Source organism: Cryptomeria japonica, chromosome 9 (genome assembly GCF_030272615.1).
Source record: "Cryptomeria japonica chromosome 9, Sugi_1.0, whole genome shotgun sequence".
Taxonomy (NCBI): Eukaryota; Viridiplantae; Streptophyta; class Pinopsida; order Cupressales; family Cupressaceae; genus Cryptomeria; species Cryptomeria japonica.
The window spans coordinates 238822186-238966364 of NC_081413.1; the positions used below are offsets into that span (position 1 = coordinate 238822186).

Sequence of the window (144179 nt, forward strand, 5' to 3'; positions counted from 1 at the left end):
GGTCATTACCTCTCCATCCCACCCTATCTCCCCTCGGTATGTTTCTCCCTCCCTTCCTCTCCACCTATCTACCTTTGCATATAGGTCTCGTTACCCACCTATCTTTATCCCCCTCTATCTATCTCACTCCTCTCTGGCCATCTAGGTCTCTCACCTATCTATATGCCCCCTCTATAGTTCTCTATGTCCCTCTCTACCTCTCTCTCCCTCCTCATTAACCCTATCCCTTTATGAACTCCCTCCTTTTCTCTTCCTCCCCTAACCTCTTTATCTCCTCCTTCCATAGGTCTCTCACTCCCTCCATGTCTACCTCTCCATCCATCCCCTCTTACTCCTCTCTTTTTTTTCTATCTCTTCTATTCTCCTTCCCTCCCTTCTCTAGGTCTCTCCCTTCATTTCTTCCCCTCTCCCTCTCTACCTTCCCATCCATACATACCCCCATATATATCTCACTCCCCCACTTTTTTATTCTCTATCTCTACATTCTAGGTCATCAACTCTCTCTCACCTCTCTAGGTTTACCACTTCCATCTTCTCCACCTATCTACCTCTGCATCATGTCTCATTACTCACCTCTCTCTCCCCCCTCTATCTATCTCATTCCTCTCTCTTGTCACCTAGGTCTCTCATCTCTCTTTCCCAATATATTTCTCTCCCTCTCTCTTCCCCTATATCTCCCTCCCCCTTTACTCCTATTTATTTTTGAACTCTCTCATCCTCTTCTCGCTTTCCCCCTACCTCTGCATCATCTCCTTCCCTAGGTCTTGTAGTCCCTCCATGTCTACCTCTCCCTCAATCCCCTCATACTCTTCTCTCTCTTTATTCTTTCGTCTCTCCTCTTATCCCTCCCTCCCATTTATAGTCATCTCCATTATTTTCTTCCCCTCTCTCTCTATCTCCCTCTCCCTCCTTATCCCATCTTTCTCTTTGTTCCCTACTAAGTCTTATTCTCTCTTTATCTTCTACATCATTAGCTTTCCATCACACCCTCTCTAACCCTCTCTAGGTTTCTCCCTCATTCCCTCTCCACCTCTCTACATCTCCATCCATATCTCATTACCAACTCTCTCTACCCCCCTCTATCTATCTCAACCCTCTCTCTCTCTCTCTCTCTCACCTTGTCTAGGTCTCTCACGCCTCTCTCCCCCTCTAGGTATCTTATATCTCTACATAACCCATCTAGGTATGTGCAGGAGCATGGTGGGCCATATAACCCCTTAGAAAACCATTATTATCTATCTTAGGAAACCATATGACCTCTTAGGACAACATATGGTGTTGTTACAAGTCATATGGTGTCCTAAGGGGTCTTATGGTGTCACTACGGGTCATATGGTGTCCTAAGGGGTCATATGGTGTTCTATGACCCCTTAGGATACCATATGATCTCTTAGAACACCATATGAGCCCTAACGACACCATACGGTGTCCTAAGGGGTCATTTGGTGTTTTATGACCCCTATGGACACCATATGACCCATTAGGATACCATATGACCCCTAATGACACCATATGACCCCTAACGACACCATATACTGTCCTAAGGGGTCATATGGTATTCTATGACCCCTTATGACACCATATGCCCCATAACGACACCATATGGTGTCATTAGGGGTCATATGGTGCCTAAGGGGTCACATGGTGTCGTTAGGGGTCATATGATGTCCTAAGGTGTCATATGGTGCCCAAATGGGTCATAGAATACCATATGACCCCTTAAGACACCATATGATCCCTAACAACACCATATGACCCCTAACGACACCATATTGTGTCTTGAGGGGTCATATGATGTCACAAGTGGTCATGTCATGTACTAGGATGTTAAAAGGGGTCATATGGTGTCCTAGGGGGTCACAGAACACCATATGACCTCTTAAGACACCATATCGTGTCGTTAGGGGTCATATGTTGTCTTAAGGGGTCATATGGTGTTGTTAGGGGTCACATGGTGTCCTAAGGGGTCATATGGTATTCTATGACCCATTAGAATGCCAAATGACCCCTTAGGACAACATATGACACCATATGATGTCGTTAGGGGTCATATGGTGTCATAAGGGATCATATGGTTTTCTATGACTCCTTAGGACACCATATGACCCCTAAGACCACCATATGGTGTCCTGAGGGGTCATATGGTGTTGTTAGGGGTCATATTGTGTCCTAAGGGGTCATATGATGTTCTATGCCCCTTAGGACACCATATGACCCCTAAAAACACCATATGGTGTCCTAAGGGGTCATATGGTGTCCTTAGGGGTCATATGGTGTTCTGTGACCCCTTGAGACACCATATGAACCCTTAGGATATGTCATATGGTCTCCTAAGGGGTCATATAGTGTCCTAAGGGGTCATATGGTATTGTATGACCCCTTAGGACACCATATAACCCCTAACATCACCATATGGTGTCCTAAGGGGTCATATGGTATTCTATGACCCCTTAGGACACCATATGACCCCATACACCATATAATTCCTAACGCCACCATATAGTGTCCTAAGAGGTCATATGGTGTTCTATGACCCCTTGGGACACCATATGACCCCTAATGATAACATATGGTGTCCTAAGGGGTCATATGGTGTTCTATGACCCCTCAGGACACCATATGACCCCTCACGACACCATATTATGTCCTAAGGGGTCATATGGTGTCCTAAGGAGGGTCATAGAACACCATATGACTCCTTAGGACACTATATGACCCCTAACGATGTCAGATGACCCCTTAAGACACCATATGGTGTCGTTAGGGGTCATATGGTGTCCGAAGGGGTCATAGAACACCATATGACCCCTTAGGACACCATATGACCCCTAACAACATCATATGACCCCTTAGGACACCATATAGTGTTCTTAGAGGTCATATGGTGTCCTAAGGGATTGGATAGTGTCCTAAGGGGTCATTAAACATCATATAACCCCTTAGGACACCTTATGATCCCTTAGGACACCATATGACCCTTAACGACACCATATGGTGTTGTTAGGGGTCATATGGTGTCCTAATGGGTCATAGAATACCATATGACCCCTTAGGACACCATATGCCCCTAACGACACCATATGACATGCACTAAGGGGTCATAGAACACCATATGACCCCTAAGGACACCATATGACCCCTTAGGACACCATATGGTGTCATTAGGGGTCATATGGTGTCCTAAGGGGTCATTGAACACCATATGACCCCTTAGAATACCATATGACCGCTTAGGACACCATATGACCCCTAATGACACCATATGAGCCCTTAGGACACCATATGACCCCTAACGACACCATATGGTGTCCTAAAGGGTCATATGGTGTCCTAAGGGGTCATATGGTGTTCTATCACGCCCTAGGACACCATATGACCCCTAATGATAACATATGGTGTCCTAAGGGATCATATGGTGTTCTATGACCCCTCAGGACACCATATGACCCCTCACGACACCATATTATGTCCTAAGGGGTCATATGGTGTCCTAAGGAGGGTCATAGAACACCATATGACTCCTTAGGACACTATATGACCCCTAACGATGTCAGATGACCCCTTAAGACACCATATGGTGTCGTTAGGGGTCATATGGTGTCCGAAGGGGTCATAGAACACCATATGACCCCTTAGGACACCATATGACCCCTAACAACATCATATGACCCCTTAGGACACCATATAGTGTTCTTAGAGGTCATATGGTGTCCTAAGGGATTAGATAGTGTCCTAAGGGGTCATTAAACATCATATAACCCCTTAGGACACCTTATGATCCCTTAGGACACCATATGACCCTTAACGACACCATATGGTGTTGTTAGGGGTCATATGGTGTCCTAATGGGTCATAGAATACCATATGACCCCTTAGGACACCATATGCCCCTAACGACACCATATGACATGCACTAAGGGGTCATAGAACACCATATGACCCCTAAGGACACCATATGACCCCTTAGGACACCATATGGTGTCATTAGGGGTCATATGGTGTCCTAAGGGGTCATTGAACACCATATGACCCCTTAGAATACCATATGACCGCTTAGGACACCATATGACCCCTAATGACACCATATGAGCCCTTAGGACACCATATGACCCCTAACGACACCATATGGTGTCCTAAAGGGTCATATGGTGTCCTAAGGGGTCATATGGTGTTCTATCACGCCCTAGGACACTATATGACCCATTTTAACATCCTAGTACATGACATGACCACTTGTGACACCATATGACCCCTCAAGACACAACATGGTGTTGTTAGGGGTCATATGGTGTCCTAAGGGGTCATATGATATTCTATTACCCATTAGGACACCATATGATCCCTTAGGACACCATATGACCCCTAACAACACCATATCGTTAGGGGTCATATGGTGTCATAAGGGATCATATGGTGTCCTAATGGGTAATAGAATATCATATGACCCCTTAGGACACCATATGGTGTTTTTAGGGGTCATATGGTGTCTTGAGGGCTCATATAGTGTCCCAAGGGGTCGTAGAACACCATATGACCCCTTAGAACACCATATATTGTCATTAGGGGTCATATGGTGTCCTAAGGGGTCATAGAACACCACATGATCCTTAGGACACCATATGATGATGTTAGGGGTCATATGGTGTCCTAAGGGGTCATATGGTGTCCTAAGGGGTCATTTGATATTCTATTACCCATTAGGACACCATGTGATCCCTTATGACACCATATGACCCCTAACGACACCATATGGTGTCGTTAGGGGTCATATGGTGTCCTAATGGTGTCGTTAGGGGTCATATGGTGTCATAAGGGGTCATATGGTTTTGTATGGGGTCATATGGTGTCCTAAGGGGACATAGAACACCATATGATCCCTTAGGACACCATATGGTGTTTTTAGGGGTCATATGGTGTCTCGAGGGCTCAGATGGTGTCCCAAGGGGTCGTAGAACACCATATGACCCCTTAAAACACCATATATTGTCATTAGGGGTCATATGGTGTCCTAAGGGGTCATAGAACATCATATGACCCCTTAGGACACCATATGTTGTTGCTAGGGATTATATGGTGTTGTATAGGATCATATGGTGTCCTAAGGGGTCATAGAACACCACATGATCCCTTAGGACACCATATGATGATGTTAGGGGTCATATGGTGTCTTAAGGGGTCATAGAACACCATATGACCCTATAGGACACCATCTAACCCCTTAGGACACCATTTGGTGTTTTTAGGGGTCATATGGTGTCCTAAGGGGTTATAGAACACCGTATGACCCCATGGGACACCATATAACCTCTAATGACACCCAAAGGGGTCATATGGTTTCCTAAGGGGTCATATGATGTCCTAAGGGGTCATAGAACACCATATGACCCCTTAGGACATCATATGACCCCTTAGGAAACCATATGACCCCTTTGAACACCATATATGGTGTCATTAGGGGCATATGGTGTCATGTGGGGTCATGTGGTGTCCTAAGGGGTCATAGAACACCATATGACCCCTTAGGACATCATATGACCCCCTAGGAAACCATATGACCCCTTTGGACACCATATGGTGTAGTTAGGGGTCATATGGTGTTCTAAGGGGTCATAAAACACCATATGACTCTCTCATATATATTCCTTACTCTCTTATTGTCTCTCTCCATTCTCAAGGTTAGCATCTCTCTCTCTCTCTCTATTCTTAAGGGGTCATATGGTGTCATATGACCCCTTAGGACACCATAGGGTGTCATTATGGGTTGTGTGGTGTCATAAGTGGTCATTAGGTGTCTTATGACCCCTTAGGACACCATATGACCCCTTAAGGTGTCGTTAGGGGTCATATTATGTCCTAAGGGGTTATATGGTGTCCTATGAACCCCTAGGACACCATATGACCCCTTAGGTGTTGTTAGGGATCATAATGTGTCCTAAGGGGTCATAGGGTGTCATACGACCCCTTAGGACACCATATGACACCATATGGTGTCCTAAGGAGTCATATGGTGTCAGATGAAGGATACCATATGGTGCCCTTTATGGGTCGTATGGTATGCTAAGGGGTCATATGGTGTTGTATGACCCCTTAGGACACCATATTGTGTTGTTATGAGCTATACAGTGTTTTAAGGGGTCATATGGTGTCCTATGACCCCCTAAGGGGTCGTTAGAGTCATATTGTGTCCTTTGACCCTTTAGGACACCATATGACCCCTTAGGATACAATATGGTGTCGTTATGAGTTGTATGGTGTTCTAAGGGGTCATATGGTGTAGGACACCATATGACCCCTCATATGGTGTTGTTATGGGTCGTATGGTGTCCTAAAAGATCATATGGCATCCTATTACCCCTAAGGGGTTGTTAGGGGTCATATTGTGTCCTAAGGAGTCATATTGTATACAATGACCCCTTACGACACAATATGTTGTTGTTATTAGGGATCATATTGTGTCATACGGTATCCTATGACCCCTTAGGACACCATATGGTGTCGTTATGGTTTGTATGGTGTTCTAAGGGGTCATATGGTGTCCTATGATCCCTTAGGACACCATGTGACCCTTTAGGATACCATATAGTGTCGTTCTGGATTATATGGTGTCCTAAGGGGTCATATAGTGTTCTATGACCCCTTAGGACACCATATAACCCCTTACGTGTCGTTCGGGTTCATATTGTGTCCTAAGGGGTCATATGGTGTCCTATGACCCCTTAGGACACCATATGACCCCATAGGTGTCGTTAGGGGTCATATTATGTTCTAAAGGGTCATATGGTGTCCTATAACCCCTTAGGACACCATATGACCCCTTAGCATACCATATAGTGTCAATATGGGTCATATGGTGTTCTCAGGGGTCATCTGGTGTCTTGTGACCCCTTAGGACACCATATGGTGTTGTTATGGGTTGTATGGTGTCTTGAGAGGTCATATGGTGTCCTATGACCCCTTAGGACACCATATGACCCCTTAGATATCGTTAAGGGTCATATTATGCCTTAAGGGGTCATATGGTGTCATATGACCCCTTATGACACCATATGACCCCTTAGGTGCCATTAGGGGTCATATTGTATCCTAAGGGGTCATATGGTGTCATATGACCATTTAGGACACCATATGACCCATGTGGACATCATATGGTGTCGTTATGGGTTGTATTGTGTCCTAAGGTATCATATGGTGTGCCCTTAGGGCACCATAGGACTCCTTAGGTGTTGTCAGGGGTCATATTATGTCCTAAGGGGTCATACTGTGTCTTGTGGCCCCTTAGGACACCACTTGGTATTGTTGTGAGTCGTATGTTAAGGGGAGAGAGAGAGAGAGAGAGAGAGAGAGAGAGAGAGAGAGAGAGAGAGAGAGAGAGAGAGGGGACATATAGATAGGAAAGAGACCTAGATTTCGAGAGAGGAGTGAGATTGATAGAGGGGGATAAAGAGAGGCGGGTAACGAGACCTATATGCAAAGGTAGATAGGTGGAGAGGAAGGGAGGGAGAAACCTAGAGAGGGTGGGTTGGAGAGTTAATGAACTAGACAATGAAGAGAGAGAATAAGAGAGGAAGAGAGATAATGAGAGAGAGGGGGAAGGATATATAAATGGAGAGGGGAAGAAAGGAAGGGAGAGATCTAGAGAGGGAAGGGAGAGAGAAGAGAAGAGATAGAAGAACAAAGAGATGAGTAAGAGGGGATGGATGGAGAGGTAGAAATGGAGGGAGTGAGAGACCCAGAGAATGAGGAGATGGATCTAGGTTTGGAGAGAGAGAAGAGAGGGAGAGTGTTCATAAATAGATAGGGGCAAGGGAAAGGGGGAGAAAGGAGGAGAGGGAGGGAGATAACTAGAGGGTGGAAAATTAGATAAGTGAGAAACCTAGAGAGGGAGAGAGAGGTGGGTAATAATATAGGGAGGGAAGGAGAGCCCTATATATGGGGAGAGAGAGGATAGAAGGGATCGGTAGTGAACAAGAGAAACGAGTGGGAGGGGAGAGAAATAATAAGAGAGTGAGAGAGAAGAGAGAGGAAGGGAGTCAAGGATATAAATTAGGGTACAAGGAAGGGAGAAAGGTAGAGAGGGTGGGATATACCTAGAGAGGGGAGAGAGAAGTGAGAGAGACACAAGAGGGAGAGAGATAGGTGTAGAGTTTAGGGAAGATAAAGATAGTGAGATACGGATCTAAAGAGCGCTAATAGGAGAATGTTGATTACTAAAATTTGACTAAGTATGAAAGTCAATATGATCCTCTAAAAACAACAATCTACATTATAACTCCTATAGAGTTGAAACCACTCTCAAACATCCTACCAATATATACATGAAATATAACTTAAAGTGACTTATACTTAAATATTATATTTCATGTATATATTCTTCTCTCATGATGGGTATAACTTGTGCCCAAGTTGAAAATTTTGCATCACAAAACCTTCAAATTGGACAATGTAGGACATTTGGTGCTCGCCAAATGAAAAAAGTTGACTTTTCTCATTTGGCGCACGCCAAATTTGGTGCGCGCCAAATGGGAAAAGTCATTTTTTTTCCATTTGGCGAGCGCCATATTTGGTGCTCGCCAAATGGTTTGCATTGGGAACTACCAAACCTTTGGGTTGGATTGTACTTGGGCATCCAACCCAAAGGGTTGGACGACCATTTCAGGCTTGAGACGTGTTTTTAACAGAGGATTAGAAAATTTTCACATATTTTTGGCTGTGCTCTCCATCAGGTTTGCACGTGTTTCAATAAAACTGAAAAAAAATACCATAGAGACCTCGATCTCTCTCTTAGCTATCCAAGCATGTAATTCTTTTCACATTTTGATTTCGTTAAGGCTTTCATCTATAATTTCTTTTGTTAGTGTGTTTGTTTCTGGTCAAAAACCAACATGCACTATTTTTGGTATAGTTTTTTACACGTTCATTGGATTTTGAAGAAACTTACATTTTTGGAAACTAGACTCCATTCTACACAATTTAAAAAAAAAAAATTGATTTTTGATTAGTTATCAATTATTTTAGGGGGGAGCACGCTCAAATTTTTGTTTTTCAGGATGTGTCAACTTCAAAAATTAGTAAAAAATCATATACTCCTTAAAGAATTAGCTGAAAAATCTGGCATAAACTACAAGGTGTTAGCTAATTTCTCACTGAAGCGATTTTAAAAATTAAAAAAAAAAGCTAACATTTTAGGGGGGCCACAACAGACGCTATGTTATGTTTTTTGCATAAAAACAAGACCACTTTTTGTGGCCCCCCTTTTTGAAGCCCTTAATCTCCACCATTTAAAAAAAATTTAGTAATTTAGAAAGTAGACTCGAAGCACTTTGACTCTTGTTCTTGTTGCATGTTCAAATTTGGAGTCTAACTATCTTCAATTTGTCGTTGAAGTTCAAACTTTGTTGATTTCAGAAAAAAGTGGCATCTTAGGACCCCCTTTTGGTACCACAACTTGGTGCACATACCCAAGACACAAACGTCAAACAAGGTGGCATCCCTGTCATTTTTCCTCTAGTTGGATTGATCCACCTCAGCATGTCCAGATTCAATGTACCCGAGTCATCGGGGATGACACAAACTTCGATGTACCTACTCCTGCTTCCTATTGGTCCTCACTCTTGGAATGTAATTTTCTCATTGGCTAAGGAAGTTATGTTATAACAAACCCTAATTAGGGTTTCTATCCTTTAATCCTAGCCATTGATTCTAAGTCAATCAGAGCCGTCAATTTGTAAAGGGTTCTCTATATAAAGCCTTGGCTCCTCATTTGTAAGGATAAATAATAAAAGAATAGCTAAGAGTTAGCAAAAGAGAGATAGTCAATAATTAGTAGCTCAATAGTAGATAGCATTTTAGAGTAGAGTAGAAAGAGAAGGCAAAGATTGTTGCCAAGAGATTGTTGCAAAAGACATGTAAACTTCATTGAAGGAATGGTGAATTCTATGTGTCGATTCCTACAATTTGCATGGTCTCTATACTTCTCAAATTTAATTTCATGTTATTAGATGAATGGAAGAAATTTGTATGATCAATGGTGAAATTTGTATATCCATACTACTAGCGGTTTGTTGATTGCAAACTTGCCTTGCGTAGTCAATTGGAATCATTCAGCTTAAGCTTAACTTCAATTATCACTTCTTCATTGATATGCATCAACCTGACGGTGTCTATGCTTGTAGAGGTGATCTGAACATCATATTTAAGCTTTCCTTAGAAGATCGCACTAACCTTGTGAAGATGATCCTAGCATGTCAAAGAAAGACTTAGTTAAAGTTTCATCAAAGGTCATCCATTGCTCCTACATTCTTAGTGTTAGAATTAGATCCTTCTCCAACACTTATCATTTTCCCTTTCTAAAAAATCAAGGATCAGTGAAAACCCATGTTCTAGTGATATCCAAAGCAAATCAGACACTTAGGTCATCGAATGTAAGTCCCCTTGTGATTCCAGCAAAATCACATCATACCGCAAGAGCTTATCCACACGTAGAGACCCTACATACAAGAACCTTGGAGTTACTCCGATTGATCCTTTGGCAAGTTCTTCAATAGTTGAAAAAATTTGCTCAAGAGAGGATAAGATACCTTGGTATTTTATTCTGTGTTTCGTCGTGTACAAAAGACACATCAACAGGTTCCTGCACCTCTTCACTGACAACAACAACATCTGGGTTAACTGTCTCTACCACATCATTCTGCTTAGGTTCTTCAATCTGAACAGGGGCTAAAACAACAGGCTGACCATCATCATATCCACATGCTCTGATCTCTTTTCCAAGGTTCTCATCCACCTTCACATTTGCACTTTTTACTATCTTTCTTAGTCTCTTATTGTAGCATCGGTAGGCTTTGCTCTTTGTAGAATATCCCAAGAAAATTCCTTCATCACTTCTAGCATCAAACTTTCTTATATCATCATCTCTCTTGATATAACATTTGCTACCAAATACTCTGAAATATCTCATAGTAGGAACATGACCAAACCATAACTCACAAGGGGTCTTACTAGTATCACCTTTGATGTGAACTCCGTTGAATGTGTAAACAACAGTTCTAATAGCTTCTCTCCAGTAGATCTTCAGAATATTCCCTTCAATCAGCATAGTCCTTGCAGCATCCAAGACAGTCATGTTCTTCCTTTCAACAACTCCATTTTGTTGAGGGGTTCTAGGAGAAGATAATTGTCTTCTAATCCCATGCTTGTCATTGAATGAATTGAACTCATCGGAACAAAATTTTCCACCTCTATCAATTCTCAGACACTTCACCTTCAAACCAGACTCAGTCTCCACCTTAGCTTTGAATATCTTGAATTTGTCCAATTCTTTTGATTTCTCCTTCAAAAATACAACCCACATCATCCTGGAATAATCATCAAATAGCAACATAAAGTATCTATCACCCTGCACACTTCTAACATTTGTAGGTCCACATAGGTCAGTATGCACAAGATCTAGCAATCTATCTGATGTATAATGTTTACTCTTGAAAGAAATCCTAGTTTTCTTACTCAACTATCATTCCTTACATATCGGATTAGTAGGATTAACAATCTTAGGAAAATCTCTAACAACTTGTGTTGAATTGATCTTAATCATTGAATCAAAATTAACATGACACATTCTCCTATACCACAACCAACTCTCATCAATCTGAGCAATCAAACAACTTTTCTCACCGACATTCAAATGAAAAATATTACCTTCAGTCTTAGTTCCAGATGCAATCTCTATACCGGAGGCATTTAGGATCTTGCATTTTCCATTCTTGAATTGTAGATCATAACCTTTATCAACAATCTATCCAACATTCAAAAGATTATGCTTCAAACCTTCAACATACAAGACATCATCAGTGTTATGCTTACCATCAAAAGAAATAGAGCCTCTCCCACGGATCACACAGACTTTGTCATCTCCAAATCTTACTATTCCACCATCATACCTTTCCATACCCACAAATTTGTTTTTATTACCAGTCATATGATGTGAACAACCACTATCAATCACCCATTCATCTTTCTCTTCAACTTTAGCAGCTAAAGTTTTCTCCTCAATAGTGCAACTTATGAAATCAACAAGTACAGGTTTATCTTCCTTAATGACAATAAACACAACTTCATCTCCTTCTGATTCTTCAATTGTAATACCTTCATCAACAACATAATAACAATTCTTTTGATTCCTATACCTCCGGTTAGGTTTACAAGGCTTATCATACTTCTCATGCTTCTCATATCTATCATTCCTATCATGCTTATCAAACTTATCATGCCTGTCATATTTAGCCATTCTCTCTGGGAATTTAGAAGCAAAATGTTCTATCTTATTGCAAGAGAAACATTTCAAAGGCAACTTTCCATCATACCTACAGGCTCCTTTAGGCAATCTTCGAGCAATCAATGCTTCAAGTTCATCTAGCTCTCTTTCTTGCTCTTCCATCTTTTTTCTTTCTCTTTCATATCCAAATATTATGCATTCATCAAGATCATAATTTTGCTTACTGGATACAGATGTTGATGCTCTAAATGTTGTCTTAGACTTTCCATGTGATTCTCCAAATTCGCTCAGCTCAAATGCAACAATTGTCACTATAGTCACACTCCGGATCTCATCAATAGCAGCAACCTTATGTTTGTAGGCAAAGGCAAAGATCTCAGTACCTTAGCAACATTTTCATCTTCCTCAATGGTTCCACCGGCACATCTGATACCTAGGACAAGGTCATTCACCATAGCCATGAAAGAATGTATGTTCACATCATCTCACATCTTCAACATTTCATACTTTCCTTTCAAACTCTGTAACTTAGCAACTTTCACTTGTTTATCACCTTCATACAGAATTTCAAGTTTCTCCCAGATCTCATGTGCAGTTTGAAGTCCCAGTACATTTGTCATTTCATAATCAATCAAGGCACTAAGTAATGCTTCATTCGCTCTAATATTATGTTCGGCTTCCTTGAGCTCATTAGGAGTAGTTGGTTCATTCGGAGGATCAGAATAGACATTCTTTGTAATCTTCCAGTAATCTTCACCAAGACATTTCAAGTGCACTTCCATCTAGTTCTTCCATATAGCATAGGTACTTCCATCAAACCTCATACTGTCCTTCTTAAAGATAACACCTTGAGTTGTCATCTCAGTCCCGGATCTCCTCAAGTGGTTAAGCTTCTTCTAGAGGATCTAGCTCGGATACCAATTGTTAGCAGCAAAGAGGAGGAAGACTAAGAGGGGGGGGGGGGGGCGGGGGGGTGAATCAGTCTTCGCCAAATATACAAGCTTAATCACAAAAACAGATCTAATAAACTCTAGCAATAATAAAGATAAGCAAATTAACAACACAACACAACACCAATAATTTGATGTGGGAAACCCGGTTAAGGGAAAAACCATGGTGGGAACCTATCCACAGTAAGATGATACTCTATAGTAGTATGTGAAATATTACAATGGGGAATGCACATGCATTCAGGAACACTTCCTAGAGCTCACTACTCAAAAGATAATGGTCGGAAGGCTGCAACCCTCAGGGAAGTCTCATTGACTTACAACAAGATTCAAACTACAATCCGAAAAGAATGAACTGGAGAAAAAACATCTCCAAATGCTTGATTATAGTTCTGGTTAAGCACAGTTGTCTGCTCAGCAACACCAATCTCCACACAATCACAATACTGAAGGATAAATCACTTGTTCGCACTATTGGTGCCCAAAACCACAGATTGGAAAACCCAAAGACTTGCCAACTCCTTAGGAAATCCAATCAGCCTTGGCCAACGAACAGGGATGGTCGAATACCAAATCCCTCCGCACTTCAGGCTCCACAAGACCTAGGCAGGTGTACCCTTCCCTCTCAAGCACAAAAGAGTTATTTAAATGTGGATTTAAGCCTCTAAGCAAGTTTACACAACTGGCAAATTAGTGTTCTGCAACGATGCTATATCATGTGCTTTAGCTAAATACTTTGAAAACTAAAAACTAAATATGAATAAAAGTGTATGTTAAAGATATTGTATATTGAAAATGAAATGCTTTCAAGACTTGAATGAAATCTGCAAGGATTAGTTCAAATAGGATATCGAAGAATGTTTCTCTGTAAGGATCTTATGCATACAAATCAAAATCTCAGAAATAAATAACAGACCAGTGCCTCTATCCAGGAATATGCACGATACTTTGTGGACAGATAATTCGATTAAACTCTTGAGACAGTTTTCAGGCAACTTGTAACACAAGACTATCAATACAGAGGTTCCATTAAGTGCTATAAGAACATGAAGAAGCAAATCTTATATTCAATTATAACAACTTGTGGTGGCACATTGTATTAAACCCTTTGTCAGATTTATCAAGAGGACAAAATGAAATTCATCAACACAAAAGTATACACCAATTTTGGAATTGAAACAACGAATCTTGTATATTAATTTTTTGGAGAGTGAATGCATACAATAGCTACACTTACAGATACTCCATTACACAGTGATTTCTCAAAATGATACTTCCATTCCTACAGACTTCTCCAATACAGACATCCCATAGCCCCTATTGGCAGCCTGACAAATTGTGAATTGTCTTGAATCACTTTTCTTAATTGAAAAAGACTCCCTATAAATACCTAATCCAAAAGACATATGTGAAAGGACACACCCTTTCGCATACAGGAGGGAGTTACAGACAATTGTTTTTCCAAAGGACACACCCTTTGGTTTACAGAGATAATTACATTTGAATCCCTAAATACACACTAAATAAAGCTTCAATAATATATCCTTTATCCTCCGCTTTGATAATACTTCCCGTAAATATTCAATATCTCCTGCACATAAAATAAACCAATCAAATCCCTTATTAATTAAAGATTAAATATATTCCACTTTAGATTAGGCAATAATCATTTTACCCTATGTAAAATACTTATTTACAACAATTCACTTAAATCAAAATATTAAACACTTGTAAATATTTATTCCAATAATAGTTTTTATTAAATAACATAAGGTAAAAGATTTTGTACAGTAAGTAAAAGAAAATACTTCCCTTCTGATAATCTTACAATACTTTCTCACCTTTTGGTAATCTTTAATTTGGGTCGGAAATATTATATCATATAAAGTAACCTTTGCAAAAACCAATCAAGCATTAAATGACTCACCCTAATGAATATGTTCAAATTATTTACCTAGGGTTAAAATAATATGTATACGGAAGGATCACTTAAATAAATAAATGTTTTTCATGATTTTACTTATGGTAAAAGTACATTTTCTCCAAAATAATAATAATCATTCTTTGATCTTGCATAAAATGAACCCTAATATATACATGTTCCATTTTATTCACTTAGGGTGAAAAATACAAATGATGAAATGATAATATCAAAATGCGAAAATTTATTAGGTCATCAAATAACCTCTCAAAAGGTAATTTCAAAAGATAATATTGAAAACTATTATTGTCGTATCAAATGTTGTAAAGAAGATTTCTTTTACCAAGTTGCTCCTGAAAATCATCAAATTATAATATCAAAACATTAAATTAAATTTCTTGAGTAAGGGATACTTGGTGTTAATATGCACCCAAGAAATATAATTTTTGCCTATAGTATCCTGCACAAAACATTAAAAAAAAAAAAATCAACTAGCTTGATAGGTCATATGTTCCTATTTCATAGGGATACATTTAATTAAATCATTGATAATATTTTCCCCATGCAGAATAAAGTAAATGGAAACTTCTTGAGTAAACATTCAAATAAGGATATTAAAGATTTGAGAGTGTTTTTACTTTCACTTGAATAATTTCCAAAGTAACAAGAAAGTTGCCATAATAACCTCTTGAAATTAATTTTACCTTTTAACCTTAATAAATCAAAAGCAAATGATTAAAACATACCTACCTCCGCTTGATAAAAATACATTACCTTGGTAAATATTCCCCTCTTGCAATAAGAATAGATTTTGAATATTATGCATATGACAAGATTAAAAATCCACTTAAATAAAAATGCTTTTTATTATCTCCACTTGTGATTTGAAACATTTCACACCTTTGAAATATTTTTCAAAATAAGATTCATTTATATGAAATGACATTTTACCCTAATATATATTTTACCAATGTTTTTGGGTAAAAATAATTTATTTAAATCACATATTTCAAAATGTATTTCCACATTTCAAGATTACTTTAATAAATTAAAATCTTATGGAAATATTTGCAAATTATTATCCATAGTAATTTACCCTAATAAACATTTTCAAATAATACAATAGAGCAATTGGTAAAAGGGGAGGGTAGGTATGGGTAGTTAGGAAGGTCGGGTTGAGAGGTTGAGTGTTCAACTCCCTCTCCTTGCCCTTTTGTAAAAATATATTTTATTTTTAAATCATTTATATGCAAAATATAATCACATTGCAAAAAATATTCTTGGGTAAGATATACTCCCTGTAGAATAATTTTTTGATTGTCCAACCCGGATAATTTTAGGTTCCACCACGCACATACACCACTCTCTGATAACGCAGACACAACATCGACACCTAAATTATATGAATATATCGCCTATATATACAATTCATCAACCTTGACAAGAAGGTCGACTAAACCCTCAACCCTCAATTACAAAATTACATCACATGATACAAAGATCGACCATCAGACCAATATAATGATTTACATGACATAACATGGACCTAATTCAAATTCTCAAACGCTCAACTCCACCCGAAATCACGCTGAGATCAACTACAACACGTTACCCCACTAGGAATACCACATAACACAAAAAATCATCACCGATTCATAGAAACCATCAAAAAATCGCTCAACGATCAATGTGGATCACCAGAACAAATAGGACACGACCAAGAAACACCAGCAAGCATGTTAGAATCATCAATAACAGTTGAACCAACACCACTTATCAAATCGTCATCGATCAACATCTGAAACTCAGGAATACAACTAATCAACAACTGTCACAAAGAAAGATAACTTGCAAAGCACAAAATCATGAACCATCTGAAATGAAGATATACAAGACCATCCCAAGCAATATCCCAAAATCTCAACACTGTTTGCCCTCTCGGGTGAACGATTAAACGCAGAAAGTAAATGCACATAACATAATGGAAATATATTAAATAACCACTCTCTGTATTAATTCAACAATCTATGTACATCAAGTGCTTATAATATTACATCTGATACAACTATTATATGCCACTACGAAGGAAAGGTACGCAATATATAATACCCGAAGGGGTGCAACCAACCGTCGCGTCCAATTGCCCTTCGGGATGACTACCTAACTGAACGTCGTAACTCATTATTACCGACGACAACATAAACATAATATGACAACATAACATAATGATTATTCCCGACAACATCATCCCCCCCAAGAAAAGAAGTAGACTCCGGATGACTTAATACAAAATAGAGATGAATGGAAGGAACTACTGATGCCAGTAGAGCTCGGAACTTATACACTTGCTGCATCCTCGCCTGAAAACCCTTTTTCTACTACCATCTGATGCTCAAGTGCGGATTTCACCATTATTGCTTCTTTTGACATCAAAGTCCTCCTATGCCTAAACCAAACTTGTCTACAAAACACGCTTTTCAGTCTCCGCCTCCACCAACTGCTACTCAAATGATACTGTCTCCCTAGCCAATTTGTCCTCGAGAGCCACCCGCGCTGCCCTCGCGGCATCCAACTCCTTGGTACGCTGAGCTATGTCTCACGCTAGTATTGCCTCCAACCTGGTGGTCAACTCCTCCCGAACCCTCTCTACATCCACCAAGGCAACCTCACGTCCAATCGAGACATACTCCAAGTTCCTCAAGCGTACCATTCCTACCTGGAGGTGGCCACAACCCTCTGGCACAAAGGCTAGGAGGTACCTCAAATCCTCCATCACACTCCCCAAAGGCTAATAACTGAACTAAATAACTCTCTGGCGTTGTATGACTTCGCGTTCTTGCAATGCCTTCCCTTAAACTTTGTTTGTTCGCAACCTCCAAATCCGTCTCCCTCTACGGCTTATGGCTTCCCCACCAATGCTTAGCTGCAGGCTTCTTTCTCATAGTATGGGACAACCACAACACTTACTGTGACATCTCTAATGCCCTTCGCCCAACTCCAACAAGTGTAATGTAGCTCAAAAATAAACTCGGGGTCTGGGGGCAGTGCCCCTAGCGGGGTCGAGGGGCAGCGCCCCTCGCGATCAACACCCCTCCACCGTACGGTCAACAACACTAGCACCTCCAATCGTACAGCCACCTTCCTGTGTGGTCAACACCCCTCCACCGTACGACTATGTTTGTTGGTGTGGTGTACTTAGCGTGCGGGTGTGTGCAATCTCCTTCCTTCGCGTTGTTTCCCTTCTCCTTCTTTTTCCTTGTGTGGGTTGCGTGGTGCGGGGGTTTGTTTTAAGTGCGGCGTGCGGGTGTCCACCGCCGGTGGCCCCACCGTCGGTGTGACCACCGCACGGTGGTTCCACCGTCGGTGTGGTCACCGTACAGTGGCCCCACGACTTTTTTTTTCCACGTCGTACGGTTAATTGGCATATGAGTTTTTTTTTTTGTTGCAAGTCATACGGTCACCTGACGTACGAGTTTTTTTTTTTAATTGTCCAGATTTTGCTCGGGTTTCATGCCTTCGGGATCGCCTTTTCTCGGTTTGCCTCGCCCGAGGGTCTCTCATTGTGGTCCTGTGCCTCTCAAGTCACCTGCCTGGCCTCTCGAGTCCCCTTCCATCCTCTCGGGTCCCCCTCCGGGCTCTCAGGTGCCCTTCCGGCCTCTCGAGTCCCCTGCGCGATTCGCGTGGTAGGGTTTCAATTTGGATCCGTTGGTGGCAAATCTATTTTCAATGGCCATCTGAAGACCTGGAACCACAAATTCTATAGGGACCATGACCTCCTTCCCGTACATAAGAAGAAGAATAATAATAATAAAGATTTTGAAAGTTGCGGCCTTCCACACAGAGTTCCAATTGTTGCCGACACAATTGATCTTCGGATTATCTACGTCACCGAGGTTTGGGGCGTCTCCCTTCCAATATTCTATGTATTCTGGCAGGTACACCTCCTCTGTTACTTGCTCTGGTTTCTCTACTTCGAGCCTGTAGCTCTGGAACATTTCATAATCCTCCATCTACCAATGGAAGAGCCCGTTCAATGACCCTGTCTCATCTTCGGAGCACTCTCCTAGTTTGAGAATCCCTTCGTCGTTGGACTCCCTGCAGCCTTGTCCTTCGTTCCTCAGGTTGCCTTCTCCTTCACCCTTTGATTCCGAAGTTGATGTCAGTTCCTCACTAACTAATTGTGTCCCAAGGTCTATGATAAACTTCCTTCCTTCATTCTCTGTAGACAGAGTGTTCTTCTTCCAATTTTGGGTGGCCTTGGCTGCCACCAGCCACCCTCTCCCTAAGATCGCATCATACCCTTTTTTCTTTAGTGGGATTACCACGAAGTCCAGTATGAAGGGTCGCGTCCCAATGGTAACTTGTTGGCCCATCAGTGTCCCGATGGGTTTGATTCCATGCTAATCTGCTCCGAGCAGATTGAATGTAGATGGCCATAGCGTCGGCTTCCCCAGCTTCCGCCAGGTTTCTTCTGGAAGAACATTCACTCCTGATCCACCATCGACGATGGTATTGGTTAGAATGGTGCCAAGGATACCCATCTCCACAATGGTCGGGTTCCTTCCAGTGTTAACTGCCAGCAGCATGGGGTCTATTGCAGACCCCCCAAGAACATCTATGCGGTGGTTGGTATTGATGCGTGGTTGGGAGAGATTATTCAGCAACGCCATTCGTAATTGAGGCATCATCTGGAGGAGGTCGTGTACCTTCACAGGCACCTCCAGTTTTAATTTTAAATTTTGATTTAGTATAGCATCCTCCACCTCTGGTCGACTGGAAGTACTCGCCATACCCTTCGCCTTCGCCCTTTCTTGTATCTCTTTCTCAATTTCATCTCGTGCTTCACGTGCCCTTCGCTTCTCCATCTCCGGGTCTGGGCACATTGCGTGTCTGGCTTGGGCGCAGATTACAGCCAACACTTCCTCTTCTTTGGTTTCCTCGACATTGAGCAAGTTGACGCCGGACTTCAGGTAGGTGGCGTCTTCGTGGTCTCCCGGTCCGCACCATTTGCACAAATATTGTGTGGCCTCTCCCTTTGGGCAGTCTTGGGCGAAGTACCCCCACTGGCTGCATGCTCTCATTGTACCATTGGTCGACCTTTGGAGTCGTATTGGATCCGGCTCCTTGTGTTGTTATTGTTGTTGTTTCTTCCACTGTCGTGTCTGTTATCTCGGTATCCTCCAAGGGTTGCATTGTTGTTCGCTTGTTGGCCCATACCCGCTGGTGCAGACGTTGTGGTCTGCTCCGTGAACAACACCTGGTTCATTTGCGTATTCTGGGTTTTCATGTTGTATGGGCACTCCTTGGTGGAGTGTCCCATCACTTGGCAAATCTCGCAGAATGTCTTCTACGGGCAAGTACCCTTTGTGTGCCCCTCCTCTTTGCACTCAGTGCACCATATGTCCCCTTCGGTCCAACCGGTGCTTCTCATTGTTTTGAATTCCCTCTTCATTCGCTCCATATCTTTCTGGAGCGCTTGCACTCGTTTGCTAGCCTCGTTGTCGCTGTTGCTTTCCTGTGACAAGTCATCCTCCTCGGACGAGCTATCCTCCTCCTTTTTCTTCGATGTCTTGGTCTCGCTCTCGAGATCCATCGCTCTATTGTATGCGTCTTCGTACGATGTAGGTGGAATGATTTTCATCTTCTTTCGGAGGGAATGCTTTAGTCCCTCCACAAACCATCACTTTTTCAACCCATCTGCTGGTTGACTCTCCATTTTTCCCAATTGTTCCTTCAGCCACCGACTATAGGCTCGGACAGTCTCGTTCTTGTTCTGCTTCGTTCCATAGATCTCGACGACTATTTCGTTGTCATCTCTCAGGAGGCGGAACTCTATCCCAAACTCCTTCAGGTCGGGCCATGTGCCGACTTTGGCCTTATCCATGTCTGAGTACCAGTCTATGGCCACTCCCCTTAAAGTTGCTGGGAACTGTGTTACCCATTCGTTTTGGTCGGTAACACCATTCGTTGACCATATGGTTTCACATGTTCGACAATGGTGGACGAGATCTTCCTTCCCGTCGGCATTGAACTTCGGCAGTTTCTGTTTACTCCCCATCGATGGGGGTCATCTTCCTGGAGGTGGTTGTGGCTGTGTCTGTGCCCCTGTGTCGCTTCCTCCGGTGTCGGTGGTGTGTCCTGCATGGGTGACTGGAGGTATAGTGTTTTGCCTGCCGAGTGTGGCACCTATCGTATGGTTATCCTTCCCTTCGTTGTCACCCGTGCCCACTTCTGGCTCCCTTTGGTGATCCTCACTTTGTGGTGTAAGGAATAAGTTTCTGAACCAATCCCGAGTCTCTTCGACTAGATCTCTCCTTAACCTTGTTTCCTCCAGAAACTCTTCATGGCTCCGCACCCTACGGTGTTTTGGCGATGCGTAGAAATTTTCGTCGGCTTCTGCACCCTCCGTGACACCTCCTTGGTTCCCCTCGAGCCACCTTTAGGCAGGTCGTCCTTCGACAAGTTGCCTCAGCCTCTGTCTCTGTTGTACTCGCTGCTCCATAATCAAGGCCCTCTGCACGGCCTCCCACTCATCCGTTTTTGCTTTTTTATTTCTATCTTTATTTAATACATCGAGCATAAATCACTTCCATACATAGCAAGCGCACGCCATGTACACAAAAAAAAAACTTTTATTATTTTTCCTTTCGGCCACAATTTATCTCAATATTGTGTCGGGATTACTATAGGGTTCAATTTCCCCTTCGCCGATTGTTTCGTGGGCGTGTCGTCGGCCTTTGGGTTCATCTCACCGACGGGTAGGCCCATCGTGTCTGTGCGCCATCCGTGTCTTCCGTTCTCAAGTACATCTAGGCAACGACGTCAAATGTTTGCCCTCTCGGGTGAACGATTAAACGCAGAAAGTAAATGCACATAACATAATGGAAATATATTAAATAACCAGTCTCTGTATTAATTCAACAATCCATGTACATCAAGTGCTTATAATATTACATCTGATACAACTAATATGCCACTACGAAGGAAAGGTACGCAATATATAATACCCGAAGGGGTGCGACCAACCGTTGCGTCCAATTGCCCTTTGGGACGACTAACTAACTGACCGCCATAACTCATTATTACTGACGATAACATAAACATAATATGACAACATAACATAATGATTATTCCCGGCAACAAACACAAGATCTGATTACACCGGAATATACCGGAGGAAATATTGAACTCTGCAAAACAGTGATCAACAAAACAACACTGCAAACCGGATCATAAGATCTTCCCAATCAGCAAACACTGGAGCAAATCACAGGAATATATTGACATCGACAACAACAACATATCCTAGCAGTAGCAATGATCCAATAGTTCTTAGCTTTTTCTTCTTTTAAAGGCTTTAAGATTTTTTCAAATGGATGTCATATTTATTTTTTTCAATGGTAATTTGAATGGAGAAATGTATAGAGAGCAGCCAGATGAGTTTCTTTTATCAGAAAATCAGAACTATGTTTATAAGTTGAAAATGGCATTTTGTGACCTTAAACAAGACCCATGTTTATAAGTTGAAAATGGCACTTTGTGGCCTTAAACAAATCCCACATGCTTGGTATGACAAACTTGACAGTTACCTATAACAACAAGGATTCAAAAGAGGGATAGCGGACAACAACCTATATGTTAAAGAAGGTAAACACATGCTAATTATTGTAGTTTATGTTGATGATCTTATTTTTGGTAATGATCGTGTAGAAATGAGTGAAGTGTTTGCTACCAATATGAAGAAAGAGTTTGAAATGTCCATGTTGGGTGAGTTGTCTTTCTTCCTTGGCTTACAAATTCATCAATCAGATAAAGGTATTTTTATCTCTCAAACAAAGTATATTGGAGAGATGTTGAAAAGCTTTAGAATGGAGTCGTAATTCTGTAAGCACTCATATGGTGACAAGATGTCAGCTGAGTAAAGATGATGTGTCTTCAAATGTTAATCGAACATTTTACAAGTCTATGGTAGGAAGTTTGTTATATGTTATAGCTACTAGACCCTTATGCAAGTTGTTGGTTATGCTACTAGATTTCAAGCTACTCCTAAGAATACTCATGTCCAGGCAATTAAGAGGATCTTCAAGTATCTAAAGGTTACTATGGATTATGGTTTATGGTATCTTAAAGGTAATGACTTTACGCTTACAGCTTATACTGATGCACATTGGAGTGGTTCAGTTGTTGATAGAAAGAGCATGAGTAATGATGCTTTCTTTCTAGGCTACTCTCTTATTTCATGGTTGAGTGAAAAACAAGCTTTTACCTCATTGTCTACAGTTGAAGCAGAGTATATTGTAACAATGTCATGTTGTACACAGGTTCTTTGGATGGAAAAAACATTGAAGGACATAAAGGTAGAGTATGATAATCCTATATCTATCTTTTGTGAAATTACGAATGCTATTAACATTTATAAGAATCCAATTATGCACTCTAGGACTAAACATATTCCCATTAAGTATCATTCTTTGAGAGAACATGTTAGTAATCAGCAAGTTAAGTCAAAATGTGTCTATTAAATAACAGATTGTAGATTTGTTTACAAAGCCTCTACCAAAGGAGACGTTCAAATTTTTTAGACAAAAGAGCAATGATTTCACTCCATTTCTAAAGTGTTGGTCTAACTCAATGGGAGTGTTTATTGTCATATTTAATACCCCATTTAAGTTTTGCAGATTGAAATTAGTCATTGATGTCAAAGGGGAAGTAGTAATTCAAGGGGAGCAACATTGTTTAAAAGAAATATTCGTTTTAGGCTAGTTGCAAATGGAGTTGCCATCAATGACAAAGAGGGAGTTTGTTGCATATTTTGTCATTGATGTCAAAAGATGATAGTTAAGGTTGTACATTTTCTGAAGGATTACTTAAAGTAATTGAAAATTGAATTGAGTTGCTTGGTTGTTAGGTTGCGCTAGTTGGTTGTTAGTGGTTAAGCTTCATGGGTATCAGCTTGAGTTAGTTGCCTATCCAAGTCATCTGTCTCCGTTAATTTTCTATGTTAGGGAGCACAACATATAAGATATTGAATTCAATATCGTCTTTTCTTTAAGTTTGTTCGAATAAATTTCCCACCCAATCTTGGGATGGTTTTATTGTAACGATTTTTTTTTCTAACTTGGCAGATTTTTTCTACATTCTTTTCTGCAAAAAATAGGACTAAGTTGGTGATGTGTTACTTTCTTTTTCTTCCTAAAGAATTTTAGATGATGAAACATTTTTTATTAACAAATATGTTGGCACGCTTTGGATGAGGTGGAAGTGAATGGGTTTGATCGACTTACACTTGCACCTGGTGTTATTCTTTGGGAGATTTTATTTGCCTTTTGTGTGTGAAGAATGATTTTTGCTAAATCGTGGAGTGGTCGCATGACATGAGTTTAACTGAAAAGCTTGAGTTCATCATTGGTTTGAAACGTAGAATTGTTCCTTTTGCCTCTGACTACAAAATTTATTCTTATTATTATTATGTAATGAGTTTGAGTATTTTACAAACGCATTTGGGTTTCAGGTTGTTGTGGTTTGTGGAAGAACCAACATAGTTACCACATTGAGTATCTACAGAAATGGGAAGTTGTTGTATTGTTTTTCTAAGTCTATCGTGAGTTGTTGAATGGATTAAAAGAAAAATGGCATAGTTAGAGTTTGATAGATATAAAAACGTTTTTTCATCGTGAGTAGTGTGTGATTAATGAACGCCATGATTGGGTAAAAAGGCCTATGTGAATCCCCTTGATGCTTTATGGATGATGACATATCTTTTTAAAAACAAGGAAAATCGGAATAAAAAATGATTTGTGAAGTTCGAATTAAACTGTGGGTGATGTTTTCAAAAATTTGAGGCGATACCCGTTGATGTGGGAATTATTGAACCCCTGGTAGATGTTTTATTATCGTGGGAGTTCGTCTAAGAAGAAGGGGAGATGATACTTAGGATTCGTCTTAATATCTTCGAGTTGACACAAACCAGATTGGGACGTAATATATTTTGTGAATATTTTCTTGTTAGAGTAGTCTAAAAGGACGACTGTGCAAAGCTAATGTTTTGATGGATAGTGTTTTCCACATTTTTTTTGAGTGGTATTATTTTGCTATTTCAAAGTGAGGGAATTTATGGGCATGAGCTTGCAATGAGGAGAACAATGTAGGAAGAAGCGTGGTGGATGTGTATTGTGGGATTTGGAAGCTGCATTTAAGTCTAAAGAAGAGAGTGATAGTGCTGGAGGTAATAAGAGCTTTGGAGTATATTGATTGAGCTAATGATTTGACTACTAATGGCTTAGTAAGAACTTGTCAGAATTGCTTCAGGTTTCAGTCTATCTTTTTGAGTTGGTGCTCAAACTAAGGTTGGTGCCTTAGCTGTTTGAGAGCTGGTGCTCACTCATGTATTTTGGATTGGTGCCCAAGTTCAGTTAATCATATCTTTTTGTGTGCCCTAGTTTTTTACCCGAAAGGGTTTTCCACATAAAATTTGGAGTTTGTGTTTTGTTGTTTGCTCTTCTTACTTTTATGTGCTTCTATTTCTTAAAAGTTTAAAATATTGATTTAGCCTTCCTCTCAGTATTTTTTGTGTTCTTTTCATAAACATGCCACTCAGAGAAAGAACAACAACCACAGTAAAAAACACAAAGAGAACAATGAAGCTGAAACACCTTTCAACACCCAAGGTAACTGATGCAGGAGCGTCCCCGGTTCACAGCAATCTTGCATCAACCAAAAACATTTTCTTTTCTGTTTTGTTCTATGTTTGCAGTTTCAGTGTTCCTTTTTGTGTGTCCTGGTTTTGGCTCATCAGATCCTATGGAGTTGGATTCTACTCGAAGACTTGATCATCTTTCTTGCTTTCAAACCGCATCTCATTTGGATCACTTTCCGACAAGATATCACTACTGGTTTCCATGACAGTTTCTTGTTACTAGTTTCCTTGTTACCGGTTGCCTGAGACCTATTCTGGTGATTAACCGAAACCCATTCTGAAGCTTGTGGAGCCTTGAGCGTTGATCTCGATGTTTCTTGGCGTGTGTCCAACCTTCTATGTTTCATCCTTTGGATTTTCCAAAGGAATCTCTTGGTGGAGGCTGACCTTGTTCATTTTGCACGTTAGGTCTTGTTCTTTAGGTTTTGATCCCTTTTGGCTCGACTGGATCCTTTGGATCGATATATATATTTGTAATCATGCTTTAGAATGCAATCAATCAAAATCAATTGAAGATCAATTAGAATCAATCAAAGATATATTGTGCCCAGAAGATAGATCTTTTGATTCAAGGTCCCAGTGTGACCTATTCTACCAGGCCTGTGAGTCGGTATGTTGTAACCTGATTGTTACTGGTTGGATGTAATCAAATTTTGTGCAATAAAACTATTTGTTCTGCATTGCCTCCATCATGTCTATATGTTTCTATTGTGTTTACTCTTGCTGGCCGGTTGGATTGATCTCCTTGAGGTCCCTCCTCACCGGTGACTGCTTCAAGTGGTATCAGAGTGAAGTTTCGTTTTAGAGGTTGCGTGTCCTGAATTTTGTTGTAGGGTGGCGGATTGCGGATCCGACCTGCAATTCCAAGGGACTAGCGTGAATCAATGGTGCGAAGAGGAATTAGGAATGGTGGAGTGTGTGGGAATGCAAACCCTGTTGTGATGGAGATGTTGCGAGAAATAGCAGCCCTGTTAGAAGCCGTGGAGACAACCCAGAGAAGAGGCCGACATATTGAGGATGTGAGCGAAGATGAAGGAGAAGAAGCCTCAGCAGAGCAAGTGAACCTATCAGCAGTTGATCCAGATGAAGAAAGGTTTTTAAGGGTTTTGAGTAGGGCAAACACTAAACCTCATTTTACCCCACCAGAATATGATGGGAAGTTAGATTCAGATGAATTGATGGATTGGATCTCAGAGATGGAGAAGTATTTTGATTTTGAAAACACTGCAGAAGAGAGGAAGGTGAAATATGTCTGTACCCGGTTGAAAGGTCATGCATCTCTTTGGTGGGAGCACTTGCAAGTTGATAGACAAAGAAGAGGTAAAGAAAAGATTAAGACATGGGATAGGACGATTGCCAAGTTAAAATCAAAGTTTGTCCCAACGAATTATCAAGTGGATTTTATCCGGAAGTTGCAGAATCTGAGACAAAAAGAGTCTAGTGTGAAGGAGTACACCGAAGCATTTTACAAGTTGAACATTAAATCCGGGCATGTTGATGATGAAGTTGAAGACATTGCAAGATATTTGAACAGATTGCAGATGTCTATACAAGATGAACTCAGTATGATCAAATTGGAGAGTGTTGAAGAGGCTTACCAGTATGCACTAAAGGCTAAAGAGAAATTGAATAAAAGAAATGAGCAGAGACAGAGAGGTAGAGGTGGAAGGTTTATCGGAGGAAGATTTCAAGGAGGAAGAGGATATACCGAAGGAAGAGGAACCAGTAGAGATCAAAACAAGGACAAGGAAGTGAGCAAAGAAGGTAATTCATACTGGAAGGATAATATAAATTTCTACCGGATGGTTACCGGAATGAGAACTTTGGAAGACAAGACAAGAGGACATTTAGAGGAACCTGCTTTTAAATGTGGAGGAGAAGGACACTGTGCATTTGAATGTAAGAAGACAGAGGCTACCAGAAGAGCAGCAGTGGTGGAAAGAAACCCCACCGGATCAAACAATAAACCGGAAGATAGAGAACTATTGATGATGAGGAGAGCTTTGTGTCATACCGAAGGAGATGAAGAACCCTTGCAAAGGAAGAACCTGTTCAAGACCAGATGTAAGGTATCCGGTAAGTGTTGTAAAGTTGTTATTGATAGTGGTAGTTCAGATAATCTTGTTTCAAAAGAGATGGTGAATAAGTTGAAATTGGAGAGATTGAAACACCCTAAGCCTTATCAGATAGCATGGATTCAAGATGTACATAAGTTGTTAGTAAGTGAACAATGTTTAATAAAATTGAAAATTGGGAATTATCATGATGAAGTTTTGTGTAATATTATGCCTATGGATATTTGTCATCTTTTATTGGGAAGACCTTGACAGTTTGATAGATAGGCAATATATGATGGGAGGAAGAATACATACACTATTGTGGCCACTGGGATGAAGCAAACCTTGTTACCTTTGGAGGAACCTTTGAAGAGTGAAGTCTGTACAAAAACCAGAATCTGTCTAGTAGATGGAAGAAAATTCATGGATGGACTGAGACATGAGAATGTGTGTTTTGTCTGAATTCCTAAGAAGACCGAGAGACCGGAACCAGAAGGAGAACATATGGCAGAGATAAGAGATTTGTTGACAGAATATGAGGACATCATTTCAGATAATGTACCTGATGGATTGCCACCTATTAGAAGTATTAGTCATTGCATGGACTTGGTCCCCAGAGCTAGTTTGCCTAACAAAGCTGCACACCGGTTGACACCGGTAGAGAATGAAGAACTGAATAGACAAGTGTAGGAGTTGTTGAAGAAAGGTTTGATCAGGGAAAGTCTGAGCCCTTGTGCAGTACCAACAGTATTAGCACCTAAGAAGAATAGAGAATGGAGGATGTGTATCAATTCAAGAGCAATAAACAAGATCACAGTGAAATACCGATTTCCTTTGCCTATAATGGATGACAAAATGTATTGTTTGAGTGGAGCAAAATACTTTATAAAGATAGATTTGAAGAGTGGATATCATCATATCAGGACCAGAGAAGGTGATGAGTGGAAAACAACATTTAAGACAAATGAAGGACTATATGAATGGTTGGTGATGCCTTTTGGATTGACTAATGCATCGAGTACTTTCATGAGGCTGGTGAATGAGGTATTAAAGAAATTCTTAGGTAAGTTTGTTATTGTGTATATGGATGACATTCTGTTTTTCAGTAGAACAAAAGAGGAACATTTGTTGTAGTTAAAACAAGTTTTGCAGAGGTTGAGAGAAGAAAAGTTGCTGATCAATATCAAGAAGTGTACTTTCGTGAAGGATGAGTTAGTCTATTTGGGCTTTGTGATATATGAGGATGGTTTGAAGATGGACCCTGAGAAACTGAGAGCCATTGTTGAGTGACCTACACCGGAAAGCATTGGAGAGGTAAGATCATTTCATGGTTTGGCTAGTTTTTATCGTAAATTTATCAAAAATTTCAATTCAGTTTGTAACTCTATGTCTGAAACCATGAGAGGAGATCGGAAGGAATTCAAGTGGACTGCCAGAGCAAACAAGGGTTTTGAATTGTTGAAGCAGAAAGTGACTGAGCAGCCTATGTTAGCTTTACCGAATTTCAATAAGGTATTTCAAGTGGATTGTGATGCAAGTGGAACAACAATAGGAGTAGTCTTGAGTCAAGAAGGGAGAGCAGTAGCCTATTTCAGTGAGAAATTGAATGATGCTCGGAAGAGATATTCAGTGTATGATCAAGAATTTTATGCCATAATTCAAGCCTTGAAGAAATGGAGACACTACGTGTTGCCTAAGGAGTTTGTGTTGTATACAGATCATCAAGCTTTGCAATATTTGAACAGTTAGAGTAAGTTGAATCAGAGACATGTGAGATGGGTAGAATTCTTACAGAGTTAGACCTTTGTGTTGAAGCATAGAAGTGAGAAATCTAACAAAGTTGTTGATGCATTGAGTAGGAGAAGGAATTTGCTGATAGAGATGAGAGTGATAGTATTAGGTTTTGAAGATTTGAAGACCTTGTATGATGAAGACCCTGATTTGGCAGAACCTTGGAAAGCATGTAGAGAACTGGTTATGGTTGTGTTGTGACCATTTCACACATCGCCCCATTGCAAATGGGGACCCCTGCCTTTTTGCTTTCTAGGGTTTTTTTTGTTTTGGTCTTTTAGGGTTTTGTCTGTTAGCCTTTAGCTTTCAAGTGTTGCCAAGGGGATCACTTGGATAGCAGGTTCTGCTTGAGTGAGGTCAAGTTGATAAGTGATGAAGTCTGAAAGTCCTGATCCTAAAATTTGGCTAAGTCTGAATGTCCTGGTCCTGAAATTTGACTAAGTCTGAAAGTCCTGATCCTGAAATTTGGCTAACTCTGGAATGTCTTGATCCTAAAATTTGACTAAGTCTGGAAACTGAAAAACCTCCAAAAACTAGATTTTGCAATATAGCTCCTGGAGGTCTGAAACCACTCTCAAACATCCTGAAAGTATATATGGAATATAACTTAAAGTATAAGTGACATTTCCTTCTTAAATGTTATATTCCATAAAATTATCCTGACAGAGAGTTCAAAAAAGTCAAATTTCGCTCCTGACCCCACAAATTTCGCTCCTGACCCTTCCTGAGGGTCCAAGGCGAATTTCGCTCCTGACCCTTCCTGAGGGTCCAAGGCGAATTTCGCTCCTGACCCTCTCAGGAGGTCCAAAGCAAATCTTGCCCCTGACCCTTCTAGAGGGTCCAAGGTGAAAATCAATCTAGGACTCATTTCTTGCCTTATTTGACCAAATTTCGATTTGCAAAGCATTTTGTTTGGACTTTGGAATTGATTGAAAACCTTGAAGAAAATGATGAATTTTGGCCAAGATTAGGAATTTCGCTCCTGACCCTTGCTGAGGGTCCAGAGCGAAATTCATTATAAACTTCATTTGCCACCTTGTTTGAGCTTGAAACCTTGTTCCTGGCCTTGAAAACAATCTTACCTTGCCCTGTGAAGTGATTTGAAACTTGAAGATTGAGCAGTTTAGCCTAGATTGTGAATTTCGCTCCTGACCCTTGCTGAGGGTCCAGAGCGAAAATCTTATTTGAGCCTATTTGTCACTAATTTTGGCTAAATTTTTATGTGCAGGGTCTCCTGGAAGGAAGGTTGAACATCATTCAAAGGTTTGGACGCTTGCAAATTGATGAATTTTTGGCAATAAAAGCAAATTTGCTCTTGACCCTTGCTGAGGGCCCAGGGCGAAATTTTGAATAGCTCTCATCTTGCATGGAAAAAAGTCAAGTTTTGGACATAGATGAAACAAGGACATCTCCCTTTACCCACCTGAGAAAGTGTCATTTTGAAAAAGTGAAGGATTTTGTTGAAAACACAAAATTCGCTCCTGACCCTTACTGAGGGTCCATGGCAAAAATTTTATGGGGGATGTTTTTGCTTAGTTTTGGAATGTCAAAGAGGTTTTAAGGTGGAAAGTGAAGCATTTTGGTCAATATTACAAAATTCGCTCCTGACCCTCTCTGAAGGCCCAGGGCGAAATTCTCAAAAACACCTTTTTTGCAAAGTCAAAATGATGTTCTATGATTGGAATGGATGTGAAAAGGCATGTTTTACCCTTTGAAGATAATTTGGATGGCGAACAAGAAGCAAACAAGCTGGATAAGCAAAAATCGCTCCTGACCCTTGCTGAGGGCCCAGGGCGAAAAACCTAAGATTGGATTTTTTCCTCCAGAAGTGAGCAAAGCTAAGCCTAGGCATGGGTGTGAAATGACATTTGAATTGCCTTGAAGTTGGGTTGGATGGTTAAAAATGAAAATTTTGATGCCCAAAGGCAAATTCGCTCCCGACCCTTGCTGAGGGTCCAGGGCGAAAAATTCAAATCCTCCTATTTTCCTTGCATTTCAAGATTGGATTTTGGTTTTTATGACTTGGATGGGAGAAGGACATGATGTTTTATGCCATGGAAGTGATTTGAAGATGAAAGGATTTGAAAATTGGCCTAAAACCTAAAATTCGCTCCTGACCCTTGTTGAGGGTCCAGGGCGAAAATTTGAAAATTCCCTATTTTTCCTTACAGGAACGAACCAAGCTTGGATAGAGTGAAAGAAGAAGACCTTTGCCTAGTGATGAATGAAGTTTCAACGAAAAATGATGATGGATTGAGCCTAGATTTGCAAAATCACTCCTGACCCTTGCTGAGGGTCCAGGGTGAAAAATTTGGAAAGAGGATTTTCTTGCTTAGTTTGGAGGCATAAACATGATTTTGCTTGGTAAAGAAGTTTTTAGATGAGGAAGTGAGGATTTTTAGTCAAAGTTGCAAAAATCACTTCTGACCCTTGGAGAGGGTCCAGGGCGAAAAACACCAAAATCACATTTTTTCTCCTAAGTTGGATAGAGCTAAGTCTAGAATTCAGTAAGAAAACCTATTTGAGATACCTTGAAGAAATTCTGAGCTTTGAAAAAAGTCAATTTTGAGCTAAATTTGGAAAATCGCTCCTGACCCTTGGAGAGGGTCCAGGGCGAAATCATTAGCAAACCTATCATTCAACCTTGATCAAACGTTGATATTCTCCAGTTTGCACGAAATTTCACCAAATTTGCCAAGTTCGAAACATTTGGAAGGTTGAATTAAATGCGCATTAATTAAAACATTTTGCATTTAATAAATTAATTTTAAGCCTTGAAATAATTAAAAAATCCACCTTGGAGGCACTAAAATTAATTTTAAAATTAAAAAAAGAATATACAAGTTGAGCGCTTAATAGTCATTATTTTGCCTTTATTGTTAAGTCGGCCTCCTTCTTAAAGGTTTTTTATTTATGTTTTACCCTTTTTGTCAGGTCGGCCTTGGGGAAAAAGAAGGTGAACGCTCTATATAATAGGGAGGCATTGTTTCAAGTTCAAATCATTCATTCATCCCTTCTAAAGTGCGAAATTGAGGAGCAATTTGAGGAGCGAAATCCAGAGGATTGAAGGCAAAATTTTGCTAAGTTTGGAGACTAAGGAGGGTGGAATTTATTCTTTTGAAGCTAGAGGAGGCGCAATTCATCCAAGAGAGGGCTTTGATCTAAACTTTGCCTAGCGAAATCCATTTTTTGCATCATTTCTTAGAGTTTAGTACTCAAGAGGAGGTATCAAGATGGCGACTCCAAAGGTTGGAGTATCTACAAGTCGGCAGGCTCTCATCAAAGAAGATCCAGTCCAGGACAAAGATGATTTCCTCTAGTCTAGCATCGACAAGGACGACCTTCTTCGGTCAAGCATCATCAGGAATAGCCTCTTCCAAATCCAGCATTCCAAGGCGAGGTACATCATCATCCTGCACATCAAAGACAAAAGAAGTCAAAGCAAGGGTTTGTTGAAGAAGCAGATAGTTTCAGAAGACTTAATTAAAGCTAGCTTCTCAGCATCATCAAATTGGCATCAACCAAGTGTCAGACAAGGTGGCATCCCAGTCGTCACTTCTCCAGTCGGTGTGGTCCACCTCAACATGTCCAGATTCAATGTACCTAACTCATGGGAGGTGGCACAAACTTCGATGTACCTACCCCAGCTATCCATTGGTCGAATATTCCAGAGAAGACATGTGTCCAATTAATACAATTATTTCATTGGTCAGCATTAAGTTTGTTGTAACAAACCCTAATTAGGGTTTTCATTGTAGAATCTTGGCCATTGATCTCAAATTGATCTTAGCCATTGAATTGTATTAAGGGCACTATATAAGCCCCGACTCTTCATTTGTAAAAGCTAATAGAAGAGAGATAGAAAATAGAAGGTAGGTAGTGAATAGTTAGTCAGTTGATAGAATAGCAATTAGAGTAGAATAGGAGGACAAGGCAAGAAATTGTTGCCATAGATTGTAAACAAACTCCATTTTCATTGAAGTAATGGTGAAGTGTGTCGTTTCTTGCAATATGCATGGTTTCTTGTTGAATCTTCAATTCTAGATGGTAGATGATTAGATCGAATGAAGGAAATTGTTGAATGCACCTATGTGGAATCCGTCTAATCCAAACCACTAGCCTCTTGCTGATGGTAAGTGCGCCTTGCGTGGTCAACTGGAATAAAATGAGCTTAATCTTAAGTCGTTACACATCCATTGTTCATGCATTATCTTGAATGGTGATCATTGTCAGATAGTGTACGATTTGAACATATTGGAAGCATCCCTTAGAAGATCGCACTGAGTTGGTGTTGAATTGTTTACCCTGATGGTGAGACCCAACCAGTAGGACTCCACCTAGTCATTCATCCATCTTCTCGCATTCTAGGTAGTAGAGTAGACTTCCTGAACCTTGTATCTTTTGCCATTTGTTTGTTTTCTAGTTAGTTAGTAGGACTTGTGATTCTAGCAAATCAGACGTTCAAGTCATTGAGTGTAAGTCCCCTTGTGATTCTAGCAAATCACATCATACCACAAAGAGCTTATCCACACGTAGAGATCCTACAGCAAAGAACCTTGAAGTCATCCTGATTGATCCTTTTCGCGACATCTTCAGCATTCAGAGACTTTATTCAAGAGAGGATAAGGTACCTTTAGGTATTTTATTCTGTGTTTGCAAGTGCTTAAAAAACACGTCAACAGGTTGATAGAAGCAAATGGTTGGATTATTTCATTCAGGATGGGATGTTATTCAAGGGAGTTCAGTTATGCATACCTAAGAGTTCCATAAGAGAGAATCTGATAAAAGAGAAGCATAGTGGAGGTTTAGCTGGACATTTTGGCATTGATAAAATAGTTGCATTGGTGAGTGAGCAATACTTTTGGCCCCAGATTCATAAGGATATTAAGAGATATGTGCAGAGTTGTAGAGTTTGCCGAGTTGCAAAAGGTAGTAGTCAGAATGTGGGATTGTATAAACCTTTGATAGTACCGATAAGACCTTGGGAGGATATAAGCATGGATTTTGTACTTGAATTGCTTAAGACATCGAGAGGGAATGGTTCTATATTTGTGGTAGTGGATATATTTTCAAAGATTACTCATTTCATACCTTGTAAGAAGACATCAGATGCATTGCATGTAGCAGACCTATTTTTCAAGGAGGTGGTGAAAGCATGGATTACCTAAGAGCATAGTTTCAAACAAAGATACTAAGTTTGTTGGCTATTTTTTTAGAACACTTTGGAAGAAGATGAAGACAGATTTGAAGTTCAATTCTACTTTTCATCCACAGACTGATGGACAGACTAGAGTAGTTAACCGGAGTTTGGGAAACTTATTGAGATGTTTAGTGGGAGATAAAACCAGAAGTTGGAATTTGATCCTTGCACAAGCAGAGTTTGCCTATAACAATTTAGTGAATAGAAGCACCGGAAAAACACCTTTTGAGATTGTTACCGGAGTGCATCCTAGAGGAATAGTAGAATTGAGAGACATTAGCAGTGAAGACCATAAGAGCTTAGAAGCAGAAGATTTTGCAGATCACATGGAAGCATTGCATATTTAGGTTAAACAAAATTTGGAAGACATGAATAGCAAATATAAGGAGAAGGCAAATGAGAAGAGGAGAGATAAGGAATTTGAAGTTGGTGATGAAGTGATGGTATACTTGAGAAAAGAGAGATTCCCGATTGGAACTTAAAATAAGTTGCAGATGAAGAAGTTTGGACACTGTAAGATTTTGAGGAAGTTCAGTTCTGGAAATGCATATGAAGTAGAGCTAACGGATAGTCTAAGTATTTCACCTATATTCAACATTGCAGATCTTCATGAGTACCATGAATCAGAATTCAGTGAGGACGGTGTTGCAGACCTTGAGAAACAATTATCCCGGAAGGAACCAGATCAGATTGAAGAGATTTTGGACAGTAAGATTGGGCATACTACTCGAAAAAGTCAATACAAAGAATATCTTGTGAAGTGGAAGAGCAGACTAGTTGAAGATTCATCTTGGATTTCTCAAGCAGAGGTAGACCACCTTGGTTTCCCTCTGACCCTAGCAAAGTGAGAGGCTCATTTTTTTATTAACTCCGAATGTCTGATGCAGGAGCATCCCTGATTCTCAGCAATCTTGCATCAACCAAAAACATTTTATTTTATGTTTTGTTTTTTGTTTGCAGTTTTAGTGTTCATTTCTGCATGTCCCGGTTTTGGCTCGCCGGATCCTGTGGAGTTGGATTCTACTTTAAGACTTGATCATCTTTCTTGCTTTCAAACCACATCTCATTTGGATCACTTTCCGGCAAGATATCGCTACCGGTTTTCATGACAGTTTCTTGTTACCAGTTCCCTTGTTACCGGTTGCCTGAGACCTATTTTGGTGATCTACCGGAACCCATTCCGAAGCTTGTAGAGCCTTGAGCGTTGATCTCGATATTTCTTGGCGTGTGGCCGACCTTTTATGTTTCATCCTTTGGATTTTCCAAAGGAATCTCTTGGCGAAGACCGACCTTGTTCATTTTGCACATTAGATCTTGTTCTTTGGGTTTTGATCCCTTTTGGGCCGACTGGATCCTTTGGATCAATATATATATTTGTAATCGTACTTTAGAATGAAATCAATAAGAATCAATTGAAGACCAATTAAAATCAATCAGAAATAGACTATGCCTAGAAGATAGATCTTTCGATTCAAGGTCCCAGTGTGACCTATTCTACCAAGCTTGTGAGCCAATATGTTGTAACCCAGTTGTTATCAGTTGGATGTAATCAAATTTCATGCAATAAAACTATATGTTCTACATTGACATGATTTCATGCAATAAAACTATATGTTCTACATTGCCTCCATCATGTCTGTATGTTTCCGTTGTGTTTACTCTTGCTGACCGGTTGGGCTGATCTCCTTGAGGTCCCTCCTCACTGGTTATTGCTTCAGTAACACGCACGAGCACAATCTATGCACACCTTATACATAGTCGAAAAATGAAGCCAAGATCTACAAATCAAGGATGCAAATGTGAAGGGCATTACACTTACTGTGCAACTTCATCCTCGTTATTTTTTAATTTAGAATCTAAAAATAAGATTTATTGTTCATTTTGTTTTAATCTAAGTCTGAAAGGAAAAGAACCATTCTAATTAATTAGAAATAGATTAGTTAATCTTAGTTTATCATTTTTTAATATTACCGATAGATATGCTGACAAAAGGTAGGACATCCGAAGATATGGGTCCGCACTTATAATTAGTTTCCAATCTGTATAGCTCCATGGACACTGATTTCCATTCTCTACAGAATCATGCATCCCTGTGATTAGTGATAAGAGGAAACACAGCCCCATTAGTAACAATTAGTTTTGACAAAACACAAGGTTTTACAGGTTACGATATACATGCAAAATGTCCTTCAGATGTCAGCAGCAGTGAGCTCCATCATAAGCTTACATTGGCTTATATTTGAAATTTGTGGGTTTTATATCACAGCAGAATCATGCATTGAGTGAAGTTCTATTTAGAAATTTTGTACTTTATCAGTCTGTATCTCACCTAACAGGAATTCAAGATACGAATCTCATGACTTACAAATTATTGGTGTTTCAGTACAGCACAAATTCTCGGTTTTGCAAGGTCTTTCACTGATCTATCAGGAGATAAAACAAATATCATTTATGACAATTTGAAAATGGACAGTGATTCTAGCGATCTTGGTCTAATTTATCTGAGTCAGTATTAGCATATCCTACTTTCTGCAATTTTCTAGACTATAGTTCCCGCAATTTTGTACAATATATTCTGGTTTCAACAGAAACAATTAGTTTTCTTATTACAAAGAAAACCATTCAACCTTTATTATCCTAATGATGCGGTCTTGGCAAAAAGTACACTTCAACAGACGTACAAAAACCTGCCTACGTATTTTTGGTTTACATTATTGACATAATAAAGAATGCATTAAAATGGTTAAATTTCAATACTCTATTGATCAGCCAAAAAATTGATCTTATACATAGGGGAGCTGGTACACATAACTACCTACAACCAACTAATTTATACAGATGTAACATACAACCCATTATTATCTTATCAACCTAATTAACATTCTAATATAAATTATAGTGAAGGTGATGTAAAATATATTTAAGTGATATGCTCCATATTATTATCTATTAACTAAACCTTACTATGATGCAATATTTCCAACGTAAGGATGAGAAATCTCCACATTATCTTAAGGATGTACTTTAAGACCGTTGCTGTAACCAACACAACCTACAATCACAACCTACAGTAGGCTTCATAGTAACCTTACCATATAGGGTGCCATATTTGACTGCTGACAAATTCTTAGGTTGCATTCATTGCCGAAATGGGTGCACAAATCAACACCCAATAGTTACCGTAGGTGTGGAAGCATGGTAAAATGAGATCCTTATACAACAATCACATATTGTTGAAAATTGTGCCTGTTTAGAGATATACCAAAATAATGACACCAGATCTTGCACCAGGATGGAAAGGACAAAAATAGTCACAGTAGAAACAGATATAACCCGTTGCGGAAGCAGCACTACAGGTAGCTTATATCAAAATTTAAGGTCACATGTAATTATCCAAATTTGCTGTATGACTGCACTCATCACAACTGGTTCCTGCTACACTAAAATGATTGTAAAAGAGATGAAATGGCATGTTTCTGTTTACTCATGTCACGGTTTACTGCTCTCTCTTTGAAAAGTATTGCTGCACCTTGTAGATTTTAGGAATGTGATCTGGTTGCTAACTTCTTTATCCAAAAAGGTTAATTCTCTTTCCACTTTCTATGTGTACATTTTGGACACTATTGCAATTTCTTCAATCCCTTTCTGAACTTTGGTATCACTACTTGAACTAGAACTGTCATTGTTATACTCATCCTCTGATTCAAAATCAATCCCTTCTGTTCGAGCTTCACCTTCAGCAAATCCATCTTCAGGTTTTAATACCTCTTTCAACCCATCCAATATGTATGGCTCCATCAACTTCCAAAGACGCATTGCATCCTTACCTTGACATCTTATTTGAAAGAGCTTTCTGCACCTCTTTATGACACAATTTATTGACTTTGCTTTTAAGGCCTTTGCAATAATTTCACACTCTTCGACCCTGTAGCTCATTCCATAAAAGACAATATATCCAGATGCACTCTTCCGTCCTCCATACATGTACCAGTATGCTAAAGTACGAGGAGATAACCAACAGTGTATAAGCCGTGGAACTGCCATCTTCCCGCCTGGTCTGAAATGGTCAGCATAAAATCGAAAACTACGATGATTGACAGTAGAAAAATGCCTTGACACCTCCTCAACTTGAATATTCAATTGATCCAGAGATTTTAACCATTCAAAAAATATGGCATATAAATTTGTTTTCAAAATATCACAGAACTCAAGTTTTTTATTGAACTCAAAATGAAGTTCAAAGGTCTTGTTTTTATCATGTGACTCTAACATGGCACCAGACAATAATATGGCAGTTACAATTTCCCGTTGCTCTGCAGTAAGTGTCAAGCTGAGACACCTATTAATGTCTTCGTTTACCATACCAATAGAATGTTTGATTCTTTCCATCAATGAGGGATCAATATTATATTTTCTATTGCACATCTGATCATACAAATGTTGTATCTTTGCTTCTTGACCAGCATTGACATAGCCTTCTAACATAATGTTGCATGTTTTTCCTTTGACACCCATTGCACTATCCTTTTGCAAACCTGTAAAAACTTCCTCGGCCTTTTCCAGCTCACCACATTTGATCAGAGATTCAAGATATAAATCATATGCTATCCATTTGGGTCGACACTTTGTTATACTTCGAGAAAAAGTGGATTCCACTTTATTGTACATCCGCAAGGACATATACATTTGCATCAAGTCAACATAGGATGACTGCAAAGGCTTCAGACCACTATCCTCAAATTGCTTCATATAATTTTCAGCATACTCTTTTTCTTGAACATTTGATAATACCCGAATAATTTTCTCATACGCAATCACACTCATAGGGACCCCTTTCTCCTGCATGTCTTTGAAAATCTCTATACACTTCATGGGCTGTCCAGCCTTAGCATAAACTTCCATGCGATACACGAAAGGATGAGAAGTTAATTTATATCTAGTGTTAAGGAGCATTGCCCAAGTGCTTTCTGCCTCTTTTACATCTGTACATTTGGAGCAAACCCTGAGAATTGAGATCAAAAAATCTCCACTTTCCTTGATTCCCGACTCTTTCATATTATTCCTTAGAAATTGAATTCTTTCACGATCTATGCAGTCCTGATAACTGTGTAGCCATACCAAGCCTTCATATATTTCTTTTTTTATCTTATACCCTGCTGCTTGCATATTTTGAAATATAGCTTCTGCCTGCTTTAAATAATGTTTGGCAGTTCCTCCAGTTCCATGTAAAAGAGCCTTGAAAAGAGATTTCTGTAAACTGGGACTAGGCTGATAGCCTCCAAGCTGAACCATTTGATTGTATATATTAAAGGCTTCATGAACAGATCCTTTATCTCCTGCTTCAATGTAAGCCATTGTAAGAATTATAAATGTAGATTCACAAGGAATGTGGTCCCGATTAATTATATTGTCAAACACATCACGGCATCTTCCAACTTTCATATCTTTCCCCAGAAAGTCTGCCAATTTAGTTGCAAAGCCAAGGTCAAACTCATACCACTCTTGCTTACTCATCCATTCATACACCTAAGAAGCACAAGGAAATATAAAGAGGCAGGTACATGCCCCAATTAATATTTTAAATAGTAACAATATTACTCCCAGTTAAGGAAATGTATAATAAACCAAAGAAACAGTACGGAAAACAGGATATTCCACAAGCATGCTCACAATGAGGTATTCCAAAAGATAATAACGTTAATTCCCAAATAATTAATCATATAAAGTACCACGACTAATTAACAAACTATTCCTTGAACATGGTATCAGTACCACAGAAATGGCATATCACATACATCATATTAGAAAAAATGTTTACAAACAACCAAATGAATGCAGTCAAAAACTGCAATATACAAATTTTAAGTTTGGAGGGTAATATGAGAAGTCGAGAGTGAGCTGAGACAAACCTAAATTTTCCAGCTAAATTGCTTCAATTTTGTGCCTTGGGATCTGTAAATGGAAGCCACAAATAGATCTAAGTTACCATATTTGCATTCTTAATCAAATTTGAGTAATGAGATTGGTCAAATATAAAAGTTGAGACTGGAATTTCAAAAAAGATCTACAAAATTGTAATATTGAAAAAGCAAATTTGGATAGATAACTGATAAGGACTCTTAAACCCCTTCAACCTTTTCAATGTGGCTGGGTTTTCTTTGTTTTGCATTTCAATATATTTTTATCATTGGACAAAAGACCAAAGAAGCTAGCAAATTAAATCCCCTAGCTCCAATTACGCCCCTAAACCAGACACAATAATAAATTATGGACCTAATCAATAATTAAATTAGGCCAATGAAGCCTTAGAAGACATAAATTTGAGTTATTTATACTCAAATTTTCAGATAGCCAGCAAGCACAGGAAATTCCACGGAAGATGGCAATAACAATAAAGGTCAATGGAAAATCAAAAAGGACTGAGTCTTCTATCCATGCATAGAGTTTTCTATTTAATTCCACCTACGTTTTTCCTCTACTCTGATTAACTTGGTTTCTTACTGCCATTTTTTTATACTTTGTGTGTCATGCTACTAAATGCACTCCTTTATGATTGCACAAACTGTTAGAATGAATTTAGTCCAATAATCCAAATAAAGAAAATGAAACAGAAGGACCATCATAATGGAGGTAAGCATGGAAATAGAGACTGCCAGACATGCAAAGCATAGAAGGAAAACAGAAACTGAGGTTAGAATATATATCATGTATAGGTGGAGTAGCGTTTGAGTTTACCACTAACCTTGGTCATGAGGACAAAACCTTGGAGTATAATGCTATGTTACCCCAAGTTTCTGGGACGGGGGGATGGGGGGACAAGGGGACGAGTTTCCGGGACAGCAATTTTTTTTGCCAAATTTGGGGATGGGGGGGGACGGCAAAGGGGACGGCTATATAAAATATAGGGAAAATTTAAAATATATAGGAAAATTCTAAATGTTCATATGAAAACATGGATAAAGCATGCATCTATACATTATATTCATATGAAAATATGGATATAGCATGTGTATGATACTATGAAAACATTTTAGAATGCAAACATCGAACATACAACATTATCAATAGACTCAATACTCAATATGCACTCATAATTCAGAATTTCAATTCATTCACATTATCAATATGCATATCATTATAGATATTAAAGAAATAACATACAAAATGCCCAAAGGCCACACTGCTGCCATATTGTTTCATTGTCAATTGCGATATGGAAATCAAAATAGTACTAAGTAAATACTAAAAAGCAAAGTATAATATTTATTATTTAATATTTTATTATTTAATTTATTTTCTATTTATAAATTTTAAAATTTATAATATGAATTAGTTTAAAATTATAAATATTTGATATGAATTAATAAATTTAATGTTGCCTTTTAATTTTTGATAAAGGGCCCATGTTAGAAAAATAATAAAATATAGATAGTCGTATTTTGATTTCATAACTATTCAAATTCAATAATAAAAAAATTGATAGTCATTTTTTAAATTTTTTCAATATAGAGGGCCCATGTTAGAAAAATTAAAAAAAAATTGAAAATATGACTTTTTTTTTAATATTTTTCCCTAGCTCTAGATGTGGGGGACGTCTAGCTGTCCCCAATCTGTCCCCAGCCATCCACAGTCGTCCCCCCGCTTCAGGGACGTCCCCTCAAAATTCTGACAATTTGGGGACGGGGGTGGGGACGTCCCCTGGCCGTCCCCGAAACGTCCCCAGGATTGGGACGGGGGTTTTCAAGTAGGGGACGCGTCCCCGAGTTTCGTAGGTATAATGTTTAATAGTATATAAGATGAACGGAAAAATCCATCCCATTGTGTGCTTCCCCAAGGGGGTTCTATTGTGACCTAATCACACATCACCCCATTCCAAATGGGGACCCCCTACATTTTTGGTCCACTTAGCCTTTTAGTCATGGTCATTTGGGTCTTTTAGCAGCAGTTCTTCGACCTCCCCAAGTCCCCAAGTGTATTGGCGAAATTTGGTCAAGTCTACAAGTGTGTTGAGTAAATTTGACTAAGTTTGGAGCTTGTTTTGTCTATTTTAGGGTTTTTACCCTTCAAACCTAGATTTGAGGTTAGTTTCCTAGGGTTTTGACAAATTTGAACAAAAAAATGAAATTTGAGCGAATTCTGAACACTTACTATTTTTAGTAAGTTTCACTGCATCTTGGATTGGCCTAATTTTGCGTTTTAACAAACTTCCTATTTTTAGAACTGTCTATTTTTAGTAAGTGTCACCCTATCCCGGTTTGCCCTAATTTGATGCTTGGAAGTACTTACTATTTTTAGAAAGTCTATTTTTGGCAGGTCTATCTTGAGCAATGGGCAAAGCATTCGGGAAAATCCAAATTCCAAATCTGGAAAGTTGAAAAAGCAGGCAATTGATCAAAAATTTGGGGGTGTTTGGAATTCTTTCCTGAAATGGCAAAAACAATGAAAAATCTACTCTAAGGCAAGAAAGTCTTCCTTCACCTGAGAAATCCTCCTCAACCCAAAAATGGCATTCAAGTCTAGATGATGAGCTCAAAATCCAAGGCAAAGAGGAAAGTTCAAAACTTAACAAAATTCCTTCACCATAGGCAAAGTGCGCTCCAAGAAGGGAGTCGGTGCCGAATTCAAGTTAAGGAGGAATTTCCAAAATTCCTCAAAATCCTTCACACCTCCCAAAATGCGCTCCAAGAAGAGTTTGGGCACTAAAAACATGTTGAGGTGGAATTTTCCTTCAAGAGGAAATTCCTCCACCACCTAAGAAATGCGCTCTAGTAGAGGTTTGGGTGCCAAAATGATGCCAAGGAGGAAAATGCAAAACTCAAGAAATTCCTTCCTCTATACCAAAATGTGCTCCAGGAAGAAGCAAAGCGCCAAATGCTAGTCAAGGAGGAATTTTTCACTTTGTTCAAAATCCTTCACTTCCTTCAAAGTATACTTCTAGACAGGTAATGGGCGCTAGAATCCAGTCAAGGAGGAATTTCTCCAAACATCAAAAATTCCTCCCCTACATGCCAAATGCGCTCCAAGCAAGAGTTGGGCACCAAACTCAATTCAAGAAGGAATTCACCAATTTTCCCAAATTCCTCCCCCCCAGTTGTATTGCACCCAAGTTCCAAGATGGAAAGTGGAAATCAAAGCAAGAAGGAAAAGTTCAAAATTCAAAAATTCCTTCACCTTATCAAAACTATGCCCAAGGACAGAGGAAGAACATAGAAATCATGTGAAGGAGGATTTTTCATCCTCAACAAAAATTCCTTCCTCAAGGTAGAAATGCGCCCAAGGTGAACAATTTCAAGGCACAAAAGTTTTTTGGCTAAGTGTGGGGATTTTCTCTCTCCAAGCCTTCGAATAGGACAAAATTCCTTAGGCATGAAAAAATGGTCAATGGTCAAGAAAATCTCTCTCCAAGACAAGATGTGCACGAGAACACAAGAAAATTTCCTTCAAGACAAAATCTCTCTAGAAAGATTTTCTCTCTCCTAGAATTCTAGACATTCAGGATTCCTTCAGAAGTGAAAAAGTTGTTAAAATTCTCCCAAGGCAAGAAAATCTTCCAAAGTATCTATTATGCGCCTGGAATGGAAAGATTTTCATAAGAATGATCTGGCAACATGTAAAGGGAATATTCCGTAGTATGACACAAAACTAGGAAAATTATAGAAGGTTCCATTTTTTGAACTCAAGATGAAGGCGCGGTCCACTTGCACGGCGAGTTATTGAAGGAAACATGACGCAAGATTGAAGAGAATTAATGCAATTGCTAATTTTATCCCCTCACCAACTTAGCAACTTTATAGGAGACTTTTATTTACTTAGCAGTTTGGAATTCATTTCTCACAATGGTTTTTGTAGAAATTGGAAGCTAGATAGAAGTGGAGAAAATTCAGAAGCAAAGCTTTATTATTTTTCAAGTTCTGGTCTTTGGAGGAATGGCAAAATCCAACAAGGCTACAAATACCTCCCCGTAGGCGCAAATCAAGAATGAGCAAAGAGGATTTCTTCTGGAATCAAAGAATATTTCGAAGTGGAGAGAAGTTAGCGACACCAACCTAGGAACTTTCAAGCTAGGAGAATTCAGGAGAAGAGTATATGGAATAGAAGGACGTGCTTTGTCAGCCATTGCCACAAAGATTGTCAAAAGTGGGATTGTTGCAGTTGTTGGCTTCCCTCCTGCCATCTAGTGTCCAGAGCTGATTATAGAATGTGCAAATCATTACAATGCAGAAGGAAGGGCGATTCTGGCACCTGATGGCAAGCTCTTGGCCAACCTCACACCTAAAACGATTGGAGAGACTTTTGGAATTCCAGCATACCAGTCTATGACATACAAGAGAAAAGAAAGAGCAACACTAATTTATGACGTTGGCTTTGAAAGTTGTGCTGGAATAATTAATAAGGTGTGGATGCAAAGGCCAAAACCTCATATTTCCAAGTTGCCAAAGAAGATCACCAACATGGATTTTAAACAAGAGTATGCCAATCTTGTGCTGATGCTTAGCAGAGTCATGGGATGTCCGCAGGCCTTCATGTTTGAATTGTGGATCTTTTACTTTGTTGGTGAAGTAATGGAAGGTGAAAGAGTGATAGATTGGGTGAAAATAATCAGCCACAACTTGGACCAATAGCTGAAGAACTTAAGGCAATCTCAATCTTTCTATTTGAGCTCATATGTTGTTTACTCGCTGGCCAAAATGGGCAAGTTCAATGGATTGCTAGGCAAAGGACCCACGGGATGCGAACTAGGACAACTAAAAGTTCACGAGTGTTATCCACAGCTGCACTTGTATGAAACTACTTCTTTCAAGATGGCAAGCGACACATTCACAATGCACATCACCAGATTATTGCAAGGAGGACTTCATACAAGGTTGTCACGGGAGGCGAGGAAGTAGGAAAGAAGTAAGGAACCTGGTACATCCAATTTCCGAAATTCACTTATATACGGGTTCAAGGATTTGTTGATCAGCCATATAAGCTTCTGAGATATCCAACAGACAAGATGGTGTTGTTGGAGGTTACCAAATAGTTAACCACCTATGACAAAATTCAGAAGAAGAAGACGAAGAAGTTGTCACTTGAATTCCCAATTGTCATAGGAGATAAAGAGGAAATGTGTCCAACATTGGTGCTAGCAGAAAAGTCAATTGATGAAATATTATTCTATCACTTAGCATCTCATACTACAAGGACATTCTTTGATCCATACAATAAAATCAAGATGGTTGCTGGAGTAAAATATAAACATAAGTTTCAATTGGAAGATTACTGGGCCAACACCAAGGACAACTTCGAACTTAGAAAGAGAATGTTTTCCAGGTTGCCTCTCAATTTGATAAGACTTTGTGAAGTTATTCAAGTGCCAAATCAAGTTGAAGAAGATGAAAACAATGTTCAACTAGTGTATGAAAACGAGAAGGATAGGGCTATTCAGGCACCAAACTTGTCAGAGCTGGAAATTGATGATTTAGAAGTCCCAAGTAGGCCAGTCCTGAAATTCACTAGGCACTGGGTTGAACGGCATATAGCAAAGTTAAAGCTAAGAATAACTGCTTGACTTACCAACTGATGGGAGACTTGGAATCCCATTGCGAGGCGATGAAAGGATCATTAGGAGCCTAGGTTAGGGAAGATGAAATTCCGCAAGAAAGAACAGAACGTAGGAAGGAGAAAAGCATTCCTGGGAGTTCACAAGCAAAGAGAAAAGAGGTTCAGTCGGAAGAGCCGCAACAGGAGAGGCCAAGGATAGAACAAGGATAGTCACCTGCTAGCTCTTCCAATGTGCATGAAGTTGAAATGTTCCCAGAAGGAGTTACAAGAAACTAGTCGCAGGAAGATGATCTTGACACTACACAAGCACAAGATATTCTTAGTATTAGTGCCTCCCACAAGCCTGTTTAGCGGAGGAGTCAAAGATAGCAACTTCCTAATAATCCAAAAGAGCAAGATCAAGATTGTTTCATGGAAACAAATCTTGGAGACTTAGGAACTTTTGAAGAAGTTTCACGGGAACAGGTACAAATGGAAATTCAGGATCAGGAAGCAGCCACTCTAGATTGGCTGAAGGAAAGAATGAGAAGAGAGCCAGAGGAGACTGATCCTACACAGGAACTTGAAGAACTTTTAAACAAGATAGACAGGCTAGTAGAGAAGAAGGCAGCTAGGAAATTCTCCAAAGTTACAAGGGGTGAGTTAAGATCTAGGACATTACACCTAATTGTCCCTAGAGTCGACAAAGACGGGAATGAGATTACACCTAATGAATATGAGATCACAACAGTCGACTTAGGGCGTGCCTCTAAGGCACAAGAGGTGGAAGAATTTGATGAATCTTCCTTACACCTAAAGGAGCAAATGAAAAGAATGGAAGAGAAGAATAAGAAGTTGAAGAGTGAGAACAAAGCCTTGTGCGAATATGTGTGGTGCTTGAGGCATCCATTCAAAGAAGAAGATCAATCCTTTGTTCCTCCCTCTTCTCTTCCCAAGGAATTCATTAATGGGATTCAAGAAATAAGGAAAAGGGCTTAGTGCTCTAAGGAGTGGGTTGAGGACGTCTTCACTTCAGCTGGTAAATTTATTGAAGACTTGGCTCACTTTTACTGGAGAATCCTTGCTATCCTGAACTAGCTTGAGACTGTGGACAATTCATGGGAAGATGCGCATATCTATCAAGACTTAACAATTCCATGCCTAAAAGCACTAATGGGGATTCCTAAGCAAACATTGATTGATGGAAAGGTCGTCAAGAAGAACAAAATATATGATTTCCCTCAGTTGTTTTACACAATCTGCATTGGGAAGGAATTCTTTGAGAGATTTAGTACGGAGACAGTTTCATTGAAAGAATCAAGAAGAAATCCTTAATGCAATAGAGGCATTGTTCGCAAGAAGGTTGACTGACGAAGAGTTGACAGTTGACCATCTGAAGGATAGGTTGAACGAATTCATGGTTTATCAACGACTATCCTCACAGGCAAAAGAGCTAGTAGAGAAGTTTGGTGCTTGGTTTATCTAGTTTCCCAAATTCACCTATATAAAAGTGCAAGGATGCTCTTGCCCGCCTTATATGCCACCAAGATATCCTACTGACAAGCTAATATTGCTTGAGTTGGTGAGGCAATTGATGGCATACAACAAAGTAAAAAAGAATAAATACAAGTCGAAGATTCCATTTCCCATCTCAGTTGGACGGACACTGGAAGTGTGCGTATCCTTGCTGGTAGCAAAGAAGGTGGATGAAGAATTGAAATCTCTCCTTCTAATCCCATACTTTTCAAGACACAACTTTGATCCATATGACAACAGCAAGAGAACAAGTGGAAGAAGACAAACGCATAAGTTGTAGTTGGAAGGTCATTTCATGAATGCTAAGGATGATCTAGATATAAGAGAATCTGTTAAAGGCTATCAATTGACATTGTTAGAGCATGCAAGATCTTTGGCATTCTTGATCAAGCACAAGATAGTGGAAGGCGTCTCCAACCCATATATGAGCAATCTTGAGAAGAACAAAGAAGTGAAAGTCAATTGGATTGAGGTGGACAGCACCGATTTGAAGGACTTAATGAAGCCTATTTATCTTATACAAGACGATGGGTGGATGCACAAACACATGTATTGAAAGGCCAAATCACTCGGTTGACATTTGAATTGATGAGAGTGGTAGAGTCTTCCGATGATGAGGAAGAAAGCGAAAGCCAGAGTAGAAGCGCCATCCAGTCAGCTCGTTCCAAAGGATCTAAAAGGAAGGAAATTAACAAAGAAGAGCCTCCAAAGAAGAAGCATAAGTCAAGTTCAAGACATCGCCCTTCTACCAATACTTCTTTCATGCACGAAATGGAAACGAATCAAGCAGTTGCTCAAGAAGATCATCCATCTAGAGAGAGCATTGATCATGGGATGCATGGGTCCTTGGAATCTACAATTCAAAATAGTAGGACGGACAAAAGAAAACAGCCAATTGGTCAAGACAAGGCAACCCCACATAAGCTAGTTAATGACAAGGCAGGCAGTGATGCACATGTAAATGTTGAAGATGAAGAACAAGAAGTTACATCTCCACCCCGAGAAGATCAGCAATTGAATGAAGTGCAAGTCGGAGAAGAAAGATCAGCTATCCCTGCATGGCTTAGAGAGAGGTTAACAAAAGAAGTGATAGTAGAAGAGGATAATCCTGTTGATCTATGCAGTTACTTGGATAGAAATCAAGAAACCGAGAAGAAGAAAGCAGCCAAAATGTCAAAAATGACAAGGGATGGTGAAGGATCCAGAATAATACAGATTGCTACTTGTCAAAAATGACAAGGGATGGTGAAGGATCCAAAATAATATAGATTTCTACTCCAAGAGTGGACAAGCCCGCGGAGGAATATGATTTAGAGAGTATTGATTTGGGTCCTCCCACTACTAATCAGGCATTGGAGGATATGAATGACATAGTAAAGACGGTTCATGACATGCTCAAGCTAGAAGTAGAAAATAATAAGTTGGAGAAAGAAAACAGTATATTGATGAGTCATCTCCAACTGTTCAATATACCGATAAGGCAGCATGATCCTTTGGCTACACTTCCACCATTGCCTCCTCTAGACACAGTTGATGATTTTGAAAAGATGAAAACCTTGGCACATCCTGGAAAGATGCATTCATAAGAGAGTTAGTAAGAATATTTGAAAGAGCTATGGCGATCCTGGAAAGGAATCAAGCACTCAAGGCAGCATATGATGCCTTCGTCTACACTAGAGATTTCACCATACCCATATTGCAAGTGATGAAGAGCACACCAAGGCAAACTTTGATGAATAAAGGAATATTGAAAGATGGGCAGTCACCAGATTTCCAACAGTGGTGTAATTTGCTTCGCATGAGGAGACTCATATTTGAAGATATCAGTGGTGGATGCACCTAATCAAGTAGTTAATTTGATGCATGACAAAATCTTCGAAGTGGCCGAGATCATTCTTGATAAGAAGAAGAATGAAGGAATTGATATTGTTGCCAAGGAGCTAGTTGCGAGACTGAAGAATATCTTCTTTGGAGCAAATAGATCACCTTTCGAGAAACAGTTGTATGATATCCATTTATTCACCATACTTGCCAGCAAGATGAGAGATTTTGGGCCAAATTGGGAAACAACCTTCATCTTGAGCTTGGATGAGGTTAGTTACTTGGAAGAACAGTTGAAGAACTTGCCTGCCACTCCAATAACCAAGATTGAATCAATGACGTCCAAATTCGTTGAATTTGCAAAAAGAGAAAAGGATAAGGGCAACAGGATTCTAGAAGACGGTTTGCTATGATCCTATGTGGCGTTAATTTTTCATATTGGAGGATTTTTCCTCGTATTTTGTGTCGAATGGTGTCACATTCTCATTAGCTAATATTAAATAATTTGCAATAATTAAGTATTTTGTTTGTGACAAACCCTAATTAGGGTTTAGGTGGCAAAATTTGGGTCCTCAATTCTAATTTAGTCTTGGCCATCCATTGTAATTGAGAGCTCTATATAAGCTCAACTCATTTCATTTGTAATTCATTATGATTACAGAATTGTGTTGGGACCTAATCACACATCACCGTATTCCAAATGGGGACCCCTTGCATTTTTGGTCCTCTTGCTCTTTTGGTCGTGGTCTTTTGGACCTTTTAGCAACAGTTTCTTCAATCTCCCTAGGTCTGCAAATGCTTTGGCAAATTTTTATCAAGTCCGCAAGTGTTTTGAGTAAATTTGGCCAAGTCTGGAGCTTGTTTTGTCTATTTTAGGGTTTTGCCCTTCAAACTTAGATTTGAGGTCATTTTCTTAGGGTTTTGGAAATTCTAAACATAGCAATGAAGCCATAACCCTTCAAGGAACCTACTAGTGAAATTTGAGCAAATTCTGAGCACTTGGTATTTTTAGTAAGTCTATTTTAGTAAGTTTCACTGCATCCTAAATTGGCCTAATTTTGCATTTAAACAAACTTACTATTTTTAGTAGTTTCTATTTTTAGTGTCACCCTGTCCTAGTTTGCCCTAATATGATGTTTGCAAGAACTTACTATTTTTAGTAAGTCTATTTTTGGCAAGTCTATCTCAAGCAGTTGGAAGGACACTGATAGCAAAGAATTCTTGAACATCCAAGTTCCAAATCCAGAAAGTTGAAAAAGTAGACAGTTGATTAGAAAAATGGTTGTCTGGAATTCTTTCTTGAAGTGGAAAAAGTGTAAAAAATTATTCAAAGGCATGAGAAATCTTCCTCAATCCTAAGATGGCAGTCAAACTGTAAAGATGAAATATCTTACAAGTTAGGAAAGAATTTCTAAGTTCCAATGAATTCCTTCATCATGGTCAAAGTACGCTCAAGATAGGAGGGCACTAAATCAAGGTCATGGAAGAAATGTTCAAAACTCCAAAATTCATCCAACTTAGTAAAATGGTGCTCAAGGAAGGGATTGGGTGCTAAAGTAAGGCTGAGGAGGAATTTCTTCCCACACAAGAAATTCCTTCTCCATGGTGAAATGGCACCCAAAGTTAGGAGGGAGTGCTAAATGCATGTCATGAAGGAATTTTTCCTCTAAGTCAAAATTCCCTCTCCCTACTCAAATTGCGCCCAAGGTTGTGATAGAGCACTAAAGTAGTGAAGAAGAGGAATTTCCTCCCAAACAAGAAAATCCTCCTCCACAAGGAAAATGCACCCAAGACCAGGACTTGGCGCCAAAATGGGGTTGAGGAGGAAAATGCAAACTTAATGAAATTCCTTTTCCCTAGTCAAAATGTGCTATAGGTTGGAGATGGGCGCCAAACACATGAAGAGGAGGAATTTCCTCCCAAAACCAAAATTCCTCCATCACAAAAGAAATACGCCCAAGGTCATAATAGGGCGCTAGAATGGGGTTATGGAGGAAAGATTCAAACTTCAAAAATGTCCTCCTCCATAGCAAAATTGTGCCCAAAAATTGGAAGAGGGTGCCAAACTCTAGCCAAGAAGGAATTCACCAAATTTCAAAAATTCCTTCTCTTCAATTGAATTGCGCCCAAGGTCAAAAGATAGAACATGGAATTTGTAGTATCCCAGTTATTTTTATTTGTAAGGCCAACAATAACATCAACAAGAAATTAACCCGTTAAGGTTAGAAATCCTAAACTGAAACATGCTGGGAAAGTAACCCTTCCACTTTTTGATCACCAAGTGCCCAATGTGGGAAGGTGAGAGCATACGGTGTTGAGGGGATCATTAGTTTAAGAAACTGAAATACAATGCAAATCTTGGGCAGCAAGCCAACCCCTTCCGCTTATCCAGCGGGAGAACAAGGAAACTTGGCGATGAACCAGCCAAGTGAGATACACAAAATAAGAATCACTCAACCGCAATATTTCAGCGGGAGGACTGCAATTACATAACAACCTCAACTCGACCGCTTATGCAGTGGGAGGACCATTACACATGACTATCACTCGACCACTTATGCAGTGGGAGGACTGAAAATTACAAAGTTGCTTGATAGTAGGCGGCAAGCCAGCCTCTTCCACTTTTTCAGTGGGATGAGAGTTACAAAGCAGAATTGGTTAGTAGTACTACTACTTAACCTTACAAAAATAGAGATAAGAGAAGGAGAGTAATGCAGATTTTCACAATAAGAACATAAATTTCTGTTACAACCAATCTGCAAGCTGAAATTACAAATCAGCAGCCTATGGAAATGCTAAAATGCTCGTAACTCCCTCAATATACCTCCAAATCACTTCAAACCAGTCCCAAACCCATAATATATCCCGTGCAACAACAATCGACTAAGACCACAACCCAAACAACCCCATATTAAATTTTGCATGCATCCCAATGCAAACAAAAAACCACGCTATACCTAGGAATTTCGATTTAACATAGAAAATTCAACACTCAAACAAACAAGCTATAAACTCACAAAGTATATCGCCAGTTCTGGGAATGAAGAAAGAGATGATACCCATAACTGTCAGTCGCTTCAGCAGAGAGGTATGATCGAAAAGGTACTTCAGCCACAGGCAAACCAGCAAGTCTCCAGAATCACTTCAACACCAAAATGTCTAAGGCAAGCTCTGAGAATGTAGTAGAATACAACACGCAGCTAGGTACTTGTTGATGTGTTTTTCATGCACATGCGAACACAGAATAAAATACCTAAAGGTACCTTATCCTCTCTTGAGCAAAGTTTCCCGACTGCTGAAGATCTCGCCGAAGGATCAGTCGAGGCAACTCCAAGGTTCTTGTATGTAGGTTCTCTACTCGTGGATAAGCTCTCTGTGTTATGATGTGATTTTGCTGGAATCACAAGGGGACTTACACTTGATGACTGAACGTTTGATTCGCTTTGAATATTACTGGAACATAGGATTTCACTAGTCTAGATTTTGAAAAAAAAGAAAAGGATGAGGGCGAGGAAAGGATCTAATTCTGACGCTAAGAATGTAGGAGCAATGAATAACCTTTGATAAAATTCTAACTAAGTCTTATTTTGACATCCTAGGACCATCTCCACAAGGTTAGTGCGATCTTCAGAGGAAAACTTTATGATGTTTAGATCATCGCTACAAGCATAGACACCATCAGACTGATGCATATCAGTGAAGAAGTGACAATTGAAGTTAAGTTTAAATTGAATGATTCTAGTTGACTACACAAGGCAAGTCTGCAATCAACAAACTGCTAGTAGTATGGATATACGAATTTCACCATCAATCAAACACATTTCTTCCACTCATCTAATAACATGAAATCAAATCTGAGAAGTATAGAGACCATGCAAATTGTTGAATCGACCCATAGATTTCACCATTTCTTCAATGAAGTTTTACAAGTCTTTTACAACAACATCTTGGCAACAATCTTTGCCTTCTCTTTCTATTCTACTCTAATTGTTATTCTATCAACTGACTATTCACTATTTCTAACTATTCACCTTCTAACTACTGACTAACTATTATTAGCCTTTACAAATGAGGAGCCAGGGCTTATATAGCGCCCTTAATACAATTCAATGGCTTAGATCAATTTGAGATCAATGGCCGAGATTTTACAATGAAAACCCTAATTAGGGTTTGTTACAACAAACTCAATTTTGGCCAATGAAATAATTGCATTATTTGGACACGTGTCTTCTCTGGAATATTCGACCAATGGATAACCGAGGTAGGTACATCGAAGTTTGTGTCGTCTTTGATGAGTCGGGTACATTGAATCTGGACACGCTGAGGTGGACCAATCCAACTGGAAGAAAGATGACTGGGACGCCACCTTGTCTGACGCTTGCAACTTGGTTGATGTTCAATTTGATGATGTTGAGAAGCTAACTTTAATTAACTCTTCTGAAACTATCTGCTTCTCTAATGGACCCTTGCTTTAACCTCCTTTGTCTTTGATGTGCAGGATGGATGGTGTACCTTTCTTTCAAATGCTGGACTGGAAGAGGTCGTCCTTGATGATGCTGGACCTGAGAAGGTCGTCTTTGATGATGCTGGGCTGGAGAAGGTCGTCCTCAATGATGCTAGGCTGGAAGAGGCCGTCCTTGCCCTGGCCTGGTCTTCTTTCATCTACAAAACAAACCATAAGATGATTAAGGACACATAATATATTTATTCTAACACAGCATTTTCTTCCTTAAATCATCAACAAGAAGACATCAAATGAAGTTTGTTCAAGATTCTCCCCAGGGACAGGCTCCATAAGAATTTCGCCCTGGACCCTCTGGAAGGGTCAGGAGCGAAATTTGCATTCCTGGCCAATTTAGACCTCTTTTCAACATTACCTCACAACCAGCTCCTCGCCTGGCCCAAACAAGGTGAAAATAGGAGTTTCAAAATATTTTGCCCTGGACCCTCTGGAAGGGTCAAGAGCGAATTTTCTTGGTTAGGCCTCAATTACTCCATTTTTTGACTTCAAAACCCTCCGGAAGGTGAGCATATGCTTGTTTTAGTCCAACAAAGTCTAGGGATCCATCCCTTTAGTTTCTCACATGGGCAAATTAGGTGATAAAGGGAATTTCGCCCTAGATCCTCTGGAAGGGTCAGAAGCGAAATTCCTTCTTTAGGCTTCATTTTACACTTCCTTTACCTCAATTCATCTTGCAAGGCTTAAATAACCTCTCTCCAGTCTTTTCATGCCTTAGGAATCAAAATCTTTTCTTGACACAAAGGGGAAATAGTGATTTAGATGAATTTCACTCTGGACCCTTTGGGAGGGTCAGGAGCGAAATTCACTTTTTGCTTGCCTATTCACACCCAATTTCATTTTCTTCACCTCACTTCATCTGGACTCCCTCACATTGAATCCACTTCCCAACTTGGCAACATTGGTTTGATCTTCACAAGGCCTAAAAAGTCAAATTCGCTCAAAAACCTAGCCAGGGACAAGACCTATCCAGAATTTCGCTCTGGACCCTCTGGAAGGGTCAGGAGCAAATTTCTTAATTTAGGCTTATTCCTCCATCATTTCAAGTTGAATTCACCTCAAAAGGCTAGAAAACACTTCTCCTCTCACATCCAACCCAAGTTTGACTTGATTTTGCAAGGGAAAATAGGTGGTTGAAGAATTTTCACCCTGGACCCTTTGGAAGGGTCAGGAGCGATTTTCATCATTTGGCTCAATTCCTTCAATCTTGATAATCATTGGCAATTTGGAGTCATTCCTAAGGCCTTCTTTAATCATGATCCACACTAGATTTGGCATGAAACTAAGGGAAAAGATAGGTTTTGCACAATTTCGCCCTGGACCCTCTGGAAGGGTCAGGAGCGAATTTCCCTTTCTAGACCAAAATCATCATTCTTTCAATCCCAATCTTCTTTGCAAGGTAAAATATCCTCTCTCTTCGCCTTAGGAACAAGGTCTAAGCTCAAGCAAGGTTAAAAATATAGGCTTGTAAGAATTTCGCTCTGGACCCTTTGGAAGGGTCAGGAGCGAAATTTCCTTCCTTGGCTAAAACACTCATTCCTCAACTCTTTCAAACATTCCCAAAGGCCACAACATGTTCATTCTCCCTTTCAACATGCCTTGGACATCAAAATTTGGTCGAACAAGGAAGGGAAAGAGGTCTAAGTAGATTTTCGCCCTGGACCCTCTGGAAGGGTTAGGAGCGAAAATCATTTTTTAGGCTTGATTCTTCATTTCTCCAATCCCAAACCACCTCATGAGGCAAAGACATGCTATCTCACTTCCATCCACACCATAAAAACCCAAGGACTTGACCTTATCCAAGGAAAAAAAAGTGTTTCTAGGAATTTTGCTCTGGACCCTTTGGAATGGTCGAGCAAAATTCACTATTTAGCTCAAAATCCTTCATTTTTCAATGCTTTCAAACATTTGCAATGGCAAAAGATGTCCATCCTTCCTTTCAAGATGCCTTGCAAATCAAAATTTGGTCAAACTAGGGAGGAAATGAGCCTTAGGACGATTTTCGCTCTGGACCCTTTGGAAGGGTCAGGAGCGAAAATCTTAGTTTAGGCTTAATCACTCACTTTTCAAACTTCAAACCACCTCAAGAGGCAAACTTAGATCATTTTTCACCTAAGGTACAAGGATTGATGCCAAAATCAAGTAGCAAATGAGGTTTATAGTGAATTTCACTCTGGACCCTTTGGAAGGGTCAGGAGCGAAATTCTCTTTTAGGCTAAAATCTTGATCTTCAAAATCATCCAACTCCCTCTCAAGGCAAGAACATACTAATTCCTCCTTCATCATGCCAACGTCTAGCCAAAACAAGGAAGAAAACAAGAGATATAAGGATTTTCGCTCTGGACCCTTTGGAAGGGTCAGGAGCGAAAATCTTAGTTTGGGCTTGATTCTTGACTTTTCCAACTCCAATCCTCTTTGAGAGGCAAACATAGATCCTTTCTCTTGCATCTCCACCAAGATCCTGACTTTTGCTAGAGGGAAAATGAGTGCTTTCAAGAATTTCGCTCTGGACCCTTTGGAAGGGTCAGGAGCGAAATTCACTTTTTAGGCTAGAATCCTTCATTTCTCCACCTCCAATCCTCTCTAGAAGGTAGCTAAACATCATTCTTCACCCAAGGGACAAGGTTTGTGGTCTAAGCAAGGTCAAAAAAATAGGTGTGTAAGGAATTTCGCTCTGGACCCTTTGGAAGGGTCAGGAGCGAAATTCACCCTCCTGGACAAAATCCTCACTCTTCAACGCTTCAAACATTCTCAAAGGCAAAAAACATGTCTAATCTCCCTTTCATCATGTCTTGAATGTCAAAATTTGGTCAAACAAGGAAGAGAATGAGGTCTAGGAAGATTTTCGCTCTGGACCCTTTGGAAGGGTCAGGAGCGAAAATCTTAGTTTAGGCTTGATCACTCACTTTTCCAACTTCAAACTACCTCAAGAAGCAAACTTAGATCATTTTCCACCTAAGGAACAAGGATTGGATCCTAAACAAGGTAGCAAAAGAGGTTTATAGTGAATTTCGCTCTGGACCCTTTGGAAGGGTCAGGAGCGAAATTCATCTTCTTGGCTAAAATCCTTCATCTCCTCCACCTCAAGTCGCTCACTAAGGCTTAGAACAAGTCAAAATACTTCCATACATGCCTTAGGACTCAAAACTTGGCCTTGATAAGTGAGAAATTGAGGTTTAATGGGATTTTCGCTCTATACCCTTTGGAAGGGTCAAGAGCGAAAATCATATTCTTGGCTAGTTTCTCACCTAGGTTCACTTCATTCTCCTCCAAACTTGATCAAATCAACTTCTTCCTTTTACTATCAAGATAATCCATCACCTAACTGGGTCCAGGCAAGGTCAAACTAGGTTTTTAGGGCCAAGAGAGGGCAAAATGGAGGATTTCGCTCTGGACCCTTTGGAAGGGTCAGGAGCGAAATTCTCCTCCCAAGTTGATTTTCATCATTTCAAAGTCTTAAACCTCTTCCTCAAGGCAAACATGTGCCCAAGGCCCCCAAACCATGCTTTAGAAGTTACAAATTTGGTCATGCCAAAGAGAAGAATAGAGGAAATATGAATTTCGCTATGGACCCTTTGGAAGGGTCTGGAGCGAAATTCCTCTTTGTAGGCTTAATTCACCTCCAAACTGACTTGACTTTGACTTAGACTTGATCCTAGATCCATTTCCTTCTATATCCTTGCCAAATTTGCTCAACCACTCTCTGACTTCCTCGGACTCAAACGGGACACCACTAGCAAAAACTAAGCCTAAGGAAGACCTTGAAGGAAACCCTAACTCGGAGCATCCACTGACTCATCCTATCTCAAGCAGAGCCTGCTATCCAGCAATCCCCTTGACAGCATTCATCCTGCAAAGGCTAACAGGCAAAAACCCTAAAAAAACCTAGAAAGCAAACCCTAGAAAGTAAAAAGCAGGGGTCCCCATTTGCACTGGGGCGATGTGTGAATACATCACAACAGTACTATGTTTCAAGTACGAAACCGGGAAGCACTAGGGAGACGCACTCCGAAGCCTCAAGTTCTGTCGCCAAACCGGCAGCATAACATTACAAATTTCCAAGATGATGCAAATGAGAGCCCAAGTCTCTTATTTATAACTTCACACCATCAAAACCAAATGCAAATTCCTTCAAACTCAACTTCTTTCATTTGCATTTCATTCCACCCCACGTGGACCCCAAGAGTGGCGCCATACTCTCAATTCAACCCTCACGCCAAAAGGCATGGGCCCACAAAAATCACTTGGCAACATTAGAGATAAGTCATAAAATAATATCTCTCAATAATTTCGACATCTCTTTATTAAACATGAAATTTGCCAAATACTTAGGAGAATATAGACAATAATCCCAAATTCAATAATCAGTAGCAATTAAACAGATTAATTAAATATTAAACCTTAGGATAAGGAAATAATATTTAACTGTGTCACATATGACTCCCATACTGATTACTGTCAAAACCAGGATGAAATTGAGCCAGGAAGACCACAGAACTGCTGCAGAATCCGGACCCTGTCCACTGCCAAAAATAGAATTATGCCGAACTGCCACTTACTAAAAATAGTAAGTCAAGAATTAATGCTCCGAAAAGCATGATCTTCGCGCCGAGAGACAGAGCATGGAGAGCTCAGTAGGACAGTATCACCAAAATAGCCATTCCCTGACTTACTAAAAATAGTAAGTCCTCGTTTCATCAATGTTGGACCCTCATTCTTCATTCCACCTAGCCTACGGGTCTCAGTAATAGGCTAATGGACCACTAGAAGGCCGTCAATGAAAAGGGGACATTACAGAATTCAAGGCTAAGGTTTAAAAATTCAAAATTCAAGAAAATTCCTTTCTTAAGATGGAAATGCGCCCAAAATGAAGAATTTCAAGGCATGGAAAAAATTGGCTAAGTGAGAGAATTTTCTCTCTCCAGAACTTTGAACAAGGTAAATTCCTCAGATATGGAAAAAGTGGTCAATTGATGGAAAATTCTCCCTTTGGGACAAGATGTGAACAAGAACGCAAAAAGTTTCCTTCAAGATACTCTCCTAGAATTCCAAACAAACAGGATTCCTTCAAAGGTGGACATAATTGATAAAATCCTTTCAGGGAAGGAGAATCTTTCAAAGTATCTTTATGCACCCAAAATGGAAAGATTTTCACAATAAATGAGTTGGCAACATGCAAAGGGAATATTCTGTATTTATGACACACAACTCGAAAGTTTATAGAAGTTTCCATTTTTTAACTCAACATTGATGGCGGCGTCCGTTTGCATGGCGAGTTGTCGAAGGAAACATGATGCATTTTAATGCAACTGCCAATTTTAACATCTTGCCAACTTAGCAACTCAGTGGAAGACTTCTATTTAAACAATGAATTGGAATTCATTTCTCACAACGGTTTTTGGAAAAATTGGAAGCTAGAGAGAAGTGGAGAAAAGTCAAAAGTGAAGTTTCATAATTTTCCTTCCTCAACATATTTATTGAATTTCTTTATGACAAATTTAATGTTATTTATTTTATTCTACAAGAATGGAAGAATCCAGCAAGGCTGCAAACACCTCTTGGCAAGCATAGATAAAGAATGAGCAAAGAGGATTTCTTCCAAAATCAAAGATTATTTCAAAGTGGAAAGAGGTCAGCAACGCCAACCTGGGAACTTTTAGGCTTGGAGAATTTAGAAGAAGAGTTTATGGAATAGTTGGACGCGCTTCGTCAACCATTGCCACAAAGTTTGTCAAGAGTGGAATTGTTGCATCTGCCAGCTTCCCTCCAGCCATCCAATGCCCCGAGCTGATTATGGAGTGCACAAAACATTACAATGTTGAAAGAAGGGCAAATTTGGCACCAAATGACAAACTCCTAGCCAACCTCATAGCTGAAGCAATTGGAGAAACATTTGGAATTCCAGCATATCAATCCATGACATAAAAAAGCAAAGAGAGAGCAATGATGATATGCGATGCTGGCTTTGAGAGGTGTGCTAGAATAATTAACAAAGTATGAATGTGGAGGCCAAAGCCACATATTTCCAAGCTACCTAAGCAAATCACCACCATGGATTTTAAGCAAGAGTATGCCAAACTTGTGTTGATGTTGAGCAGAGTTATGGGATGTCCGTAAACCTTCATGTTTGAACCTTGGATGTTTTACTTCGTGGCCGAAGTGATGGAAGGTGATGGAATGATAAATTGGGCAAAGATGATCAACCACAACTTGGACCAACAGCTAAAGAATTTGAAGCAATCCCAATCTTTTTATGTGAGCTTGCATATTATTTATCTGCTGGCAAGAATGGGCAAGTTCGATGGATTGCCAGGAAAAGGAACCATGGGATGTGGATCAGGGCAACTAAAAGTTCATGAGTACTATCCACAGTTGCACTTGTATGAAACTACTTCTTTCAAGATGGTAAGTGACACTACATCACCAGATTATTGCAAGGACTTCATACGAGGTTGTCGCAGGAGGCTAGAAAGTTAGTAAAGAAGTACGAAGTTTAGTATATCCAATTCCCGAAATTCACTTACATCCGGGTTCAAGGATTCTCTGACCAACCATACAAGCTGCCAAGATATCCAATGGACAAGATGGTACTGCTGGAGGTTACCAAGAAGTTGACCACATATGAAAAAGTCTAGAAGAAGAAGAGAAATTTGTCACTTGAATTCCCAATTGTCATAGGAGATTACAAGGAGATGTGTCCAATATTGGCAACAACAGAAAGGTCAATTGATGAATTATTGTTCTATCACTTAGCACCTTATACTGCAAGGACATTGTTTGATCCATACAACAAAATCAGGATGGTTGCTGGAGTAAGACAAACACAATATTCGGCTGGAAGATTATTGGGCCAACGGTAAGAACCCTTACTAGTTCTGCTCCGAAAACTCAATTTTGACCTTTTGACATTTCGTCAAATGGTTGGCATGCAATGCCTAAGTTCTGATTTTCTGAGTGTATATGTGTTTGCTTTGTTTGTATTTGAATGATTCGCAATTCCAAAACATATACCAATACATAGAAAAGATAACCAATAACTTGCATAAACAAATAATGAACATTCAACCCTTCAAATGAATTTTTTCTTGCCACTATCAGGTTTGATAACAATGCAAATCAGATCTGATACACTTTGTTTCAGATTACAATAACGTGCAATATTTCAATATATTTACTTCAGCTCTACAAACAAAGATTGAAAATTCTTTAATCTTTATACCCAAATGACTGAAGTCAAATACTGGAAAATCTGATATGAAAGAAGAATCAGCATCAGCGATTCTGAAGATCGGTGCGCCAATGGTAAACCCTTATTCATGGACACTGGGCATTGAGTTCTGAAGAAGAATAGCACACAGCCAACAATCAAATATTCTTCAACAATAATCTTCAAATTTTTGATCTGCAAATAAGTATTCTCTGAAACCGTTGCCAAGAGGAAGGTACTGTAGCAATTACTGTTCATGGATAATATAGTGTCACTATTCATAGGTACTGTAGCAGCACCTCAAACCCTTGTAAAAACCTTTGAAATCTTTCACCAATAAGCTCAAACTTGACCTATGGATGAAGCCAACAGTTAAGCAATCTTCAACTAATATCTCACAACTTCAGAATGCTGATACAATGAAGAAGATACGTTCTTCAATGCTGAATATGTAGAAACCCTAAGGTTCCTTCTCCAAGAGGACCTCTCCAAACATACAAGTATAAAATGATCCAATGATAATGAAATCCTTTTCAAAAAGCCTTTATATAATATTCAATTGGTATTTGGCTTCATCTCCCTTAATTTCAATTTAATTTCATCTCCTTTTAAGTGCACATCATTATAATTTAACATATACTTTATTAATCACTTATATCTCCCTTTTAAATAACACTTTATCACTTATAATAAAGTATACTTTAAAAGCATTTAATATAACTTTATATCATCTCTTAAAGTGGGCCCCCAATATAACTTAAATGCACTTTAAATAATTGACTTCATAATTCATTAAATAACCCCCTCATAATAAAGTCAATTAGATATTTAAATGATGTGCACTTTTAAATTAATTAATTAATTAATATTATTAAAATAAAAATGTGATAACTTCCACAATAATGCATATAATTCAATTATGTCTACTCTATGAGGTAACCCACTGCATCCACTGTGCATCCAACTTCCTTACTAAAAATAGTAAGGGTCCCTCTCTAACATCCACTGACTTACTATAAATAGTAAGTATAGCAAATGGAGCCATGGAAACACCAAACAAAAGCTAGAACTGAAAACCACTGAACTCTGGAGATGATACAAGCCTCAGGAGACCCTCTATCCATACTCAATAGCCTACGAGGGTCAAAATGATAGGCTAATCATCCAAAGTCCATGTCTGCTAAAATGGAGACATTACACCAACACCAAGGATGACTTTGAAGTTAGGAGGAGGATGTTTTCCAGATTGCCTCTCAATCTAATAAGAATTTGTTAAGTTATACAAGTATCGGACCAAGTTGACGAAGATGAAAATATGGTTCAACCAGAATATGAAAAAGAGAAGGATAGGCCCATTCAGGCTCCAGATTGGTCAAAGCTGGAAGTTGATGATTTAAATATCCTAAGTAGACCAGTCCTAAAATTCACCATTGAGTGGCACATTGCAAAGTTAAAGGCAAAGAATGCTCACCTGACTTACCAGTAGATGGGAGACCTAGACTCTCATAGCGAGGCAATGGAAGGGTCATCAGGAGTCCAAGCTAGGGAAGAGGAAATTCCACAGGAAAGATCAAAGCATAGGAAAGAGAAAAACATTCCTAGAATTTTAAAAGCAAAAAAAGAGAAAGGAAATTCAGCCGGAAGAGCCACAACAAAAGGAGCCAAGGATAGAGGAAGCACAATCACCTGCTAGCTCTTCCAACATAGATGAAGTTGAAATGTCCCCACAAGAAGTTACAAGAAACCAGCCGCAGGAAGATGATCTTGACACAATGCATGCACAAGATATTCTCAACATTAGTGCTTCCCATCGACCTATTCGGCAGAGGAGTCAAGGACAGGAACTTCTTTCTAATCTAGAACAGCAGGATAAAGATTGTTTCATGGGAACAAATCTTGGAGACTTAGGAACTTTCGAGGAAGTTTCACAGGAACAAGCACAATTGGAAGTTCAGGATCAGCCAATAGCCGCTCCAGATTGGCTGAAGGAAAGATTGAGGAAGGAGCCAAAAGAAGAAGAGACAGATCTTGCTCAAGAACTGAAAAAACTTCTAAGCAGGATACATAAGCCAGCAGAGAAGAAGGCAGCTAGGAAGTTTTCTAAGATTACAAGGGATGAATTAGGATTCAAGACATTGCACCTAGTTGTGCCCAAAATTGACAAAGATAGAAATCAGATCACACCCGATGAATATGAGATCACAGAGGTCAACTTAGGGTGTGCTTCCAAGGCACAAGTGGTGGAGAACTTTTATGAATCTTCCTTAGCACTGAAGGAGCAAATGAAAAGAATGGAAGAGAAGAATAAGAAAATAAGGAGCAAGAACAAAGCCTTGTGCGAGTATCTGCGGCACTTGAAGGATCCACTCAAAGAAGAAGATCCATCCTTTGTTCCTCCTCCTTCTTTTCACAAGGAATCTATTGATGGTATTGAAGAAATAAGGAGAAGGGCTTAGTGCTCTAAGTAATGGATAGAAGATGTCTTCACTTCAGCTGGCAGCAAATTCATTGAAGACTTGGCTCACTCCCACTGGAGAATTCTGGCTATCCTGAACAAGCTTGAGACTGTGGACAGCTCATGGAAGGATGTGCATATCTATCAATATTTAACAATTCTGCGCCTGAAGGCACTAATGGGAATCCCATGCAAACTTTGATTGATGGGAAGGTTGTCCAAGATAATGAAATATATGATTTCCCTAGTGGTTTTATGCAATCTGTACTAGGAAGGAGTTATTTGAAAGATTCAATAAGGAGTCAGCATCATTGAAGGAATCAATTAGAAAGGTTCAAAAAGAAATCTTCAATGCAGTTGAAGCACTGTTTGCAAGAAGGTTGACTGAGGAAGAGATAATAGTTGACCATTTGAAGGATAGGTTGCACGAATTCTTCTTCGTGGAATCTTTCTCAAAGGAACATTTGGAAAATGTTTCCTTATTCTCCAACACAATGCGCAAAACTCAAGAAGGGGCGACAAATTGGGAGAAGTTTTTCTCCAAGTGTGAAGAGGACATTTCATTACTGGAATTCAAGCTGGAAACTGTGCCAAGTGTCTCTGTAAGAGAATTGGAAGTCCTCTTGGCCAGATTCATTGCATTCGCCATTAATGAACAAGATAATGGTCGTCCAGTTTTGGACGAGAATCTATTAATTGCATGAGGGCGTGATGGCGCATTTATTGCTAGAGGACATTTTGACCGAGTGATGGCTTATTCAATGCATGGCGGCTGCCATATTCAAGGAAGTAGTGGCCCATTTAATGCATGATGGGCGATTTGAAAAAATGGACATTTAATGCATCATGGCACCATTTTTAGAGCAAAAGGGTAATTAATGTATAGTGGGCGTGATTCCTCATTAATGATTATTCTCACTACTTGACTTAATATTTGGGAGTCTTTGGTCAAACCCTAATTAGGGTTTTGCATGTTAAATCTTAGCCATTGATTTTATTGTAATCTGGGTCGTCCATTTTCCTCTTGGAAGCCTATAGAAGGGGGTCACCTCTTCATTTGTAAAGGGGGGAGAATTGTATGAAATTGTTGCGATAAGTTTATGAAGTAATAATAGTGATACATTGGTTTTTGGTGTTCACTTGTGTTGTTTCAAAACTTTCATGGTTTCAACTTCCTCAATTAGTTTAGATTTGTTTCAAGCATTTAGATGAACGAAGTTGATTGTAGTGTTTTATGGTGAGATCATTTGCTCATTACTTTTGTTGATAGATGATTTCTATCCACAGTGCAAGGTTGGAGTGAGCTCTTATATGTGTGTTCTTAATTTAAATTGTTAGATGAACATTGTTATTTGATGGTGTTCATTAATGGTTTAAAGTCTTACAAACACAACCTCTGAAGATTGCACCCTCTTTATGTAGTTGTCTGCTAGTGGCGAAGTAAAGTGTGGTTGATCTCGCCTGGATCATTGTTATCTATTGAGTTCTTAGATTAGAATAGCTTTCCTAAACCCTTTCCCATTTAATTTTCTGCATTATCTTATTAAAAAATCCTAAAAAGAGAGCTATATACTGCCAAATCATTATCTAAATCTCCTTTAAGTTCTGAAAATTGTTTCAATCTTCTTTAATGTGTGTAAGTCCCTTTGGATTACCAGCAACATCAACCAAGCAAATCTATATCCACCGCAAAGTCGCTAGTATGTAATTGGAATCTTGGAGTCAATGTATGATCTTCCTGCAATCTTAGCATACATATAATCTTGATCAAAAGAGGATAAAGTGACCGTTAGAAACTTTATTCTGTGTTGGTGTGATCACAAAACACCCATCAACAGATTGATTAGAAGAGTTTTAGAGTATTGTTGCTTGATGTTTTCAAAAATTAATAAAATCACTGAAGTATTGGTGACTTATTGAGTTTTGGAACATTTGCTTGTTTCTTCATCTTTCTATGAGAGAAGTTAATATTTGAAAAGACAAAAAAAAATTAGAATAAAATTTGCTTTAAGTATTTAGATGAGTGAAAGATGTATATGCATGATTGAAAGTGAAGCTCGTTGTTCATACTACTAGTACTCCATCGATGGTGAAGTATTTCCATAATCGATATGCTTCATCTTGAAGGTGTCTATGTTTGTGGTAGTGATTTGAAAATCACCAAGCTATCCCTAGAAGATTGCACTAGCGTTGTGGAGATGTTTACAATATGTCAAAGCAAAGCTTAGTTGAGCTCACTTGAAATTATCCATTGTCTTGCATTCTTAGCATTAGCATAGTATCCCTAAACCTTACTCCTTTTTCATTTTTTTTTAATCAAAGATCATTAGGAGTAGGAAAGAGCCATATTGCAACATCATTCGAAGAACTTTATCCCATTGAACTTGAATCGAATCTATCGAAGAACAACTATGTAAGTTCCATCGCAGGTACAGAAAATCACCTCATACCATTGAAGCTATCCAATACGTTAAGACCTGACATCGAAAACCTTGTAGTCGTCTCAATTTATCCTTTTTGCTAATCTTCAGCATTTGAGAAGTCTTTGTTCAAGAGAGGATAGAGTATTCAATACTTTATTATGTGTTCGATTATGCATAAAAACACCATCAACAAGTCCCCTTGGATTACCAACAACATCAACCAAATGAGTCTATATCCATCACAAAGTCACTAGTACGCAGTTGGAACCTTGGAATCAATGTATGATCTTCATGCAATCTTAGCATACATATGATTTTGATCAAGAGAGGATAGAGTGACCGTTGGAAAACTTTATTCTGTGTTGATGTGGTCATACAACGCCCGTCAACAAGTTCATAGACCAATTTTATGTCATATCACCATTTTTTTTAGTTTGTGAATTTGTGAAAAAAGTACAAGACCCTCTGTTATTTAATAAAACCAATCGTACACATGACTAGAATAAATGGTGCAATAACCCTCCAAGCACATTAGTTAAATGGAAAAGCTTTTTTTAATGGACACTTTTCCTTTACTAAAGTCCACCAAATGGAATGATTGTTGAATAAGGCCCCAATGCATCTCATTAAATTTCTATTTTACGAACGGTTTACATGTTGCACATTTGCTCTTGAAATCATTAGAGCTAAGAAAGTTTAATCAGATCTAATGTGAGTTGTGAGGATTAAGTTATGGAATGAATAACATTTTCAGCAAATGTATCATGGGGTAACTTATTGCTTTTGTTCACCTAGATTAGGACACTCCAGGTGTCCATTCCATTGATAGACCAATTTTTTTTGTTCATAAAAGATAAGTATATGCATTTTGAAGAGTTAGAAAGAACAGATTTTGCATCCAAGTAATTTGTACAAGGAATTACTTTTTTGGTGAGAAGTCCAAGTTGTTGGGATTAAGGTGTCTCAACCTTTGCAAATCCTAACATTGGTTTTGGTATATTTATTGATTATTTTAATTTATTTATTGCCTACAAATGTCTAGTCATCTAGTGGGACCCATAGGCTTGATGGCATGATTGTATAACACATATGTTGCACATGTGGAGGTAGGTATCCCACTTTGAGGATTTTGACAAGTGTCGGCCTATGACAGATTCTACAACAGAATGGACAAGTGGCAGAAGATACCTTTTGAATAGGGAAGTTGGGTGCCCAAGTTGGATTATGACAAGCTGTAAGAGAATAAACTAATAATAGTCATTTATGATGGATTATCTTACAACTGTAAGTGTTGTAAGTTATGACAATTGTAATATGCATAAGAGCATCTGTCATACCTCCAAATAGTAATTTTTGGGTGCCCAACTTAGGAGGTTTGAATGGGGAGTCATTTGGAGGCGTACGTGTCATTTGCATTCTTTTTGGTGCCCGAAAAATAAGGTCAAATGCTTTGCACGACCCCATCTTGTAACTTCATCTAGAAGCTTCCTCTTGAGTTGTATTTCTCTATAAAAGGTAGTCTTGGAGAATATTAGTCATGTTATGTTTGCAGTTGAAGTGTTATGCTGCCCAAATTAATCCAAATTGTGGGATGTTAGTTGTAGCCTCCTGCTGAAGAAGCTAAATGCTGATATTGTATTTGTTGGACACAATGGATCACTAAGAGGGGGGTGAATCAGTGATTTAAACACTTTTTCTTCAACGGGGAGATACCGGTAATATATAAAACAAACTGAGTGTTAACCGGTAGCTCAAACAGTGAAAACAGGGTGTGTGAAAGGACTTGCTAAAACATTAACATAACACATGTACAAGAATGCATCACAAAACACCAGATATATACGAGGAAAACCCAAAGTGGGAAAAACCTCGGTAAGAATAGTTGTTGGAGATCTTCTGCTCCAATCCAGCCTCACAATGAATCTTTGATTACAATATTTAGGGCACCAACCCTTGATTTATGAGCACCAACTCAAAGGAGCACCAACCCCTGCACTAAGCTTCAACTCAATGAAAACAATATAAAACTCAGTTGTACAAATGAAATTACTGTTGCAAATGAAGTTTTGCAACCTTACAATATTCTGCTTTGCCGGTTTCAACCTTACCGGTCTATATTCTCTCCACCCACTCTGCAACTTGGCTTTGCTGAAAACATTTCTAAGCCCCCTCTCACAATGTCTTTTCTCCTCAACTCACACTTGATCACTCTTTATCAGGTACCGCTTTTGCTGGCTTGTCACCTCTGTGTTCTATGCTCACTCCACAGGTTTGTTCCTAATACCGGTTTATCCTGCTTCTCCTTACGGGTCTAGTCTTCACTCATAAACACTTCAAGTGTTTATCTCTTCGGCTCTTAGACAGCAATTTCACACTTGCCTTCACTCTATAGCAGCAACAATCACAGTCCCAAGTCATCATATTTAAACTTGAGCTTTCCCACCAAGAATCAATTCAAACTGAGGGCGGTTAGGGTTTCCTTCACCCGACCAAATCTGCATTAGATCCGATCCAATCTGCCTTGGACCAATCACCTGTACTCGAGGAATGCATTTGTACGCGTTTTCCATTATCCAATGCATATTTGCTAAAGATAGCAGTCTCGACCATGATCCTCGGCCTTGAAATCTGTCAACTTATTTATGACCCAGCTATTTCCTTCTCGAGGTCCTATTGCGGTCTGATTTCTTTGCTTCAATCCAGGCGCCAACAACTCCCTGATCTTTCTCTATCACTCTTTCTTCCTCGAGCTGCATCAATCTGTTATCATCCCGTGATTTGTGGTTGTTTCATTAATGCTGACTAGCTGTTTCAACAACCATGTCGATGGAAACTTCACCAACCTCTGCATGCTTGCCACCTCAGCTCCACATGGCATCACATCAATCATACACTCAGCTCACCGACACAAGGTCGGTTTACACTTGAACATTTACCAAACATATACCGGCACAAGCCTTTACCGATGAGACCTTCTCCTCCTGCTAACCGGTAGTGCACACTACACCGGTAGCACATCTTCACCTCCGGTGGTTTGTGATCACTTTAACATTCTGCCTCTTCATCATAAACAGGCAGCCAACCTCCAGACTGGTTTATGCTCTACCGGTTATCACTCAACATGCTAACACACACATGCATCTCACCTCATACCGATGAAGTCACGGATAGTTCTCAATAACTACTTGTCTTCCAACATACCGGTTGACAAGACTTCATGTTAATCTTCTCAATATCTTATTTGTCTTCCACCATACCGGTTCACACTTCTTTATACATAATGACATACCTCTACCAGTACCATGCCTACACTACTGGTTGACATCAATGACAACTCAATGCCGACAATATTGTAAGAATTTGATTACTAGAAAACAAAGTATTGTGCTTTTGGAGTGTGGGGTTTTTCACCCGAAAAGGTTTTCCCCAAGATATATCTTGTGTTCATTGTGTTTATCTTTATGCGTGTTTATTATCTACTTGTGAATATGTTTCTAATTTTGTATTAGAAGATTTGTAAAGAAAATTTGCACAATCTCCCCCACTATATTAATTAGGAAGCATTTTCCACACCTTAGCTTCCTTTCAGTTGGTATCAGAGCCTGGCTAGTTTTGGTTCCGTTGTTGGGTAGTGAGTTTTTTGTCTTGATCTTAGTTTGAGTGGGAGTTTTTCCAAAGTATTTTCAAAATCTTGTTGTAGGAAGATGGCAAGCACATTTGCAAAAGTTGATATGGAGAAGTTTAATGGCAGCAACTTCAAACCTTGGAAGTTGAAAATGGAGGATAGGCTCATGGATAGAGATCTGTGGGCTACAATATCTAGAACCAAACCTTAGAATACAACATAGGATGTTCGGGAAACAATGGATCAAAAAGCTAAGGGCCTCATAAGGCTTGATTTGACAAACTCCTTATTGTTGAATGTCCATGAAAAGAAGACCACAAAAGATATTTGGAAAAAGCTTGGAGATGTTTATCAGGCTAAATCCCTAGTAAACAAGCTTTTCCTAAGAAAGGAGATGTACTCTTTGAAGATGGAAGATGGAGGAGCTATTGCTAACCATCTGTTGTGACGTTTTCACACATCGCCCCATTGCAAATGGGGACCCATGTTTTTTTTGCTCGTTTTCGCTTTGCTTTTTAGGGTTTTGGTTTGAATCCAGTTGGTTTTGGGAGCTTTTTGAATTTCCTTTTGTAGGATGTAATTTTGAATGAAATGAATTCGCCAGAATGGTCTATTTTCAATTGGAATTTTGAACGCAGAGTCTAAATTTGTCTAAGTGTTGATGATGAAACATGAATTTTGTCCAATTGAGTAATTTTGACCAAATTTTGACTTTTTTGATATTTGATCTTGGGCATTGGAAATGATTTGTTTTTGCCTTGTGAAGTGATTAAATGTGTGAAATCATGATATTTTGGCCTGTAGGAGCAAAATCGCTCCTGTCCCTCAGTGAAGGACCGGAGCTTAAAATCAAATATTGCTTTGTCCTTGCAGGATTTTAACGTCTTGACGATGTGAAAAGGTCCAAAGAGGTACATTTTATCAAATGAATATAACTTGAAGTGCTGTCGGGGGAGATCAACAAGGTGGCAAGTCCGGCTTGAGTAATGTCCTGATCCTGAAATTTGGCTAAGTCTGGAATGTCCTGATCCTGAAATTTGACTAAGTCTGGAAACTGAAAAAACCTCAAAAAACTAGATTTTGCAATATAACTCCTGGAGGTCTGAAACCACTCTCAAACATCCTGAAAGTATATATGGAATATAACTTAAAGTATAAGAAAGAAGAAACATAGAAGGAAATGTCACTTAAAATGTTATATTCCATAAAAATTATCCTGATAGAGAGTGCGAAAAGTCAAATTTCGCTCGTGTCCTTCTCCAAGGGTCCAGAGCGAAAAGCGCTCCTGTCCCTCTCCAAGGGACCAAGGCGAATCGCTCGTGTCCCTCACCAAGGGACCAGAGCGAAAATGCTTAGTTGAGCCATTCCTGACCTTGTTTGGACGAATCGAGACATCAAAGGCATGGTGAAGGACGAAATGAGCATGATAGAGCATCCAGACTTGATCAAAAACAACGAAATGATGAAGTTTTTGCCTAGAGGGTCAAATTCGCTCCTGTCCCTCACTGAAGGACCAGAGCGAAATTCTTCATAAGGTACGTCCTGAACAAAGATCAAGCAAGTTTTATGTTTGAAGGCAAGAAAGGAGGCGAGATGAACGCGTTTAAGACAAATTGAAGATTATGAAACGCCAACAAAGGACCAAAATGCTTAAGTTCGCTCCTGTCCCTCAGGAAGGGACCAGAGCGATTTTTGTTATAGATGATTTTCTGGCTAAGTTACAATCAAACCCAAGGCATGGATGAATGGAATGGAATGTTACGAATCCGTTGAAGATAATTTTAGAGGTTAGCAATATGATGTGGAGCCTACAAGAGTAAGATCGCTCCTGTCCCTCTCCAAGGGACCAGGGCGATATGATGATTATATTGCCGTCCCTCCAAATTCAAGACACTCCAAGGCGAAGAACAAGGTGGCAAGGACGTCTTAAGGCATCTTCGTCAAGCACAAAGCATCAAAGGTCATCAACATTGAAAGATTTGCACTCTAAGACCTAGATCGCTCCTGTCCCTTAGGAAGGGACCAGAGCGATGTTGGATATATTGGCCACTTCATGCAAGTTTTACGTAAGGACAAGATTTTGCAGGGTCTTAGAAGGTCCATGGTGCCTTTTGAAGATGGTATACGAAGATTTCAAACGTAAAATAATCACCAAGTTGAACATATGGACCATATCGCTCCTGTCCCTCTCCAAGGGACCAGGGCGATTTGCTTTGGACTCTTTATTTTGCTTCAAGTTCAAGCTAAGTCAAGACTTCATAAGGTCATACAAGGTTCGAGACATCGTTTGAAGATCACATGCAAGTGTTTTGAACGTCCAAACATTGTCAAACATGCTAAAGGACTCACATCGCTCCTGTCCTTTGGACAAGGACCAAGGCGATCTCATCAAAGGCACTCATGTTCCTTCAAAACGAGGCAAGGCGAGGATAAGCAAGGCAAGGGACGGCGTTTGGAAGACATCACAACAAGGATCGAAGTTAGAAGTTGCCAAGGTCAAGGAGAAAACATGGATCGCTCCTGTCCCTCTCTAAGGGACAAGGGCGATGATCCCTTTAAACGTCCAAACACGTCATGAAAACGAATGGAACGAGCGTAGAAGGAACGAGCAAGGATGTTATTCACTCTACAATGAAAGATCAAAGGTCAAAGATGCATATTGAACGTGAAAATATGGAGATCGCTCCTGTCCCTCTCCAAGGGACCAGGGCGATAAACATCCAAAAGGCACCCATGAACGCATGCAAGATGATCTAATTCGGAGGACCCATTAAAATGATCGATATTGAACGTGGAGATGAAGGAGTTGAACGTAAAAAATGCAAAAATCACGACCAAATCATGGATCGCTCCTGTCCCTCTCCAAGGGACCAAGGCGATGAGGTACGTACCTTTCACCTTCAAAATTTGGCGTTCAAACAAACATTTTTGAATTTATTTTAAATGCTAAAAATCGATAATTTTTGAAAATTCAATTAAGTAGCATTTAAAATTTGCACTTGATATACATTAATTAATTATTTTTGCCTTGTAAAAAATCGAATTTATTAATTAATAAACAAGGAAATTTAATTAATTAATTATTGTTTGCAATAAAAAAAACAAAAGGAGCGCTAAGGTTATTAGGTCGGCCTTGTTATTGATGTAAAAATCGTTTTAATTGCTTAATTTTACCAAAGTCGGCCTAAGCAAATTGGTGGTAAGCGCTTATATAAGGGGGGTGAAAGATTTCATTTTTACATCACCATTTTATCATTCAAATGCTATCAAAGGGAGAAGTGCGAAGTTGTATTCAAAGGAGCGAATTTTATTTCAAAGCAAGGTGGTGCGAACTTGAAGTTTCCATTTGAGCGAAGTTGCCTAGGACGTCAAAGACATATCAAAGATGGCGAAATTGCTATTTTGAAGGGAGATCACGTTGAAGGCCATCAAATTTTGATTTTTGCCTAGGCGAATTCCTTTATTTTTAGAGTTAAGCTCTCAAGTAAGGTCTGGCAAGATCTCTTGTTTTAATTTCGAATTTTGATCATCATTGCCTTAATTTTGAATTTTGAAATTTTGAATTCTAGTAGCCCAATCGTTTTTTAGGAAATGATAATTCAAGGACTTATCATGAGGTTTCCTAAAATTAATTTAATCTATGCTATTTGTTGCAAAATCATGGTACTAATTTTGAAATGTTGTGTAGGCATCAAATGGAGATCTCTTCAAGGAAAATCAAGCCGGATCAAGGATGGTCTTCGCCAGGACGCTCATGCCAGGACATGGGCAACCTCTTTCAATCCAACGTTCCAAGGCGAGGTACATCATCATCTTGCACATCAAGGACAAAAGGAGTTAGAACAAGGGCTCGTTGAAGAAGCAAATAATTCCAGATGAATTAATTAAAGCAAGCTTCTCAACAACATCAAGTTGAATATTTACCAAAGTTACAAGTGCCAGATGAGGTGGCATCCTAGTTATCACGTCTCCAATCAGTGAGGTCCATCTCAGCATGTCCAGATTCAATGTACTTAACTCATGGAAGGTGGCACAAACTCCGATGTACCTACCCTGGCTATCCATTGGTCAATTTTTCTAAAAGGGACATGTGTCCAAGCAATACAATTTTATCATTGGTCAAACATTAAATGTTATGTAATGGTTGTAACAAACCCTAATTAGGGTTTTTCATTGTTGAATCTTGGCCATTGATCTTGAATTGATCTAAGCCATCAAATTGTATTGTGGGCACTATATAAGCCCAGGCATTTCATTTGTAAAGGCTAATTAGCAATAAATTAGCAATTGTTAGAGATAGTATGTAAATAGTTAGAATAGTTAGAGAATAGTTGGAAGCAATTAGAGTAGAATAGGAGGACAAGGCAAGAAATTGTTGCCGTTGATTGTAAACAAACTCCATTTTCATTGAAGTAATGGTGAAATATGTCGTTTTCTTGCAATTTGCATGGTTTCTTGTTGAGTCTTCAATCTTAGATGGTAGATGATTAGATGAATGGAGGAAATGTGATTGATTGATGGTGGAATTCGTATATCCATACTACTAGCAGTTTGTTGATTGCAGACTTGCCTTGTGTAGTCAACTGGAATCGTTCAGCTTAAGCTCAATTTCAATTTGTCGCCTCTTCATTGATATGCATCAACTTGGATGGTATCTATGCCTGCGGTGATGATTTGAACATCATAAAGATTCCCTTAGAAGATCGCACTAGTCTTGTGTAGATGTTCCATTGATGTCAAAACAAGACCTAGTTAGAGTTTTGTCAGAAAATCAAGTCATTGCTCCTACATTCTTAGTATTAGGATTAGATCCTCTCTTCGCCCTTATCCTTTTTTCATTTTTCAAATCTAAGTTAGTAAGAGCCTGTGTCCAGCAAAGCAGATCGGAAGTTCAAACATCAGATGTAAGTCCCCTTGTGATCCCAGCAAATCACATCATACCACTGGAGCTTGTCCACACGTAGAGACCCTACATCAAAGAACCTTGGAGTCTACCTAACTGATCCTTTACGCGAATCTTCAGCAGTTAGAGACTATTTTCTCAAGAGAGGATAAGATACCTATTGGTATTTTATTCTGTGTATGATTGTGTACAAAATACACGTCAACACCATCTCAATGCATTCAACGTGATTATTGCTCAGTTAATTTTTGTTGGTGACAAGATTGTGGAGGCGGACCATTGCATGCTTTTATTATGTTCTTTGTCTAACTCTTGGGACCACCGTGTTATGGCTATTGGGAGTACAACCACCACGTTCAAGATGGATGAGGTGGTATCATCATTACTTTTTGAAGAGATGCGAAGGAAGACTTCTGAGACAGCTAAGGAGTGTAGCGTTGTAAATTGTCACCGAGCCAATTTACACCTCATGTTTGTGCCCCTACTTTAGCGTGTCTTATTCTCATCACCTATCTAGGTCTGCTTTGTGCCTATTCTCCAATTTTGATGCCATGAACACCCATTGATGGATTCCCTGGTGAGGTACCCCTTTCCCTTGAGGCTTATTTTGGTCCCTTTTCAAGAAGGACCATGGTGCCTAAAGCCCTGGTCCCTCTCAATGGGGCACAAATTTGAATTAGGGTAGGAGTCATATCTCTCCAATGGGAATTTATCTTTGTGGCTCCGCATGACCGTTGGATGTCGGCCTAATCAGTAATTTATCTAGACAACCCTATAAAAAGACATTTGATCAACCTAATTTCATCCAAGCAATCTATCAATTCTAAGACTCTAAGTACCCTTGCATCCATGAAGCATTCATCATCAAGCATTTTCGGAGATCTTCAAGGTTGCATATTCATCATTCAACCATTGTGGAGAAAAATCACATCATTCATATGGAAGCATGTGTGTGTAATTAGAGTTTTGTCATGTTCATGCCATTCCATACAACATATGTGATTACATTCAAAAAAACAAAGCATCATCATCAACAATTGAAGATCTGAGGTATATCTTTCTAGTGTTTATTTCAATATTTGCATTTATTTATTCAAGGTTAATTCCTAAACCAGGGTTTGACTTAGGCAAACCCCTATTCCCAACAATTTTCCCCTCTTCACTGTGTGCAGAAACAAGTATAGAGTTGTGTTTCAAAGGAACGACAAGATTCACAAAGACGGATAGGTTTCCCTTTGGACGGCGAAAAGTTAGGACCAAGGTGACCACCACCACGGTCCTCACAATTCATGCCAAATTTCAGGGAGCAGATCCAAATCATATTCCTTTGCTTAGATCCAGGTTTGTGGCTCCGTACGATGACTATAGCTCATTGTTTATGCCCAATCTCTTCAACAATTCACTAATTTACCCTAATCCTTCACAATTCAAAAATATAATTCAATCTTAGGGAAAGAGGAGACTCATTTAGGAGGCCTAGAATCTGAATAGAATCTTGGTTTATTAGGCTTAGATCTATCAAATTCCTATCTCTCCCTAATGTGATGGTAATTAAGCAAAATTAGTGGTTTTATTACATTCTTATGGTGAAACCCTAATTTTTCACCCATCACAAGGAAGCTCTTGCAATTCGTGGTAGATCAAAAGAGAAAAACAACAAGGACAAGAAAGAAAAAAGAGGCAAATCCAAATCCCATGGGAGATCTAAGTCTCCTGGGAAGTCCAAGGCAAAATTTTGGAAATGCGGCAAAACAGATCATTTCCGTAAAGATTGTGAGGAGAAAAAGAAAAAGATACCCTCCGATTCAGATTCAAACAAATCCTCTCAAGATGACAATGAAGCATTTGTCGCAGCCTTGGCAATGCATGCATCAGAAGGTGTGGTTGATATATTTAGGAGCATCTTTTCACGTGACCTCACATCGGGTTTGGTTTGCAAAGTATGAAGATTATGATGGTGGGAAGGTGTATCTCAGTGATGACTCTCATCTGAAGGTTGTTGGCCGTGGAAGAGTCCCCTAATGGCAGAGTGAAGGGGATCGATGGTGATGCATGTCCCGGGTTTGGCACAGAATCTACTCTCTGTAAGTAAGTTGAGTGATGTGGGTGTGCAAGTTGTTTTCTCGCAAGGTGGATGTAAGATGACTAGAGGTTCTATGGTGCTTGCTAAGGGTATTTGGATAGGCACCTTGTATAAGCCGGATGCATGCACTGTACAGTGCAATAGTCGTTATGTGGAGTCCAAGAAGAGGGCTCTAGATTCTTCATTCTCACCATCAGATCGCTTTGTGAAAAGGACTATTGCTCTTACATCCAATGGTCGTGTTTTCTAGGTACCTAAGGGTGCTAATGCTTTGGAGAAGAAACTCTCAGGGGAGAAGACAATGTTATGGCACTAAAGACTTGGTCACATTGGTGAGATGGGTCTCAAAACCCTTAAAAATAAATGCCTCATAGAGGAGCTTGATGATTGTAATCTTGAGTTCGATTTTTGTGAACACTGCATCTATGGTAAACAAAATCATGTTCAGTTTTACTCTAGATTCTCACAAATCTTCTAGGTTGTTGGACTTGATATGAAACTCCCAGGGTAGAAGACAATGTTATGGCACCAAAGACTTGGTCACATTGTTGAGATGGGTCTCAAAACCCTTAAAAATAAATGCCTCGTAGAGGGGCTTGATGATTGTAATCTTGAGTTCAATTTTTGTGAACACTGCATCTATGGTAAACAAAATCATGTTTAGTTTTACCCTAGATTCTCACAAATCTTCTTGGTCGTTGGACTTGATACATTCTGATGTTTTTGGCCCTATTAATGTTCCTTCGATTTCAAAATCTATGTATTTTGTATCACTGATTGATGACTATAGTAGGACATTTGTTTATTTTCTCTAAAGTAATTTGAAGTCTTTAGTCAATTTAAGGAATTTAAGGCAATTGTTAAGAATCGGACTAGTAGAAAGATTAAGTGTTTGAGGATTGACAATGGTGGTGAGTTTTGCTCAGTAGACTTTGATAGGTTTTGTAAGGACCATGGGATTGAGAGGCATAAGACAACTACATACACCCCTTGGCAAAATGGAGTTGCAAAGAGGATGAAAAGGACATTGATGGAGAGGGCTAGGAGTATGCTTATTGGTGCTGGTCTCGAAAAAATGTTTTTTGCTGAAGTTGTAGCCACTACCTACTATCTAGTAAACCAATCTCTTACATCAGCACATGTTGATAAGACACCTATGGAGGTGTGGTTAGGAAAGAAGCCCTCAATGAGACATCTCAAAGTATTTGGTTGTGAAACTTATGCTCATGTTCCAAGAGAAAAAAGCTCTAGTTGGAGAATAAGGCAGTGAAGTGTATCTTTATCAGCTATGGTGTCAGTGTAAAAGGGTAAAATTCCCACTTCTAGTTTGTGCAAGCAAAGGTCAAAATCCCACCCAAGGAATGCATTTGTACATGATTACCCTCTATATGAGCTCATCTTACCTTGTGTGAACTTACCTACCAAGAGGATTCCAAGTTAATTTATGCAAGGCAGTGTGAGAATTGTGCTCAACTTTCAATGCAAGATCATCATCTATATGAGCTCAAGCCTTCTACTTGTGCATGACAACCCCCAAGATCTGATCTTTTGTGCAGTTGGGTTACCTTCAATGATGACATGTCAAAGTTGCAAATCAGAATTTGCCTAAGGCTTTAAGGAGACTTTAGCATTTATCATACAGTGCAGACCTACGTGACAAATGCACTCTTGCTTATGCAAGGCTATGGTCAAAACCCACTCTCTACTTGTGCAAAGCAGCCCCTAAACTCCGCTATGCACATTCAGTTGTGCAAGTGACCCCTTGAATCCCGCCAATGCATGACTCCACCTCAAATGTGCTTATCCTTTAATACATGCTTGCCCTTGGAATCTGCTCTGCGCGATGGGGTCTGATTTGCACCCATGTTGGTGAAGGGGCTACCCTCAAAGCCCACTCATAGGGGAGTTAATGCAGGGACCCTCTTCAAACCCACTATGCAAATTAACCTAGAAAATACGCTTGAGGAATGAAAATCAAACCAAGGGAGATGTAAACTCAGACCTTCAAATGGAGAATTAGAATTAAGGTATCCAAAATCAGACCTAAAACCTAAATTTGCACCCTTTTGTGCAGAGCAGACCTTAGAATGTGCTCGTGAAGTGATGATGTAGTTGTCCACTTAGGCATCTCAAATGTGCTCAGACCTGAAAGGCTGAAAAGATTGAAATCAGACTTGCAAAACATGTAAAATCAGGCCTATGAACATCAAAATTCGTACCTCAATCAAATGGAAACTTAGGCAGAAAACTTCGAAATCAGACTTTAGGGGTTTGAAATCAGGTCAAAAGGCATTAAATCAGATCAAGAAACTCAGAAGTCAGACCTAATTCACTAAATGCAGAGCAGAAATAATTAAATCTGAGTATGATATCTGAATTGTGAAGAAGGAAGGCTGCACTGGACTTTCATTTCTACCGTCCTCTTGGTAATAAATCATGATGAGGCCCTTAGCCAACTTCTTGTGCAAATTAACCCAAAAAACCTGCTCCAAATTGTGCTGGTGAAACCCTTGAATGCGCTCAAAGTTTATGCATAATGGCCCCTTGAGTGCGCTGCCCTTTGTGCATTTAATCCTCATAAACCCACTCAGGGGTATAAGAGGCCCTAGGTCGGCCTAGGTTAAAGAGGGAAATAAAAATTAATAATGGCAAAATAAACAATTTTTGCTAGCCAACTCAATCAAAGAAGTTGAGGGTGTGGAGCAGTATAAAAGAGAGATTAAAGCCATTAATTCAAACATCAATTAAACTAATTCAAGGCACAATGGCAGAGAAGGCTCAGACTTGCAGAAAATCAGTTTTAGGAGGAATATAATCGGATTTAGTGCTTTGTGTGTCCTTGATGTTTTCATTGATATTTTCAAGCTTTACCCTCATCTGCATAGTGTTAAATCCTTTGTTTTGTAGGTTCTGATTAAGAGTGTAAGGATTACATGGAGAAAGGTAATCAAAGGATCGGACATACAAGGATGTGTGAGCTTCACCAATCCACAGGACAGCATCAGTGGGATGGATTCAAGTTCCATACTCAACATGGAAGAGGTTTCAAAATGTGAAGGAAGAGAGCCTAAGGATTACATTGCAAAGATGAAGGACATCAAGCATTCCATGGGAGGTTTCTGTACAACATCAAATCTGCTAAGGCGTGGAAGACATGCGCATCGAGATAAATTAGTTTAAGATGGCAACATGGGGAGCTTGACGGATTCCAGGCATTCAAGGTGAATCAAACAACAGCATGAACTTCAAGACATAGCAATGAAAATGAGGAAACTTTGCAATTACCTTGAATTTCCTTCGAAAGTTGCAATCAGTGCAACAAGGAGGGATCAATAGGGATTGCTTCGCTATAAAGGACCCCACATCAAGATAGGCCACATGGAAGGACAATCATTGCACCATGGAGATGCCCCCACATCAATGAATTCAAGGTCAGAGCTACATGAAGATCAAGCCTAGGCATCCTAAGGTCAAGGTCAAGCATCAAGAGTATGTTCACATTTAAGAGAAAGGACTACCAAGATGTAGGATATTCAAGGTGCAATACTACATAAGCACAAGGACCCCAAGCAAGAAGATGAACTTGCACATGATTACCAAGCATCATCAAGGATAGTGTAACCCAAGGTCAATCTTCCCAAGTTAGTGAATTGAAAAGCAAGTGTGATCAAGTTAGATAGTTTCAGAAGAGTTAAGCAAAGTTAGAAAGTTGACTTGATCACCCAAAGATGATACAATTTGGGAATATGCCCCATCTTCATCACATTGAGCAACTAGATAATGTTGAGTATCAAGAGATATTGCTCAATCACAAACACTTTATGATGATCTACATGAAAACCAAGCTGAGGTGGCATCCAATAATCATCAACTTAATCAAATTACTCTGTGTCAACACGTCCAAGTACATTGAACATAAATCATCTCATGAAGGAGCAAGCGACACATGACATTGCATCGGAAATTATTCAACATACCTAACCTCCTTTTTTATTGGTGCACATTCAAGGAAGGACATGTGTCCATCAAAATGTAATTTTCTAATTGACCAAAAGGAGTTAGTTGTAACTAACCCTAATTAGAGTTTTATCTTATAATCTAGGCCAATGATCTTAAATTGATCTGAGCCATTGAATTCTAAAGGAGCCTCTATATAAGGTTCAGTTCTCTCATTTGTAAAGGATTAATAGTGAATAGACAGTTAGTAGCAGTAGAGTAGGAGGAAAGGAGATTGTTGCCAAGGCTTGTTGTAATAAACATACTATTTTCATTGAAGATATGGTGAATCTTGTGTGCTATTTCAGCATGTTGCAAGGTCTCTACTTCTCAAGCTTTACATTGTGTAATTAGATGAATGGAAGATTTCATTGTTGATGAATGGTGAAGCCTAAATGTTCATACCATTTGGAATTTGTTGAATGCAAACACTGAACTTGATTAAAAGCCTAACTTCTATTGCTATATGCTCATAGTTCATTTTGTTGGTTGCATAGGTGATATGAAAATCATTTGCTTATCCTTAGGAGATTGCACAATCTTTGTGTAGTTGTTTCCTCATGGCGAAGCAAAGCTTGGTTTGGTTGCATCGAATCAACAACCATCTCTTACATTCCTAAGATTAGATTAGATTTCTAAAACCTTATCTCCTTTTTGTTCCTTATTTCTTCCAAGTTGAGTAAGATTCCACCTTCCAATTGTGTTAATAAGCATAAGTCCCTTTGTGATTCCAACAAGATCACATCAAACACATTGAATCTATCCAACACTTTAAGTCGATTGTTTGCATCGTAAACCTGGGAGTTGTCTTGTTTGATCGTGAAGTTTAGCATATGAGGTTTCTTTGTTCAAGAGATGATAGAATACTTGGTATTTTATTATGTGTTCGAGGTGTCCTAAGAAACACGTCAATAGGATTTAGACCTAGGTCTTGCATACACTGCTAGGTCAAAGTTTGCAAGTGCTTGTGTATAAACCTCTAAGATCGGGATTTCACCATGCTTATGTATGAATTTGGGGTTTTCACCTTGTTATACAAGAAATCGGACTTTCCATGCCTTCATGAACATTTTTGGGTTTTTCTAGCCCTCATGTATGATTTCGGGCTTTTAACATGCTATGTATTAGTTGCCAAAGGCGGGATTTAGGAGACTTCGTGCATAATCAAGGGCTGAAATTCACATAGGTGATGCATAGTTAAAGGTTGGGATTTCACCTATGTCACACATAGATCACAAGATCAGAAATCCATCTACCTCATGGATAAACATAAAGCAATACCGGGCATTTACACACCTTATACATTAGGACAAAGGGCGGAAATGCTTGCATTCACCCAAGGTCAGATTTAAGTCATTGTCATGCAATACAAGGTTGGGTTTTAGCATATTCCATGCATTGTATGGGCGGGATTGAGTGCTCTTCATGCATAGAAACATAAGGCAAAGATCGCAAGCCCTCATGCATTAATGGGGCAATGTGTGAAAATGTCACAACAGGTAGCAGATGGGTACAAACTCTCTTGTGCTTGTAAGATTTCTAATCTAAGCATACACTTAGGTGATTACACATTGAAGAATGAATTCTATGTGGTTAATATGGGGGACACTAATAAGACCTTAGGGATGCATTGGGTGTTATCTCTTGTAGAGTTCTCTTTCAATTTGCAGAAAATGGAAATGAAGTTTGAATCCAATGGGAAGAAGATAGTGCCAAGAGGACTATAATATAGGGGTCCTAGAGTTGTATCCTTCAAGAGGATGGAACGATAGATTAGACATGATCAACTGGAGTGGACAGAAGAGTGTCTTATCATGCCTACATTAGCAGATCAGCAAAAGAACAACTACCATCCAGATATTCAGAAGTTGCTATCAAAACATAGCAAGGCGTTTGGGAGTATTCCACATGGATTACCACCAAAGAAGAGGACAGAGCATGTTATAGAACTAGAAGAGTGAACCAAACCAATGATTACTATGCCTTATAGACATCCTAAGAGACATAAGGATGAGATAGAGAAAGCCATTGAGGAGTTACTTGAGATGGGGCACAATAGACCCAACAAAAAAGCTTGTTTACATCAGCAATGGTTTTAGTGAAGAAAAAGGAGGGGACAATGCATATGTGCATTGATTACAAGGCACTAAATAAGAAGACAATAAAAAATACGTATCGTATTCCTAGAATTGATGAGCTGATTGATGAGTTGCATGGAGCTTAAGGTTTTTCAAAGATAGATTTGACATCAAGCTACCATTAGATATGGATAAGGAGAGAGGTTAGATAACACTTTGGACACTTTGAGATTTTGGTGATGCCCTTTGGTTTGACAAATGCACCAACAACTTTCCAGAGTTGCATGAATTAGGTATTCAAAAAATAGTTCAAGAAATTTGTGTTGCTATTTTTTTATGATATCCTGATTTTAAGTAAAGCATACGAAGAGCATATGAGGCATCTTGAGGTCTTGAGCATATTGGAAAGTGAATATTTATATGCTAATGTAATGTCCCCAAGTTTGGAGATAAGGAATCCAAATGTCATTTTCGTATAATAGAGCTTTCTACCTTGGTCACATCGTTAATGCAGCAGGTATGAGAGTTGACCCTGAGAAGATCAAGGCTATTGTTGAGTGGCCTACTATGAATCTCACTCATCTTAAAGGATTCTTTGGTCTGTGCGGGTTCTACAAGAGGTTTGTTAAGGGTTTTTCATAGACTACAGCTCCACTTACAGACTTGACAAAGAAGGGAGCTTTTGAGTGGTTCCATTCAACACAAAAGTGTTTTGAGCACTTCAAACAAGTGATGCTAGATGTCCTATGTTGGCAATACCAGATTTCTTCAAACTTTTTGAGTTGGAGTGTGACGCTTTAGGAGAGGGGATTGGAGTTGTTTTGATGCACAAGAAGCACCCAATAACATTTGAGAGCAAGAAATTGAGAGGTGTGGAGAACAATTACTCTATTTATGATATGGAGATGTTGGCCATCATGCATGCCTTGGCCGAATTCAAACCTTACTTGGTGGGGGGTAAATTCATCATTAAAGCGGACCACAATAGCATCAAGTACTTCATGGACCAGAAGGATCTAAATGACAGGAAGAAAAAGTGGGATAGTAAACTTCAGGAAAATGATTTTGACATTGTATATGTCAAGGGGAAAAAGAAAGTACTTGATGCACTTTCTAGGAGGCCAGATTTATGTTCCCTGGATGAGATTACTGCTGATTGGAGAGAGTTGATTTCATCAAAGTATGCTAAAAATTCTTGGGCAGTAGGAATCATATAAGGCACTATTTATGGTGACAGGTACACTAGGATCAATGAGTTGATCATTTAAAAGGAGAGGATTTATTTGGTGTCTACTTCATAGCTTAAGGTGAAGATATTGAGAAGTTTTCGTGATGCACCTATGGCTGGCCACTTGGGATTTTTCAATACTTACAAGCAGATCCAGGAGAGGTTCACATGGAAAGGACTCAAAAATGAAGTCCTTAAGTATGTTAAAGAGTGTCCTAATTGCTAGCAAAATAAAAATGAGCATGCTTATCCAACTAGTCTACTTCAGCCCATACCCATCCCTAGTTAGAAATGACAATCTCTCTCCATGGACTTCATTACCAGGCTACCTAAGGTACAAGGCAAGGATAGCATATATGTTGTGGTTGACAAGTTGACCAAATTTGTACAGTTTTTTGCTATTTCGGCAACATATACTACTGCACAAGTAGCTGATTTACTTTTCAAGGAGATTTTCAAATTACATGAGATGCCCAAGAGCATAGTGAATGATAGGGACAACAAGTTCCTAAGCCTTTTTTGGCAGGAGATTTTCATATTAAGTGGGACTAAGCTCACTCCTAGCATGAGCTACCACCCACATATTGATGGATAGACAGAGATAATGAACAAATGCGTATGAGGGTATCTAAGAAACTATGTTTCACAACAATAGAGAGCTTGGATTAAATGGTTGTACCTTAGTGAGTATTGCTACAATACTGCCTATCACATGTCCATCGGGATGTCACCATTCATGGCTTTGTTGGGTATGAAGCACCTAACTTAATGGATTTTCTATTTGGGGATAGCAAAGTGCCTAAGGTATGGGATTTATTGTAGGAAAGTCAAGACATTATGAATTTTTTAAAGGAGAAATCACAACATGCATAGAATCAGCAGAAGCTATATGATGATTGGCATTGGATAGAGTGCAGTTTTGAGGTGGGAAACATGGTGTACTTGAGGCTCTAGCCATATAGACAGTCTAAACTCAAGAAGAGTGGAGTATAGAAGCTTAAGCCCAGGTTCTATGGTCCTTTCAAAGTTTCTAGAAGGGTTGGAGAGATGCTTATGAGCTTGAGTTACCGGTTAGTAGCAGAGTGCATACTATGTTACATATGTCCAAACTCAGAAAAGCACTCCAACATAATGTTGTTCACTCATCAAAGTTGCCACCATTGAATGAGGGGAACTCGATTCTAATTCTAGAGGCCATCATAGACTATAGAGAGTATACTCTTCAGAAGAGAGTCATTAAGGAATACTTGGTCAAATGGAAGAACTTGCCAGTAGAAGATGCCACATGGGAAAATGAGCAGGTTTTGTAACATCCATAGTTGAGATTGCTTGAGGGCAAGCAATTTTGGAAAGGGCGGACTATAATGTCCCTTTCCTAAGAACTTCAATTTGGTGGACTATTAGCATATTCAGGGGGCTTCTATGGGCTAATAAGTTGGGTTAGGGAACTCATGATGACAATTTTCCAGCAGTTTGGCAGTGACGGGTGTTTATTTGAGCTTCGTTGGCTGAGATGTGCGCTTTGCCCTTTTTTGGAGTGGTTTTGGATGATTTCTCCCATACTATTTTTAGTAAGTTAATTCCGAGTACCAACAAAGCTAGTTATCAGTGTTACTATTTTTAGATATGTTGATGGAAAAAGTTAATATAAATATCTCAATTTATTGTAGTTCAATGCATTTAAATTAAATAAGGATAAGTTATTAAATAATAAAGTTAAATTAAAGATTTAATTTTATCGTTATTTTAAAATATTTAATAAAGAACTATATGGACGCCCAATATTGAAGTAAAGTGATAAATTCAATGAATGGAGCCTTTTGAGATGGGACGCAATTTTGGAGACATAAGGAATTTTTAAAATTAAATTAAAAGCAAAAACGCAAAGGGGCATAGATTTTTAGGAGACTATAAAAGCAAGCTTTTGTAGCTCATTTCTCATGCTAGATTTGATATTTTTGTATTCTACTTTGCTGGTTGAACTTGTTCATCCTATGGATTTGTGAGGACGAAATCCATTGCAGGCAACATCTTCCACGTTGGTGAGAGACCCAAGCTGGAGGATTTTGATGGTTTCATTCAAGAATCACATTGGAGCTTTAATGGTGTTTGATTTTAATCTTCTTCTTCAGTTTTAGAGCTTCTGATTGATAGATATTTTTCATAGTGACTGATTCAAAAAAGGTTTGAGGAGTTTATTGCTGTTTATTCTTTCCATTGGCTGGCCGAACCTTTCTATTTGTTGGTCGTACCTTCATGCGGTTGGCTGTACCTTTCTATTTGCTGGTCATACCTTCATGTGGTTGGTCATACCTCTTCATTTCTGGGCATAAGACTTCCAAAGCTGTATGCTTGGGGTTTTGGAGTGTATATTTGATATTTTGTGGTACTTTGAACATTTTTTGATCAACCTTCATCAGGCCATCTAATTTGGAGGTGTTTGCGGTAGGTGCCTAGGGTTTTTGGACACTAGTTTGCTGGTTATTGCTATTGTAGTTCATTATTCAACATTATCAGCAAATGGGTGTGTTGAATAAATCTTTATAATCAGATTTAATCATCTGTGTATCTCTTCTTTTTTTTTTGTATTGAACTTTCAAAATATAGCTGGTTGTGAGCATTGTAATTGCAAGCTATTTCCATTGTCATTTGCTGTTATAAATCTGTATATCTTGCAGCACATTTTTGCACTTCTATCTTTCTTTATCTCCTATCAAACTAAGCAAACAAACACGAAAAAAACAAGGGTGTATGTTACATGGTAACTACCAGTGACAACTGCCATGGCGACCACTATGGCTTCTGCTAATCCATGGCTCATCCGTGGTGAGGATTCTACTACTGACAATTAAGATTATTTAAAAAAGGACTGTTTTTCACTCTAAACTTCATGATTTTAAAGTTTTAGTTACAATAGCTGCTGATTGGACCACAACTAAACCCCCTCAATCTTGTTTTATACAAAAATGAATATGGCACCCAAAGTTTCCTTCAGCCATGATCCACTAAAAAGAAAAGGCCCAGCTTTTTCTGAGAGAATTTTAATTGGAAAGTTTATGGTTCTTTGGCCAAGACATAAAACAAATGGATGATTGGGTTAATCTCATTGGAACCTTTGTTTAAGAGTAGAATAAGCATTTGTGTTGTGGAAGAGGATTCTACCCTTTCTTCAAGCTAAACAAGGACAAAGATCTGATCTTAGAGGTGGCCCATGTTTCATGGGGACAAGAGGATTGTATTTGAATCACTAGTCATGGATTTTAGCCCACCTGAAAATTTATCCAATGCAGTCCCTATTTGAGTGAAACTTCCCCATCTCCCTCTTATTTTTTGGGATAAAAAATCTTTCACTACCATTGATAGAACTATGGGCCATTTTATTGATGAGGTTGAGACAAAAAGCAACTTTGCATATGCTCAAATCTGTATGGAAGTTGATTTGCAGAAAGGTAACCCTAAAGCCATTAAGCCAAATCTGGATGGATAGTCATATATGTAGGAACTTGACAATGACCAGTTGCCCTTCAAATGTAATAAACGCCATGAGTATAGCCACTTTGCCAAGGATTGCAAAAAAGAACAAAACATGCTTTAGGCACCTCAAAACTCTCAACACACCATCACATCCAAAGCAAATGGACATGTTAACAAAAGCATGGTCAAAAGAATCAGGGTATCAAAAAGGTTTAAGCTACTATTGTTTCAAACAAATTTGAAATATTAGTAGGAAATATCCAGCACCCTTTGGAAGAGGAAATACATAATCATACTAAAGTCAGTTTGAGAGAAGTACAGAAGGAGTTAGGACAGCAAAGCCCTTTAGAGTGAGAATCTGAAGTTGACAGAGAAGCGAAATGAGGTAGAATAACTAAAACCAAGTAAAACATAAATAAATTATAGATCCTCCAAAGATGGAGGGAGTGGTTATAGCTCCAAGTGGTGTTGAGGGTTTTATTCCATTCAAAAACTGTGGATCACCCCTGAATTGGGGGCCTAGATAATTCATTCTTTTTGAATCAGTTCTTCAAGGAGAAGATTATGGATGAAGACAGACATCTTGGTCAATCCATCTTTTAAAATTAGAACTTCAAGGAGAAGACTAAAGATGAAGACAGGAGAATCACCCATTTTTCAAAAAAGCACTGATTTTTTGGGTCTGATGTCTAGCCCATGTTGTAGCCCTTTGGCTTGTTTCTATTTGGCTTTTGCTCTTTTGGCTCAGCCTAGCATATTGGTTTTGTGGCATGCTCCTATGCTGCCAATTTTTTTTCTAATTAGTCAGTAATATTTCTTTTAAGTACTATAGATCTTTTCAGTAAAAATCATCTGCTAGTTAGTAATTCATTTGAGGTTGCAGGTTATGGAGATCAATTTAATGTTTCATTGTAGAGTAAGCTCACCAAGTGATAGAATGGCAAGTGCTTCCTAATCAACTTTAACCAACTTTGCAAAATATGCACAAAGGCTATCTCTACCAAAAGATTTATCATTGACCATTAGTATAGGACTTTGTCAGGTTCTATAAAGCAAGTAGGTCCTGGTCAATGCACTCAGCAACCTGTTATAACACTCTATGAAGCATCTTGCCCAAGAATTTTTGTGGCCTATCGATACAACTTGGTTAGATATTGGGATTAAGTAATCCTTTGTAGTGTTGGAAAAAGGCCTTGATATTTGCTATTATGCCACAATGCAAGAATCCAGTTGCAGTGCATGAATGCATTCACATGCATGATTCGACACTAAGGGAATTGAACAAAAGCTTTAGTTGGTCAATCTTCAACATTAAGCCAATGAAGACAGGTGTAAATGTGGGTTTCTCAATTCAGGGTAGATCTAGATAGCCCTTTACTACAATTTATGTGGAGCTCCGGTGCCTGCAATTGTCAGAAAAATCTCTTTTTTCTCCATTTAATTGCAACTATGAATCCGCCATTAATTTGACTAAGAAAAAAACTTGCATCTTCGAAGCCATATACCTATAGAGTTAGGGTTTTAAGTTGAACTTGCAGTCCAGATTTTGCAAATGAAAGAAATGAAATGACCAAGATGTGTAAATGAGCTCCTTCATTCCTCTTTTATAACTTCTAAGGGAACTCTCAAGAAGTTATATTTAAATTCAGCTTTATTAAAATAGTAATCCTTTAGGCCCACATAAAGTGACTACATATTTTTTGGCTTTTTAAGTTTAGTCACTTTATAAAAATTAATTAAATACAAGTCGTCTGCAACATTATTTTAAGGCAACTTAATTTAATTAATATAATTACTCCTTTTTTAATTCTTTGAATTAGCCTATGGGAATAAAGTAGCAGAGTAAAACTTCCCCAAACACCTAAGTCGAAGAAGGTCACATTACCCTTTTTTCCATATAAATCCAACCACACCCCTCACTCTTCTCACACATCACTCTTGCATCCTGGTGAGTTGATTGGAAGGATTATTAGACAAACTTGAAGGGGAAATTTAAAGAGTTTCAAGGGCAAGTAAAATAATAAATTGTTTTTTGGCAAGCATTTAAATTCATTTTGGCTTCTAAAATCTAGCATGTAAATTAAAAACAATTCATAATTTCTTGAGACTTGGTATTCTGAAATTTACTTCCAAAAAATTAGATTCATCCCTTTTTTTGTTAATTTATACTAATTTTTTTAATGAATTTAGTATTTTTTGTATACACAAATTATTTTTCTGATTTCAACATTTATTGAGGATAAAATGATTATGATATATATAGTTATGCTGATTTATACTAATTTTAGGCTAAATTTATGTTGATTTATAGTAACTAATATTGAATTTAACCTTTTTTTTTGTATTTAAAAATTAAAATACTGTACTTTGTATTTGTAGGTTAGATACTGTTGGTTGAAAATTTTGTACACTTGGGGAAATATACAAAATTGTGGTTTCAACCACAGCGTGTGCGTAAAACTCTCCTAATTGAGGGAAGGCTCCCCCTATCTAACTACAACTTTGAAAATAAAATAGGATGGGACAGCAATCTTTCTTCTTCTTTCAAGAAAGACAATATCCTTTTCTCTTCACAGAAAAGTGATAGCGATTTGATATAAAACAACAGTAACAACTTTCGAAATGAAATGAGAGAAAGGAAATGAAGTTTCTTGAAAGCTCAAAGACTTCCGTCACTTCCTTCGGGACAGGACAACAATATCAAGCTCAAAGACTTGATTATGTGAAGTCCTATCTACCCTTTTCTATACTAATTCTATCAAGAACAAATTATAACAGCTCAAAGACTGGAATATCTTATTCTTTTCTACTTAAAATAATGGGAAGTAGTATAAGCACAAAGACTCACAGCTATTTCTCACAAAATCTGCTCCTAAATTCTCTTAAAAACAAGTGAAAGCACAAAGACTTACAGCTTCTCTCAACAAAATATTTATTTTAATCTATATTAACCTCAAATACTTGCAGCACAAAGACTGCGAATCAAATGCGATTAAGCTCTTTAAGAAACACTTGCAAGAAAGATAATATAGAACACAAACTCAAGTATGTAGCACAAAGACTCAAAGCTTGAGCAATTTCCTTCTATTCCTTTCAATTCTTGAATTTACACATGAAAGCTCAAAGATTTTTTAGCTGTAAATTTAGCAGAGTTTTTGCTTGCTTTCCAAAAGATAAAGCAATAGACCCCTCAAGTATTTATAGAAGAGGAGCCTTGAGAAAAAGGTGGGAGGATCCTAACTAACTTGAGAGATTCTCTCAATCACCAAGACTTATTCAATAACTAACTAAGACTTATTCCAACTACAGTCCTAATTGAACACAACTTGTAGTTGCTTTACATGTAATTACAAAAGTGCAAGTAATGAGTTAACTTGCGTTTTACAAAAAGACTTTTACATGTAACTTGTCAAAAGAAAAACTACAACTAAAGATTACAAATATGGAAAAATACAACTAAGTGTTGAAAAACACTTAAGCTGTAGCACATGAAGACACGAATCCTTCAAACTTCTGGATGATCATTTGTAGTTCATCGAAATCCGATTCATGGGTGTTCTTGCCAACAACCATGGTCTTCACAATAGTATCATGACATCGGAGGAGTGCAGAGCTGTTTTTATCCAGGATGGATTGGATTTCATGCAAAAAGATTTGGTGCTTCATCAACATTTGAAATGAAGCGGCCGAGAATTGTTCGATCCTCCATTCATTATGTATCCTCATCTATAAATCAGCAAGAACTTCTTCTTCTAGAATCAGCTCTCCATCCTAACTTAGTATGTTGCAAGAGGCCTTTTCACAATGAGAGACAATATCTCGGAAAAATTCACCCCGTAATCTCATTGTATCACCAATTTCCTCAATGAGGGATTTAAGAACAAAGGCCTTATTTTCGAGAAGCTCTTCAAATTCCAAGTACATGACCCTAGAAGAGATGATGGCATGCTCCTGTAGAATGCTCAACTGTTGTTGGGGCATGGTACGCCAGATTGTCAAACTATCTTCAACATTTTCCAGATTTTTTTTGAAAGTATCGGAAGTCTGATCCAGTTTCTCTTCAACGGTTTCCAACTTAGACATCATCTGAAAAATGTATTTCATCACTTGTGCACATAGATCATGAAGCTGGTCAACCTAGGAATCCAATGCTTGTACCTTATGAGCAGCCCTTTCCACTCCACGAATTGATTCTTGGGAACCGGAAGAACCTATGGAGTTACTCCCTTCAGCAGCAGGTTTTGTGATTTTATGAACAGCTACCAGAAGTTGTCGGTTTTCCTCTTCTAGCTTATCTTTCTTTGCTAGAAGTTCATCACACCGTTGTACCAGTGAAGCTACAGAAAATTGAGCATCATGTTTAATCACCTCATGTGTTTGCTTACCCAATTATATCCTTGTAACTTTGTAATCAGCAACTGACATTTCTTCAAGTGGCTTATCTGCAATGGGTTCAACAATTTCATCTACCTTCATCTTGTTGCTATCAACAGTTACTCTGGAGATAGTTTGGCCTTTTTAGCAACCTTGCATCTGGACTGTTTTAGTTGCTGATAATCAAAGGTATCAGGTGAGATTTCTTGCTTCTTCCTTTTTGGAGTAAAAGAACTAAGCCATGGAGGTAAAGCCATCAACTCTCTTTCTGTAGCAGGTGTAGGCAAAGGAGAAGCAGTTTCTGTTTGTATAATCATTGAAAGATCCCAAATGGATCCTTTTGCTATTGTTGCTATAAATTCTTAATTAAACATACTATATTTTTGTAATTTTCCGGTGATCTTATAGAATAGACAGAAGTTGCAGAAAGGGATTGTTTCTTTTTGGGTTTTGATGTTATAAGTAAAGTATGTGATAAATAGCAACAACTGTGAAATAAAACAGTAAACAATGTTCATATGTAAGAACACTTAAGCAATCTGAAAATACTGCAAATCATACTAGGCAAATAACCTAGTTTTGTATTCAACAAGAATCCATACATTTATTTGGAGCTGTTCTCAATCTGGATTGATGCCAGATGGAGGAATATTACTAGCAACGAACAAGGAAGACCAAATAAGTTGAATACAACCCTTCAAGCCAACATACAAACAAGGCATGGTTGCAAAGGAGGCGTGGAAGCTGTTGCAAATCACGTGCCAGCTGAAATAGACCAGCCGCCCTATTGAAACCCCCAATATGCACGCTGAATCTTCAGGACAAGAAGATGTGTCTTCTACCTCTGACAATCTCTATGCAATCCTGGATAAATCCACTATCAACTCCTGCTGAAGGCTACATCCCAACAAGCTCAAACCTGGGGTTTGCGTCCCAGACCAAAATCACTCTTCCAGAGCAATTCCCAAATTCGCAAGTTTCAAAATGATCAAAGATGCTATCAATTAGGTTTTCACCTCCTTGTAACTCCTTTCCTTTTGCAAGTCAAACCCTAAAGAATAATAAAGCTTGCGCTTTATAATTAAAGTGACACTTTCCCAATTATGGCGTCAAACTATAGAAAAATATCACTTTATTGTGAATAAATAGCTTCAAGCATCCAAAAAGACTCCGGGAGGTGAGAATCATGTAGCAAAATTCAAGACCTTTCCAACGAGCTATAACACATAGGCATATCAAACCAGATGAAGCCAAAAACCCCTTATTACTCCGAAATGGCTATATACATAGCCTTATTTTAATTTATTTAATCGCTAACTTAAGAAATATTAAAAATATATTAAAATATTTCCATAGATCCAATAATAGCCCAAAATAACCAACCAAACATGAATCTGACTTCGTCACCTCTCTGTGATTGATGCCGGACAAGATGGGCCAACTGGCAGTCCCATCCCTAAAATCTAGGGATACTCCTAGAAACTAGGACACACCCAATCTTCTTGAAACTGAAACCATGGTATGGTCCCATGGAACCTCAAATATGGAAACTGCCACAACCTCCTAAAAAGTAGGAAATCGCCCTAAAAAGTAGGAACCTCTCTCCAAACACTTGTAACTGCTCAAAAGGATCCTACTCTACTCCTTGGTCCCCCAAGTGGTCATTCAATCAACTGCCAGTTCTCCCTAGAAATAGGAACTGTCGTCTGAAGGTCCAAAATGACTCACAGAGCCCTTGCAAAGCTCCATGACCTTCAAAATGAGTCCCCTAACCATGTCATTGACCTACAGGAACTCGAATGGTAGATCAACCCCTACTCATCTCATGTCACCTAGAAAAGGGGACATTACAATCGTGGTCATCCTAGAAGGAATATTTGTTTGGATGGTGACCACGGTTTTCTCAGTAACCAAAGGGCATGAAGATTGCCTCATGAATTCTTCAAAACCAGAAGTGGAGGTATCAATTTTTGACAGTTGGACACAAGCAAGAGTATCTTCAGGAACTTCCTGCACATTCTCTTGTTGATGATCAGGAGGTGGCTTGTATGCTGAAATAGGAATGGCATTCTGGGGAGATTCATCAACAAGCAAGTCAGGAGGAGAAAGGGGCGTCTCAATGGAAACTAGAGGAATAATATCATGAGGCAAGTCGGATGCTGGAGACTTGGGAGCATCATCAGATTGCTGCCTTTCTTCTAGATTATCCAGATCGATCACTTGAACATGAAATCGTGACTTTTCCTTTCCACGAATTGTCGCCTCCTCAAGAGGAAGCACTACTGCCCGACTAACCCGCAATTTGATCCTTATGCCCGAAGATGATGCACCTTCCTTGTTGTCAATTTGAATCTCAGACTTCCGTCCAAGAGGCCCCGTAGAATCATCTTCTTTTCCAATCTTGATTTTTATGAGTTTAACAACATTACTTTTCAGCCAAGCGTTGGTGTTAGCCAAGATAGGCTGAAATCTCTCAAGAATGGATATGCACTCCTTGTGTGACCATTGGATTAAAGGAAGTGGAGCTTCCTCAACCCTTCGTGAAATATATTCAGGATCAAGTACGTGCCCATCGTCAATCATCCCTTGTAGAATATCCACCAAGTTCAAATCAACAACTTGCTCAACAGTGAGCCTGCAGTAATCCATCTTCAGAACCTCGACCTCTATGCGAAGATCTACCCAAATATCCTCAATGCGATGCATGTGCACAAAGGATTTTTTGATCTTTTCCTTCAAACCCTGGTAATCAAAATCAGCTCTGGACTTAAACCTTTTGAGCTTAATTTCCTACATTTCGGTCTCCATGGCCTTGGCTTTAACGGATGTGACAAGAGAATACCGGCCAATTTTTAGTGGGTTTGTTGTAGAGATCCCCATTCCAACCTTGTGTCTGACAGACTGATGAGTGTGGACAGCCATGATTTGTCTTCCCAACTCCATAAGAATAATCTTATCAGTTGGGTATCTAGGGAGCATGTATGGCTGCCCACTATAGCATCCGATTCTCATATAGGTGAAGGTCGGGAACTGTAGAAACAAGCATCCATACTCACTCACCCTTTCCCATGCCTCATCTGATAGCCTTTTGTTCTTCAGAGTTCTGTCAAACTAACACATGAAGTAACTGAAGAATGCATCCTGGACTCTTCTGAAATGCGATCTGTTAGGTCTCAAAGGCAACTGATCATAATATTCCCAAATTGGTATAAGCGAGCGATCACCCTTGGTAGAAAGACCTGGAAAATGCCTAAGCGATGCTGCCAAGTACACCAAATATGAGTTCATGTAGAAAGTCATGGTGGAAGAGACTGCTGAAAGTTGTTCACACAAGGCATCGCTGATGACTTCTCCCCATGAGATATGATGGGACTGCCTTATGAACATGATGAACTGGTACATCCAGGGCTCAAAAACGTTAGAATGTTCAAGGCCCATTATCCTGCTGAGGAGGGTTATGATATCTCCTATTTCCTATTTGAAGTCACAACGGTACAACTTAGCCCACCTTGAGAAGGCGGCTCGTGGCTCTTGGATCCACCTGTTGATATGTCGTTTACAATCTTTTTCCCTTTTTACATAATACTTAGTTGCACTCTCTTTAGAGATTTCCATGTAAACAGGTGCAGGAGGTATTCTGAAGACCTTCTCAATTGTATCTGCATCAAGGCGGATTATTGCTTCGCCATCATCATTTTTAATGATTCTTGTCTCCTTGTCAAAGTGATGGGCGCAAGCGAGAACAAATTCAGGTTCTAGGGCAGCCACCAGAAAAGAAGATGCATGATGGATATGGCTGTCCAACAGCCGCTGCATATTGCTATCTTGTGGATCCTCAACCCTTTTGACAAATTCTGACATGTCTACATGCCCTATCTCTGTATCTCTGATACGATCCAAAGGAGAGGAAACTAGGGAAGGCGCAACTTCATTTTGGTACTTGTCATATTTGTACTTCATCTTTTTTGGAATTGGAGATGACGGCAAATCTGACATTGATGGACAACTTGGAATACTGTGATGAAGACTTAAAAGCGTTAAGGCAACATCATATTCAGCTGCAAATAACATTTTTCCTTCTTCAAATGGGAAAAACTGACTCTTGAACTTCACGACTTTGTGAGAGAAAGAGGGGAAATAAATGGAAATGGGGGGATCTTGACCTTGACCAATTTCGGATCTTGGGGAAATTTTCGCAAGTATACAAGTTGGAAAGTGCATACGCATATGCAATCGGATTTTTAAAACGCGAATGCAAGTACACTTGTAAATTTGCAAATGGAGAAATGGATGGAATATGAGAATTAGACTTGCGGAAAATGACGAAAATGGAAAGTACGGATATGGGAGACATGAATGGATAAAAATGGGAAAATCCGGGAATGTCATTTTCATGAAAATGGGAAGAACTTTTCAACATGCAATCCGATTCTTAAAACCAAATTTTGAAAGGAAGGGTATTTCACACTTTTTCAACTTGGAATTTTAGCCAAAAAAGGTTAAATTCTTCAACCGTAAGGGAAGAACAAAGATTTCCAGCCAACTTGTAATCGGGATTTAAAATCCCGAATACAAGTAAAGAGGGAAAATGGGGAAGAACAATGCAATCCAAAAATTGCATATCAAGGGGAAAAATTCTCTCATAAAACCAATTTTGTGACAAGAACAACATATTTACAAATTACAACTAGAAAGGAAAACTAAGAAAACAAGAAAAAAAAAGAAAATGAGACAAGGAAAGAAAAGAAAACATACCTTGTTTCAAACTGAAAATGCCTCTCCAAAAGATGCAACAATCTTGGAATGAAGAAGACAATCCAATAAATAGAGACAATCCACAATGCCAAACGGCCCAAACCCTTGCCACGTTTTTACAAAAATGCCATAAACTGAAAAACGTGGCAGCAAATCCAAATTTGGAGGGCCAAAATGCCAAAGAGGGAACACGCCAAAGAGACCCAAAGCAAAATGCCTAAGGAGGAGATGGAAACACAGCATCAAAACCTTCCAAAACGCAGCCTAGGAAGGGTCACGTGGTAAAACTGTGGCATCAAATGCATCTTAAATGGCCCAAAGAATGACTGAAAACTTCTCCCAACTTCAACGCCTAGGTAAGAGAGGTAAAAACGATTTAGGAGATTGCTGATTTGCAAAGAAAATATCCTCCAAAATGCGGATTCAAGGGACCACGTGGTAAACCATTTTTTGCAAAGAATGAGGGTAAATCATCACCAAACAGCAGCAACATGTTCTTCAATCCACATAAATCGCCTTGCAATAAAATCGCCTCCTTACTCCTTGAATTTCTCCACAAAAAATTGGGAAGAATTTGTGGAAAAATTGGCTAAGGAGAAGAAAATCGGGTTTTTGGGAAGAAAATACAAGTTTTAATTCATGTATTCACATATCATAGAGGAAATCAGGTTTTATTTTCCATATAACAAGTTTTAATTGTCACTTTTCCCTCAACAAGGCAAAATCGGGTTTTTAAAATGCAATTACATGTTTAAAATCCTCAAAAATGCACTTTATAGGCAAAATCGGGTTTTTGGGAGAGAATAGCAAGTTTTAAATGTCACTTTTCTCATTCCAAGGCAAAATCGGGTTTTGGAGAGAGATGTGCAAGTTTAAAATCACTTGTAAGGGGAAAATAAAATCCCTACAACAAGTTATAATTCACTTGCACACATGTAATAGGGGTTTAAAATCCCTATTACAAGCAAAAACCATTAAAGTAGGGGTTTTAGAAAAGAATTACAAGTTTACTTGTAACTTAACCAAAAAATCCCTATTTTAACTGAAAAAGCCAAAAAGCATCAAGGGGGAAATAAAAAGCAAATTACAAGTTTTTATTTTTCAATACAGTGCACTTGTAACTAGCTAAAAATTTCCCTACAAAGACCAAAACAATGGAAATCATTAAAACTTGCAGTTCAAGGAAAATTCTCCACCTGCAGTCAGGGAAAAAAAACCCGAAATTGAAGGAAAGACATAGCAAACGAATCCAGAATGCGACGAAATTCGAAACGTAGTTCGAGGATGGACTGAAGATTATGCCAGTCCAAGGATTAGTGGAAATTATGCCTCGAGAGGCGTGCCATAGAGTAAAATTTTCATTTTTTCACAAAAATTTTATGTAATGGTCCTTCATTTTTGAAAACAAAAATGAGGACAACAGATACAATGGCAAATAGAAAAGCCTTTGGATTAGGCTCAAGCTCAATCCCAATCGATGTCGGTTAAAAGTGGTCATACCCCTAGCGGACCCTACTTGGAAATATGTGATACAGAGTCCGACAACAAGAACAATTGTTTGCACGAGATGCCAAAACTTAAATTATGGAGGCATAAATTACCTCAAATACCATCTTGCAAGAATTACTCATCATGGTGCCAAACCCTTTATGAACACCACAAAAGAGATAAAATGAGAGATGGATGCACACCATGCATTGATTTAAGAGATAAAATTACAAAGGGAGAAGACAAGGGAAGCCATAGCAGCATCCATAGCTAGTGGTCGTGGTCCTCAAATGCAAGCAGAAATAGATAAAGATTCAACATTTGAAGGCATAGTGGGCTCCCTTCATGGTCCACGTATACAAAGCACATTGGCATCCACTTCATCTACTTCAAGTAGAACGCCCACATGCACACAACATAGCTTTTTTGTACACATACCTAGAGCACAAGCATAATTGGAAGGTACAAAGTGGAACAAAGAGGTGCATCGAGAAGCAAACAGGGCATGTACCATTTTTTAGTGCTTCAACAACCTTCCCTTCAATGTGGCAAGCAGTCCTCATTGGGAGAATTTGGTAACTGCATTGACAGGAGCAAGAAAAGGCTACAAGGCACCTTCTTGAAAAGACTTAAGTGGGAGGTTGCTCACAAATGCCATTGAAGAGGCAAAGTTAGTAGTGGAAGAACAAAAGACACAATGGCAAAAGTATGGCTACAATATTTTTTCATATGGGTGGATGGATGGAAATAATCGCACCATTATCAACTTTTGGTAGCTTCAAATGGTGAGGCAATTTTTTTGAAGTCAGTTAATGCCTCTAACAAAATAAAAAATGCAACAACATTGACTATAATATTCAAGGAAGTTGTCTTGAAGGCAGCATAGAGACTGTATTTCAAATCATAACTAACAATGCAACAGCATATTTGATGGCTGAGAGACTGCTCAAAAATAGGCATTTGTCATTCTTTTGAACCCCTTGCACAACACATTGCCTTGACCTTCTTTTGGAGGACATAGGCAAACTTGATTAGGCGATACTAGTTATAGATGATGCAAAAAGAATAACAAAATTTCTTTATAATCACCCTTGGGTTCTTAGTATAATGAGAGATCGCACCAAAGAGAAAAAGCTGGTGCAATCAGGGGTCACAAGATTTGCAACAAATTTCTTAATGTTGCAATGCATTATTGGTTTGTTGACTTCCTTGAAATAGATGTTTTTGTCTCAAGCATTGTTAATGTTGTAGCTTCAGAAGACGTCATTACCTGTGATGGTTGTGAATTTATTTTTTCTTTGCCTTGTCATAACTCTTCTCAGTTCACCTATATTGTTCAACTGTTGATTTTTACATTTCTTTCTCTCCTCAAGCTAGTTGGAGCGTATTGGTTTTCCTGATAACCGTATGTTTTCTATTCATATTCCTTGCGCCTTCATGGAGTATGTTGTGTGTGATGGCTGCATCTCCTCTACTTATCATATTTCATCCTAGGAGAGGTGCGGTTGGTTCTTTGTCTATGTGGCTCCCTTCGTCGGTGGTTTATGGAACAGCTACAAATTAGATGGCCTGATGAAGGTTGATCAAACAATGTTCAAAGTGCCACAAAATATCAAATATAAGCAGAGTTCCCAGACTCGCTGCGAGTCAGGCGAGTTTGCCGAGTTGGCGAATCGAGCCAAGCTCGGCGAGTTTTGACAACTCATGACTCGAACTCGGCGAGTTTTTCTCATAACTCGCCTGACTCGCGAGTTATGGAAAAACTCGCCGAGTCCGAGCTCCAGGACTCGTGCCACGGTAGGTCAATGTTTTGACTTGCAAAAAACAAAAAAACATGAAGTTGTTTGACAAGTTAGTCTCTCCGTCAGGATTAATATATGGAATTTAACATTTAAGAATAAGTGGCATTTCCTTATGTCTTTTCTCTTTCTTATACTTTAAGTTATATTCCATATATATTGTCAGGATGATTGAGAGTGGTTTCAGACCTCCATGAGTTATAATGCAAAATCTAGTTTTTGGAGGATCCTTCAAATTTCCAAACTTAGTCAAATTTCAAGCCATTTCAGGATCAAGATGACATTCTAGACTTCTAAGGCGAATTCGCTCTGACCTTGATGTAAGGGACGGGACCTAGGAGGACACTATGCATTCAACCAAGGTTTGATTTAGCAACTTGAAGCATGACCGGATAGTACACAAAAAACCCTAGGAATGATCTAAATAACCCCTAATCACTCAACTGACCTGACCTCCTTCACTCCACCTTGAGGAGATCCACCTAACTTGATGATCTTTGAGAAACTCAATCCCTTCAATGCAAAGGCTAAGACACTAAAAAGACCAACAACAAAACTAAAAGAGCTAACCCTAGAAAGCAAAAAGTGGGGGTCCCCATTTGCAATGGGGCGATGTGTGAGTACCTCACAACAGGGATGTTTCTTAAATTTTTGAAAAAAGGGGGTGAGTTGGGGACATTTCCTGCCTATCCCCACATCCCAAAAAATCCCCCTATGGGGCACAAGGTTATTTTTGGCAAGGGACATGTCTCAGAGGAGCATATTTTCAAACCCTTCTAGCCTCACAATTCCCCCTTCCATCCAACATATATATAGCCCAAAAACTAAGAGGTCCAAGAAAGACCAAGGTCAACTATAGTCTCAAGGTAAAACCTAAGTTCAACAAGCACACTATTTAATGCTACCATACACAAGCACTCCTTACAGTTTCCAAGTGAAGATGTTAATGATGTCTCATGTTGGTGCTCCCACAATTTCAATTTGGCCAAAGAAAATACTAAACAGAAGCCCCAAACAAGTAGATACTCTACTAGCATGCCTTTCATGGCATAACAAGCTAGCACACATTATAATTGGGCTTTATTCAATAATGGGTGCATGAAACAAGTTTTAAATCGTTAAAAATCTCTTAATTTCAAGGGTTTTTTAATTTTGTCGAGTCATTGTCGAGTCGTTGCCGAGTCATAGCCGAGTCACGAGTCGAGTCGGCCTTGCCGAGTCCGAGCCGAGTTCGAGTCTGAGAACTTTGATCGTAACTGACACCTTGTGTATTGCGGATGTTATTGTTGGCTTTTCGTCTGCTTCCATTTCCGGCCTTTCACCTTCTTTCGACTTGGAGTTGTTTCGAGCCTTATCTATAAAGGCGTGTTGTTGTTGTGCTTCGCGGGTGCATGAAAAAAGTTCAAGCAAGAGTTTATATTATTTTATGTAATCTTCGGTGTATCATTCTGAGTCAGCATCTTCTTCTGCTTATATGTTTTCTCTGTTGTCTTATGTGTAATCGAGGGGACAATTGCTATATGTCCCAATAAGCTTCGTGCTGACTGTTTTGTAGAAGCCTTCGGTTTCAACTGTTATCGTCATCCTCTAATTGATAAGTGTTTTCAATTGTGTTTAAATTATTCAGCTTGAGAGATTTGTATTCAGTTTGCGACATTAATAAAGATTGATTTTTGGTGTTGCTGGGTTTTTTCACCCTCAGGTGGAGGGTTTTCCCAAGATAAATTCTTGTGCTTCTTGATCTTGTGTTTAAGATTTCTGAGTTTTAATCTTTCTGGTTCTAATTTAACATGGTATCAGAGCGGGTCTAAAGAAAAGATCCAAAATCAGATTGCTTAGCTTTAAAATATTCTTTGACTTAAGCTTAGCTTGTTTATTTAAGCTTTCAACAATGGTGAATGGTCTCAAAGTTGAAGACAGGTTGGATGGTGCAACTAATTATACCTCATGGAAATTCAGAGTCCTTATTGTGCTTGAAGAGAATGATCTTCTCAACTTCGTGAAGTCTGTTGTAGATGAACCATCAGATGACTCTAAGAAAGCACAATGGAGAAAGAATAATTTCATGGCAAGAAAGATACTAATTGATTCTATTAAGGATCATTTGGTACTTGTTATATCCAAGTTGGGTTCAGCCAAAGAGATGTTTGAGTGTCTCTAAAGCCTGTATGAATTCAACAACACTAGTAGAGCTCTAGCCTTGAGACGTCAACTCCTTCATATTAAAATGGCTAAAGGTGAGTCTGTTGTTTCTTTCTTTATGAAGATTACAGAATTGAAGGATCAACCCAATGCTATTGGAGATTCTATTGAGGATAAAGACCTGCTTATGCTGGCCATGAATGGCCTTCCTCACTCATGGGAATCTTTCATTCAAGGTATTAGTGGAAGAAATGATCTACCCAAGTTTGATCGATTGAGAGTTGATTGCATTCAAGAGGAATGCAGATTGGAGGCAAGAGGAATTGGGCGAAAATCTCACCATGAAGAAGATAATGTTCTCGCTGCCCGTACTTCTAAAAGAAAAGGAAGGAAAGGAAACTTCAAGAGAAACAAAGATAGGAATTGTGATTCAGCTCTTGAATCTAAGAAGAGAAAGGATCTCTCTAGGGTTCAATGTTTCAGATGTGACAAGTTTGGTCACTTTGCTAGAGAATGTCCTTCGAGACCCAAGCATCAAGCTGTTGCCACAAATGTTGAAAATACTTCTCCTCATAGAGAACCAAGTGAAAATTTAGAGGGTTTCTTATTTATTTCTGCTCTTTCAAGTAATGTTCCCTCTGATAGTAATACTTGGCTAATTGACAGTGGAGCTTCTCGCCATATTACAGGATATTGTGAACACCTCTCTAATCTGATTGAAAAGGATTCTCATTTGCATGTTATCATTGGTGATGATTCTTGTTATTCTGTAAAAGGAGATGGAACTACATCCTTTCATTTAGATTTAGGAATTCCTCTTCATCTGAGTGATGTGCTATTTGTTCCTAGAATCAAGAGAAATCTGATTTCTATTTCAGCGTTGGAAGATAAAGGATATCAAGTTGCATTTGCTGAAGGCAAAGTTCTTGCATGGAAGAACTCTAGCATTAAGACAGATCGTGAAATTGGTGTTTGTCATGAGAGTCTATATAGACTTTCAGCTCGGCCTATTCATGCCTTAGCACATGATTCCATGTCTTCTAATGAGTTGCGGCATAAAAGATTTGCTCATCTAAATTTCAAAACTCTTTCCTCCATGGAGAAGATGGTCATTGGTCTTCCTAAGCTCAATCAAGATCATGATGGTGTCTGCAAAGGTTGTGCTCTAGGTAAGAATATTAAAAGTCCTTTTCACTCTAGTGAAAGTAGAACAAAAGAAACTCTAGAGCTAATTCATTCTGACTTGTGTGGTCCTATGTCTGTTGTTTCTTTAAGTGGTTTTTGGTACTATGTTACTTTCATTGATGACTTCTCTCGTAAGACATGGATTTATTTTTTGAAATCTAAAGAATCTGATGAAGTGTTGTCTAGATTTAAAGAGTTTAAAGCTCAAGTAGAGAATTTGTCTGATAAGAGGATCAAAGTTTTAAGATCTGACAATGGGGGTGAATATACTTCTGGTTTGTTTCAAAATTTATGTATTGAAGTTGGGATTAAGAGGGAGTTTTGTGTCCCTTATAATCCTCAACAAAATGGAATTGCTGAAAGAAATAACAGATCTATTGTTGAGGCAATGAAAGACATGATCCATGATCAAAGTCTTCAAATCTTTCTTTGGGCAAAAGCTTGCAAGATAGTTGTTTATGTTCAGAATCGTAGTCAACATCAAATCTTAGACAATATGACTCCTGAAGAAGCATTCACAAGTACTAAACCAGAAGTTAGTCATCTCAGAATTTTTGGGTGTCCAGTTTACATTCATGTACCTAAAGACAAGAGGTCTAAGCTAGAACTTTCAAGCAAGAAGGGAATTTTTGTTGGTTACGGTGAATCTTCAAAAGCTTACAGAGTCTATATTCCAGGTCAAAAGAAGATTGAAATCAGCAAAGATGTTTTGTTTGAAGAAGATATAGCTTGCAAAATATCTAAAGGGACTTCTGTGGAAATTGATAGAGAAGATCATGAGATTTCTCAAGATATGGATACTGCTGCCCCTAATTCCCCTTCTGAGATTCAAAGGGAGACTCCTGAATTAGAAGATCCTATTGATCCTGTTGATCCTATAGATACCTCTGCTGAACCAAGTAATGTTTCATGTGACAATAAGAGACCTTTGTGGGCCAGGCAAAAATATTCAGCCCCTCATGGTACTTTCAGAGAAAGTAAGAGACCTCATAAGTTTGCAGGATATGTTGCTTTAATGAATCATATTATTGAATCCGAGCCTTCAAGTTTTGAAGTGGTTTCAAAACAGCAAGTATGGAGAGACGCAATGTTGGAAGAATATCCATCTATTATCAAGAATGACGTTTGGGATATTGTTCCTAGACCTCAAGGTAAATTTGTTGTTTCTTCTAAGTGGCTGTTCGAAATTAAACATGCAGCTAATGGAAGTGTTGAAAAATATAAAGCTAGATTTGTAGCTAGAGGGTTTTCTCAAAAGGAAGGTATAGACTATGAGGAGACTTTTGCTCCTATAGCTCGGTACACTTCAATCAGAACTATCATTGCTATTGCAGTAGTTAAAGGATGGAAGCTTCAAAGGATGGATGTAAAGATAGTATTCTTGAATAGTGTAATTGAAGAAGCAGCTTTTATTGAGCAGCCAGATGGTTTTGTGATTCATGAGAAAGAATCACACGTATGCAAATTGAAAAAGGCTTTGTATGGCCTTAAGCAAGCTCCGTGTGCATGGTATGAAAGGATTGATCATTATTTATTGAACTTGGGTTTCCTCAAAAATGATGCAGATCCAAATATTTACTTCAAGGTAATTGATGATAAAGCTTTAATTTTAGTTCTTTATGTTGATGATTTGTTTCTTATTGGAGAGGATGATCTTATCACTAAATGTAAGAAAGAGTTAGCTTCTGAATTCGAGTTGAAAGATCTCGGTCTTATGCATTACTTTCTTGGTTTAGAAGTGTGGCAAAGATCAAATGAGATTATTCTGAGTCAAAGGAAATATGCAATTAACATTTTGAAAAGATTTGGAATGTTAGATTGCAAATCTATGGCAACTCCTATGGAAGTAAATCTGAAAAAATTAAATGAGATTGCAGCTAGTTCAGATTTAGTTAATCCTACTATGTATGGGCAATTGATTGGATCATTAATGTATTTAGTCAATACAAGGCCTGACATATGTTATGTTGTTAACACTCTCAGTCAGTTCATGTGTGAGCCTAGACAAATTCATTTTGTTGCAGCTAAACATATATTGAGATGTGTGCATGGTACAGTGGGATATGGTCTGAAATATACTTCTTGTGAAGGTTTGAACTTGCAAGGTTTTTCTGATTCAAATTGGGCAGGGTGTCTGCCTGACAGAAAGAGCACTTCTGGTTGTTGTTTCAGCTTAGGTTCAACTATGATTTCTTGGTGCAGCAAAAAGCAATCGTGTGTGCCTCAAAGTACAGCAGAAGTTGAATATGTTGCAGCTTGTGTAGCAGCACAAGAAGCAGTGTGGCTTCGAAAGCTTCTTGCAGGACTGTTTGGGCAGCCTTTGGAACCAACTCTGATTCTTTGTGACAACCAAAGTTGTGTATAGCTTTCAGTTAATCCTGTTTTTCATGAGAGATACAAGCATATAGAAATCAAGTATCATTATTTAAGAGATATGGTACAAAGGAAAGCAGTTGAGCTCAAGTACATTTGCACAGATGAGCAAACAGCTGACATTCTCACCAAGCCACTTCCTAGAGTGAAGTTTTCTTATTTTAGAGATAAGCTTGGCTTTGTGGAGAATGATGCTCTTGCTGAGAGAGAGTCTCAGCTTCAATGATTCTCATTTTATGTTGTAATGCATTTTTCTCTATGATGGAGAAATTTGAGGTGAAAGCCTTTGTAATGCATTTTTCTTTGTGACAGAGAAATTTGAGGTGAAAGCCCTTGTTGCTCTTTCCACTCATGGGAATAGCCATAGTGGATGTCATGTTGAGAGACTTCATGACAACATCATGTTGAGAGAATCTGTGATGAGAGCTTGTGTTTATTTCACTCATGGGAGTAGCCATGGTGAACATCATGTTGAGTGAATCCATGATGCTATCAAGTTGAGAGAATCCGTGATTAAATTTTGCTATTTACACATATGGTTGTAGCCATTGTGTTTGTCACGTTGAGAGACTCCATGACTTGAAATTCAGTGAATGACATCTCCTTTGCTAAGAGGGAGTGTTAATGTTGTAGCTTCAGAAGACGTCATTACTTGCGATGGTTGTGAATTTTTTTTTCTTTGCCTTGTCGCAACTCTTCTCAGTTCACCTATATTGTTCGACTGTTGAGTTCTGTGTTTCTCTCTCCTCAAGCTAGCAAGAGTGTATCAGTTTTCCAGATAACTGTCTGTTTTCTCTTCATATTCCTTGCGCCTTCATGGAGTATGTCGTGCTTGATGGTTGTGTCTCCTCTACTTATCGTATTTCATCCTAGGAGAGGTGTGGTCGGTTCTTTGTCTATGTGGCTCCCTTCGTCGGTGGTGTATGGAACAGCTGTATCGTAATTGACACCTTGTGTATTGCGGATGTTATTGTTGGCTTTTCGTCTGCTTCCGTTTCCAGCCTTTCACCTTCTTCCAACTTGAACTTGTTTTGAGCCTTATCTATAAAGGCGTGTTGTTGTTGTGCTTCGCGGGTGCATGAAAAAGTTCAAGCAAGAGTTTATATTATTTTATGCAATCTTCGGTGCATCATTCTGAGTCAACATCTTCTTCTACTTATATATTTTCTCTGTTGTCTTATGTGTAATCGAGGGGGTAATTGCTATATGTCCCAGGAAGCTTCGTGCTGACTGTTTTGTAGAAGCCTTCAGTTTCAGCTGTTATCAGCTTCATCCTCTGATTGATAAGTGTTTTCAATTGTGTTTAAATTATTCAGCTTGAGAGCTTTGTATTCAGTTTGCGACATTAATAAAGATTGATTTTTGGTGTGGCTGGGTTTTTTCACCCTCAGGTGGAGGGTTTTCCCAGGATAAATTCTTGTGCTTCTTGATCTTGTGTTTCAGATTTCTGAGTTTTAATCTTTCTGGTTCTAATTTTAACAAGCATGACTAGACTCATCATAATTCAAAGAAGCCTGAAGGATAGAGGGTTGCAAGGATAGTCTTTGATAATCGTTTTGCACAAAGAACTACAAAGATTGTGAAGGTAATCTCAAAACTTTGATTTTAAATTCAAATTGAATATTTTATTTTTTAATTTTAGTCTTTCATTATAAATTTGTAATTTTATTTTTTTGTATTTATAAATTGTAGGTGTCAAAGCTCTTGGTTAGAGTTCTCTGTTTGGTAGATGGGGATCAAAACTCAATGGGTGCATTTAAGACACGATGGATAAGGCCAAAGAGTCCATCCAAAACTATTACTATTCAGTTTGTTGGGGTTTGGAACCCCAAACTTTCCAGCCGCAGCAGTTAATGCGCTATTCATTGCCTAGGAACAAGGTGTTGGGAGGCAGACGTGAGGTTTCTGGGAGGAGTTGCTGCCTGTTGGTGTCCAATACCCTCTATATCAGCTGTCATTCAAATTCTGCACTATTCCCTGCATTTCGGTCTGCAAACTTGGTCTTCATCATCTATATTACCTTTCCAGCAGAGGTATCAGATAGAATGGATAATCTAAAAAATAGTCTTCATAGATCTGAACTCTATATGTCTGTAACAGCAGTTCCAGAATAGTCTTCATTTTTATGTGAAGCCAAAATTTACACAGCTTCAACCTTCTACATATATCGAAACTTGACGACTGTATTTTGTATGTATTTTGATGAGAAATGTATTGATGAAATACTACAGTTGTTGTCTTAATTTGAAACAAGTGAATAGTAAGTGTTTTGGCAATTATCGTCACTTTGGCATTTTGTCAAACATTTGTTCAAATTACAAATAAAAATTAGCAAGCACATTACAGCCAACGTTGCAACTAACAAGAAGTTGTAGAACTCCACCCATCAATATGATGATGGCAGGGAACAGAAAAATGTAAATGTTGGCTGCAACTAACAAGAAGTTGTAGAACTCCAACCATCAACATGATGATGGAAGGGAACAGAAAAATGTAAATGTTGGCTGCAACTAACAAGAAGTTGTAGAACTCCAACCATCAACATGATGATGGCAGGGAACAAAAAAATGTAAAATGTTGTAACTTAAATGACATTGTAATTTTTTATGATGATTTTCAATCATTAGGTAATTCATATCAAATCATCAGAACTGTATTTGCATGTTGATGTGACAGTGTAATCATTTTTTATTCAAATATGAAAGAAAACATTTTTCCGACATTCTTCAGACTCATTTCATATGTTTTGTAACTACATGTTGCATGATATGTACGATTTTTTTAATGAATTTAAAGCATTTTTCAAATTTTGTCCAATTTTTCGGAGTCACCGGTTTCTAAACTATGGTTATTACTATAATGGGATACCTTTGACAGTGAACCATGTTTACAATACAGTCCAAACTTATTCCACACAATGTTGAAGGTCACCTAGAACCTCACCAAAGATTCAACGAATACATTTACAAAAACAAAAAACAGAATAAAGGTGAAAAATTTTAACCTTAACTTACCCTGTGACTGATATTGTTTTCTCGCAGGCGAAGAAGATGGTTGATGATATACTGAACATCCTCTTGCTTAATCCATTTCCGCTGCTTGTTAAGGAGTCTAATCATGGGAGCGGGTTCATGTGCTGGCAATTCCTTGCAGAGCCACCCAATTTTCTTTCTCCTCCATTCCTCTGCAAAATTCTCCAGTTCTTTCACTTCCTCTGATTTGGAATTTTCTTCAGCCTCCTTTGAGTTCTCCTGCAGGCCAGCAGTGGCAGCTCTGCCTTTGGAGAGAAATCTCCGATTTTTCTTAGGTGGGTCAGAGATGAATCCTCGGAATCGGGAAAAAGGTTGTGATTTGGATAAAAATGAAGGAAATTGTAAGCTATAACAAGTGATAACCGATCTGGGTATTGATGAAAAAGGCATTCGTAGACACAGGGTAGAGGAAGAAAGCTCATGAGCTCCTCCTGCACAAAGCAGCATCTTTTGAAAGTATATAACTCACTCTTGTTTGTTTTTTTCCTTTGCAGATGACGTTTACAGTGAGTGAGAAATGATTTCTCGTTGAGACTGTAATCCCCGGCGTATTCATATACTTCAATAGAACTAGACTGATAAAATCTTGTAATGATGTGGGGAATTCAACTCTTACTTACTTGTCTAACATAAATTAACTGTGTAACAAGTGTTTAAAGGATGGGAATAGAAACGTACTTCGAACAAAAAACTGAAGAGATTAAGCTTTAAAATTGTTCTACGTGTTGATCAATTAATCAACAATTAATATACCTAAATGAGTTAAGGAGTTTAATAATTGAAATTACTAAAACTAAATATAGAAATTAATTAAATTAAATGTAATATTAATTTTAAAATTTGATGATGGATTATAATAAATGTTAGAAATTGATTTATCGAGGTGTTAAAATTGTATGATTTTTTCAAATGAAGATTTTAGATTTTGTAAATTAATTGTATTTGTTCAAGTTTACCTACATCAATATGGACTTGATCTTCTTCAGTGTAGATCTCAACTAATACACGAACCTAAATTCAAGCTTGAAGATTTGAACTAATAGAATATGGACTATTGTGACATATTCATCATATTTTATGATATCTAATACATTGTAAGGACAATTTACACTTATGAACACCTTTGGGGAATCTATTGAATTGTAATGTTCATATTTTGTTCAATCAACCTCCTAGTTGGATTAATTTAATGGCAATGAACTGAGATCAAGGATAGCAAGCAAGTATGCAACAAACCTGGGATGACATGCTTAGATAATGCTTTGATAAATATTGTTAGAATACTCTCATAAATATTCTATCATAATCTAGGCATGTCCCTTGATAACTCTTATATGATAGTCCTTGATGTTTATAAATGAGTGAATGAATGTCCTTAAATATAATAACATAGTGTCTAAATCAACGCATGTGCACACTAGGTTTTCTCACAATAGCAAGTGAAGTGATCAGCAATTGGTGAATTTGAATTTCAAATCTCAAGGTAAATAAATGAGAGTGGAAGTGACTTGGATCTTGTCCACATTTGTAGATATGATCCAATATGGCAAAGGATGGATCTAGGGATCAAGAATGAAAATTTAGGGATCACTAATAAGGAGATCATGATATGATGATTTCATGACTCAAATTCATGCAAGAATATGTCATTTATTAGCTAATTGTTGCATTTAGGATACCCTAATCAAAGTGTGACCAAAATGTAAGGAAAAAGTGCATAGGTTGCGATTTTCACCATTATGTTTTATCCCCACTTTGATGTGCATGCAAACTACTTGGTAAATGCATATCAATCTAAAACAAGTAATTAATGTGTAAATTAAATATTTTTCACACTCAAAAGATCTAAATTTTTGTATAAAGTAATAAATCATTCATCAATTCTTCTACAATAAGCACTCCATTAAAAACCTACAAAACAAGAAAATATGTCATGAATAATATTTGACACACATTTAAATAAGCACTAAATGCAACATGGTCGAAAAGAGACTATCCTCAAAAAAAGTAAAAGTAATGCAAAGGAGGGTGAGAGATTTTACATGTTATAGAAAAGTGATAAAGAACTAATTGTGCAAACATTTATAAAATGAGTTTAATCAAGTAATGAAGTGGTAAAGCTCTCCTAAACATGAGAATGAGTATGAGCTTTCCACTATAAAACATAACTCACATGGGAATATTGTTGATATATATGCCACCCAATTGGTTACATCCAATAGATGCAAAGAATTGGAGAGAAGAAAAAGATATAAGCGTGATAATGCATGTAAACACTATAAAATCTATCATCATCTAATAAAGCATGCAAACAAAAGATAGGAGATAGTAATGGAGACACACATAGTAAGGGAAAGGCAAGGTACCTCCCAAATGTTTACCCCCAAAATAGGCAAATGAAGAGATAGTGACATAAAGGCTAGATAGGGATCATGTAAGTACCAATATGATGTAAAAGATGTGGTATGGCATGTAATACATAGGATCATAAACATGGAATTGTTAGATGTAAGCATATGAAGCATTAAGATTGTGATAAAGGTAAGCATCATACACGCATCATAAAGATGTTATAAGATATTATAATAATAATAAACATGTAGATAGGGAACATAAGAACATCATAAAATCATGAAGTCGAGGTCCATAACAAGGAACATGTGGAAACCAAAGTGGAAAAATATAGAGCATAGGAATGTATAAAGTAATCAAGAAACATAAGCAAGCATAGGAGAAAAACATGACACACACGAAAGAATAAAAGTAGGTATAGAAATAATATATGAAAGATTTCTCCAAGTGAAAAACAAAGCATAACAACATATTACAGAAAGTGAAATGAGAATAAGATTTGCACAACAAGCATGGCATAAACATAAAGGCCAAGGTATAAAAATCATTATAAAAAAAATCAAAACAAATGCTAATATAAGTATATAGAAAAATGTAGCATTATAATGCTCAATGTCTCTTGAAACATATCTAGAGAAATCACTCTCCAAGATGTCATCTTGTTGGTTGAAAATTTTGTACACTTGGGGAAATATACAAAATTGTGGTTTCAACCACAGTGTGTGAGTAAAACTCTCCTAATTAAGGGAATTCTCCCCCTATCTAACTACAACTTTAAAAATAAAATAGGATGGGACAGCAATCTTTCTTCTTCTTTCAAGAAAGACAATATCCTTTTCTCTTCACAGAAAAGTGATAGCGATTTGATATAAAACAACAATAACAATTTTTGAAATGAAATGAGAGAAAGGAAATGAAGTTTCCTGAAAGCTCAAAGACTTCTGTCACTTCTTTCAGGACGGGACAACAATATCAAGCTCAAAGACTTGATTATGTGAAGTCCTATCTACCATTTTCTATACTAATTTGATTAAGAACAAATTATAACAGCACAAATACTAAAATATCTTATCCTTTCTACATAAAACAATGGGAAGTAGTATAAGCTCAAAGACTCACAACTATTTCTCACAAAATCTACTTCTAAATTCTGTTAAGAACAAGTGTAAGAACAAAGTCTTAAAACTTTTTCCCAATAGAACTTATACTTTAACTAAATTAATCTTCAATACTTGCAGCTTAAAGACTGCAAATCAGATTCAATTAAGTTCTCAAAGAAACACTTGCAAGAAAGGAAATATGGAACACAAACTCAAGAATGTAGCAAAGACTCAAAGCTTGAGCAATTTTCTTCTATTCCTTTCAATTCTTCAATTTACACATAAAAGCTAAAAGACTTCTTTGCTGCAAATTTGGCAGAGTTTTTGCTTGCTTTCAAAAAGATCCTGATTACAATAGACCCCTCAAGTATTTATAGAAGAGGAGCCTTGAGAAAAAGGTGGGAGGATCCTAGCTAACTTGAGAGATTCTCTCAACCACCAAGACTTATTCAATAACTAACTAAGACTTATTCCAACTACAGTCCTAACTGAACTCAAACTGTAGTTGCTTTACATGTAATTACAAAAGTGCAAGTAATGACTTCTCTTGAAATTTACAAAATTCTTCTACATGTAACTTGTCAAAAGAAAAACTACAACTAAAAGATTACAAATATGGAAAAATACAACTAAGTGTTGAAAAACACTTAAGCTGCAGTATGTGAAGACATGAATCCTTCGAACTTCTGGATGATCATTCGTAGTTCATTAGGATCCGGTTCATGGGTGTTCTTGGCCACGATCATGGTTTTCACGATAACATTGCTACAACGAAGGATTGTGGCATTATTTCTCTCAAAGGAAGACTGAATTTCCCGCAAGTAACCTTGATAAGTCACTAACGATTGAATGGATGATGTTGAAAATGGTTCACTTTTCCACTCTTGACAGATCTTCAACTGTAGATCAGAAAGAACCTTTTCTTCTATCAACAATTATCCATTATGACCCATGATGGTGCAAGAATCTTTCTAACAATGAGAGACCATATCCTAAAAAACTTTCATTCGCAGCCTCATAGCATCATCAATGTCTTCAATAAGTAACTTAAGAACAAGGGCTTTGTTCTCCAAGAGCTCCTGATATTCCAAGTACACAACTCTTGAAGGAATTACCTGACGTTCTAAAAGAACGCTTAACTTTTGCTGAGGAATTTTAAGCCAAATAGTCAAGTTGTCTTCTACCTTTTCCAAGTTCCATTTGAAAGTATCAAAAACTTGGTTCAATTATTCTTCAATGGTTTTCAACTTGGTCATCATTTGGAAAACCTCCTTCAAGACTTGTGTAGATAGATTATGAAGTTGATCAACCCAATATTCCAGTGCTTGTACCTTTTGAGCAACTCTCTCAACTCCCTGGATTGATTCTCGTGCCTCAGAAGAACTTGTATTACTCACTTCACCAGTCAGTTTTGTGATTTTATAAACAGCTGCAACAAGTTGTCAGTTGTCCTCTTCTAGCTTATCTTTCTTAGCTAGAAGTTCATCATATCATTGCACTAGTGAGGCTACAGAATACTGTGCATAATGTTTAACCACTTCATGTATTTGCTTGCCCAATCCCTTGTGACTTTGTAATCAGCAGCTGGCATCTCTTCAAGTGTCTTATCTACTAGAGGTTCAACAATTTCAGCCACTTTCATCTTGTTGCTATCAACAGTTACTCTTGAGATAGTCTTGGCCTTTTTAGCAACCTTGAGTCTAGACTGTTTAAGTTCTTGATAATCAAAGGCATCAAGCGAGATTTTTTGCTTCTTCCTCTATGGGGTAAAATAACTAAGCCATGGAGGTAAAGTCATCAACTCTCCTTCAGTAGCAGCTGCAAGTAAAGGAGAAGCAATTTCTGTTTGAACAGTCATGGTCACCCTGGGAGGAGTATCTATTTGGATGGCGGCCATGGTTTGCTTAGTAACTAATGGGCATGAAGATTGCCTCATAAATTCTTCAAAACCAGAAGTGGAGGTATCAATATCTGACAATTGGATACATGCAGGAGTATCCTTAGGAATTTCTAGCACACCCTCTTGTTGATGATCAGGAGACGGCTCGTATGCTGAAATAGGAACGACATTCTGAGGAGACTCTTCCACCATTATGTCAGGAGGAGAAAGAGGTGTCTCAATGAAAACTAAGGAAGGAATCTCATGAGGTGAGTCTGAAGCTAGAGACTTAGGAGCATCATCAGATTGTTGTCCTTCTTCTGGCTTATCAAGATCAATCACTTGAACATGAAACTATGGCTTTTCCTTTCCATGAATTGTCGCCTCCTCAGGAGGAAGCACTATTGCCCGACTAACTCGCAATTTGATCCTGGTGCCAGAAGATGATGCACCTTCCTTATTGTCAATCTGAATCTTATACTTACGTCCAAGAGGCCCTGTAGAGTCATCTTCTTTCCCAACCTTGATCTTGATGAGTCTAACACCATTACCTTTGAGCCAAGTATTGGTGTTAGCCAAGATAGGTTGAAATATTTCAAGAATGGAAGTGCATTCTTTATGCGACCATTGGATTAAAGGAAGTGGAGCTTCCTCAACCCTTCGTGAAATATATTCAGTATCAAGTACATGCTCATCATCAATCATCCCTTGTGGAATATCCACCAAGTTCAAATCAATAACCTTCTCAATAGTAAGCCTGCAGTAATCCATCTTGAGAATCTCCACTTCTGTGTGGAGATCTACCTAGATATCCTCAATACGATGCATGTGCACGAAGGACTTTTTGATCTTTTCCTTCATACTCTGGTAATCAAAATCAGCTCTAGACTTAAACCTTTTGAGTTTAATTTCATACATCTCAGTCTCCATAGCTTTGGCTTTAACAGAAGTGACAAGAGAATACCAGCCAATTTTCAATGGGTTAGTTGTAGAAATCCCCATTCTGACCTTATGTCTAACAGACTGATGAGCATGCACAACCATGATCTGTCTTCCCAACTTCATAAGTATGATCTTATCAGTCGGGTATCTAGGGAGCATGTATGGTTGCCCACTATAGCATCTGACTCTCATATAGGTAAAGGTCGGGAATTGAAGAAACAAGCGCCCATACTCATTCACTCTTTCCCATGCCTCATTTGACACCCTTCTGTTCTTTAGAGTTATGTCAAACTAGCACATGAAGTAACCAAAGAATGCATCTTGAACTCTTCTGAAATGCAATTTGCTAGGTCTCAAAGGTAGCTGATCATAATATTCCCATATAGGTATAAGCGAGCGGTCACCCTTGGTAGAAAGACCAGGGAAATGTCTGAGTGACGCTGCCAAATACACTAGGTATGAATTCATGTAGAAAGTCATGGTGGAAGGGACTACTGCAATTTGCTCACACAAAGCATCGCTGATAATCTCTCCCCATGATATATGATGGGATTGCCTTATGAACATGGTAAACTGATACATCCAGGGTTCAGAAACATTAGAGTGTTCAAGACCCATCATCCTGCTGAGGAGAGTTATGATGTCTCCAATTTCCCACTTGAAGTCACAACGGTACAACTTATCCCATCTTGAGAAGGCAGCTCGTGGCTCATGAATCCACCTATTAATATGACATTTGTAGTCCTTTTCCCTTTTGACATAGTACTCAGCTGCACTATCTTTGGAAATCTCAATATAAACAGGTGCTGGTGGTATTCTGAAGACTTTCTCAATTATATCTGCATCAATCAGATTATTGCTTCACCATCATCATTTTTAATGGTTCTCATCTCCTTGTCAAAGCGATGGGCGCAAGCAAGAACAAATTCAGGTTCTAGGGCAGCCACTGGAAAAGAAGATGCGTGATGGATATGGCTGTCCAACAACCGCTGCATATTTCTATCATGCGGATCCTCCACCCTCTTGACAAATTCTGACATCTCCACATGCCCTATCTCTATATCTTTTATGCGATCCAAAGGAGAGGAAAATTGAGAAGGTGAAACCTCATTTTGGTACTTGTCATATTTATACTTCATCTTCTTTGGAATTAGAGATGACGACAAATCTGACATTGAAGGACAACCTGGTATACTACGATGAAGACTTAAAAGTGTTAAAGCAACATCATAATCAACCACAACTAACATTTTTCATTCTTCAAATGGGAAGAACTCCAACCTTTGCACTTCACGTTTTTGTGAGAGAAAGATGGGAAATAAATGGGAAATGCTAGGAATCTTGACTTTGACCAATTTTGGATCTTGGGGAAAATTTTACAAGTATACAAGTTTGGGAAGAATGCACATGCAATCGGATTTTTAAAACCCAAATGCAAGTATACTTGTAAAACGGAAAATGGAGAAATGAGTGAAAAATGAGAATTAGATTTATGGGAAATGACGTGAACGGAAAGTACGAATATAGGCGATATGGATGAATAAAAATGGAAAGATTTTGGGAATGACATTTTTATGAAAATGGGAAGAACTTTGAACATGCAATCCGGTTCTAAAAACCCAATTTTGGAAGGATGGGTATTTTTCGTCTTTGCAACTTGGAATTTCAACAAAAGATAGTTAAATTTTTTTAACCGTAAGGGAGGAACAATGATTTTCATCCAACTTGTAATTGGGATTTAAAATCCTGAATACAAGTAAAGAGGGAAAATGGGGAAGAACAATGCAATTCAAAAATTGCTTTACAAAGGGGAAAATCTCTCTCACAAAACTAATTTTTGGGGCAAAATAAACATATACACAAATTTACAACTAGAAAGGAAAAACAAGAAAGCAAGAAAACAAGAAAATGAAACAAAGAAAGGAAAGAAACCATACCTTGCTTCAAACTGAAAATGCCTCTTCAAAAGATTATTAGTCTTTGAAAGAAGAAAGGATAGCTCTTAAATAGAGATTAAACCGCATTCAAAAACCCTTGCCACGTTTTTACTAAAACACCATAAGCAGCAAAACGTGACACCAAATGCAAGTTATATGGCACAAGAAGTGGCCAAATCTCCCTCCAACTTCAACACCTAGGTGAAGGAAGGCAAAACAACCTAGGAGATTGCCACTTTATATAGTTTGAATCCCCCAAAACGTGGGTTTTAGGAATCACGTGGAAACATTTTTTTGCAGAAAACAAGGGTTGGATCATTCACCAAAATAAATGCAACGTGTTCTTCAACTCACATAAATCGCCTTGCAACAATAGCGCCTCCTTGCTCCTTGAATTTCTCCACAAAAGTTGGGAAGAATTTGTGGCAAAATTGGCTTAGGAGAGGAAAATCGGGTTTTTGGAAGAGAAATGCAAGTTTTAATTTACATGCAATAGAGAAAAACGGGTTTTATTTCCCATATAGAAAGTTTTAAATGTCACTTTTCTCTCAACAAGGAAAAATCGGGTTTTAGAAATGAAATTACAAGTTTAAAATACCCCAATTTGCACTTTATGGAGAAAATTGGGTTTTTTGGGAAAAATAGCAAGTTTAAAATGTCACTTTATTTCATTTCTAGGCAAAATCGGGTTTTGGAGAGAGATGTGCAAGTTACAAAGTTACTTGTAAAGGGAAAATAAAATCCCTACAACAAGTTATAATAACTTGCACATATGTAATAGGGGTTTAAAATCCCTATTACAAGCAAAAAGACATTAAAATAGGGGTTTTAGAAAAGAACTACAAGTTATTTATAAATATGCAATTTAAAATTAACTTGTAACTTATCCAAAAAATCCCTATCATAACTTAAAAAGCCAAAAGGCATCAAGGGGGAAATAAAAGGTAAGTTACAAGTTCTTTTTTCAATAAAGTGCACTTGTAATTAGCCAAAAAATTTCCTACAAAGACCAAAATAAAGAAATCATTAAAACTTGCAATTCAAGGAAAATTTCCCACCTGCAGTTAGGGAGAAAAAACCCGAAATTGAAGGAAAGACATAGCAAACGAACCCAGAATGCGATGAAATTTGAATTGTTGTTCAAGGATGGACTGAGGATTAAGCAAGACCAAGGATTAGGCAAAATTTTGCCTCGAGAAGCGTGCGATAGAGAATTTTTTTTATTTTTTGACAAATTTTTCATGTAATGGTCCTTCATTTTTTAAAACAAAAATGAGGACAACACATCCTCATCTCAAAATTAGCATTAATTTGTTTCCATAATTTATATGTTTTATTTTTTAATTATATGAGTTTCATTTGATAAGAATTGATACCCTTAGTGAAGACAATATCAATAGGTGTAACTACAACTAAACATTTATTTACTCATTTCTTTTATTTCTTTGGATTTGAATCAATAAAAATATTTTACATTTTTCGAAGCACAACTTTTTTTTTTGGCACCTGTGAAGGAATTGTGGCTTTGAAATAAAAAATGAGTTTTTAGAACATAGTGACCTTATCCTTCTCAAGTAAAGTATGAGGTAAAGTATGCTTATTATGATCAATTTCCATCTTTGATTTATATATTTTTATTTCCTTTTGATTCTCTTTCATACACATTATAAAAGAGTCTCTTCACTTTTATATGGTGGTTCTTTAAAGACCTATATATGCAAATATCCAAAGTAAAAGGTTTCATTTTTACAATAAAATCATATAGATCTCATGTAATCTTTACAACTCTTCCCTTGTAATCATATTTAATAAATTGATGGAGCGCATTAAAAAAATCCCTTGTATGCTCAATCCAAGGTCTACCAAGTGACATAGATAGTTTGTTTGAATTAATAACATGGAAAAATACTTGTACCTCTTTAGAGCATTCTTTAAGAGATAAATACCACAACACAAAGTGTTAATCAAGAATTAGTGATTTTGTCAAACATCCCCTAGTATAATTGTCATTATATCATAAGATAAGAGGGATGGGTGGCACATTAAACATAAGTGTGGAGGTGATGCCAAAAAGTACATAAATAGAAGGATGAAGAGTGAGTGGGATGTTAGTGGAGGGAAAAGAAGTAATGACACTAGAGGTAGCAGTAGAAGAGGTAAGTATCACACTATGAGTGACAACATGAGTACTAGAGAGCCTATCAAAATGATATCTAGGGGTTGAGGGGAAAAAGGATCAAAAAAGGATGAGAAGTAGGGTTAGTGATTGAGAGGATACACCATTAGAAGATGCCATAATAGTGCCAATAAAATAAAGAATATTTGTGCCAAATGAAATACCTACTAATGCCTTCCATAAAATAGTATCTAATTGATGAGAAGATTCAACATGAGTAAGTACATTAATGACTAATTGTCTAATAAGGGAGAAATTTCTTAGCTATACATGCATCATGACCATAACTTGTTAGCTCTCATTATTCTCCAAATTATTCTCAATATGAGCATTGTTATTCATTAAATAAAAAGATTGTATTATGATTAGATTGACTAGCCATAATAGGGTTTTAATGAGTGTGCCTTCACAAAAAAATATTACAATCTCTATTAGCTTATGGCATTAAAAAAGTAATGTGGACAAGATAGATAAAATGATGAAATGATATAAAACCCTCTCATATTTACAACATTATAAAAACAAACAATTTATTAGATATACGTATGAATCTCTAAGGGCAAAATAAGGATGGGTGGGGTGTGTGAAAATAAGATGTCACAATGAATCACAAAATCCTAATAGATATATAACTATGAAGCACACGTAAATAGTATCCAAACCCTAATGGGATTTATAAATATGATAATGCAATAAAAATATCATATATGAAAAAACATAATGTAGAGGTAATGAAACCTAAGGGCAAACCCTAGAAGATATTTGATAGTTCATTTTCACCAAAATATAAAGGAAAGGATGCCTCTACATAAATTATCTAGGCTAATAACATAATCAAATAAACTAATTACTAATTAACCTAAATGAAATGGTAATGCCTCAAGCTCTTACCCAAGACATTATCGCACAAATATTGAACATAGAAATTTTATATGATCTAATATGACACTAAACATGTTACATTACACTCCTACATGCACAAAGTGCCACAAAAAAATGTGAAAATGCATTGGCATTTACACAAATGTAATATAAGCATGGTGACACAAGAAATAAACATACAAACCCATGTCAATTCTCTATGATAATCCCAAGAAAACTAGTGAAATTCTATAACATATTAATAACAATTCCTAGTTTAGAAAAAATGAGAGAGCACTTTCCTCATGAAAATAGGACCCCTAAACATTGAAAGAGAAGTGAGAAAGTGAGAAAGGTATCATGAAGTATGAAATACATGCTATGTTATGTTCTTTAAGACATTAAAGAATGCAAGAGATACCAATGATATGGGATACCTTGAGTAATAGTAACCATGAAGGCTATCGTGATGCAGAAGATAGTCCTTTCAAGGACACCCTACAAGCTTCAAACAAGGAAAATATTATCCTATTTAGAGATAAATACTTAAGGAATATTGACAAATATAAGAGTTAGGGGCTTCACTACTTGCCATGACATGTTCATAAGGTAAAAATGATAGTCATTATGCATAAAAAGTGAGAAGAAAGGTCTATGACAAGAAGACTGTCACAAAATATAGACTACAAAAAGGCATGAAAACCAACAAACTGTACCAAGATAAAGACCTTAAAAGAAAAAATTCAACCTTATGAAGAATGCAAACCATAGTCCATACTTGCTCAGTTGTAAAAGAACATAATGGAAGGCTTGTATAGTCAAGAAAACAATCATATGAAAAGATAAGGAGGTAGTGGTACCCATTTTATTTTTTTGTCTTTCATATTAATACAGGTTTATTTTCCAAGTGTTTTATTTTGTTTCTAAGTTACTAGTCGTCATAGTTTTAATATGTTCAAGAGTTTTATTTTTTGACTTGGCCAAGGAAGCTGAAAACACGTGAAAGAAAAGAGTGGGAAAAGAGTTTTGCAAAGAGGAGAGCTTTTCACTTTGTCTTGGTCAATTTAGGGCTTCTTTTCTTCTTGAACTACCATTTATCAAAACTGAAGAAAAGATTAAATGGCGGCTAGGAGAAAGGAACAACAAGAAGATAGTTTCAAGATGCACTGAAAGAGTCTCCAAAAAACCCATTCTGATTCCTTGTTACACTCACATATGTGTAAAGGAAAGTTTCATGAAGCTATAATGGTGGCCACAAAGTTGGAAAGAAGTTTGGAGGTTGTTGATTCATGGGAGGATTGGAAGAGATCTTAGGAAGGTGCTTATTTAGCTCATATGCCCCCTCACACATGGAAGTTCATCATAAAGCCCCAAACCCTTAGAAAGACAGAGAAAGAGAATATGAAGTCCACATTTTTAGCATACAATAGAGGTAGTGACCTTAATCTCTATGAATCACGATGTTGACATGTAAGAGGATTCACTCTTTTCAAAGAAATTAATATAGATTTTTGCATTTGGAGCAGCTATAAAGCGATAGAAAATGGACTAAAAGTAAAATTCCAATGTCACACATATTGAAGCAGACCCTAGTGTTGGATATTGTTGAGAAGTTTGTTGGAATGGTATGTTGTCATTGATGTCAACATATCCTTCTATGTATTCCAATGTTGCAGTCAGATTGGATGAGTTAGTTTGGTCAGTGAGTTGCAGTTGAGCTATTACGGTTTAATGGGTTTAGAGATACTTATCTCTACTTGATTCAACAAAAGTTTCAGAGGTTCGCGGGATGTTTTGATTGAGTTGTGAGATCTAGTATTGAGATTGGTTTTTCAGTTGTTCGTGTTATTCAATATTCTGGATTGTGCTCTGCATTTCTCAAGAATTGCAATATATTGGTTTGTGGATTTGGTATAGCATTTGGGATGTTCATATGTGTCCTCAATTCATATGGTTCGTGATTTAGAGGTCCGCAAGTGAATCTTTCGGTTTGACAGTCAGTTTAGTGTGTGTTCTTGAGGTCTGGTATATTGATGATGAAGATTCTAGTAAGTGATGATGTTGTGATTGTTGTTGTGGTGATTCACATTACTTGTGGATGTTTCTAGATCGTGTTCTATATGTGTTGATGGTCCACATTGATCGTTGTGCATGTTGTTAATCATTTTCTTGATCCGGTGGTGTTCTTCATGTTATACGACATTCATGATGATTGTAGCATGTTGCGGATATTCGAGGCACAATATTTGGAGGTGTTTCTTGTGTACAGTGTTGATTTGGGTCCAGACTATGTCTTAGCCGACATTGTTTTGGTCTGCATGTATTATTGTAGCGTGTGAGTTTATTGTTTTGTAATTTGTGTTGAGGGTTTAGCTGACCTTGAAATATAGGTTGCTTATTTGTATAAATATATGTAATAGTCATGTTGTGGATGTATTTGCTCAGTATCTGCATGTGCGAATATTGATTTGATTTTTTAGTAGCAGAGGAGAAGTGCGAAGAAGCGTGAAGAAGTATGAAAGAGAAAAGTTTGAGTATATGTGCATAACCGGAACTATAACCAGGCATGAGGAGATGCTATTTTATCAATTCATGATCCTCCAGATGTAATCTAAATGTTTCTATAAGGAAGTGAGCCTTCCCAAGGGTTGTAGCCCTTCTTGTTTTATGATTTGAGTAGTGAGCTCTAGGTAGTGTGCCTAAATGCATGTGCATTTCCTATTATAATATTACACTTACTCCTAACAAGGTATTATTTCATTGTGGGTAGGTTCCCACCATGGTTTTTCCCTTAACCGGGTTTTCCACATCAAAAATGTTGGTGTTGTTTTATGCTTTTACTATTTATTATCATATCTGAATTTAAGTTTAAGTTCTGTAGAGTTTGAGAGAAAACTGATTCACCCCCCCTCTTAGTTTGCTGCATTGTTGCCAACACTTAGAGTATATCAATCAAAACAATTTGGGCACATCAAGATCACTCAAAATTTAAATCATTTATGATTTCTTAATGGTTCAAATAGTGCAACCAAAGCAAGGGATACAAATGCTCAGTTGTATCCACACAACAAATGCCAATGCTTCATACTTTCTTGAAAGATGTGTTTCTTGAACACTACATTAATCATGTTGTTTTTGAAAAGATGTTGTAAGGTTTTGTAAAATGCAATACCACATCATGGCTTCCATGGAGTGAAAAATGAAAGTAAAGGGATGGTATCACATAACAACAAAAACAAAAGGATAACATGAGGGGGGTGATGAATCTAGCAATTAAAAAATGAGGTGAAAATATAAAATGGTGAGAAGATGTGATAGTCAAAAGGTAATGAACAAGTTGGTTATTCCTTTACAATCTTTTCATTAGCAAGAGTGCAAGTCAAATAATCATCTTACAAGAATTATACAACTATTATGATGTGCTTTATTGATATTATTAGGCAATATGTTGCATGACATGATAGACCTCAAGAAATAATTGCCTAGTGGGATGTGATGATATAACCTTAAGGATCTATGCTAAAGTATAGGATTCCATCACTGTTTTGTGGTGAAGAAAGCAACAAAGAGTCTTCAAAATTCAAAGTCGGTGATAGTAGTGGTATGGTGAGGAGACAATCATAGGGCAGATTTAGCTTAAAGAAAGAACAATTTAAATCAAGAGGACAACCCCATGAAAGCCCAAGAAAAGCTACAAAGATGAAAATGCTTTTCACTTTCCATATGTATCATAGTTGTATGCAACACAATGAGAGGTTGAAGATAGTGCAACAAAATGGTCTATGTGCCAAACTCAAAAGGACAGTCCCAGAACCTTATGATAATGATTCAAGAAGAACTTATCGCAATGAAAATGATGAAAGACAATAGGAAAATGATCAATCAATAAGATGAGTAAACAATGAAGTATACCATGTTAAACAACAGAGAACTTGAGTAAGGTTCATTGTTGTAGAAGCTTCCAAAAGAACAACCAATGCTAGGCATGGTAATGACAAGCATATAATTTCTTCCATAGAAAGGAAATTCACATCATTATATGGTTTGGCTCTAGAGGCATACTAACATTGGAGGAAAGGACATAAAAGCCATGAAAGGTAAAGTTTTAACAACCATAAGGTTAGAAACACAATCGTACAAGAATGTTGAATGGAAATCCTTAATATTGCAATGATAATGACATGAAGACCAAAAGGCACAACAATGAAATGAGGAAATACAGTGTCAAGAAGACAACATGATAGTAAGTTGGCATGGTCAATGAATGAGAAGACAAATCTTAATGAGTATGAACTGAGTGTTGTTATTCATTAGATGGCTTAGATGGACAAATAGGAAGAACATGATAGTCTTATGACTAAAGTGGGAGGGCAGTTGGCACTTTATGGAGGAAATGATTGATAGTCATATTCACAGTGTTAGAGGAATCAAGGATCGTCAACAAGGTAGCGGTGTCAGGTATGGTTAAGGTGTAAATAGAGAACAACAAGGTAATTTCCCAAATAGAATCACTTATTTTTCAAGACACCGAACTCAGTTTTTTGGACTCGTAAGAGGCATTTTGAAATATGTAAAATATACCCAAAGGATACAAATGCATTCAAGTAGCACTTTCAAGTGATGGAGACTCAATTTGAAGCAATTTTGAAAGCCTTATTTGGCCCAATTACTTTCCATCCACCCAAAATACCTTTTCAAATCCAAAATCATGAGGAACTCATGCCCTATGATTATGGGAAAAAGTTGGAGCAGTCAAGGAGGGAATCTAGGGAAAGTTGGTGACTTTTTTAGTTGGTTGAGAGGATTTCAGGGGTGGTTTTGAGCTTGTTCAAGGCAATAGCAAGCATCTAGGAGTATATTGAGGTACTTAATCAATAGGGGGGACAATGTTGAAGACTTTTCTTCATGAATGCATCAGTTTGGAGCATTTTTGAGGCCTCAAAAATAGGTCCAACTCAGTTGGATGCGCAAGGAGTTTGACCAAGAAAAATGCATCTAACACATCTTTCTTGTCATTATTTCTTCAACAAATGTTCTTGAAATATAGAAGTTTCTACACATTATAAAACTCAGTCTAAGTCTTCATTTCTAGGTTAGTTCTTACTTGTTTCTTTTTGCTAAATATTGTAGCCCAGCTCTTTGATGGCAAAATAGACTTGTCTGTAACTCAATACCAGCCACATATTGGCTATAACAACATTGTCTATCACAATTGCAAAGCAATAAAAGTGTTATTTTTCCTGATCTATTTAGTTGTTTGCCTCTTTTGTGCAATGATAATTCATGTTTTGCCTTCCATATGTCTATTTTAGTTGTGTTTTGTTGATAAATGAGCATATTTTACTGTGTTTTACTATCAAAACCTTTGAAATATGAATAAACAAACATGCATAGGTAGTATAAAACAATCATGGCCATGTTGTATATTGTGTGTAAGCCCATAAGGTTGTTTTGTAGTGAAATTATTCTCATTTCCTTCAAGACAACATTGGGGGGTCCTTTCTATAAAGCAATAACATGAGTGATTGTTAAAACTATTGGTTGTGCATAAAAGTGAGTTTCATCTAGGTTACTATGAGGTTAAATACAACAAAGATAGGTCTTATTTAATTTAGGTACATCACCAAGAAGGTTAGTATAGGTTTCATTTCAAGCATATATTTTTCCCTTTTCCTCAACAAACCAGTAGTTTTAGGATAAGTTTCAAGTGTTAAATTAGAGGGAACCTTCCCTTTAACCTGGAGGTTTGATTTCACATGAGGTACCCACACCTTGAGATCACTTCAATGTTTCAAGAGATTGTTAAACTATAGGTTCAACAAGGGTGCAAATATCATTGACAACAGGTAGTGAGGGAAAAGATGAAAGCTTGAAAATGATGAAGATAATGATGCTACAAGAAGTGGAAAATAAGCAACAAACATTCAATCAAGAGCTTGAAATCATGATGCAAAATTGAAGGTAAAATGGGAACCTAAATTCACAATAGAGTGTTAAATAGGTAGTAAAAAGAGTGACAAGTACACAAAGTATCAATAGGACCTAATGGTAGCCATAAGAGAAGGCAATACATAATGATTAATGCACGATAAGTGTTGGTTGAAAATTTTATACACCTCCGAGGATGTACAAAATTGTGGTTTCAACCACAACATGTGAGTATAAAATCTCCTAATTTAGGGAAGGCTCCCCCTTTTCTAACACTTAAATAATACTAATTTAATCTACAATGGATGGGACAACAACCTTTTCTCTTGTTTCAGAAAAGATTATGATGTTTAGAAAAGAAGAAACAATTATGAGACAATAATAGCAACAATTTAAAATGAAACCAATAAAGGAAGTGAAGTTTCTTGAAAGCACAAATACTTTCGTCACTTCCTCTGGGATGGGAAAATAGTAATCAAGCTCAAAGTCTTGAGTGTCTAAATTCCTATCTACCCTTTTCAAAATTATGCAATGAGAACAATTTACAACATATAACAACACAAAGTCCGCAAGTATGATGCAATAAGAACAATGTACAACATATGACAATGCAAAGTCTACAAGTATGATGCACCTTTAATTACTTTAGATGGGAATTACTACGAGCACAAAGTCTTGCAACTTTTCTCAGCTTCTAACAATAAACTAAACTAATTCTACTTCGGTATTTACAACACAAAATCTGTAGATATTTTGGGGTGAAACTCTTCTTAACAATCTTCCACAACTTCAAATAAGCACAAAGGAATGCTCCAATATGACATAAGAACACAAAGGACACAAAGTAAGATTTCAACACAAAGCTTGAAATTCCAACTCCTTATTATTACTTGAGAATAAACAATTTATAACTTCAAAGCTCAAAGTCTTTACAAGTGCAAAATTCTGCAGAGTTTATTTGCTTTCCAAAAAGATGAAAATACATAGAGCACCCTTGTGTATATATAGGAGAGAGGATTTGAGGAAAAGGTGGGAGGATCCTAACTAGTTTGAGAATCTCTCTCAACCACCATGACTTATGTAATACCCTAAAAATGGTCATCTAAACCATATGCCCCTAATCTCGACAACATCACCAAGGTCCTAACCAAAGGCAATTAAATCAATCTGGAGCACATTATTAATTCTTCAATCATCAAATATCACATGGAAAATCAATTATTCAATATTAATTAAATATTTATTTAATTAATTGAATCATCCCAAGAATATCATTTTGATCAATAATCCTATTTAATTTATTAAATATCCTTGCATATTTAATTAATTAATAAATTTGTCATTTAATCATGCAAAAAGAGGAATTAATTTATTACAAAAGAGGAATTAATTACAAAGCAAGAGTTGAATTGAATAAAATAAAAGAATTGAATTAAAAGAGAAATCAAACTTGAGATATTATTTCTTTTTCTAAATTTAGAACTTGAAATCAGAAAAGCAATTAAATTGAATTATTGATTATTCTCTAAAATTGGAACTCAAAGCTTTTCAGAAAAAAGAAGTTCAGTTGCATTGAAAAGGCTCTTTTCTTGAATAAATAAAAGAATTATCTATTTTTATCACAAATGCATGAAATTAATTTAATATTATTTCCAATGCAACTTGAACTTCTTATCTGAATGCATTTCAATTAAACTATAATTGGAATCTATCTCAAGGTTAACTAAACCTGATTTCTCAATTATTTCAATTAATTCTAAAATTGAGCTTTTTCATCATCTCTCTTGTAATTCTCTATAAATTCAGCCTTCAGCTCTCATTCAATTCACCCCAGAGATTTTTGAGAACATGCTTGGAGATTATTATTACGCTGATTTTTGCTCTGGAGTCATTGAATACATTGTGCCTTTTTAGATTATTTGCATCCGTTATTGCTTGCATCCATATTGCTTGAATTCGTTATTGTTTGAATTATTCATCCATCTTTCATCCATTTAGCTTAATATCATGCTCATATAGATTAAATCCTTTGTCTTGGTGTAGTCTAGTCACTGGTATTGCTTATAAAAATCTGAGAGCAATCTTATACTCGCATCTTTTAGAAGGCAATTAGTCGATTTGTTATGGTTTATTATTTATTGATTATTGATTTACTAACCATACATGTAATGACTTAATTGAAGTGTTATGCTTGCAGCTACAAACCCTTTTTCACACACACATCTTTGGCGCCCATCGTGGGGTAGAAGACTACATTTTTTGGCCTCCAAGACTGACTTTTTTATTTTTTTAGATTTTTTAGATTTTTGACTTTTCAGGTTTTCATCCGTATAGCCTCTGCATCATCTTGTACGATATTTTTCACAGGCTGAAATGACAAACTATAGGTGTCATACGAACAAGAATTTTGTATCATACAAAATGGAATTATGTATCGTATGAGAAGGAATCTTGTATCGTACAATTTGGTAAACTCTGTCGTACGACTCTGTATTTTTTTGGTTAAAAAGACAAAAAAACAAATTTCATGATTTTGATTTTCTATTCAAATTGATTATTCTGACGACTGACCTTGGTTGTTTATCTGTCTATCTTAAAAAAATTCAAAGCCTAATCAGTTTTTGCAAAATTCTTGTCGAAGAATATGCTTGTCGCACAAAGATAATATGACTACTGATTTGTTGTCTTTGCAGGTTGCCTGAGGAGAATCGACTAAACATTGTGTATTCTTTAAATTCATTTTTAGGAACCTAACTTGCTATCTGGTTAAAGAACAAATCTATATTTTTTGTTTTTAGAAGATTCTGAGAGGTAGGAGAGTATGCTCTTGTCTTTTTTTTAGACAATCAGAGATCCAGACCCTTGAGGCTTTTTCTTTGTTTGAGATTTGTACATCTTTAGCAGGTCTGCCCTCCCGAGGGGTTGGAAAAATCTTAAAGCCATTATGACTGTTGTGAGGGGAACGACCTAAGTGGGAATGGCTAAATGCCAAGTACTCCAACCCACTATAAAATAAACATGATTTGATGAAAATCAAGTCAACGACAGTGCTCGGAATAGCTCTCCTCTGTACCTTTGGGTATATTAAACCTTGGTTTTTAAGGCTGGGAGACCTCTTAATTGAGTTTATACCTCGACGTGCCGAATGGATCCCTTACTAGTTCCAATTAAAATTAGAAGCTACCTGGTTCACCTCTGAAAGGGGGGATAATCTTTGTGCAAGAGAGATAGTAACTCTCCCAAGATACTTGTCATTTCATGCCCCCACTAGCATTTGGAGTCAGATAATACGGTGTTGAGAATCTATTGCGTGAGACTCAATGGTCGTATTCTAATTAGCTATTGGGTGTGTACCTGAGTCTACAAGCAAAGTTTTTCTTCTCTCACCAATTTTCGTAGGGTTTGTGTGCTATGATTGGAGTTACTATTCATATTACGTGTTTTCTATGTTTACATCCCTGAAACTGAAATTGAAATACCAAAAAAATTGGAGAAAATAAGAAACAATTAAGTGATCAAAAACTCTATCCGTGTCAGAACTAGTCCATCCTAAGTCAAGAATTTGTCTGTGTCAGAACTAGTCCATCCTAAGTTGAGACTTTGTCTGTGTCAGAACTAGTCCATCCTAAGTCGAAACTTTGTCTGTGTCAGAACTAGTCCATCCTAAGTCAAAACTCTATCCAAAACTAGTCTATCCTAGTCATAACTCAGTCCATCTCAGTATTGGTCATACTTAGTTGTCATACTTAGCTATCAAAAAACTCAGAATTTTAGTCTCTTCTCTGTGAACAGTCGTACAAATCTAATCATTTATCATCTTGCACTGTATCTTGTGTCGTACGAGTCTGAGAATTTGTCGTCTAAGCTCAATCCTCTGTCATACGAAACCCAAAAGTCTATCATCTAAAGCTAAATCCTGTGTCCTTCGAAACATAACAACACTGAATCTTTTGTTGTTCTGGACATACCCATTTGTCGTACGGTACTAGGCAGCAAATCGTACGAAACAAAACTATTGTCATCCTAGAATTATTAAATTGTCGTCCGGCTCAGTAAATCCTGTCGTACGAATCTCTGGTTTTGCTAGTACAGAGCAGTCAAAACTTGCCTAAAACAGTCTACAATGAACACAATACTGGTTATCATCATCCTGAGCATAAACAGATCAAAGCAGTGTACCTCTGCCATTTGTATTGCATGATTTGGTCAATCATCTTTCAGCTAGTTCAATCAACTACCTATCAAACTTAAGTCACTTAGATAATGTCTTACACATGATAGATTGTTCCTGAAACTAGACCAAATCTTAGTCACTACTCTCGAATCAACTTAGATAAATGTCTTATATAGGATAGATCTTTCCTGAAACCAGATTAAATCTCAATTGTTTCTCTCAAACAATACATTAACTGAACAACTAGCTCTGAAATTGATCTTGACCTTTGCATCACAAACAACCTTAGGTCACACTAATCCATAAAAATGCCTATTCAAACCAGGAGTTCTCGTAAGAAAGAGGCCAAAGGCAAAGGACAAACCTTCACATATCAAGATAACCTATACTATGTGAAGGACCCACTCACTAACAAACCTTCGTCATTAGGGGTACCAATTTTTGATGAATTTGAATCTCCCACTATACATGAGATGAAATACAATGATAGAGACAACCTTAGTGTTCACGAAATCGATAATGATTCCTCATCAAGTGAAGCTAAAGAAGACACAAAACCTCAAGAAAAAGAAATTTGTGACTGTCAAAAGGATAAAGACTTCTGAAAAATGATGAAAGCTATCCTAGCTCGAGAAAAGGAAGACTATTTCTTATAATTAGCAAAACAAGGTGCCAAACTTCCTACTGGATATGATTTTCAGACACTCATTACTAAAAAGGAAGAATCATCTATACTCGCAGTACACAGAAAATTAAAAGCCTTACAAACTAAGATCACAAAACTGAAGAATAAGGATAAGTCCCCAAAACAATATTCTTTGGAGACAATATGCCCTTTTCCATTTGACAAAAATCTATACGTGCCTCCATTTCCTTCATGAGTTGAGATCCCAAAATTTGACAAATATGATTGTATCTCAGATCCCCAAGATCATGTCAGGGACTTTTGTGCTGCATGTATGGATTTTATGCACAATCAAACATATCTCATGCACCTTTTCCCAAGGAGTTTGGGAGGACAAGCCATGGAATGGTTCTCAAGTCTACCTAAAAGAATAAAAACATTTGAAGAACTAATCCAACTATTCTTACAACAATACTCATACAAAATTTGACATCATGTGACTATTATCAAGCTTTGCAATACTAAACAGAAAATAGGGGAGCCTTTCCTTACTTTCCTCCAATGTTGGAGAAAGATTTTCTCTAGGTATTCACAACCTATCCCAGATTCTGAGAAAATGGATATATTTGTCAACAACTTGGTCCCAAAATTGAAATATAGCATCCAAATGCAAGTACACCTGTCATTTAACAAAATGGTAGATAATGCCATTAGAATGGAAGATGTGCTCATAAAGAAGGGGGATATCTCACCTTGGAAAGAAACACAACCAGGATCTAGCTCTAAAGAGAAAAACAAGTATTGGAAGTATGACAAAGACAACAACAAGAATGTTGTTAATGATAGAGCAGTAGACATTGTTAAAGCTAACTCAAAGCCCATGATATTCAACTTGGCAAGTGGCACACAAGCGCTCCAAGTTGTTGAAGCTGCAGCAGAAAATCCTCCAAAGAAAACAAAAGAATGGTTCAAAGAGAAGCCTTGACTTTCCAAACCTAAGCGTGATTTCACTCCTCTTGAAGAATCATATGAATCCGCTTTCAAAATTCTGTTGGCAAACAACCTGATAATGCTACCAGACAACTCCAGACCATATGATCCAGAAATCAAACCAAAATGATGGAGAGAAAATGAGTACTGCGACTTCCATCAGAATAAAGGTCATAACACAAACAATTGCATGAAGCTTAAACACGAGATTTAGGATCTCATAGACGCTGGTAAAATTGTTGTCGGGAATCACCCAACCAATGCTGATCACAAAGCATTTAAAGACCCTTTACTTGTTTACAAACAAGGTGATTCTTCAAAGACTAAAGGAGGTGCCAAAGTAAATTATATTTATACCAGCAATGACAAGGCCATCAACATGCTTGAGCCTTCCCAATCAGAATATTGCAATGTGATTATAGTCCAATATAAACCAAATGAATCATGATATGCAAGAGCTCTGACCCATTCTCAAAAGAAAGTCACTCTCCAAGGAGCTAGTTCTTCCAACCTGGCTCAAGCAACATCGAACCCACCAGCCTTGTCAAACAAACAAAAAGAATCGACCTTGGACAAATTTAAAAGGTTAACTTCATCATCATCTTCTAGATATAGCATTGTTGAATAGTTGAAAAGGACAAATGCTCAAATATCGATCTTTGAATTGCTAAAACTCTTGTCTACTCACAGAGAGATCCTAGACAAAGCCTTTCTTACCACTAATGTTCCAAAAGATTTAGACATTGATCGATTTCAATCCATGGTGGGTCATCTAACCTCACCTCACTATTTGACCTTCTCTGAAGAAGATGACAACTCGCTAGATCATCCACATAACTAGCCATTGCATATTGAAGCCATGATCCATAAACATAGAGTCAAACATGTTTTGATAGATGGAGGCACGGGGTTGAATATCTATACTTATAGTCTGCTTACACAACTAGGATTCTCTGAAAATGTCATTGATCCCAGTAAGAAAATAACAATAAAATCTTATGATGAAGAAGAAAGGACCTCTAAAGGTTTGGTATCATTACCTATCAGAGTGGGACTTGTAGAAAGAGATATCCTTTTTCAGGTACTTGATATTCCTTTGTCATACAATATCTTACTGGACAGGCCATGGATTCATGAAATGAAGGCAATTCCATCAACATACCATCAATGCTTAAAATTTTCTTATAATGGAACAGAAGTCAATATTCCTGTTGATACAAATGTCACCTGTAATGCATTAATAAAAGGGGTTGATACTTTTGTGCCTCATAATAGGGTAGCCTCTACAAGTGAAAATCCAGAAGCTCTAATGAAAGAATTGGAAAAGAAATTGAAGATTACAAATACTGACATGGATGGCTACAAGATAGAACTGGTACTTTCATTAGTCTATCTCCCTCCATCACCAAAACAGTTGGGGAAACCATCAGAGGCTATGAGAACACAAACTTCAGCTCTGAATACCATATATGATTTACTAACCACAGTGGGTGCCAGAGATGTGTGTGTGAAAAAGGGTCTGTAGCTGCAAGCACAACACTTCAATTAAGTCATTACATGTATGGTTAGTAAATCAATAATCAATAATTAATAAACCATAACAAATGGACTAATTGCCTTCTAAAAGATGTGAGTATAAGATTGCTCTTAGATTTTTATAAGCAATACTAGTGACTAGACTACACCAAGATGAAGGATTTAATCTATTTGAGCATGATATTAAGCTAAATGGATGAAAGATGGATGAATAGTTCAAGCAATAACGAATTCAAGCAATATGGATGCAAATAATCTAAAAAAGCACAATGTATTCAATGACTCCAGAGCAAAAATCAGCGTAATAATAATCTCCAAGCATGTTCTAGAAAATCTCTGGGGTGAATTGAATGAGAGATGAAGGCTAAATTTATAGAGAATTACAAGAGAGATGATGAAAAAGCTCAATTTTAGAATTAATTGAAATAATTGAGAAATCAGGTTTAGTTAACCTTGAGATAGATTCCAATTATATTTTAATTGAAATGCATTCAGATAAGAAGTTCAAGTTGCATTGAAAATAATATTAAATTAATTCCATCCATTTGTGATAAAAATAGACAATTCTTTTATTTATTCAAGAAAAGAGCCTTTTCAATGCAACTGAACTTCTTTTTCTGAAAAGCTTTGAGTTCCAATTTTAGAGAATAATCAATAATTCAATTTAATTACTTTTCTGATTTCAAGTTCTAAATTTAGAAAAAGAAATAATATCTCAAGTTTGATTTCTCTTTTAATTCAATTCTTTTATTTTATTCAATTCAACTCTTGCTTTGTAATTAATTCCTCTTTTGTAATAAATTAATTCCTTTTTTTGCATGATTAAATGGCAAATTTATTAATTAATTAAATATGCAAGGATATTTAATAAATTAAATAGGATTATTGATCAAAATGATATTCTTGGGATGATTCAATTAATTAAATAAATATTTAATTAATATTGAGTAATTGATTTTCCATGTGATATTTGATGATTGAAGAATTAATAATGTGCTCCAGATTGATTTAATTGCCTTTGGTTAGGACCTTGGTGATGTTGTCGAGATTAGAGGCCTATGGTTTAGATGACCATTTTTAGGGTATTACAATGCAGTTCCATCAACATACCATCAATGCTTAAAATTTCCTTACAATAGAACATAAGTCAGTATTCCTACTAATACAAATGCCAGCTGTAATGCATTAATAAAAGGTGCTGATACTTTTGTGCCTCATAATAGGGCAACCTCTACAAGTGAAAATCCAAAAGCTCTGATGAAAGAATTAGTAAAGAAATTGAAGATTACAAATACCGGCATGGATGGATACAAGATAGAACCGATACTTTCATTAGTCTCTCTCCCTCCATCACCAAAATAGTTGGGCAAACCATCAGAGGCTATAAGAACACAAGCTTCAGCTCTGAATACCATATATGATGGTCTCTTTGTACAGTCTTCTACCTCCCTAGTGGATGAAATAGAAGAGGATGTTGTTTTTAATTGGCTCTTTAAGGAAGATAGTCAAAATAAGGAGGTATGACATTGTGAGATTTCCTCAAACCAATGTGGTCTTGGCTACAAGACGATTCAACGCATGGGATATTCGGGTACTAGTCCCTTGGGTAAACATCAAGAGGGTATTACTGAACCAATTCAGCTACAAACAAAATCCACAAATGATAAGGCTGGACTGGGGTACAATTTGAAAAAGACATCAGACCAAAAACATGTTTTTAAGTCTAAGTGGCAGAAAAGGATATCACCTTCAATATTATAGGAAGCAGATGCTCAACAAACAAAAGCAAAGTGTAGAAAAGAGAAAGAAGAATCAACAGTCAAGAAAGAAGAAATGGTCAGCGCTCAAGCTTTGATGGTGTCAACTACAATAACACAAGAAGTTGAGGTCCTAGAGGATATAAGAGATGAAGTAGTAAGAATCAGATAATTGATTGCACCACTGAAAGTTCCAGTCACATACACTGGTAGGCAACAAGTAGATGATTCAGAGACTGACTCAAACGAGTATGAATGGGGTCCTGACCACATCTCAGATACATTCACTACAAAAACTCCAGAAGAGTCTACTAGTACTAAAGATGATACTCAAGAGTTGATGCACATAAAACTGGAAAAAGAAATACAGGAAATTAGACAAAAGAGACAAGCAAACTATGAACAAGGATTGAAAGAAGGAAGAATACCAGAAAGATTTTCATCTATGTACCCCTATACTATGACAGAATAAATCAGGTATAGTACTACACAAGAAGAGTTGGAAGCTACAGAACAAGAACTAGTTATCAGTCCAAAAGAAAATGGACTAGACGATAGCGAATCACAGAAACATCAAGATCATGTCAATAGGTGTGTCAGATACAAATGACAAATGAGGCACAACATGAAAGAACTTGCAGCATTAAAGATGTTAGTGTTGATACCATACATATGCTCACTAAATCACTTGAAGAAGACTTGGAAACTTCATCCGATGACTCTGACAATAGTCCTAATTCTGACAATATATACTCAGCATCAAATTCTAAATCATCTGATGTAAATGATGAAAATTTGTCTACTGATCTTATCACTGTCAAACCACGATATGAAGTCCAGTCTGGTGTAGGGAATGATGTTACAAGTATGTCTATTGGATTAGATCAACTAAATATTAACATGAACTTTAATAATCATGTTCTGACTCTTCCTGGTCTCGAGACACTTACACAAGGTATCCTTTTGGAACTTGACTTTTCGATCTGCATTTGTGATAACTATACCGTGAATGCTCTGGAACCTGTCCAACATTTAACCTTACTACATCCAGAACTAATTGACTGTACTTTACAGAACCAGCCCATGAATATACCTACTTTTGCCAATGAATATATGTTAGCCTATTATCTCAATGCAGTTGAACCTATGGACTCTTCCACCAGTGAACAGAGTGAAAACATGACTGAAGCGGATATCAAGTATCTTAGTCACAAAAACAAGAAAAATAAAAATAAAAGATCTGATGGTGAAAACCACATTGTGGCGGTGTTAGAATCTAAAAAAGAGAAAATAAAGGACATACCTAAGGGTGAAAACCTCTCTGAGACGCCTGAAGGTGAGGTACTTGATATACTGCCAAGTCATTTCCAAGAAAGGTCTTCCATATTGATCGAGCCAACTCAACCAGTGAACATTGGGAGTGAAGAGACACCACACAACATTCATGTATCTCAATCACTATCAGTAGACAAATTGAAGGATTTCACTCATCTATTATCAGAAAATAAAATAACATTGCATGGGCGTACTCTGATATGCGAGGCCTGGATCCCGATCTCATTATGCACCATCTTTCTATCACACCAGGAGTTAAACCAGTCAAGCAAAAACTCTGTAAGATGCACCCTCAAGTGGCACTACTAGTCAAAGCTGAGTTAGAAAAACTGCTAAAAGCTAGGTTCATCCGAGCTATAGATTATGCCGAATGGATTTCAAACATAGTACCTGTGTCAAAGGCAGACAAATCTATCAGAGTTTTCACTGACTTTAGAGATCTCAACAAAGCTTGTTCAAAGGATGACTTTCCATTACCAAACATTGATATGATAGTCAACATGACTGTTGGGTATGAGATGTACTCACTAATGGATGGATTCTTCGGATATAATCAAATCAAAATAACTCCTGGAGATCAAGAAAAGATAGCTTTCACCTGTGCATGGGGAACCTTATGCTGGAATTTAATGCCATTTGGGCTAAAGAACGCAAGAACAACCTATCAAAGAGCAGTCACTACTATTTTTTATGACATGATGCACAAGAATATGGAAGATTATGTTGATGACACTTTAGTGAAGACTATGAAGAGATCAACACATATTCAAGAGCTAGGTCCTATAAGTTAGACAGAATGGAAAAGTTCAAACTCCGGTTAAATCCAAAAAAGTGTGCATTTGGAGTGACATGTGGTAAACTACTTGGCTATATCATTTCAAAGAAGAGAATCGAGGTTGATCCTGAGACGGCCTCCAAAGAACATCAGTCAAATGAGAAGTCTACAAGGACATCTCCAATCAATCAGACGCTTCATTTCTCAACTAGCAGACAAAGCTCAACCTTTCACAAAAGTATTGAGGAAAGGAGTAATATACAACTGGGATTAGGAATGTGAACAACACCTTCAGCAAATAAAAGAGTACCTGTCTAATCCACCAATATTGATGCTGTAGATTCAGGGTAAACCATTAATCTTATACATATCAACAACTAATTCATCACTGGGGGCACTTTTGGCACAACAAGATGACAATAAAAAGGAGCGAGCCATCTGTTACATCAGCAGAACATTGGTGTCCTATGAAATGAACTACAATATAATAGAAAAAGCATGCTTGGCATTAGTCTTTGCATCACAAAAACTGAGACACTACATGTTAGCACATTCAGTAAAGCTGGTGGCTAAAATTGATCCACTCAAATATCTTCTCAACAAAGCAACACTTACGAGAAGATTGGCTAAATGGGTCATGATCCTTATAGAATTTGACATTGAATATGTGGACACAAAGCCATAAAAGGGCAGGTAATTACTTATCAACTTGCTAAATCTCCACTTGAAGACACTCAACTATTGCATATAGAGTTTCCAGATGAATCAATAATGCATCTTACTCAACAACCCTGGAAGATGTTCTTCAATGGGTCTTTTACTCAAAATGGTTCCGGTGCTGGAATACTATTTATTACTCCTCAAAAGTATTCAATCCTAAAGTCTTGTAAGATTATGTTCCCTTGCACAAACAATATTGCAGAATATGAAGCTTTGGTGAACGAGATCAAGCTAGCTATTAAATGGAAGGTTGTAGAATTACACATCTATGGAGATTCTCAGTTGATCATAAATCAAATCAATGATACATATCAAACTCAAGATGAGAAATTGATGCCTTATAAGTGAATGGTTGATGATCTTAAGAAGTATTTTGCTTTTGTATCATTCCAATAGATTTCCAGATTCGCAAACAGAGCAACAGATGCTATGGACAACTTGGCGTCTTTACCTGAGTTACAAGAATCCAATTTTTGCTTTGAATTCCTGGTGGAAGAGTTACATTACCCAACCTATGATTCTCTCGAGACCCAAATAGTCTATGCTATTATTGGACATGACTCATCCCAATACAACCACATCTACTCTTATCTATGAGACCAAATTATCCCTAAAAATCTTACCCGTAATGAGAAAAGAAACCTAACTCAAAATGCTTCACAATATGTTATCATTGCTAATGATTTATTTAGACGAGGTTTGGATGATACATTGCTTAGGTGTCTAGAAACTGAAGAATCTAAACATGCGTTATCGGAAGTTTATGAAGGTATTTGTGGATCTCATTCGAATGGTCTTACTTTAGCTTAGAAACTATTACGGGCTGGCTACTACTGGCCAGACATGGAGAAAGATGCTATTAAATTTTTTAAGACTTGTGAGAAATGTTAGCAACATGGAAATCTCATACATGCTCCAGCAAGGGATCTTATACCCTTCACTACACATTGGCCTTTTCAACAATGGACCTTTGATCTCATTGGTTAGATATATCCTGCTTCATCTAATGGACATAAATTCATCATAACTGCCACTGAGTATTTCACCAAGTGGGTAGAAGTGGTTCTGCTCATCAAAGTAACTAGTAAACAAGTCACCTTGTTCATCCTAAACTATATCATCTACAGGTATGGGATACCTTCGTCCATCGTGACTGATAATGGAGGATAGTTCAAGAATAAAGATCTGAACGAGCTTTGTGAGAAATTAAAAATAAAACAACACTGGTCATCAGTAGATTACCCTCAAGGTAATGGACAAGTCGAGGCATCTAACAAAAACCTATTGACTATCTTGCATAGAAAAGTGAACAAATCTGGGAAGGATTGGCATCTGCAGCTCAATCCTGCACTATGGGCTTACAGAACAAGTATCAGAACACCTACTAGGGCTACACCTTTCTCTTTGGTGTATGGGTCTGAAGCAGTATTACCTATTGAAGTAGAAATACCATCTCTAAGAGTTTCCTTGCAAGGTCTTGTTACTGATGAAGATCATAGAATATCTAGATTGCAAGAACTCGAATTGCTGGATGAGCGTCGACAAGTGGCATTTGCTCATCTTAGTGTGTATCAGAAGAGAATGTCTAGAGGATATAATAAGAAAGTTAGACAAAGAGAATTTCAGGTTGGTGACCTCGTTCTGAGAGAAAATCCTAAAAATCAGCAGTTTCGAGACAATAAAGGGAAGTTTGAACCCAATTGGTTGGGTCTCTACATCGTTACTATAGTCTTCGGCTTTGGTGCCTATCATCTCTCAAACTCGAAAGGGGAACAACTCCGTGAACCAATTAACACCATCTACTTGAAGAAATTATTCACTTAGCATTCTCTGCTCCAACAACATGTACAACTGAAAAAGTCCTAAAAAAAAAAATTCATAAAAAGTCCTAAAAAAATTAAAAAATTAAAAAAAAAAATCATAAAAAGTCCTGAAAAAAAAAAGAAAAAAAATATAAAGAGAGAAAATGCCTTGGTGAAAACCTGGTAAACAGGCACTTTGGTAAAAAAAAAATGAATCCCTGCCAAGTAGGTGAAAACCTAGCAAACAGGCACCTCTTGTACTCAAGCACTCCATCTATCAACGCAATGTTGGCATTCTCACTTTTCTGCATCTTTGCTTTCACTTGTACATATATTTTAGTCATTTTCATGACATCCTGGTTCGTTGGAACCCTCATGGCTTGAAAATGATCAATGTCCTAGTCTTAGGGTAATCGACTGAGCAATTTACATATCCTAAGCAATATCAACCAGGTCATCTTTCTGTCAGTGAAACCTGGTCATCCACTCTGAGTTAGTCACCTGTCTCTTGACTACTGAAGAGTTTTTATCACTGAGTAAGCAAGCAAAACAACATAATGGAAAACAATCACTAAACAGTTTGAGCTATGAATGAAAATTTACTTTGTATGTTGTCTTTTATATTGGTTTTCGATTATTGTCCCTCTGAGTAACTCGAGGAAGTCTATCATGACTAAGAGGAGCAAGGATTGGGGGCATAATATTTTCTTTGTTTTCTGCTTGTAGGAATGAATCCCAATGATCTGGAAACATACAATTAGCTAGGTGTCTGTACTAAGAGCCTTCACATCAAGGTGAAATCGCCTCACATACCTCGACTCTACTTATTTGAATGCTACAGGGAGGTCCACATCATTTCTTTGTCTGTTTTGAGGGAATTTCTTTATGATGCAATTTGGGTCCCTGCGAAATCTGTCCAAGAATATGAACGAAAAAAGGGTCATTGCGGACAAGATAATAAATATTGCACAATGAAAAAGAAAGGAACTCTAACCTGCTTGTGTGTTCATTATGCTCGGTGATGAATCTTAAGCATTTTAAATCCAGTGACTAGGTTTAGGTTGCATTTCACATATCATTTTTCATTTCATTCTATATTTTGTGAATTTAGAGTGATTTTGGTGTGATAATAATGATCTCTTAATTTTATGAGAGCTGGAAGCATCATCATTTCTTGCACTAAGTGGTCTATTTTTCATCATTTCTCCGATCGAGTACTTGTGCTTTGAGATGTTAGATGCATACATAAACATCTTATATAGATTCATACATTTCATATTACTCATTTGCATTAATCTTATTGCATAAGAAAACAAAAAAATTGCATTACTCATTATTCATTTTCATTCATCTATTTGCATATGAAAAGAAACAAAAATAGACATCCATAATCATTTGCATTACATACTGAAAAAGAAATGCATACATAAAGAATAAAGCATATAAAAAGAATCTCATAAACGAATCAACACAAGTACAATGAAGTCAAATTGATCTCATATATATATATATATATATATATATATATATATATATATATATATATATATATATCGTATAAAGTCTCAAAGTAGAAAATGATGTCAAATGACATATACAAACTCCCATCAGAGCAAGAATCGTATAGGCTAGAAAAAAAGGGTATGTCTACAAAAAAAATATTAGTGCTACAAAATGTACATCTAGCTCTCAGCCTCTCACTCATCGCCTAGTGGAGGAGGTGGAGCCTGCTGACCAAGATCCTGACGAGGTGCTCGAGCTCCCTCCGACCGTGCCATGTACTGTGAGTAGGGGACAACTTGCTGCGCAACTATAATTGCAACGTTGTATGCTGCAACATAGTATGTTGCCCTACTCATATGGTGAAGGACCTCCTACCACGAAGCCTTTGTCTCTTCTCTCATCTTTGCTCTCATCTCTATGAGCTAATGATCATGCTCAACCCTAAGCTCTGCTAGTTGTCGGTCTCGCTCCGTCAGCTGAGTCTGAGCCACTGTCAACTGTGACTGCACCTCCGCAAGACGTTCTCTCATCGACTATCCCACGTCAGTCCCCTGCTCTCTCGCAGGCTCTCCACTCCCATCTCCACCTCCAACTCCACCCTGCTCCTCCCTCTGCTGTCGGACTTGTCTTGATGCTTCTCTCTCCTCCTTAGCTCTGCCCAACCTCACACCTACACACCCTAGGGATCCATCCTCACCCCTCCGTTGCCCAACCCCAGCTGGAACCCTGCTGCTATTAGCTCCAGGATCGCCACCTGCCCATCTCGGAGCCTCGACTCTTTGTCCCCATCTCTGGCCCCGTCCCTGTCCCTATGCAGGGGCATCATCCTTAATCTCCTCAACCTGAGGAGCCTGCTCAGCTGGATATGTGAATCTGGGGAATGGATGCTACTGGAACCAATTCCTATACTGGGGCAATACCCCCGCATCTACAACATCATCCATATAATCCCATCTCAAGTGTTGTAAACTAGTGAGCTCCTGCATACTCAAGGCATAGGATAACCTCGATGACCATCCCTGCCTCTCCTCATCATCATAACGTGCATACGATGTGTACTCCTGTGAGATCCTTTGAGGCCTACCATACTGTCTCATCACTCGAGAAACTACAAATCGCTCCACTATAGTCTGCGATCTGCCAATAAGTGGGTGCATAACAAACAGATCTCTATGTACTAGTCACCAGTCATCCCATGGATCTAGGCCCCTATAAGGTCTCCATATCACAGCTATAAGGTCATCTAGCTACCATCGCTAAAAATCGGTCTTGCCCAGATGGGGCTGCGTAACATAACCTGCATACCTATATATAATCGGCTACCTAGGCTCTCTACTATCATCTACAATCGGCCGATAAACTGGGAGGTGCTCCCAAGCCCAAACCTATAAAATCAAAACTCCAGCGGCCATGCTCTTGCCCTCCCTGTATACAACCTCATGCATCTCGTGATACATGTGGGCTAATATGCAAGAACCCCAGCCAAGCCTCTGAGGGGTCTCCATCAATCTCTCCAACATTCTACCTCATCCACACTAGAATCCCTAATGTCCTCTATCCGAAATCAGAAAACAACCGATAAAACCTGCTAGAACACGCGCCAAAGGAAACTCCTCACTGTACCTACTCATCATGATGTCCCAACTAATGTAACGTGTCAAAACATCTGGATCCCTGAAGACATGCCTGACTGCCTGTAATCTAGGTGTAGACACCCAAAATTGTCCAGTCTAATTAAATAAATATTTATTTATTTAATTATCTAAGCTTAATTCTTCTATTAATTAAATAAATCTTTATTTATTTAATTAATTCATTTATCCTCTTCTAGCCTTATTTCTCATTTAAATAAATACATTTATTTATTTAAATTATCCTTTTCCTAAATTAAATAAATATCTTATTTATTTAATTGATCCCACTTCTTCTATTAATTAAATAAATCTTTATTTATTTAATTAATTCATTAACCTTTTCTACCCATGACACATGTCATTCATCTCTTAATTCATACATTACCTACCCCTTTCATTATTTTATTATTTCTTTTACCTACCCTCTAATCTTAGCCGACCTCCTTTTACACCTCTCAATCTTATCCCTCCATTTCTTATTGTGTCTTCTATATAAGGAGATGCTTCCCTCATTATCAAAGCCTAATCAATCATTCTAATCATTTTTATGTAATTTGACTACACTACGATCCTACTTGCAACCACATTCCGTTCTTTGTTGAGCTCTTGTGCACATAAAATCTGAGAGCAAATATATCAAGCAAGATCAATGGAGATAGGAAGAATGGAGATCCAAACCCTATTGGACATGTGATGGTATAATCTTTGTGATTTTGTTTGATTTGCATTGTCTTAGGTAATCTTCATATGTTATGGTGGATCTTTGTTGTTGTTAGGCTAGGGTTTTTGTGGTTGAATTCATTTAGCCTTTCAATATCATTATTATTTTTATCCATTTTCACCATAAACACTAGGTAACATCGTTGCATCGTAATCTACCTTATCCCCAGCAAAAGTGATACGAAGGATCCTATATACATCCTCGGGAGTGATAGTCATCTCCCCAACTAGAAAATGAAAGGTATTATGCTCTGAATGAAATCTCTCAACCAATGTTGTGAGCATACCGTGATTCACACGGATATCTAGTAAACCAAGAAGGTGTGTCAAACTGCACAAATCAATATGAGCCTGGTCAACCTCTGATAACTACCACACTAATGTCATGGTAGGAGGATAAATGCATTTGAAGAGCACATGAGGTAATCGAACCTACAGACATCAAACAACGAAGCATCAGATAACATTCAAAATAAGCCTACAAGAGAAGTAAAACATCACGCAAATCCAACTACGTCCATTGCAAAA

At 38.0% G+C, this 144179-nt stretch overlaps 1 protein-coding gene across 3 annotated transcripts; it reads right to left on the reverse strand.

Annotated features, from left to right (window-relative positions):
- Positions 1 to 14436: 14436 nt before the first annotated feature.
- Positions 14437 to 109547, reverse strand: LOC131037183 (pentatricopeptide repeat-containing protein At2g15820, chloroplastic). 3 transcript variants are annotated; one of them, XR_009104184.2, is made up of 3 exons: positions 108888 to 109547; positions 37979 to 40412; positions 14437 to 14812 (listed from the first exon to the last, which is right to left on the reverse strand). XR_009104184.2 is itself a non-coding variant. In XM_057969252.2 (2 exons), exons 1-2 carry the CDS (start codon positions 109350 to 109352, stop codon positions 38487 to 38489), a joined length of 2391 nt encoding a protein of 796 aa, XP_057825235.2. In that variant the 5' UTR covers positions 109353 to 109547; the 3' UTR covers positions 37797 to 38486. The 3 variants fall into 3 exon arrangements, 2 of the variants coding, with proteins under 2 accessions (XP_057825235.2, XP_057825236.2); XM_057969252.2 differs by lacking the exon at positions 14437 to 14812 and having other exon boundaries at positions 37797 to 40412; XM_057969253.2 differs by lacking the exons at positions 14437 to 14812; positions 108888 to 109547 and adding an exon at positions 40796 to 40839 and having other exon boundaries at positions 37797 to 40412.
- Between the last annotated feature and the right edge of the window lie 34632 nt (positions 109548 to 144179).

What these genes read in the sequence shown, in the direction of transcription:
- LOC131037183 (XM_057969252.2), bottom strand. Translation starts at nt 109,352, where the DNA reads ATGCTGCTTTGTGCAGGAGGAGCTCATGAGCTTTCTTCCTCTACCCTG. An exon ending in AAAACAATATCAGTCACAGG is followed by an intron (nt 40,413 to 108,887) that starts GTAAGTTAAGGT and finishes TGTGCTTCTTAG; the next exon opens with GTGTATGAATGGATGAGTAA.